The sequence below is a fragment of the Struthio camelus genome, chromosome 3 (genome assembly GCF_040807025.1).
Source record: "Struthio camelus isolate bStrCam1 chromosome 3, bStrCam1.hap1, whole genome shotgun sequence".
Lineage (NCBI taxonomy): Eukaryota > Metazoa > Chordata > Aves > Struthioniformes > Struthionidae > Struthio > Struthio camelus.
Genome location: NC_090944.1, coordinates 14743674 through 14887852, shown reverse-complemented (window position 1 = coordinate 14887852; position 144179 = coordinate 14743674). Strand labels below are relative to the sequence as shown.

The 144179-nt window shown below is 40.3% G+C and overlaps 1 protein-coding gene across 2 annotated transcripts; it reads left to right on the top strand.

Annotated features, from left to right (window-relative positions):
- The first annotated feature begins 45773 nt into the window (after positions 1–45773).
- PTCHD4 (patched domain containing 4) lies at positions 45774–135215 on the top strand. 2 transcript variants are annotated; one of them, XM_009667943.2, is made up of 3 exons: positions 45774–46307; positions 72198–72678; positions 133482–135215. In XM_009667943.2, exons 1-3 carry the CDS (start codon positions 45882–45884, stop codon positions 135113–135115), a joined length of 2541 nt encoding a protein of 846 aa, XP_009666238.1. In that variant the 5' UTR covers positions 45774–45881; the 3' UTR covers positions 135116–135215. The 2 variants fall into 2 exon arrangements, with proteins under 2 accessions (XP_009666238.1, XP_009666237.1); XM_009667942.2 differs by having other exon boundaries at positions 45774–46481.
- Positions 135216–144179: the final 8964 nt, after the last annotated feature.

Below are 144179 nucleotides of genomic sequence, written 5' to 3'. Positions count from 1 at the left end.
TAGCACTAATCAGTAGAAGGTACTGTGAGAAGGATTATGTTTGAACTCCCGGGTTGTTCTGTTTTTCAGATGCTCGAGGAATAACAACTGGTTCCTGGGACCCTACACCTGGAGAGTGAATCCTTGTATCCATTATTTGAAAGAAGAGATCCTTCGGATGAAAGAAAGCATCTGTGTTTTCTCTATAAAGAAGTATATGGCAATGCGAGCTTTTGTTTTAATAACCATAGGTAGGGCATTCATAACCAGGTGACCTTATTCTTACTATGCAGAAGGAGTGGAAGACTGCCCTAGATTCAGCTTCCTGTTCTCAGGAATATTTCTGACTTTTATTTCATTCATTTATTAATTTGTATGTATTTTTATTTAACACTTTTCTTTTGTTTTCTATAAAATCTTTGAAGCAGTCATAGGATTCAAGACCTCCTCCTTTCCCATCTGATGGGAAATGCTGGGTCATGTTTTTGGAGTTGTTCTACATTTTTATGGTTTCATGAACCTTCTGGAACATGTTTCATGGGAATGACGGGAAAGTCTTAGCTAGGTCCTGAATTTCCAGGTAGAAGAAAGGTGAGGTTGCATTAAAAAAAAAATCACTACTTGAATTTTGTGAGTAGCTTGACCGTCAGCTGAGGGTATGTTGGCTGAACTGGGTCCTTACTTACAGTAATACCAAATTTTTGATGGTAACTGAGCTTAACCAAACATTGATATCTAAAGGTTAACAATGGATCCATTTTACAAAGAAGCAAAATTGTGGGTACCTAAAGAATCTGCAGGCAAATATGGATTTTGCAATCAAATCAGTGTCTCCCTAGGTGAGGGGAGTGCTTGGGTTTTTTTAGAGGGGGGATGATAATTTTGAATTTAGGTACCTGCATCTATCTAAATACCATTAAATTATCTATACATCATCCCAAAGTTCTTGACTGACTGTAGATTTTGTTTAAAATACAGTCATGACTGTAGATTTTATTTAAAATACAGTCAAGACTTTGGAGAGTAGCTGAGTATCTGTCCATGCCTCACTCCTTCCCTCCTACCAGCTCAGTTCCTCACGGAAAACACACCTTACGGCTTATTGAAACACTAGTTAAATCACTGGGATCAATGCCATTTTCCTAGACTCAGAAAATCAGAAAAGATAAATGATAATGGTTAGCTCTTGCAGCACATAATGCTTTTCATCCGCAAAGCATGCAGCTAATATTATACAAAACCGCAGGGATTTATGCAATAAGATTCTGTTTATAGACACTTTCCAAATCATTGTAGAAAAGACTATTAACCGAAAGCCAATGAGGCATTGGCTCTGCCATTAAACACCTTGTAGGTGCTTTCTTAAATACATGATGGCAGCACGTTGGATTTTTGAGGAAATTGTACTTCCAATAGTCAAGAGAATACATATTTTAGAGCATACCTAATTTTGCCTTTGCTTGTGGATTTATTAACTTTAGATATGCAATGCCCATTCAGTGCCTACAAATATATTTAAAAACAGAAATGCATTCAGTTTATTGACTTTGCAGGTAGCTTGCAGTGTCTTTTTTTTTTAATAAAAAAAGATGTCAATATAAGAAAAATTACTTAAATATACACACGATTTATTCATATTTAGGGCTCAAATCACTGCGGATACCCTCCCAATACCCTCCCATAAGTTAGTTATGACAATGTAATAGTTAGTTATAACACCTGTTCTAGATAAAGAGAGCCTACCCGTGTGAATTAGGAGCAAAAATAACCGGTGAAAAAATAATCAGCTGAGCCTGGGCCTAGACCTATGGCCTTAAAGCAGAAAATCTTGCCGCTGTTCTTTGAGTTCACCTTGTTTGCCAACTAGACTGAAATCACCTGGGCCATTTGCGGAGTGTGGCTCAAAGTCTAAGAGTAGTTTCATTTAACTTTAGCTCTACATTGCAGGAGTTTTTATACTCTTGCTCTCACTATACTCACTGGAGAGAAACAGATACTTGTAGGTGTAATACCTCTACCCTATTTTAGACTTCCCTTTTAGGATGAAATGTATCCCGTCAAAAATGAACTAAGGGTACTTCGGTCAGCAGCGGGTTGTATTAGGGACAACCACACTTGGTCAGATGAATCCCACCTGAAGAGAGTATAATTGCTAGAATATAGTGCCTATGTTGTGAATAATTATGTACTGTCTGTCCATAATAAATATTTGTAATTTTTGTAAAGAATTTTCAGGCTATTTATATACCCTCAAATATCTTGTCCAATTTTTTAATGCTGGAACTCACAGGTTTGGCACACCTTGTTTATACCAGTAAAAATATGGGACTGAGACATGGGATCAAGTACTTCTCGTAAGTGCCCACACTATTTGCTGGTACAATTCCTGGGCCAGGATTGGCTCATACCAAGTAAAACTCTTCCAGATATTGCCTAGGCCTGGAGCAGGGGAATGCCATCAGTCAGGGGCTAGTCCCGATAAACAGTTTGGACTGGCGGAAAGTGTCAGAGATACGTTGAAGCAGATCTGTAGAAATAAGCTATTCCATTTTGTTTGACCTCAGTGCTAGGAAAAGGTCCTTAACTAATTTTATTTGATAGTATAAACACAGTTACACTGCCTCAAAAAGCTTGAAGGCATTGCTGAACACTGCAGCAGAAAAGCCCAGATGTTTGAATATAAAATAAAATGGAAATTTGGCATTAGAACAAAATAATGGGTTGGTGTGGTGATATGTGGTTATGATTGTCTACAAAAAGGCTCTACTTCCTTTTTCTTGGTGTGCTTTCACTTGCATGACGTGGCAGCTGACATGGAATAGATGTATATTCTTTGAGGAAGAATCACCTACCAAATACTAATGAGATTGATGGAGGTATTGATTTTACTTTATAGACAACTTCTGAGGCATGACAAATGAGAAATTTGGGAGCAGACTGAATCTTTTCATTGAACATCAGTCACTGTTCTTTGATGTGACACTCAGCATCAGTGAGAACACAAAAATGCATATCCTCCTTTATTAGTAAATAAAGATGATTAAAAATATGATAATATGAATTGTTCCAGACAATTGCTCTTCACTGATGGAGAATCTTATCTTGTGTATTTTGGCCTTATTACTGCATTTGCCAAGGAAGAGTGAGGAAGCTTTAAGATGCAGATTTTAAAAGCTCACTTAACTCATTACTTCTGGCACCTATGATGGTCTGATTTCCTGACATCTGATTAATCATAGTTGGGTTACCAGGGTCAGGTTTTCACAGGTATTTGACAAACATAGATTAGAGTTTCTTGGGAACTTTAAAAGCATTTAAACAAACTAGGGTCTGAACTCCTTGTGATTTCAGTCCAAACCTGATTAAGCACTTGGGAAAAAAATTTCATTTGGATGAGTCTGAAAATACCTTTAAGTACTTTGATAGCTTTGTCTTCACATGAACACTTTCATTTCAGCAAGTTCTTACATATCTTTGAGGATGTAGGCCCAAGTTAATTGGGACCAGAGCTAATCTCAGCTCTCAAAACCCTCAAAAAACTCATTGAAGTCAATAGATGAGTGCATGATGCAGTGTTACAGAGCACACATCAAGCTGAAAAACTCAAGAGGCTCGATGAATGCCTAGACAAGTACTCCGTACTGCTGTGGCTAGATTCAAAGCAGTACCCAAACTAGTTTATTTATTTAAAGTATCTCATATAGCAGCAGCAGGGTCTGCACTTGCTCTTTTGTCAGTGGCGAAAGTACAGCAATATGCTGTAGCATCAGTACTACACACGAGCTTGAGAAACAAGCAAAAGGACTTTGAATTATTAATAATTTACAACAGTTGTGATCTAACAAAGAGAACAGAGATAAAATGGATCACTCTCACATTCAAAGATAAGGGAAAAAATGTAAGACTGTGTACTTATCAGAAGTGCTGACTCTGCTACTGAGACCAATCTGACAATGAAAAATGATGTGCCATGGATCACAGTGTGTTTCATGTATGCCACTGTCCTAAATAGAACAAGTTGCAAAGGCATGTCAAAAGAGTGGGAAAATTAGCAGTTGAATTTGGCAGCATGTGAGGAAAGCAGGTCATATGCAAGTCATCACAATAGGATAAAGTAGTATACAATTCGAAAGGGCTGATCTGCAAAGGGTGATTAAGAAGCTGAACACTGGGTGATGGAGTAAGGAAACACACAGAGGCACTCAGTGAAGAAAGCTGCTCCAAAAAATGGGCACAGAGATGGCAGCAATATTGCTCTGAAGAGGTCAGAAGGTATGAGAGCAGCCTAACGGCAAAAGGTTGAAAAAACAGTGTAAGAAGTGGGGCTAGCACGTGAGCTTGTGAAGGGTAGCAGAGGTGAGATGATTAGAACTACTTTTGATGTTTTTTTTTTTCTTATGATAGTTTTTTTTTTTTTAAAGAACACGGCTCTGGTGCAAATTTTCTACAAAAAGATTCAGTTTTAACAGAAATTCTAAGCATCAAACATTTTCCTCCAAGTGAAAACTTTAGTCTTAGAAATGCTGTTATGGTTCCTCATAAGAGTAATAGTTTGACTGATTCAAATCCCATTCTCTTCTAAAGCATAGATCTTTTACTTAGACTACAACCTTATGTTGTTCCCACTGGCAGAGGTTACACCTCATAGGAATTGTAAGCTATCCAACTAACTGAGCCCGTGAAGCAGGGACATGAGGCCACTGATTTATTATTCCTTGGCGGGTACCCGTAGGAAGAAAATTACTCAGTTTCAGGGCATTCAGTTTTTCAACACTATATTAAAGATGTACCAGGAGAAGTGACATTTTGTGGCAAAGATAATTCCTCAAATATTTCTGGAAAAGAAACGTTGCAGGGTAAGAAATGACAAAGCATAAATGGGATGAGATAGAAGGATGGTAAAGTCAATGCAAACTACTAGTGTCAATGGCAGCAGGCAAAGATGGATGGCAGCAGGGGGAGGAGGAGGAAGATGAGGAAGTCATAGCAAGGTACCATTTCAGATGGTGGAGCTGAGTTCACAGGAGGGAGCGTACAGCAGCTGCATGCAAAATGTTATAACTGGAATGCAGTGCAACGTGCAGGAGCTTTTTACTTCTTCACTTTCAGAAGCTTGATGAAGCCGTGCCTCCAAGGCACCTAGTCAGAGGTAGAATGAATAGGGTGAATAAAAGGAAAAGATAAGAAAAAATGTTACAATAAATTCCGTTCAAGGATAAAGATGGTTATATCCTTCTGCACCCACAAACTTGTTAGTGAAAACTTTTTAATTCAGCCTAATCTGGTCATAATTTTTCAGTGCAGAATGAAAGTAATCACACAAACTAAGGAAGTATGCAGAGGCATTTGATTCCCATCTTCCAGCTGTGTTTCTGAGCTTAAGGGTGGTTACAGTCATGGGGGAAGTTACCGATTTTGTTAAGCATTTATTACCTTTCTGCATAAAATAGTGCGTTTTTTTTATAGTAGCCGGGTCGTGGTGCCTCAGTCTGTCAGTGGGATTCCTTTCAACTCAAATTCTTATTTTATAAAACTATTTTTCTACATAATTGTATCTATAGGGTCTAGTCCTGTTTTCACAGCGGGAAAATGCAATCAATTTCAATATAGCCAGTCATAGTCAGACCTCTGTAAATGAGATTAGAATTGAACCTATGACGAGAACACTGGAGCTGGAAAAATATTTATTTATATTGCTGAACTCTTCTGGTAAGGCTTTGTCCCATTAAAATGTATTATCTGTTATATTTTGGCCAGCATGGCCAAACCAAACTTACTCTCAAAACTGTTGTTGCTGTTTGCAAGGTTCAAGATAAATTTGTTTTAGAGCTTTTGCTGGACTGGGGACTTTTTAGAGAGCCAAAGAGACAATTCTTTCAAGACCATGAAGAACTGAACTGACTCTTTTGCTGAAAGGCCTGGCCTGTGTTTGAATGTGACAAGTGAGTGTTCTTGAGTTCTTCAAAGCTGCTTTGAGCTTGAAGCTCTATACTCTTTTTTAGCCATTCATTAACTGAGTAGAAAAGGTATTGCGTGACCAAGCTTTCAGGTGATTTTTGTTTGTGAGATGAGCTGGGGAAGAACCCACTGGTGTCCTCACTTCAGGCTTGTGCAAGTGATATGGTGAACTGTAGTGTTTCTTGTGATCTTCATTCAATTTAGCAAGTAAAATAATCTCATTTCTTCAGCACTAACCAGAAAAAGGATGTAGTCAAAATGACTACTCTAACCTACAGAGGTGAGTATCTTCATCCCTCTAGAAAGCTTAAAACATAATTTGAGAACTATTCTTGCAAACTTCCAGCCCTGATCCCAAATGTTTCTAGGCAAAATGGATAAAAACATGCTTTTAAATAAGCAGCTGTGCTTCACAACTACTTCTGTGGAGAATACCCAGGAGCAGTGTTTCCATTGCCAGCCCTGTTCATGAATTTTCCTGTTTGACCTTGAATATTTCTGCTCCATCTCGTATGGAGGTGGCTGTTTTTGTGTCTCCTATCATTTAGCCTGGAGAGTCAGACTCAAACTTCCACAGTAAATGTCTAAAGTATTTAGAAACTACAGGTACCTAAATGCTCAATGAAATACAGGGAGGACTTAGTTTTAAAGCTGTCTAGGCATTTACATGTCTTTGGGAATCTGAAAGCAGGCTTTTTTCATTCTTCTTCAGTTAGTTTACATTGACCTTTAGTACTTTTCCTTGGCTTTCCCTCTGGTCGTTACATTTCTTGAGGTCTGTGTGGTGCTTAGTAGCCGATCCTGTCTCTCCACAGATGCAAATAACCCAATCCTATGGGTTTCTCTGCATTGTTTGCAGGCCTCCTCTGCTCCTACTGAAGTCTTAAAGTAAAGTTCGTGCTCGTTACATTTTGGCATTCGTTGTAGGGTACTATGCTAGAATTGTAGTAGTATTTATTAAAACTAAAAAAAGAGCATGAAAAGCTGACATGACGGAGGAGTTAAATAAGAGGGAACACAATACTCTTTATCCCCTTTAAACTTAGATATTACATTCTAAAGATGCCATCCGTGTAGGTAAAAGTGAATCACAGTGAAAATTGCGAGTCACAACCCCAATAAAGTGACCACACTGTAATTAGGTTTTCTTCCTCTTGGCAAACTCCCTAAATAACTGTTGAAAGAAACACTAATGGAATCGAGTGTGCAGGGGTGCATGCTATCGCAGCACCAAGCTATCCCACCACCATGCAGCAGGATGTGGAGGTCACATACTTAAATGATATCCACTGTGAGATGCAGGTTTTGATGTGAAATAAGACATTCTTTCGTGGAACTAGCAACAGTTTAAGAGGCCATCAGCCCGCAAGCTCTCTCCTACCTATCTTTGCTGAGATATCATAACTGATCATTAGAGCAGTCCTAATGCATTTCAGTGCAAAGTGAACCATTTTTTTTAGTAGAGCCTCTCAGTCTTTTCAGTACACTTCAGTGAGAAGTAGCCAGCTATTGCATAAGCAAATATTCATTATGTATTTTTATTGTAGCATCAAGAAACTTCACGTAGATTTTTAGGTTGTATGCAGTGACTTCCAGAGGTAGGGTGGAAATTAAGGAAGTCAAGAATAGTAATAGACAAAAGAATCTACTTAGAAACTTAAATTTTGTTACATTGTATAATTAGTAGCTAGTTTACGTTCAAAATTTAAGTTTTACACAAATAAGTGATCAATGTACTGGAAAGAAATCTTGACTAATTGACCAGAGTTCAAAGACAACTTTTCAAACTTTTCAGGGGATCTGCAAGTAGGAACCTCAGTCTGATCACAAGTCCCATGCCAGAAAACCAACAAGTTCGTCTCAACCTAGAAGCCTTCCTTTACTATCTTATCCCTTAATATAGAATCAGTTGAATCTATGTAAGATAAACAGGTGCTATTTATATTAAATTATCTTAATCCGTATAAAGAAGATAACTGCAACCATTATGTTACTCTAAAAATAATAAATAAGCACCCCTCAAACAAGCGGGCTTTCTGAATCCTGCGTGGGAAAAGCCCCAAGCCATTACTTACTCTTGAATCTTTTCACTTCCCATGCATTTTTGCTATCTTTATTTCCTCCTATCGTGGCTAAAGCAAGAGCTTTTCACTGCTGTTTTACCAAACTATTTTCCATATTATAATCTTAAGCTATTTCTAATGTTATATTATGCTGTTTAGTATAGGATGTGCACTAAATGAATTAACTGATGTGATGCAGATGCATCAGAAAATCAATAGAAACTGTCCTGTAACACATAATTAAAAGCACTTAACACAGAGAATAAGCACACAACTAGTTAGCTGATCTTCACTGACAAACAGGATTTCACAAAAACCTTATTTGAAAGGCTGCAGTGAAGCTGGTTGATCTGAAGTTGAGACCACGTGATCCTTCCTGAGCAGAATACACATCCTGCACTCATTCCCCAGGAGATGAACAATGTAGAGCTCTATTAATCATAATAAGGATTGCAATAAATCATAACAAGTATTCTGTCCCAGCTAAGGAATGAAGCAAACTGTGAATCCAGGGCTGAATGAGGAGACAAGTTAATTCATCAGTGAATTGTCAACAAAGAATGTTCCTTAATCTTAATTACTGATAGACCACCATGTCAGAGCCCTGAAACATGTCTGGGTATTAACACAAAGAGCAAACAAGATGTCAGGACAGAGTGATGTTCTAATTTCACTTCCTGAGGTGATATTGGCTATGAACTGGTGTGCTTATTGGATTCTTGAACACATTTAGCTCTCAAACAGCTACTCCTCTATGTGCTAGGCTGCCCCAGCTGTAGTTTATGAGCCAAGAGCAAAGTCCTTCTCTGTCTTCCAGGGAGGACACCTACAGATCTCAGGCCGCTATATAATTGGTATTTTCCAATGTTCCTTTGAGCAAAAGGAGAGAGTGCATGAAGCTTCTTGCATCCAGACAAGATGGTCTGCACAATTTTGTGGCCCCTCGTGAGGTATTCAGGTGAATGTAATTGATTGTAATGCTTATTATTATATGTGAAACAATTGTCTAGATTACCTTTATAATAAAGAGGAAAGGAGTAGGTGGTTGTAAGATGTAATACTCCTTGTCCTAAGGATATTAGATGAATTGTGTCTTAAAAGTGCTTATTTCTCTCCACTGATAAAGAAAATATGAGTAGCTCAGATGAAGATATCTGCACAGATAAATTTCTAAAGTTAGGAAAGATGAGTCTCACTTCTGGTTTCCTGAAGATTTTTTACCTTTGGCAGCAACTATTGGGTGCTGATGGATTCAATAGGGAACCACACTACGTAGAACAGTGTTCTCAGAACAGACAGAAATGCAAAGAAATGTCCCTGTCTTTCTATTCTTCACTCTTGGTGAGCAAGACAATCATTTTTCCTTGTCAAGTTCTTCTTAATACCTAGTAGAAGTCAAATTTATACGTATATATATTCTACTCTTTATTATCTGAGGTCTGTATTCTTTCTATGACCAAAGTGATACTGGCAGAATAGGCCTTAAACCTCTGTAGCTTTGTCTATGTAAAACAGACATTTTTCTGTACTTCCCAGATATCTATTCCTTACCTATTTTTATCTCCAGTGCGTTAAGAAGGCCACTGAAGTACAATGATCTGGAGCCGTTTAATCATCAACCAACCTGATTGCATTTGAGGGTAGTTTTTGTTCAAGTGAGAGAGTCTCCTTGATATGTGACTGCTGAATAAAATTTTGCAATATATATTTTTATCCCAAGAGGAAAATCCATGGATTTGTGGGTGTAAAGTGCCTGAACTGTCACAGATACCAGCTAGCACTAGTTTCTGATCAGATATGCCTTCTTTTTTTCCTAAAAGAGTTAATCAGTCAAAAACTTCTGTGCTTTCTCTTCAAGATCTTCATCTTGACTGAGTGCCTTCTTCAACAGTGAACCGTCAATGTAATTTATTTCTTTGTCTAAATAGTATACCAGAAACTTCTCTATCATTTTGAACTTTTATCTTCAAATATATTCTAGAGATCTGGGTTGGCTTTTCAATTTCTGCCATCTACACTTGCCTTTTTGGGTATTAAGGGCTGGCAGCTCACGCAAAGCAATTATTGTACTTCTTTTAACTTGGGTATTTTTATTTGTACTTCATACTGTTTTTCTTTCAAACTTTTTTCCTCGTAACTGCATTTTTTATTTTTCTGAAGACTGTGTGTTGTTCCTTTTTAAGGTGACCTATAAAGATTCTTTTTTTAATTAGACTTATATTTTGTCTCTTTCTGGTGTACAAAGATATTCTTTCTTTTTTTTTTGTTTATTCACAGCAACTATTTTTTTCTTGGCTATTTCGGGAATGTCAGTGCTGGCCTTTTCTGATTTCTCTGGATGCTACTTTGAATTTTCCCAAGGACAGTTATTATTAGCTCTTACATTGCAGCTGGTTGGGTATGGGTGCTGAAGTTTAATCTCTTATCTCCACAGAGTATAATTACTTGTACCCACTAACCTTGAAAATAGCCCACATTTATATAAATTTTTCAGTGAAAGTACAATGTGCTAGCTACCTTATATATTCCAGTAATGTTCTCTAAACTACTAGCTTTATTACATATCTATCATGGGTAAAACTCAGATAGATATTTTTATCCATATACATGTGCCTAACACATTAATAAAGTAAAATCTTGCAAACTTCCACTTCACAGAATCACAGAATGGTTGAGGTTGGAAGGGACCTCTGGAGATAATCTAGTCCAACCTCCCTGCTCAAGCAGAGTCCTCTAGAGCACATTGCCCAGGATCGCATCCAGGCGGGTTTTGAATATCTCCGGTGAAGGAGACTCAACTGCCTCTCGGGGCAGCCTGTTCCAGACCTCAGTCACCCTCACAGTCAAGAAGCTTTTCCTCATGTCCAGACGGAACTTCCTGTGGTTCAGTTTGTGCCTGTTGCCTCTTGTCCTGTTGCTGGGCACCCCTGAGAAGAGTCTGGCCCCATCCTTTCAACATGCCGCCCCTTCAGATACTTGTACACATTGATGAGATCGCCTCTCAGTCTTCTCTTCTCTCTCCAGTAGTGCCATGTCTCTCTTGTACTGGGGAGCCCAGAACTGGACACAGTACTCCAAGGGAGGCCTCACCAGGGCTGAGGAGAGGGGCAGGATCACCTCCCTACACCTGCTGGCAACACTCTGCCTAATGCACCCCAGGAGACCATTGGCCTTCTTGGCCACAAGGGCACACTGCTGCCTCATGCTTAACTTGTTGTCCACCAGGACTCCCAGGTCCTTCTTGGCAGAGCTGCTTTCCAGCAGGTCAACCCCCAGCCTGTCCTGCTGAATGGGTTTATTCCTGCCTAGGTGCAGGACCTTGCACTTGCCTTTGTTGAACTTCAGGAGGTTCCTCTCCGCCCAGCTCTCCAGCCTGTCCAGCTCCCTCGGAATGGCAGCACAGTCTTCTGGTGTGTTAGCCTCTCCCCCCAGTTTAGTATCATCAGCAAACTTGCTGAGGGTGCACTCTGTGCCTTCCTCCAGGTCATTGATGACTATATTGAACAAGACTGGGCCCAGGACTGACCCCTGGGGGACACCACTAGCCACAGGCCTCCAACTTGACTCTGCGCCATTCACCACAACCCTCTGAGTTCTGCCATCCAGCCAGTTCTCAATCCACCTCACTGTCCACTCGTCTAGCCCACACTTCCTGAGCGTACCTAGGAGGATGTGATGGGAGACAGTGTCCAAAGCCTTGCTGAAGTCCAGGGAGACAACATCCACTGCTCTGCCCTCATCTACCCAGCCAGTCATTCCGTCATAGAAGGCTATCAGATTGGTCAAGCATGATTTCCCTTTGGTGAATCCATGCTGACTACTCCTGATCACCTTCTTGTCCTCCAGATGCTTAGTGATGACCTATTCCATAAAGAAATATATTATATATGATTTCTTTAAAAATTTCTCAGATGAGATTTCACTGACATACTGTAGTTGTCTAGTATGCAGTTTCTTATTATAATATTAGTGTTAAAAATTGGTTAGATGAATCATACCTTAAACATCTATTTCTCTTCACTGAGTATAAAGAAAACTGCTAGTTCTGTTTGCAGTCTCCTTTATTAGGTGGGGTGAATCCTACTCCTTGTCTCCATCCTCAGTTCTCCCTTCTCCTGTATGTTCTCCTTTCCCTTTCGAAGTAAGATATATGGTTTAAAACAGATCTTACAATATATAATGCACACCACTGATACTTGCCTCTATGCTATTCGAAATGTCATTCAACTTGCGTATAACCTTGAAAATTTGATGCACAGTTTACCTGACATGCATAGATGATATACAACGTATACTGCAGGGGTCCTATAAAATATGTAGCCAGGTCAGGACTTCCGCCTGCCCTAAGGGAAGGCAGCCTGAGCTGTGATACACCCATGTCACCACAATGAAGCATTGCCTAACGGAAAAGATTGCAGCTCCTCATGTCTCAGATGCTTACATTTTCCAGAGCTGACTTTACACTCATTTTTGGGTGACTTGTTGGACCTTTAGGTTAAATAGTTCTTCTCGCTCTGCATACTAATGTTTTGCACCAATGGATTCTCATCCCTCTCCTCTGTTTTATTACACTGAATAAACCAAGCTTTTCTAGTCTCCTCTTAACACAAAGGCTCTGTTTCTCTGATCTTCCTCAGAATTGTTCCCTGGATCTTTCCAGTTTCAATTTCTCTCCCTGATCATTCATGACCCAGGACAGTATTCTAGATAAAACCTTACATAGATTTACTGTAATGATATTAATAAGAAATACCTCTCAAATAATATTAATAGTTAACCAATACTAATGTTTAACTGTTGGGTAGGAAAGTGGGCATCACTGATGAAGAAATGTCTAGGACTGCTCCACCCAATTAAATGTCTTGCTGCTCTCCTCAAACCGTGCTCTGTTGCCTTGTTGCCATTTACTGGAATAAATAGCAATCCTGTCTTAAAATAAAGGAAGCTGCGGCTCTAACACCAGTGAAGGGAAGCTGTTGGATCCTCGGCTGCTGTGGCAGACAAGCTCATTGACAGAGATAAATGTAAGCTGGCAGTGTTACTGGATCCATGTTTTAAGCGAAAATTGAAACCTTGCTTCTATGAAGTGCTGACATGGCTATCTGGAAGGACAAAACATTCAGCGCAGGATTCATCCTCCTCTACTTGCTTTGCTGAATGCTCCACAAGTTGATATTTCACATCCCAGGAGAAAGAGCTACCCAATGTAGAAGCTACGCAAATCTTCTAAGTGGAAAAAATAAGCTAAAACTAACGAAAGTCAAAAGCTCTGTAAAGTGCAGTGAGCTTAGGGCAAAAAAGTTGTTTTGAGTTCGAGTCTGACTTGGGAGATAGATTGGGCAATAAATAGCATTGGTCGAACACAATTTCGTAAGACAATCAAGCTCTTAAGAGTAAATGAAGAGAAATAGGAATTTTCAGGATATAATTCATTGGATCTGTTTCAATTTTATACTTAGAGATGAGATCAGTAGTGATCTGGAAGTGCCTGCCTCTCTCCATCAACAGAGAAAGAAGTCCAGGGTAGTTAGCTTATGTGTGGACATCCACACGGTAGACGTTTAATGTCGGTTTAGTTGCCTAAACCTAAGTGTCTAGTGCTATCTAGAAGGCTCTAGTTTACCCTGCCCGGCCTACAGTTGCAGACCTAGAGGGTTGCAGGTTTCCTCTATATCCTGTGCAATACCCGCAGTACGTGCTAATGTCTTAAATGCTCTAAAGCAACTCATATATCACTAGGCACTTATGTGGTGGGAAATGATTTGGTTCCCTAGTACACCAGACACCTAACTGCAAACTGTTAGATTACAGTGTCTTCATCTCAGATTGAATCCCACCACTATACTTGGTCAGCCAAACTTTACCTTGTACTGACGGTTTTTTGGAGAAAGCTCCTTCACAGGGTACAGACATATTGTTTGAGTCCAAAGCTTTGTCATGACCTGTAGCTCCTTGCTTGCATGGTTCTAATTGGAAGAAAGATATTATTTGTTCATATGTAGGACAACGAATGATATTTACGGCCAAGACTGGCTATTTTAATTCTATTTGTTCTGAGAACAGGTTGATTAGGCAGAATAAATAATTCATTTCTGTTTTGTCTTAGAAAGAGATTCATCCATACATCAGGAACATTTTTATGGTTTGTCTTACATTTCCAGAAAATCCTATCTGATCCCAAATAAGCGTTTGATTGCTAAGTGATGGGCATTTGTAGATAGCACCGCCTCAATCAGGTTTCTGGGTGCTCAGCTATTCTGAAAATTAGGCACACGTTGTCTGATGGAGAAAGTCCTACTTTATTCCTGTATGTGAAATGAAAAATCAAGGTAGTCCATATAGGCCAGATACTATTTCCTATGTTTTTATCCTTATGCCCAGAATATTCTTTGAGGAGTTGGCTATATTTTACCTGTGTCAGGTATCCAATTGCTTATAAAAACACCAATGCTGATATCAAATGCTTTGAATATGGTAAACATAGGCCACTATTAAACATCGCCTATAGGAAAGCCTAACAGAAAAGGTCTAAGGAAGGACCTTGACTGAAGCTTTACATTGAACTGGAGGGGTGGTCTGTAGGACTACTACAGTTGTGGTTCTTCACTATTTTCCAAAGCCAGTACCCCTTTGTGCTGCCTACTAGGTGATTCTTCAGTGTTATGTATTACCTTTTACTATATTCAATTTGCTCCCACACGACCAGTGTTTGACAACAAAAATGTGTTCTCTTAACAGCTTAGACGTTACGGTATCTTCTTTTATTGTCTGCTAGCTGCAGCGTGCTCTGTTGCATTGCATGAAAAATAGAGTCTGTCTCTTCTGTGATTAGATTAGAGAGGAAAGATGGGTGTTGTATTTTGTCAGAATTTACAGCAGCTGGTAGAGGTAAATGAATAAAATATTCTAGGTTAGTGTTTCCCTTGTTTGTGCCTTTACTGGATGTGGAGCTTGCTTTGTGAGACACCAGCCCAATGGAAAAATGACACAGCCTACATTTCCAAAGGAAACTGGCAGTTTGAGTGGACCTAAATTTCAAAGTAGCTGAGTATCCAAAAATACCGCTGAACTCCTTTAGAACTACTCTTGATGGCTCACCATAAAGTCATAAGTGTCTTCCTTTGGTCATGACACATTTTTTGAAAGCCTAGAAAACAGATACTGCTTTGGAAATGTAGGAACTTTGCTGACTTTCAGGAGAGAAAAGATTCCAGTTGTGTAATGCAAAAAAAAAAAAAAACCCAAAAAACCTAAAACCAGAAAAAAAACCCCAAAAAGCAAAAACCCCCAAACCCAGGCTCTTCTATAAATGAACCATTAGCTGTCTCCCATGTCTGATTAAGATGTCAGCCTATCTCTAGTCTGACTTATGTCTCAGTTCAAACACAACATTACTAAAACAACATTCCTAATCTCCAGCCCTCTCTGTACTTGCATTCTTCTCTCCTTTTCAATCATTTTGAGAAATAAGACCATCATCCATGTGAATCAGGCTTATCACTGGGCGTGATATTTCACCCAAGCTTTTCTCTCTAAGACTTCACATCAAGCTGTTTCTAAATATTGCAGATACTCCCTGAGTAAGATGCAGTCTTTCTCATCCCATCCTTGCAGTTAAAATACATCCAGGCTTTAAGCATCAGATGTCTCAAGCTTTGATAAACATAATTTTGTCTCATCATTGTCTATCCAGAATTTGACTGGAAAGGTCATTTTCCTACTGCATTGTTTTAACAGTATAATCTGTTTCTGTTTATATCTTTAACCATGCTGTGTCTTTTCTGTTGTTGAAGAGAATAAAGAATTTCTCTTGTTTTTCATGGTCTGAGTTCTCTCTCTGTTATCCATTCTCTCAGTTAATAGTGAGAGAGTGACTTTGCTACCTCTGTTTAATACATAATACTAACTTCTATTTTTATGTTTTCCCCTTAGTATGTCCCTAATGCTTGGGAGGAACTCCCCATAAACAATGTTTACTTTCATATTAGTCTGAATGTGAATAAAAGTCTAGAAAACCAATGTGATACAAGTCAATTAGTTTATCGATTAGTACCAGGAAGACTGTGATCAACCAGTGACATAGTTTATATTAACAAATTCTGGTCTGGTATGTACCACAGCATCTGAAAATGAAGACTGTTTTAGCACATATTGGACAGAAATACTTTTTCACCTTGTTTATGGCATTGAGTTTAATAGAATGACCCACTCTGTTTATGTCAAAAGTAAAAATAAAAAAATAGATAGGGTAACAGGCATGCAGGCTATTCTTTCTTTACAAGTGTTCATGTGACAGTTTTTAAAGAAGATTCATTAAAAAATCAGAACACACAAACTGCTGGTCTGGTACATAAAGAAAAGCACTACTGAGTAACTCTCATATGGTCAGTTGTGGTACAAGGCTATGGAAAAAGCTTAGCTGATCCCTTACCTTAACTGTGTTTGCAACCTAACACTATAAAGACCACCTGCTAATGAGCATAAAAACTAAAACAATATACATAAATAGCAGCATCTGCCAATAATTTGCAAAGTCATGCCATTTTTCTCCTTTCAATTCTTTCTTAACTCTCTTCGTTGCTATGATGTCTATAAAAACTTGATAACATTTGAATTAGTGGGATGCTGCAAACCACTGCCTATTATATCATCTATTTTTATGATTATTTTTTTTACTTCCCTATTAGAAATTACCTTTTTTAAAACTTTCAAAAAAGGAATTACTTTCTTCTGTATTTGTACAATAGCTGTAGGGACTACAGTAAGATTTAAAAAATGACAACTGTATATAAACACAATTACTCAAGCCGTTTCTAGAAGAGAACAGCTTACAAAATACTAAAAAAAAAAAACCCAGCTAGCTCAATTCTAACTCTAACATCAGTGGAGTAATCCCCATCATTACTGAAGATAATGACCTTCAAAGGTCATTAAAGGTCATTAAGGCAAACCTGAAAACATTTGGAGTCATCTGTCTCTGTCAAACTCCAAGGCACACATTTTCAGTCAGATTAGTGTTTAGCTCTCATCTTTACAGTACTGATCATTTACTGCTTTATTCCAGCTTGATTACTCTACAAAATGAAGCTAATGCCTTCTAATAATGGTTGGCATAGAATGCTGTGCTGCTTGAACACGTTTACAGGAATTTTACATAAATGAATAAGTAAAGCAATGGTGGCAGTCAGTGCAATATTTATCATTACTTGCTGAATTGCTAATGTGTGGTTTAAAGGCCGTAACTTATTAGCAATGAGAATTTGCACAGGTTGCTCTAGCAAATGTATTCTTTGGTGATTTTAGCTTCAACTGTAGCCTAGTGGCTGGCTGTACTAGCTACAGTTCACTTGCCATTAAAACAGGAAGGAATTGGAAAAAAAACAAAGCCTGCAACCTCATTGGTCTTCAGTATTGTATGTTTATGATCCTGAGCTAAAACTCCTGGCAAGCAGTGAGTGAAGATGTGTGTTAGGACACACGGAATGATCTGGACATGCCTTAATGAATTTTGCATCTAGTTGACTAGATTAAACTAAGTACCTAACTGTTAGACGCAGAACATTAGGGAAATGATTGCTGGCTGAAAGGAAATAACAAGGAAATGGAGCTCATTATTTTCATCTAATAAAATCCAGCTGCCAATACAGAGGCAGTGGATTGAAGGAGGAGGAGTCAGCACTGAAAGTGCAAGACCCTATCAGATGAGCTACAGAAATAGTTTCTAAGTATCAGTATGGGGCAGTTTTAATAGCCTGGAGGCTGTGTAAAAGGAATATGTTTGCATGTGTCGAAGACCAACATAATATGTGTTGAGTCACTTCATATTGTTGAATTTCGCATGTACTTGCAAATATTCATGAGGTGGGACTGGCCTTGAAAAGATACCTTTATATAAATTTAGAAGTTATTCCTGATAGGGTGAGAAAGTAAAAAACTAATCTTAAAAGAAGTTATTACTGAATCCACATATGTATAACCGGAGTAAAAGAGTGACACCAACCCTCTAGGTGGTAAGCCCAGCAAGGGGTGACAAAAGTTGATACCTGACTCAAACCCAACCTTTAGTAGCACAATAAAAGTCACTTCAGAGGAAAAAAGTACTGTCTAAAGTGTAGCCAAATATCCATGTTTTTTTGTGTTAAGTCTCCTTGCTTGGGGCTTCGTAACTGGAATAAGAAAGGTGGCACGTAACCCAGGTCCCCAAGTACATGCTTTAAGGACAGGATTCATTTTACTGAACTTCTGCTGTCCAGCAGTTGGTCACATAATGTAAGGTGGTGGCTTCAACTTTTCCCACAATCAGCTTACCTCCAGGGAAGGATTTATTAAACTCCTAACAGCAACTGGGCTAGAGCTAAACAAAAGGCTGCAGCTCCACTTAAATGTGCAAAGCTTGAGTTAGGGAGTGATAAACAATGGTGGATTCATGTTAATAGGATTTCCTTCTGTATATTTCCAAACTGCATGGCCTGGCATGATATATGATCCCAGGCTTACAACCTCTGCTGGGCTGTCCTTCCCATTCCCGGTATTCTGTACAACTCACTACATCTGCACTCAGCCTTATTGCTCCGACTGAATTCGGCTAAATTAGTGGCATTGACTTGAAGTGAAAAAAGGGGGCATACTTAATAATGTTTAAGTTTTTTGCTAATTAAATTAAAGTTGCCAAAGACAGAGAGCGTAGTCACGGATTCTCAGGCAAAGCTGCGAGAATATTGTGTTGAAGCTTGTCTCAAGCTATACCCTATCTCGAGCTACTTTTAACTTTAGCTCACGTAGTTAACAGAGTGGAGTTTTACAACTTTATTTGAACAGCTTGTTTTGATGAATGAGACCACTTCTTCTACCTGTATCAACTGGAACCGCCCAGGCTGTAGGTCAGTAACACACTGGTGCTGATATGTTCTCAGCTGGCTGGTGTAATGATATTTACACCCGCTCAGGACTTGTCCCTTTGAACACAACCACGGCCTCCATTGTCTAGAAGAACTGTAATGACTTGGGTGTAGCAAAGGTTTAGTAAATGCTTCCCTGGAAGCAACAGATTTCACATTGTTACTTCTTATCTATGAACAAAAAGGTCACATTATTAACTTCTGAGCCATTAGGTTTCCAATTTCAGTTCAGACAAAAAGCGTGCATGGAGCAGGGAGTAAATTTGTCACAATTCTCAGAGAGGAGAAGAGCTGCTGAAAAGGACAGATGTGTAGACAGGGTCTCTGTAATTTTCCTTGCATGCAAAATGATCAGTTCTGAGTTACTTTGCTTAACTGAGACATCACATTCAACACTCAGAGCTGATGTTTGATTGCACAGTTTATCACGCCCCCGAGTTTACATCAGGAGTAATGCTCCCCTGTGCTTACCATGGCCTCTGTGCTGCATATAAAAACCTATGCAGGGCCCTCCTCCACGATGTGAAAGAAATCCCCCTAAACATCAGCAATCAAGGCGACAGGTGTGGCTGTGCAGCAGCTGTTTGCTAGCTCATTGCTTATACGCTTTCTTGTATAGACAAGTAATAAATGAGGTCCTGATATGTATCTAGTTAAACACAGAGTGTCTTCACCAGCCGACATTGTTGCCTATGTACCTCTCAAAAGTTTTATTCTTGAAGAGGCAACTGTTTTGGGGTCGGCTGTAATTTGCATGGGGTCTACAGCCCGCACTGCTGGGTACAGCAGTTCTTTTCCACAGCGACTGTATTTTGCTTATGTTTTCCCTCTAGATAACACAAAAAACAGCCTCTGAGATTCTCTGAGTACTGTTTGTCCATGGAGAAGTATAATAATCTCTACTTTTACCCCAATGAGCCTTCTGACAGCAGCATTCCTTGTAAAACACCTGGATGTGCCACATTATAGTACTCTCTGTAAACGGCTGGGATAAATTATGAGATTCAACTACTGGGGGAGTAACCTAATCAACATACAAGGTCACTTTCAAAAGCTTGAATGTTGCTTCCCAATTAGAGGTATGTATCAGAAGGAAGGCAAGAGATTAAATATTGATGATTTTGTTCATTGGCTAGCGATCTTTTTTTCAGGGACATAGTTCCTCTGCAGGCTTCCACGTACAAGATGTATTCTTCCACTACACATTTTTCTTTTTAATCCTCAAAGAAGTTTTGAAAAGGGTACCCTGCAGCAGAGACAAATTCAGAAGTGGGTTTTATATTATTCATGTTGTGGATTGAAATTGCAAAGATAATTGGCTACATTCTGTTTCCAATTACTCCTATTTCTATTCCACTGATATCATTAGGAATTGCATAGGTGCTGCAGAACAGAATTAGGTTCACGTCTTTTCAAGGTGGTAGGTGATCTGCACTTCCATGTGGTGGGTAAGTTGCTGGATAGGAGAGGTTTCTGAATGGGGAGGGGTAAACAGGATTTAGAAGCAGCATTGGTGCACCAAAAATTGAACTGAATCGGAACACAGTGATAGGCATTGGACCACACTGGCAGTGACTGTCTATATTCCAGTGCAAGAGTATTTTCTTTTTCTCACTTCCACAGTAACATGGCTTTTTTCCTCTTCTGCTTATAAAAAAAGTGATATGACCAAGTATTTTGGTGACCAGAAGAGACTTTCAGGTTGTTTCTTTCATAACACCTATTTCTGGGCATTAGCAATAATCTATCCAGTGCAACTGTTAGATCTACTGTTCACCGTTTTCCTATTCTTTTGCCCATTACCTCTAACTTCCTGCCTGCTCTCAGCATCATTCATTTGTGCCATAGAAGGACAGGGTGATATCTTTCAGTGAATTGTAGAACCTTGAACAAATGCTCCAGAACTGTTTGAAAGTTTAGGTATTATTTGGAGAAGAGTTTTTGACTAAAAACATTGACATTTATTTGAAAATAGATTTTTGTTTTCAAACTGAAGTATATGAAAAAATCAAAATGCAGTTTCTGCTTTAACCGGTCATATGAAATGGTCTTAAGCAAATGAAAAGAAAGCAAACACTGTAAATGATTCGTGTTAGGTCCACCTAAACTGAAAATACGGTTTAGTCACAGGCCAATAGCTGAACTGAAAATTCTTTGTTTGCAAGCTGTCGTTCTTTGCTAAGACTCTTCATATTTGTTGATTGCTGGGTTTTCTTGCTGTAATAACTTGTTCATTCTGCAATTAATTTTACTGTAGAATTCATTCGCACAGTTATTGTTTTGCATTACTCAGTAATTAATTCTCGGTAAGCTGGTTCGTGTTTTTTGTATATTCCACATGTTATTCCTGAATTGTCTTCACTTTGTCAAGGTGACTGCAACAGTCCTCTTCCCAGCCCTTTCTTATCTGTCCCTCTTTTGCCTCTCTTTTTCTGTGATCTGGTCCTCAGCCCTCCAGCACCCTCCAGTCCTCACTCTTGACAAGGCAAAGAAAATTTATGTTCCTTGGGTCACAGCCAAATGCAGCCAGTTGAAGGACACAGAAGAATGGATGGATGAGGCAGGCACGAGCCTTATTGGAGGACAGTTCAAGCCAGCACCTGGCTGGCTCTGGGCTTCTTGGCAGTGGCAGAGTGGCTCATGCGGAAGGCAGGACGAGCTGAAAGTAAGGGTTTTGAAGGTCTGAGGTTAAGGTCTGGGAGGGCTTTAGCAGACTTTATGGGATTCCAAAGACTAGGAGTGAGTGCAGGGATCTAAGAGGGGATTTCAAGGTGCTTAGGAGAGGAAAGACAGGATGAGACCATTTAGTGGGCTTCCAGAGGGCGACTGGTAGAAAGAAGTCCTTTCTTTTTCTTTTAAGCAGTGGTGAAAGGGAGGGGGCAGGGAGGGATGGGACCGGATGGAAAGTCCAGAAGAGCCATGCAGAGCTGTGCTCACTGCTCCTACTGCCATCAGGAAATAACAGCTACTGCCTCCTGTAGAGGCTGTGCCCTCATTTCTTCTCCCACTACATCTTCAACCTGCTTCTCTCAGAGGAAAAGCTGGAGCAGAAGATGAGCGAGGAACTGAGGAACACTAGTTCAGCAGCACTATTCAAACAGCCAAGCCCTTTTTTGATTCCCAAATGAGGCAAAGTATGTATTTTGCCATCCTGTGCCACTAACTACTCTGCCTAAGCCTTCACCCAAGGTAATGACTGTGAAGAGATAAACTGCGAAATCTCCTTGCTGTGAAGGTTTTCAGAATACAGCAAGTCTGGCTTGCTCACTTCTCCTAGGATGTTCAGCAAATATCCTTTTTTTTGGGGGAGGGAGGGATCAGAACACCCAAGTCTTTTGACTCATTGTGGTTTTGCTTAACATTTTGATATTCACAAAGATTGCATTTGTTTCAGGGGTTGTTTGTTTCTCAAGCACAGGCTTAAATCTCATCAATATCTGTTTCTTAACTGCACAAAAAGCAATTATCTGAATTGTTACATTGTTTATTAGTTGATTTTCCTCCATTTGTAATGCTTGATCAATCAAATCAATGGTAGGGCAACAATTCTGTTTATTTATTTGTGTGATACATTGTACTGATCATTGTTAATAAGAAAATGGCTGTTTTGGTACAAACAAGAATTCTGGAAGTTTTTGGTTTTTGGCTTTGCAAAATTGAATGAGCCTCTATACTTCTTGCTTTGGACAGGAGTTATGCTGCTGTTACATACGTGGACTTTTTTTACTCCTTAGGTGGCTACAGCTAGGTGAGATGGATCCTACCCATGGTCTTCTACAAGAATTTCTTAAGTGAATTTTCATGTGTACAGGTTTGTGAATTAGCTTTTTGCAAATATTTTCTATGTTCCCGTCAAATACATGTTTTCTGTGAAAATTTCTACCATAAAGCTTCCTTGCTGCAACATTCATCTAAAGGATTGATAGGCGCCACACAGGAAAGCATGGGACTCAGGATGGTGCAGCCCATAGAAGAAGGGTTTGCTCTGGGGTGCTCCCCAAGAGTTCAGGAACCCCAGGTGCACCACAGCCAGAGCCACCACGCTGTGAGGTTGCCACACCCTTCCAGTGACCCCATGAGTGCAGAGTAAACCTAGTCAGCAAAGGAGAAGTGACACCACAGACAGACTGTAAGCATCTAGGTACTGTGGAATTTCGAACTGATATCTGCTGAATATGTGTACCGAGAGCTGTTGAATGTGCGTACTGTTATCTGTTGACCGTACTGCTGAGCACTCTGTTGATCATCCTGTTGGTATCCATACTGTTATCTACTGAAGCCATCTGTTCTACTGTCCATCTGTGGTCTGACATTGATTGACTGAATAATGAATGAAGCCCGAGAAGGATAAAAGAAAGTAAGCCACATACCTCTATGTGAACTTGGACTCACCATCAGCTTGCCTGTGGACCCAACAACCCACCCATCAGCAGGGACGCCCCTGATGCCAGCTGCCAGGCAGAACCTGAATGCTCCTGGTGCAGCTCGAGCGTGGTGAGAACAATCCAGGGAAAACTATACCGGAAGGGTGGCCCATAAGCACAAGGAAAGGGTGAGAGCAGTCATTATACTGTGCATCCGAGAATGGTCATTGTGCTGTGCTTCCGTGGCTTAACCATAGAGCTCTGATAGGTATATTCCGTTTTTAGTTCTTTACTATACTTCCTACCTTTATTATACTTGCAGATTGTCTACTGTTAATTGTTTAGTGTTGTCCGGTGTCTGTCATATGTGTAGAACTGCTTATCTCTAATAAATTCTTGTATCTGACAAATGATGATCTCTTGAGTACAGTGTCACTAATCCCAGAATCCAAAAGAATCCCAGATGCCCCTCTAGTGGCGCACCACAAGGTTATGAATAAAAAAGAAACTCAAAGAGCAATATTAGTTAATTCCTTTGCTGTGTTCAAAGGGCATGATCGGAAGATTCCTAATGACTTCATTTGTCTTTGGATCAAGTTCTGACTGCAAAGTTTAGTTTTCAAGCATATTTCCGAAGCAGAAGACCGTGTTCAAATCAGCAGCTCAGCAGAGATCTGTGCTCCAGGAAAAGGCAATCCGAGATCAATTAAAAGATGATATCCAGATTCTTCAAGCTTATGGAGACTTTTTGTGTTAGGGTAGAATTCACATTTTATTATGTCAGGGCTCATCTACCTTAAATAGTCCCTGATATTCCAAATATTAGGTTCTGAGTGGCTCACCTGAAACATTCCCAATAACCATCATTAGAAAGTAATATAGTCTTTAGGGATTAATCCCAATATCACTGAAATTACTACGCGTTTTAGGTTGAACACATTGGATCAGAGATACAGAGAATTAATCTGCAATCGAGTCAGCTTGAAATGTGGACACACAGTGAGCTCAGGTCTGCCTGCAAAAGATGCTGCAGCATCTTACACATTGTCCTCCATCAGCATCGCCCCTTATCAGCAGACAGAGGTCAAACATTTCAACCACGTACATTTCAACTGCAAACATTCAGCCTCATTCTTTGAACAGTTCTGGAAGGACAGCCTCCTGTCAATCACAGAGTATGATAGAAGATTTAATTCTTGGCCCTATCAAGAGGCACAAAACCTGTCACTGACATTGCTTAAGCAAGCATCCTGATCCATGTGTTAGGAAGACTCGCGATGTTCAGAAAGTCTGTCCTTGCTTATCCCTCATTAAAATAAGGTTTAATATTAGCCTTATTTGAATGCTTAAGCATCTATATATATATTACCATTATTCCTTAACATTTTGTCATGATAACACATAAGACAGCTATAAATGGTGACTGAGTCTCTATTAGACAGAATTTGCTTGTACAAATACAGTCATGCAGGACTCAAGCTCTCCTTCATCCCTGCGAGCGCAGGCCATTGTCAATGACATTAAAAAAAAAAAAAGAGTGAAGATAGAGGGCTAGTGGCACATGGTTCTTTTCCATGGAAACAGAAATTAAATTTCCAATTCAGGGAAGTTAAAAAATAAAAATTAAAAATAAAGGAAGAAAGTAATTAAAGTTTCTAATTTACAAGTAAAGTGACAATTTCAATTTGAAAATATTACAGGTTACATAGCAATTTGTTGAATTTTCAGTCTGGTGTAGGACAAATCCAAATGTGGAAATCTCTGTATTTCCCTCGGGATGGAACCTTACAATTGCAGTTTGGTCAAACCACAGAGTCCAATTATGCTATGAATAAATGCTTGCAAAGACAATGTCCTCCATCAAAGGAAAGGAAAACTTATCCATTTGGCTAAAGGTCTTACCTCAGGCTCAGCAAACACCTCCATCAGATTTCCGATTCTCTGGCAGCTCTTCCTTCTTGGTCCTGCAGGGACCTATATTTGTGCTCCACGGTTTCAGCCTGTATCCCTGGTGAACGTGTCTCCCATTAGCCTACGTTGTTCTATATAAGCCAATAATGAGGTAAATTCCATTGAATTTAGACTTGACATGCAGTTTTCCAGATGTCTCCTAACCATGAAGATGCACGTAGTGTGCTTTATTGGCTGTTTCAGAAAAGTCTTTCAATGGAGATTGAAACTACAGAACTATCGCACTTGAGAAACTGGTAAATTCTTCAGATTTAAACTGAGATGTGCAGAGTTTATATGCTCAGCCATTTTTGTCAGCAGAGCTACTAACTTCCGCAATTGCAATTGCTGTACCAGGGTTTATACTCTCGTAAGAAAGAAGGAACCTACATAGATACGTATCTCTGGAGAAAAGTTTTATCCTGTACAGGAAACTGCTAATTTCATCAGGTATATTGAAGCCATGTAACCTCTTCAAGAGAAATCAATTTTCAACAAAGAACAGAAAATGATTCCTGTGATAGCCTGTATTAACAACGATGGAATTTGAATTATATGTTGATTTTAACACAACCACATATTTCAAAGGGATAAAAGTTTCCAGTCAAAAAATGTTGATCAGCTTTGCTATTAACTACAAAAGTCTATCTTCCTTTTAACTTTTGGATGCCATTCAGATTAATTTGTTCATACCTCTTCCCATTTCAGCACTGAATCTGGGAAGAATAGCTATGACCTCCATGAAAATCAAAACATATGGCTTCTTCATTACTTAAAAAATCTGCCCGTTTACATCTCACTTTAATTACTTTTCATTTTAATAGATAACTTTTCAAGTAATTTTTTTAGAAGATTCAAAGCAAAGATAACATTTATTTCACACTCTTTGCTCCTTTCATCGAAACATGTCTTATGCAGTGATGCTCTTCAATAGTATCTCTCCCATGCTCTTCACTTACTTCTACAAGACAAACTTATATAATTTTTTACAGTTATTCTCATCACTAAAATAAGTAAACATGTAATGGTTTACATTTTTGGTTAAAATATCTACATAATTTTGCATTTGATGCTTTTTGACATTTATCAATCTGCCAGCCTCAGTAATAATGCCATACTTTCATGCCAGAAAGATTTGAAAGAAAACAGGGACTGATGGCCTAAAACTAAGTTATTTTCTTCCACATCCTCCTCTACCAGTTGTGTTTTACATTATGTATTAGGCTCTTGTAATGCACATAATTTTTAATGTCACTGGAAAGTTAAGGAAGAAGAAAAGGGAATGTATTTCAGTGCTGGGTGGCAGCCAAAGTTTTTCATAGGTCAAGAAAGCAGGAGTAAACGTTTCAGAAATCTCTTTTCTAGATACATGTTTACTAAAAAAAAACACAAAAGAACAAAAACAAAGAGATTGCCTCAGCATATTCAAAAATACCAAGACTTTCAGAAGTGAAATCTTGACTCCATTGAAATCCATGGCAAAACTCCCATTTTGTTTCAATGTAAATTTTCCGATCATGGAGGCTTTTGGCTAATGGAAGTAATTGCAGATGATCTGTTAATTTGGACAGAGAACAATCAATTAAATGATGAGGGATAGCATAATGTTCTGCAGCCCACTGAAGGAAAGATTCATAGTTTAAAAAAGAAGAAATATCAAGTCAGGCTGAAGGAGTACTCTGTATAGAGCAGGATTCACCTTGCCCAACCTTTGTTCTTTAAAAATCAGGCCTCTACTCTAAGCTTGTTGTATGGTCTGGGCTTCAGTTCCAGGTTCAAACATCTAAGTGTAGGCATCTACACGCAGGCGGCTCCATGTAAGTGTCTAAATTGCCATTATGCTCAGTGGAAACCTGGTCAATGCTGTCAAGCATCTGCAAAGCGATTCAGTTCATGCTACTCTAGATGATATAATGCCATTTCCAGTCACTGGGAGGAAAGTGGTACCACTGAAGGGAAATTCCTCCCATCAACTTTGAGACAAGATGGATCATGCTCCCTGGTGGGTCATTCGTCTCTCCACTGGCTATACAGGGAGGCCAGACAACCAAACTGAGATTAGACTCCTGGCTTCTTTGTGCAAAATCAAAATATCTTGACACATGAAGGCTTTTCTAAAAGTTCATGGCAGGCTAACTTATCAATCAATCAAATTGATTCTTAATTGTCACAAATGTGCTACTTCTCTCCAATTGCTTCTTGGCAGATAGATGATGGTGCTGGGATAACTGCCCAGGGTAAAACTTCTGGCTGGAATAAACAGCATCAGGAAATTACAGGCACTTACATTTTGAGATCATTAAGATGCTTGAGGTTTCTGTGGATGAAATGTACACGAACATGTATGCTGTCATTGAGCATCATGGCGAAGTAGTATTATACCTTTTCCCTGGAAATATGGCTTTAATCCTTTTCTCGTGTTTGCTATCACCAAAATTTTGAGCATTTTTCTACCTTGCTATGGGATTTTTTAATGTATAACGTCTGACACAAAAATCAGAATGACTCCTTAGTATGCTTGAGAAGAGAAGATGGATGAAAATAGAAGGAGCACTGTCTTAAAAACAGGAAAACTATTAAAAATAGGACACTATAACTTGAGATAGGAATCTTTTTATATGTGATAGCTATTTGTAAAAGGCAATTCCATGAGTCTGACATTCACAGACTCTTCAATCTTAAATGCAGAAAATAAGGGTTGTTGTGTAGAAATAGATTCTATCTGTACATAAAGAACCGATCCTGAGATCAGGAAAAAACTAAAATAGATAAACCTCACCTTGTCATTTAAAAATGTCATATGATATTTGATATCCAAGGAAGGATTATGCGTATTATTCACAACTAGGCAGAACTACAAAGGCCTTAGTGCCAACCTGTCCATTCTTTGAGCTGAAGATAGGCAATTCTGAGGTGGTCAAAGAAAAACAGAGGTACTAGAAACTAGAAATGATGGGGGCAAGCATGCCAAGGTTACCATCTTAACAAGCAGGAAATAGCATGAAATTCTAAACAGAAAAGACTGTCAAGCTGCCAAATTAAGAACTGTAGCTTCTTTACCGTGGTTGCATGTCATACATTAGAAATTTAGTCCCCTAGCAGGGAGAGAAGTTTTCCTAATAAAACCGAGAGAATATTGCCTCTGTTTCTAACGAACCCCAAGAATCCTAATAGCAGTGCTTGTATTCTGGCTGAAGGCTCGCAAGCCTACCTATGCATGGATTATGAAGGGTAATGGGAGCACGAAACTTAGGCTTCAGGTAAAGCAAAAATACAAGTTGACAAAGTAGAGTGGGAGCAGTTTTCTCAGCTAGATGTCAGAGTATAATGGGAAGTAGGATTCACTGTAGAGGAAGTATGGTGCATTTCATAAACGAGATTAAGATAAATAATCAAAATGCTGCTACAGGCTTTCAGCACTGGAAGATTTTGCTTGGCTCTCTAGCTAGGTGATTTAGTCTGTGTGTTTTACTAGCTGGCTGCAAAAGCCAATGGTCACTGCTTTTCATAGATTTTTTTTGTTATGATGACCTACAGTTCATGTGGGAAATCAGTAGTTAAGCGAAGACAGTAGAAGTGGAATGTTTCTTATGGGCCGGTGAATAGAGGGGTTCCTCTAGAACAATAACGTCTTTGAGATATTGAGAAACTGTTGTTTCTTTCAGGAGCCACATATTTCTTCATGTATTAGCATGCCACAAATAATGGCTTTTTGTTGAATTCACAATTTATTATGTAGATTCAAAAGATTTTGGCTTTTGGCATTGGAAACAATGCAAATACAATGGCAAAATGAACATCATCTTCATTTTGCCTTAGGCTAGTTTGCTCGGCAATGGCATGTTATTTTTATTGCACTGATATTCTTAATTATAGCAATCACGCAGCTTTCAATTCTGATTGACTCCCTCGCCAATCTTAAAATCTTTTATCTTCATTTAAAAGTAAATTGATGCAAATTAACTGTGTGTTTTGGATTACATCCTTTTTAAAATTTCATTCCTGGGCATATGCTTAGGGTGATAATCCCACATAAGATGAATGATGTTACAACAATGGCATTCAGTCACAAAGCCAAGTAATACATTCTTGTGCTTTGTTTCCAAGCACAATAAAAGAATTATTAGCATCCCTGGGGATGCTGTGATTCTGAGGTGACAGAATTTTGTTCCAAACTGCTCATGGCACAGAGATGCAGTGTAGCAAGCCTTGCTGTGGCACGAGGAAGGAAATGGAGGCCTCCTCTCCAGCCAGCTGCTAGGACTTTCCCCGTCAGCACGCATTCTTTATTACGAGGTATCCAAGCTGGTCCATCTGGTGAACCTTGATGCAGTAACATCACCTGTATGGTCAATGGCCTGCCCTGCCTTGCTTTGAGCCTTCAGCAGTGTAAGGCTGAAAACACCCACAGAACTGTAAATTCAGTACTAGAATTTGCTAAAGAGATAATGCCAGCGTAATACAACACAATGACAGGATAATGCTTTGGTAACACAGTAAACACTGCCAAAAAGAAGCCAAGCAGTTTATAGATAATAAATGTCAAGATGGAGGTAGATGTTTATTTTCAGAGCAACTCAAGTCTATTCTCCTGTCAGATCCTCCAGTTTCAATTTCTTTATTTCCATTCTACTAAATGAATAAGGAACAGTGAGCGATGAAATATCCCTCAGGCCAATCAGAAGCCAGTTCAGCCTGATAGTTCCAGCAACGCATCAGCTCACTTCTATATACGTCTTTATCAAGAAGCTGCATTGCTCTGAACTGCTGGCACAATGAGCTTCAGACAAACAGAAATCCCACTACCTCTTCCAGGAGTTGTTTATCTGCCAACAAAAAATTTCGCAGTACTGTTAAACTGTCATCATTTCACGGAAGAGGGAAATGTGTGGAGGAAATAAGGAGAAAACCCTTCCCCCTGCATTACACTACTGGCATCTGTATCACCTTGGCAGAAATGAGCATTAAATGGGTGTATGGAGCTGGTTTGGAGGGTTACGACCAGAGCCAAATAGACATATATTTAGGTTGGTACAATGGCTGCTAGTTACTAGAAGGAGATAACAGGTATTTTTTATATCCAGATTGCTAGTATCTATGGGTTGAATAAATCCAATGCCATCTCACCTTCACATATATTTCCTCAGATGAACATTTTGCAGCATTCACTCACTGTTTATTATTATTATTGTTGTTATTTAGCAGTAAGTATATGTTGCACGGAATTGAGAGGAAAGAATAATTTCTACTTGAATAATGGCACAGTCTGGAAGTGTAAGAAATCTTATATGCTACTGTAGAAAAAAGGGACCATAGAAGATGTTTGTGGTTTTTATTTGTTGTTGCAGTTAATAAGTATAATTCAGAGGTCCTGTAGTGGGTAACATACCATGAAAAGGCCACAATGGGATGGATTTTGAGAATGGATCTAAAGGAAAACAAACAGAATTGGAATATGGAATGGGTTAAAAAATATATTTCCAAGGTTAAGTACACTGAGAAGGAGACACTGTCATGCAAGTAGAGTGCTATGAAGACATTTGGCCTCACAAATATTATTTATTTCATGTGCAGTTTTCCATTCACCAACTGAGTGAAGTCCAATGGCCCCCAGAAAAAGCAGCATGATGAAAGAAACTTTTGGCAGTTTTTCTGTGCAGAGAATGCCAAGGGCATGGTATTACCCTTCAGACTTCCTGCTGGTCCCTTTCTTCTCTGTTGCCTGTTTTCTTGAGGCTGATCCGCTTTCTCTCAGGGGAGTGGAGTTGCATTAGCATTTTTACTGTCCTTCTTTCTTTATGACTGAAGGAAAAACACTCAAGATAAAAAAAACTGCACAGAGGAGCACTCATCTGGAGATGAGCCCTGATCTTCTCCGGACAGCAGACTAGGCTTTACGTCATGTACTGCCTAGGAATGCCTGGATAGCCAATGGTCAACATGTGAAAAATGTATTTCTGCAAGAAGATTGATGTGGAGACCAAGAAGAAGTGTCAGCTTGTCATGATGAAACTCTATTAGGATTATTTCACGATAGATACAGGCATTGCATCCTGTTTGCTGCAAATTGTAATAGTATCTACTCACAGAGCCGTGTTGCATAAACATAGAAGGGTAACAGACTTGCTGAAACATTCCCCAGCTTCTGATGAAAGGAAAGCTTTCAAGTCCTTCCTGGCTAGGATTTTCATCCTTATTGCAGTGAGTTTATTTGGTAGAGCACTTAGGTTAATCATGGGTGCTGACAACACAAGTGAGGCCTATATTCTCAGTATCATAAAATGGCCGAGGTTGGAAGGGACCTCTGGAGATCATCTAGTCCAACCTCCCTGCTCAAGCAGGGACCTCTAGAGCACATTGCCCAGGATCGCATCCAGGCGGGTTTTGAATATCTCGGGCGAAGGAGACTCCACTACCTCTCGGGGCAACCTGTTCCAGACCTCAGTCACCCTCACAGTCAAGAAGTTTTTCCTCAGGTTTAGATGGAACTTCCTGTGGTTCAGTTTGTGCCCGTTGCCTCTTGTCCTGTTGCTGGGCACCCCTGAGAAGAGTCTGACCCCATCCTCTCAACACCCTCCTTTCAGATACTTGTACACGTTGATGAGATCGCCTCTCAGTCTTCTCTTCTGCAGGCTCAACAGGCCCAGCTCTCACAGCCTTTCTTCAGAGGAGAGATGCGGCAGTCCCCTCATCATCTTCATAGCCCTCTGCTGGACTCACTCCAGGAGCTCCATGTCTTTCTTGTACTGGAGAGTCCAGAATTGGACACAGTGGTCCAGGTGTGGATTCAGCAGGGCTGAGGAGAGGGGGAGGATCACCTCCCTCGACCTGTTAGCAATGCTCTTCCTAATGCACTCCTAATGCATTCCCTAAGAGTGAGTTCATCTTACCTAATTTCAGCCATCTGAAGGTCAGCCATCTGATCTAAACTAACTGTCCAAGTTCCACAATAGTCCCTAACACAGACAGACATGTCCAAGGGCTATTCTATCCCATATTAGTAAAATGTGTATAAAAAGTCTGAGATGGATCTCCTCGTGAAAATTTCTTTTCATTGTTTATTAAGCAGCCTACCTAACTAGATGAGACTAAACATATAACTTTTAAGCAGCTAATGTTAGGTGAGTGATACCCATGCTAAATGAATTTAATGACGTCATACTACATATTATTTCAATGTTGCAATATAAAATACACTATATATGGAAATTAGAGGTAGAATGGATAGGTGATTAAATGATACAAATCAATCATTTTAGATACATTGATTTTTAATTATGTTTTTATTTCAATAATAAATGTCCTTAGTATTTAATATAAAATTATGGAAACCTCTGTTAAGCTACTCTGAATAGCCTACTATTGAGATATATAGTTAGTGACATTTATATATATCGTATAAACATAAACAATTTCAAGCAGTACAGAGTTCTTACTAGAGTTATAAAAATGTGAAATCATTTAACTTATGAAAAGATTAAACAAGCAGCATTTATGTTGATGCCGGTAAGCTTTATCGCAGTGCAGAGTATTTCCTGCTTATTCCATTGGTATAGCCAGCTTGTTTAGGTGCTCTGTCTAGTTTGTTCAAAGTTAAAAAATAAACAGGGAATCAAATAAATGGGAAAATTCTTTATTCCAGTCTGAAAGGATGAGATCTACTAGGTTAAAATCTGGGAGAATGTGAGGTTCGGAAGCAATCAGTTCAATTTGATTGTATCGATAATAGTTTAAGTTCATCCTGAATGCAAAACATTATTAAAAGCTATTCTGGCCCACTGTTCGTTCTAGGACTTTTAAGATAGTTTTGTTTAACTAATAAAAATATATTTTTTAAATGCTTAGTTTCCATAATTTGATTGAACTTTGGGATCCATGTGAAAGATATTTAGCTTATATTATAAGGGGGGAAAATTTAATAAACTTTAGTAGATACAAAATATGTCATTCATACTTTTCAGACAAAATAGGAATGAAAAAAAAATCTAAATGTAGGTTATTCTGGTTTATTCTGTGTACTTGCTTAAATAAATGCATATAGATAGAGAATATCTAATATCTGCAAAAATGTATCCCAGATTTTAACAGTCACTCAAGATGATCATAAGAACATACATACTATAAACAAGGTTTTCTTTCTTTTCCTTCTTTGGGGGAGGACTACCATCTAGGTTTTCATTTTTACATGCTGTATTTTGTGTTTACCAGAGGAGAGTGAGACTGAAGAAATGTTCTGCCCTGGTGAGGTGGCTGGTGGCTGGTGAGCTTTGCACCCATACTCCTCCACTAAGGGGAACTTCAAGACAAGTGTGGCCAGGAAACTCACAGCATGCTCATAAAACCCTTCAGAGATGGAGATGGCACCACTTCTTTGGGCAATCAGTTCTACTCTTCGACTGTTCAGGTTAGAAAATTTAGTGTAGTGTCTAACCACAATCTATTTGTGGAAGCTGATTACATAGGATCACATTCACCAGGGACATGCAGAACCCATTAGTCCTTCCTTCTTTTGTAGCTAACATGCATATATTTGAAAACTATTATCATGTCTCCTTCATTCTTTGCCTTTGCATATGCATACTGCAAGGAATATTTGCCTAGAGGGAGTAACACTGTTCCAGGAAGGAAGTAAACATGCAAAGTATGAAGAATTGAGAAGCTTGTAGAAGGAAGTAGATTTAGAGTTACGGAGAAATTTCATAAGTATTTGGGGAAAGGAAAAGGAGGAAAAAGAGATGGAGAGGAAGGGAAGGGAAGTGATAGTCTCAGAGTACCACATCATATTTGAGATGTTGGTTCTAACATGCAAAGCATTTCAGGATCTTAGCATGGCATTCCTAAAAGACAATATAATTTTCTTCCTCTAGCAGGATGGAACAGTTCACAGTACAAAGAAGGCAGCCGGGTCAACTTACAGCAGAGCTGCTGGGCAATTTGTTTACTCAAATTCTGCTTTAGGCTCCCTAGCCACAGGACAGTAAGCAATTCGAATCAGCTCAACAAAGGTAAAAGAGGCAATTAAAGGGTTTCATAGCTACTGACATTTCAGCTGGCCAACTTGACTTCACAGGAAGCAGAACCAGATATATTTAAACAGAGATAAGTTTGCTCTTGAAAACTTTTATTTATTTTTAATTGCAATTTAATTAAAAGCCATTGATACCAAATGATGAGGTTTCTGCTCTGGTGGTTACTCAGGCGATCATTTTCATGCTGATGATGACAGAATCTTGAAGTTAAACCCAATAATTAAATTCAGCAAAGAACATCAGAGGAAAAATATTGACTGAAGCATCAATTCATGTTTTTTCAGGAACTACGATATCTCACACACTGCAATGGAATCTGCTTGTAGTGAAGTCAATCTGACGCGTATCTTGGGTAATTGTCGTGTCAGAAGTGGGTGCTGATTCCTGAAACTTCCTATCATGCAGACTTGATTTGGAGGGGAGAGAGGAAGAAGGTGCTATTGCAATGCTAGAATGTTCTGCAACTTAAGGACACTAAGGACACAGTGATGCTTTGTGTCCTCTTTGGTATTCAAAAAGGGAGATAGCCACATTGCCTAAAGGTAGGCACTTAACTTAACGTTCCCGTTATGGTTTCCTCTATATAAGCAATTGAAACAGTCCTTCAACGAATGATTCAGAAGTGGAGCCCTTTCTTGGCCAATAGGTAGAAAATTAAAGCTCGGAGTAGACAAACTATCATGAAAGAGCACAGAGGATCTTTCATGCAGCATCTTGGCCTTGAGTTGTGTCCTCAAAACTAAAACTCCAACTCTGGACTGCACTCTGTGCTGGCCAAGTTAAATGTATTTCTGGTTCATCTCTTTTTGTCTTAAACAACACTGGAATTAGTCCATATCAGGCTTTAAGTCATCATGAAAGTAGAAGGAACACATGACATGTCTTAGAGACACATCCCATATGATGCTTGTCCATTTTGACAACTTCCTGAATTTATGTTAAAACATATCCAAATTGTAATGCAGTAAACTACCCATCTTCAAAAATGCTCATTAATCCAAATATCCTCTATCTCTGCCTTTAGTTAGTTATTAACTTTACCTAAATATACAAATGTGCATTTATTGTAGGTAATTTGCATGCATTTCTTCCAGCCTGTTTTGATTTCTACTCCATTCTCCAGTCCTTTCAGTCCCCATCCAAGTTTAGTGCCATTTGCAGATCATATTTGCTCATATTCACTGTTTGATCAACCAAGGCATAACTGAAAATATTCGGTAATACATGACCAAAGAAAGGGTCTTGAGGAATCTGATACAGTAATCCATTTGGAAAATGAACCAATCATATTTACTCTTGGGGGGTCATTTTCTAATCATTTTTTCACCCACCTTACTGTAGTTTTATCAGAAAAATTTTCAGAATGAGACAACTTTCGTGCTCAAGAGTCTCTAGACACGCATCTTCCAAAAGAACAGAATCCAGGAGATGTTTCAAATGGAGGGAAAACTACATATGTGTGTCAGCAATAAAAAAAGATGAAGGAGATGTCCTGGAAAAGTAAGTGTGACATCAATAATAAGAGTTGATAAAGGAAAAAACGGTAAAATTAATAAAGGATTAATAAAGAATAAAGAATTAATAGGTACTATAATTAATTGATACCAGTCAACAAAATTCATAGAAAATACGTCTCACAAAACAAATCCAATTTAAATCTTTGATGATATTCTAAGATTGGTTAATTAAGGTGACAGCGCGGATATAATACATTTAGACTTCCGTATGCTGTTTGACTTTTTGCTGCATAACATTTTGATTAAAAAATTAGCCTCACACAATATCAATAAAGCATATGTAAAAGGGATTAAGAACAAGATAATTCACAAACCCGAAAAAGGTTTTTATCCCACACATTACATAGCTAACTAGGACAGATGGGGAGAAGTACTCTCAGGGCTTACCGTGTGAACAGCTTAACATGAGCAGTGGTGTGTTAGAAAAGGGGTTGTGACCTTTGTAAAGAGAAGACTATCAAATAGGGGTAGGGAGGGGAGTGTTTGCTGAAAGACACGCTTCCCGCCTCACCGTCACTCCAATGTTTACATGTGATTTTCCTGATGCCCCTTCTCCTGGGCCTGTTGAGCCTGCCGAAGAGAAGACTGAGAGGCGATCTCATCAATGTGTACAAGTATCTGAAGGGGCGGCATGTTGAAAGGATGGGGCCAGACTCTTCTCAGGGGTGCCCAGCAACAGGACAAGAGGCAACAGGCACAAACTGAACCACAGGAAGTTCCATCTAAACCTGAGGAAAAACTTCTTGACTGTGAGGGTGACTGAGGTCTGGAACAGGCTGCCCCGAGAGGCAGTTGAGTCTCCTTCACCGGAGATATTCAAAACCCGCCTGGATGCGACCCTGGGCAATGATGTGCTCTAGAGGACTCTGCTTGAGCAGGGAGGTTGAACTAGATGATCTCCAGAGGTCCCTTCCAACCTCAGCCATTCTGTGATTCTGTGATTCTGCGATTCCTTAGAAGCGATCCAGTTTGTCTGGCTTGATTATCTAAGCAACATCTGTGTTTTTAACTCCTATTGAAGCAATCCTAAAGTAAGTACCTAAGTTCCCATGCAATCAATGATGACAGATGCCTTGAAGGCCTCCAAAGACCTTTGTCTAGTTTAGGTGATGAAGTTCAGACAGGCAAGGTCTCTCCTCAGAGGCCTCCAGAGAGCCCTGCCTGTCTCCTCTGACCACAGGGAATTTCAGCTCCTCATCTGGTAGGACTGTTTTATCAAGAACCTGACACTGAATTAGGCAAACCGGACTGCACTCCACATGGAGTCACTTGACCTATACAAGATATATTTTCTCTGCTGACAGGAGGATCTGCATTGTTCATTCATAGGTGTTGGCTAAGCAGCCTTTGTTGTTATTAAAACCATTAAACAAGTCCTATGAAACAAAATCCAGGTACCACACATTAAAATCATCTTTACCTTATACAGTGCTTATGCTGTATTGAAAGTTGTGAGCATCCAGAATTTCCATTAAGGCCAACAAATGCCCTGAATTAAATTCAGGTTTTACTAGGATTTTCTAGTTTTCTAGGTTTTACTAGGCCCTGAGGACCAAATTTCCAGCTGATGTAAATGTGCACAGAATCACTGAGTTCCTTGTTTTATGGACAAGCAATAAGTAATGGTCTCTTATTTTTCTAATCGTATGCTTTGCTTTTGTCTTTACCCAGCTCCAAGTTCCAGTCATTCACAATCCACTCTTCTATTTTTCTATTTTATAGCTATCCCATAGGAGTAACGTGAAACATAATCAATCAGTATTTGTAAAGCACTTTGAGGCTATCAGGTGGAAGGAAGTGTATAAATGCAAATTGTTACAATTGCTGTTATGCTATTGTCAAGGGACCTGCAAACAGAATCAGGCCCCAGTATATTCAGAGATAGACAGAGCTAGTTACACCTTGTGAAAGCAGCCAGAAGATGAAACTAAAGGAAGCAGTAGGAAAACAGCTGTGTAATGAAATTTAGTAAAAGGATGGTTCAGGGATTGTGTTACCAGCTTAAGATTGAATTCTTTGCTCTGCCACAGATTTTGGCCCAGTTTTTCCTCTGTCACTGAGGTACCTACAGATGTAGGTAATTATCTTGGGTTTTCTGTATTGGTCTATATTGTCTTTATTGGGGAAAGGTTGTTATATTCAAAAGATCATTCAGTCCACTTAAGACTTCAGGAGCCCTCCAGAGATGCCCCCCTCTTCTAAGTAACTAGAAGGGAAACCTGTGGTCTCCACGCTCCTCTCTTAGGCACTGCAATTAGGTGAGTAAAGTAACATGGGATGACACCAGGCCTAGCAGTGTGGTGGTTTGTGCTCTGAATTTCAAGTAAAAGTATTTTGCTCTGATTTAATTCCAGGCAGTTATCTTGAATCCTAGTCTCCTAGGATCCCAGTCATTCTGGGTTTATCTGTTGTCAATGAAAAGAGAGATCTTCAAATGGTGGTTTAATCACCCCATCCATCTGGTAGACCTACATTTACCTTTAGATAACTCAGTTAAGCAAATAAAATTGAGGGGCATGAATCTGAACTTATTTATTTGTAAAAAGGAAATAAATAAGACCTTCTCACCTAATAAGGGCAGTAGTGAAGATATATCTTTGATGTGGTTCTTAGATATTGCAGGATTTCTTGTGTGTATGCTGAAAGGCTTACAGTATTTATCATAGTGTTAGTATATCATCTGTTGGTAAAATTATTTGACAATTCATGTAGTAAGACTCTGTCTTCAGCCGCTTGAAGCTTTGCTGTACTTCAGTCATTTGAGCTAAAATTTTCCATGACAGATGTTTGTTCCAGGTAGAATCTTTTCAGAAAAATTCAGTCAAAATGTTTTCAGAGAACTTCTGTATCATTCAATGCTTGTAAAAAAACCAGTTCCCAACTAATGAGCAACTGCCCAACTTTTTTTCTTGTTGTTTCTTACTGCTCATTAAATATTGCTAAGCCTTTCATACTACATACTATTCAAACACTTTTTAAGGGCCAGAGTGATTAACTTTCCCACAGCTTTTGCTATGGCATTAATATCCAAAGGAGCCAATGATACTGTGAATACTAAGAATGTAGTTTCAGAAGGTCCTCTGAGGTTAGAGATGGGGATGTCTCCACTTTACAGGGAAACCAACACATGTAAGAAAAGGTCTAAAACATCCACTAGTGGTAGTATCCCTGTAGCTCACCTGAGTTTGCAGCAAAAGTACAGAAAGTAATGGTATGCAGACAGCATGTCTGCACTGAGCCCTCGGAGCCAGGAGAGTGGAGTGAGGATACAAACATGGGGAGGTGTAGGGGCAACAGTGGTGGCTGGTCATACAAGGAGCCTTAGTTCATCCCTTGTCTTAGGTCCTATGTCATGCTTTCTGCAAGGCTGTTACACCACAGGTTAACATGTTGGAGGCAGGCGGTGGATGTAATTCACTGTATTTTAGAAGTTCATAAGGTAGTATCTAATCTTTCTGAGTTCCTTTTATAGTCAATGTATCTAAAGCAATTTTTACGGTGCAGTTCATGTGAGCTTTACTAGACATCCGCTATAGAATAAATAGATCTCATATGATGAGATAAATTATGCCCAAGTGTTTCTCTCCATTGACTGTAAGATAGACCCAAACAACTGTTTCAGATGTAGGCTTCTGTATTTGATTAGGCAAATCCCATCCTATAATCACTTTTGTTAGTAAATTGAATAGTGCCAGGGAACATTCCCAAGCACTGGAATGCATTCTTCAATGTTTAGAATGGTCTCTGGAAGGATTTTGGCCCAGGCAACCTAGTTTTTTCCCCCAAAAATCCTGAGCATGGTTCAGAATTCAGCATCAGCCAGGGACCATTCTGAATCATCAGTTTGGATGCAGCTACCCTATTCTGGAGACAAAGATAGTTTAACACTATAGACGCAGCCAGGCTGTGCCAGCTGGCCCCAAGGCTAGAAAATGGGCCCTGGCGCTGCAATGGGCCCTGGCACTGCTTAGTTTGCTAGTACAGTGATCTCCACAGCACAACTTCCATTTTAACTGTGGCTGGGAGTGTTCAGCGCTTCATCAAAATACACCTGATGTTCCCAGGCTGATAGGACATTTGCAGTCCTGCTGGGTTTAAACCATTTGAGTAGGCTCATATAGGACCTCTGGTAGAGGCAGGACTAGAACCAGATTCCCTCCAAGCGGGATTCAGTTGCTTTACGTTACCGCAGTCTCCCTCATTCCTATAAAAGGCAGAAAGAAAGAAGCTGGACTTGGACATTTTGTCTGGATTCATGGCCATATAGGTTTGTTCTTCATGAAACATGTCCTGCTGGTCCCCTACTATGATTCCTGAAGGCAATGCGGCTTTTGGGAATAATAAAGGGTTTTATCTTGACACTCTTTCCCAAGGTAATGAATTCTTTACCCTTCATGCTCCTTTTTCCCCTTTGTCGAAACTACTGTTCCTTTCGCGTCACCAATCAGCCAGCAACTTCATTAGAAGAGTTTTATTGCACATCTGCTGGTTTCATGTCAGTGTCAGTGTAGAGAAATAGAGTTCTGATATTGACCATATGGTCAACAGTTTCTATACCATCTTCCCTTGCCCTGTCTTTGAAGAATTTACAACAAAGGCCATGTTAGGCCATTTCTGAAAAAAAGGATCAAGATAGATTGACAAAATTAGCAGAGGTAGCCTCCAATGTAGAAGAAATACAAAGTGTCTTAGGAGAATGTTCTGTGAAGGTGGTCTCTTCTATGAGGCCTGTAGCATTACATTTTCATTTTGAACCCACTTTCGTAAATATAAAATAAGACTACCGTTTTGCACCTTCCTCTGAATAAGCTAAATAAAAAGCAGTACCCTTAATTTACAATGGAAACATCAAATAATTCAAGGAAAGTCTGAACCAGGATTGATACCTTTTACTTTTTTACTGGAACTCCTGTACTTGGGACTCTCTTTTCAAACTTCCTTTGGACCTGCAGCATCACAGGGTTGGCTTGAAAGCCCACAGGACAGTTATGGGCTATGTATAGAGAGCCTTTAAGAAGAAAAACAGCAGCAGGTAGAATTTACAGTTCCACAGATTTCCATCTAGAGCTGGATTGCAGCAGCAACCTTTGTTTTCAAAGTGATAAGTACTTTTCCAAATAGGAAATATGACATGAAAATAAAGACATATGGTGACTGAAGAAATGAATACTCATTGTTAGCTTTTTATGATAATAGGAAGCCCAGTAACAGAAGCTGAAAAGATGTGTACTGATTTTTGCAGAAAAAAGACAAAGAGAAGCATACATGAGAGCGTATTTGTTTGATTTTTCTCTCATTTGAGGTGGCTTCCTCAGTCATTTCCATTTTCTCCAGCTGAATCAATATTTTTTCTCTTACAAAAGAAAACAAAACCACAACTTAACCTCCCCGCCCACACAAAACACATTACTTAGCAGTTTTTACTGCCTGCTGCTCCCAGCTATCTTTGCAAACTGTGTTCTTTTAGCGTTTAATTCCTCAGTCCTCTCAAGAAATGTAATATATTAACATTTTGCATCTTATGATGCTCTTATTTGTCACAGATCTTGCAGCTCCTTGTTATCATTAGAGACTTTTATCAGGTAGCAGTGAGAATTACCTTAGAAAACAGTAAAATATTTTTGCAACCAAAAAAAAGCTCAAGAGGAGCAAGAACTACTTATTTCTTTCTAAAAAATTTCCAAGAAATCTTCCTTTTTTTGGTGAAAAAATGAACTTTAAAAAGGCTTTCAGAAATAATGAGAAAAAACCTTTTTTCAAACCCTCTCCCAAAAGCTTGATTTTTGAATTAACAGTTCTTGCTTTTCAATTCTAAAATACTGTTTTTTGTAAGAGAGACTAACAATCCAGTGAATGTAGCATGAAATAATAGTTTTATGCAGAACTTTCTTCAATACTTGCTTTTCATATGTGGAAACATGGACTAATTTTATTCAACAAACATTAACTATTTTAAAGCCCTAGCTTGGCAGTCTTTACTTATGTGAATAGGCTGTTACTCATTTTAGCAACTTCACCAACTGCTGTGTAGAAACTTAAGGAAACAAGACCCGGTTAAGGAATAAAACTTTTACAGTAAGGATGAACAATTGAAAATATATCAATATATGTAAGGGATCTGACATTCACTTCCTCCTATACAGGAGTTTCAAAAACTATTAAGTACCTACTCCTGTAATTTCCACTACTCCCTTCTATGTCTTTACTTATCTGCCTGACTCTCTATGCTTTTCATTAACCTCAGGTGTTTCTGTATAAGATCTCCAAAGTTTTTGGGTCATGTTCTCTCTGTATTACTAGAGCTGACGAACCCTCAAAAAGACATGAGCCACCTTAATGGTTCAGACGCTCTGTTTCTGCAAACGGCAGGGTTTTCTCAACTATTTGCAAAACTATCACGCATCACCAAAAAGACCAAAAGAGCAAACTCAATCACCCTAACAACCACTCTTTTCTTGGAGCGTTGTCCAAACTCTTATATCCTTTCTCCAGTGCCCTTGTCCTCTTGTATTATGCATGAGGGGACACAATACGAGTCAGGGCCACCTGACTCTCTCTTCCCTCTCCTGCCCTCCCTGTCCAGCTCCCGCATCCTGCAGGCCCTGCAGATGGAGGGAGTTTAGAACTCAACGGCAAACTGCTAAGACTTGATTTTCTATTAAAATCCACATTTCTAAAATTAAATTCACAGTCAAACTGGAGTTTTTCCCAACTCTATTTTGAAGGAGAAAAGCATTTAAGCATACGAACACAAACTGCAATATGCCAGTCAGTCTCAAGTCTATTTTATTTACTCTAACGTCCATAACCTTTGTGGCTATACTAAATTATTCCCCTGGTTCTTCACTGTTTAAAGTCTTTTAGTATCCTTGATTGTTATTATATCCACCCAGCTATTAAACTGCAATACCTTAACATCACTATGTCAATAGGACTATTTTTAGCTTTAGTTACTCGTTGCGAATACTTGTGTGGTAATCTGGCTCTCAGGCATCAGACTCTACCTTCTTCAGTACCTAGTCAGTGCATCTATGCCAATCCTTCCAGCCCTTTGGTAATTTTTATTTACACTCTGTACAGATTTTCTACGTCTCATGGACATGCTAACACTCAGCTTCCTTTTTTCCCAACATTGTCCCCTTTTTGAAAGTAGGCCTCTCAGATACTTTTTCATGCTTTAGCCCATGCTTTAGCAGTGCCATATCTGAATGCTCTACTGCTCTATCCAGACGGATGAAAATTGTCCAAGACCCAGAGAAGCTCAAGACAAAACCTTGCTACTTTGGGGCACCTTATTTAGAGGGACCCACTCCTGGGGTGATTCAGATTCCTTGCACCAACCTCCTGAACTCTTCACGTGGTCGACACAAAGATCCAGCCACCTTGCTGAGCAGTGATCTGCTCTGTGGAGAACTTACTGGGCAAGGAAATGGCAACCAAGAGGTGTGACTGCAGCTTTCTCCCTCCTAGATCAGGTACCAACACCATATAAGCCACAGAGGCAACAAATAGCAAGTACCCTGGGGCTCTGGGAAAAGCTTCTTACACTAAGTCCACTGTGCTGAGGTTTTGCTCATGGTAGCACCCATAGCTTAAATACAGTGGCATATGCTGTCAGAGGCTATTATAAGCCTGCTTGTGTAGTAATGAGGAATCAGGTTCTGATTTCTCACTCAAGGTCTCGCTCATGTGTGTAAGTACAAAGGCTCAATAAAGTCTTTACATTAGACTTTATTCACTGGGAGCACTCAGCCATTGGCATAAGTGCATCATAAAATAGACAAAGAGCTGTAATTTGTACCAATGGAGCTTAGCATTTCCTGGGGTTGTTGAGGTAGATTTCCATCACAGGCAATGCTTTAAGCTGAGCAAGTGGGAGACTGACAGGGCCTTTTGTACAGAATTTCCCACCTTCAACCATTTCTTCTTACTCTCTGTAGGAATTTCAGCCCACATTTGCAAGCGCCTCCGGATCTGGATATCTAGGCCACTAAATAAAAACAGCCTGAATTTGAAAGGCATGATGTGCTTGCAGCATTCATTCAAATATCTAAAAATTAGGCCGGTTTTACCAAGGAGGCTGCGAATCTTGGCCATTGACTTTAGTCAGGTATGTTTCCAAATCAATGCTCCCAGTCTCCCTATTGCATTACCTAGAGGAAGTTCATGTTTCCCCACTTCCCTCAGGACTTTGATGGCCTCCGGCTCCCAGTCTTCATCACTGGCTCTATCACCAAACACAAGTCCTCCAAAGCTGTCAAAGATGAGCTCCTTTTGTGTATGTCCTGCCCATCCAAATAGAAAGGAGGGTGGAGGGGAGTCAGAGTGAAAGAGATTGCTGAATAAACTGTTTTTCTCCAAAACGCTGATAATTACTTCAAGCTGAGTGCAGCCACTGCTAGTCTAGCCTTGGAGCAGGCAGAGTCTGCTGACTGATAGTCTCGAGCTCCCCCAGTTTCCAGTTTGCTTCCTTCTGTTTCAATAAAGGTTTCTTACGGAAGAACCTTGCTCTCTCAGGCTTTGCACAGTGTCCTTGCTCTAGTCCCAAAATAAATCAATTTTTACTTGACAAAACTAGCTAAGATATAGCAGGAATTTGGTGGAGCGGGAGGCACCAAGCAACAATCTAAATTTTTTTTAAATTATATTTCTATGACTTAGTCTTATGAACTAAGTGCAAAGCTCCTGCAAAGCATTCCTACCTTTTGTCTCACCTGTCCTGCAAGGGGCTGTCAGGACTGCTAGGGCTAGACCTGCTGTCCCAAGCACTCCTGGCTGAAGCTCCTGCGAGAGCAGAGCTTCCTGCCTGGAGAGTTGGTGGGCAGCTCCCCTGCTGCAAATGCATGCATTTCTCTGCTGCTTTCCTCCGGTCCTGGGAGCTGCAGAATTTCTCTGCTCTTATGTAATGGGCTGCCTGTGGCTTTCCTTGGAAAACCTCTTTTCCAGCTGGGGGGTGACAGGAGCCTGGTCCTACCCTTCTCGGGTCACTGCTCGTGAAGCTGTAGATGGACCGAGGAGGGCAAGAGCTGTTAGTCTTTCCGACAGCAGAAGAGAGCAGTAGGGCAACGAACTCCCTCTTCTCCCCCTTGCCCCAAACCTCTGCTAGAGTGGCTCTCCCCTTCTGAGGAGCATGGGGCAGCTCCGGCTCGACGACCTCAGGCTGTAGATGAGGGAAAAGGGGATGAGGGAAAAAGGCTGCGCGGGCGTTTTGCCGAGAGAGGTGCATCTCCCCGGCCGGGCACAGCAGGGCTGCAGGCAGCCGGGGGGATGCAGCGGCGGGACCGGGCGGGTGGAGGGACGGAGCGCCGAGCTCGGCAAAGCGCCGAAGAAAGTAGCGGGGCGAAGCCCGGCTCCGGCAGCCGGGAAGGAGCAGCGGCGCCGGGCGGGGGCAGCCCGCTGCGGCCCGGGCACCGCACCGCGGCCGGGCCCGGTGGGTAGTGCTGGGGGACGAGGGGGGTTGTGTAGAGGGGGGAGATGCTAAAATGCAGCATCATCCTGCCGCCGCCCCGGCAATTCCCCCCGTGTGTAGGTCGGGGGTGGGGGGAGGAAGGGAAGCGGCGGTGCTTTGCAGCGGTGAGGGGTTGGAGGGGGGGGGGAGGTCGCTGCCGGCACGGCCGGGAGAAGCCCGCAGCAATATCCCGGCGCGGCGGCGGCGGTGGCCGTGGCCTCCCGCGGGGCTGGGCGGAGCGGGCGCGCAGCGGGCGCGGCTCCGGGCGCGGAGCGGGGCGGCCGCGGGCACTGCAGAGCCGGCGGCGCTGCCGGTGCAACGCCCGAGCCTCGCCGCCGAGAGGGGGGCACCCGGGCGGCCGGGGGGCGATACTGTTTGACTGGGGGTGGGCGAGACAAAATAATAAAAAAAGAGCGGAAAAAAAAAAAAAAAAAGCAAAGACCCCCCCCCCCTCCCTGCACACACACACACACACACACACCCTCCGCCCGCCCCGGTCCCTTCCACTCCCGACACACGCACGCACGCACACACACACACACACACACACACACCATTGATCAATATTTGGCTGTCTTGCTGCAACTTGCTGCAGTCTTTTAAAGGAGTAGTAGCGGGAGAGAGGGAGAGAGAAAGGGGAACTGACAGGAAGGGGTAAGGAGCTACACATGTCACATGTGCTTTCTAAGACGGCCAGGAGCATCTGCAGGCTGGATCTGGTGGAGGATGCTGCGGCAGGTGATACACAGAGGGCTCCAGTCGTTTTTCTACAAGCTGGGCTTATTCGTGAGCAGGCATCCGGTGTTTTTCCTCACTGTGCCCGCAGTCCTGACCATCATCTTCGGCTTCAGCCTGCTCAGCCGCTTCCAGCCTGACACTGACCTGGAGAGCCTGGTAGCCCCCAGCCACAGCCTGGCCAAGATCGAGAGGAGCTTAGCCAGCAGCCTTTTCTCCCTCGATCAATCCAAAAGCCAGCTATATTCGGACTTGCACACCCCGGGGAGGTATGGCAGGGTGATTCTCCTCTCCAAACCCGGAGGCAATATTTTGCATCAGGCTGATGTGATCCTGCAGATCCACCGAGCTGTGCTGGAAATGAAGGTGAACTACAAAGGCTATAATTATACTTTTTCCCATCTGTGTGTGTTGAGAAATCAGGATAAGAAATGCGTGCTGGATGATATTATTTCAGTGCTAGAGGATCTGAGGCAGGCTGCCCTCTCCAATAAGACAACAGCCAGGGTGCAAGTGAGCTATCCCAACACTAAATTAAAGGTATGCTCTTACTGCATGCTTTTGCCAATTAAAGAGGCAGCACTTCATTTCTTGTCCTAAACAGCAAAGAGAAATATAATCATATCTATCTTTCTATACATAGATATGTGTGATGTGAGCTTTCCTCGGAAAGCAGCTGAAACTGGTGCTTTGCTATTGTTCGGTACGAGGAGGGAGGTTGGGGGGACCGTGCGCTGAGAAAGCGGGTGAAGCAGTAAGTGCAGAACACCTTTGGGACTGTGAGACCTTGCAATGTCTTGAAGGGTTAATGCATCGTGGGAAAGGAGCAGAAGGTCTGCAGCCCGCTGGATTGAAAGCTAGGGTTTCACTAACACCTATTCCGACCTCCCTGACGTGGTAGGGTAATTTGTCTTTAACATGACCAGAAAAGGCTTTCCTCAAATGCACAGTGAGCTCCTGTGTCTCCTTGCTTCTGTGCGTGCCATAGAAGCAGTAGGAGGTTTGGCCAGGAGTGATTTCAGGTGTCCTGCTGTCTTTTTCTTTCTCTTTACCTGCATGGTAAGAAGGGGAAGGGAGGTGGAATTTTTTCTCTCAGTGTGAAAATAATTAGCTCTGCCACTGATGGATGGGCTGGAGTTTTGGGATGGATCCCATCAGGTTTCCAGCAAAGGCAAAACAAGGTAAAAGGTGAAAGAAGTTTCAGTCTTTCCAATTGCAAGAATAAATAGTTCAGTATAAATGATCTCAGGGATGCTTCCCTGGCACGCTAGCCCACACTGGCTTTCCTTCTCATCAGGGCCGATTCGGTTCACCAGGACTAACCTGCTTTGAGCAAATCGGGTGCAAAGTTTGCAGGTGGCTAGTGGAGGAAGTTTCCACAAATTACAGCAAATCTCCAGCCTCCTGCAAGCATTGCACCGGAGGTAGGTTTTATTTAAATGAGTTTAAAAAAAAATCCCCTGGCACACAGTTAAACATGGATCAGGTCCTAGGAAAGAGGATACTGTCCTTCTAAGTCAGAGAGGCTCCTAGTGGAGAGGCTCCTGTCCCTCTCTTTTGTCAATGAGATCCTTGGGGACAAGGGAGGCAGTGTCACTTCAAGTCCTGGCCATTATCCTGAAGTTATCATTTGTTTCCTACTGCTCAATTACCAGGCAAAAAAATAAAAAGCATTCCCCATCCTAAAAGCAGAAGTAGAGACATGAATTGATTTTATTGGTCTTTTTGGTTTAGGAAAAGGGTAAGGTGAGACACCTGGGATTTGCTCCCATTGCACTAGATGTTACTGCAATTGCTTTGTGCGGAGTAGTGAGTGAGCTGAGTGTGTGGAACTGCAAAGGTGTCCTTGCTGCTGCCCAAAGGTCCTGAGTGCAAGGAGGGCTAGGAAACGCAGGGAGTTTTCCTGGGTTAAATATCCCTGAATACATTGTGTCTTTTAGTTCACTGTGAAGACAATTCTGCTATTACATAATAGAAGTGCTGTCTTTCCATTTTGATTACTTTTAAAGTCAGGATTAAGCTGATTCAGTGGAGACACTGATAATCTGGACAAACTTTGTCAGCGACTGGCCTTATAAAGAAATAGTAGTTTTACCTCTCTTAATCCAGATTAATTTCCTTCTGTGGAGAAACACTAACTGAGCCTGTGAAAACTAGATAGGGCCATGTGCTACCCGTTATTGTTTGTTTGTTTGTTTGTTTGTTTTAATCAGGACAGTGCCTATAGTTCCTCTGGTTTGAAAAGATAAAAGGAAGGTAGATGAACATGTCCCAAATTGGAAATTTAATGGGATGAAAGTGATAGGTAAGTAATTAACACAGAGGAAGATTTTCCCAAACCATAAAGGTCTGATTCTGAGGGATGCTGAATATCCACCTAGCACTTCTAAACTCCCGTGTAGTTATTGCATATCATTTTCCAAGTGAAGGAGTATATGCCCTTACATGTCTGGTTTTAAAGCTGGACAGAGCTGGGAGCTTTCTACCCACTTCTCAGTAAAGGGAGGTAAAGCAGCCAAAATCTGAGACTGCACTTTAAAGAAAAGCTAACGATTCCAACCAGTTTCTGCAGAAAGGGAGAATTTTTGGTGTTGCTGAGGAAGCTGGAGTGGAAAAGCATGAGCTACCCCAGAAACACACTTTGGCAGGGCTTTTTCTTTCCCCTTCGGTAAGGACGCATCTGCGGTGCTGTGGTCAGCCTGGGCTGGCCTTCAGCGACTGAGTGTCCTGAGAGCCACCTCCTCCCGTCTCCCTGGCTCCAACTGCTGGGGATTAAATTACTTTTGTTCCTTCGCATGGATTAATTTGCTTGGTGAGCCCCCTTCTCCATCATCCCCATGCCCTGTCTACCAAGATGGCTGTGTTAGGAAGTTGTGGGCAAACATCTCTTGGTCTCCTTCAAGCTGTGGTCAGGATCGCAGTTTGAGCAGGCCTCCTGGACGTATTTGCTGCCTCCCCTCTCTCCACATCTCTGAGGGGGGGCTGCAGAAACCCAGGCATCTGCAGCTTGTCCCATTGTCGTCAGGATGTGTTTAGAGAGAAATTTAGAGAGAAACCTTAGATGCTGCACCCGCAAGGGAACAACCTCTCTGGCAGTAGTTATGAGAGGCTTTTTTATTTCTTCTTACTTGAATCATGAAAGGAAACAAAAGTTATGGCTGGACCTAATGGGAATGCAAAACAGAGGGCTAAACTGGCTACCTTTACTCAGTATGGAGCAGGGCTTGTCACACTTATTGGTTGATGTCCTTGGGATCTTTCTCAGCTAAACTTCCCTGCAGGCATAAGGACCCACCAGCATCTTCCAGGTTCACTCACATTCTCAAAGGCCGTGTTGCTTAGTAAATACTGATAGATTTTGCCAGTCTTATTTTCTAATAATGGCCTCAGATGGAATGAAATTTTTCTAAGAACAATATAGTGGGATTATAAACTGGGAAGGTGTCCCAGACGTGCTTAGTCTGCGGCCAACATGGGGTGAGCACCAACCTGTACTTGTCTGACACCCAAAATGGCAATCTCAAGCCATTCCAATCCCTCTTCTGCTCCCTCTGAGAGCTATAAAAGCCTCTTGCAGTTTTTTTTTTCCCCTTAAGCGCTGTAAGCCACTCACATTTTGTCCCACTTCTTGCCTCCTGCTGGGGCCCAAATTTGTTCAATTAGCTCAGGTAGGTGAGGCCAACTGAAGGCTGATGGTAAGTGAGCTCTTGCCAGATCTTTCATGGGAGCTTTGTGTGAGCAGTATGAGCAGGTTTCAGCAGGCTGGTCTGGTTGTGAAACAGCTGTTTTGGGGGCTGCAAAATCTAATGAAACTGCTCGGATTTTCCTAAGAAAATCTGTCTGTGAAGGGTAATGACCATTTAATCGTTACTTACTGTAGAATCGGAACAGCTTACAATCTTGAATACATCTATCTTCACAAGCTCTCTGTCCATAGGGAAGTCCTGTTCTCTCCATTTGACAGTGGAGGAGCGAGGCACCTCCACAGTGCAGACTGCAGCGTAGTTTCAAATACCTGAGAAGAGTTTATTTCTGCTGTGGCAATGGAGGGGGTCACTGCAGGCTAGTTTATTCTTCTGAGAGGCCAAGTAAATGAAACTGTATGGACATGCCTGCTCCCACTGCTTTCAGGACCCGGGCGAGCTTGTTTACGGCTATTTCTATGCTACGCTGCAGTCTGCAGCCCAGCCAGAGGAGTGACTTGCCCAAGGTCACACCGATAGACTGTGGCAGAGCAGGAAACCAGAACTGGATGTGTGGAGTCTTGGACGGAGCCTTTTCTTTAAGTCCTGGAGCAAGATTGCTTGTGCTTTCCCCAGCCCGGGCAACACAGCAACATTCTTGTGCTTGAGGTCTGGATTGTGCCCTAATCACAAAGACGGGGTAAGTTTACACTGAGCACTGACCCTCAGTCATCACAGTTAAATTGCAAGCATGGTCCCTGGCAGGATTTTTGTCAATGGGCAGTCTTCCAGCATATTGGCATATCTTAGGACTTGGCATGGATCAGGGTCCGATCCCGGTACATCGACTCTGTTCTGGGGAAAAAGGAGAGTATCTGCACGGATATGTTGTGCCCCTGCCCTCAAGGCCAGAATACGGTCTGTGGTACATTTTATTTATTAGTATAGACAAAATTATTGATTACAGTGGGATTACTTTGTGTGTGCTGTCAGATATGAGGAAGGAGATTGTTTTTTGACTCTGATTTGTCGGTAACCCCAGCAAATTTGCTGACCTTTTCAGTAAAACAAAACACTAAAAACATAGTTCTAACTTAGAAAAAAATACAAGCTCACAAGCATTTTTTTTCTTGTATTTCACCTTTATTTTTTCTTTTCATGTTTATTTGCTAGTTTTTCTGAAAAAAGATGATAACTGAGAACTTCTTACCTATCTGAGATCAGAATTAAAGTGGTAACCACTGGTTAAAAGGAGCTTTTGTAAGCAGATTGTTTTTTGTAATACCGCTTCCAATTAATTAAGTATCAGTCTTTTTTGAACACTGGGCTAAACAGCAGCCTATAAAACGGACATCTCTATTATCACAATTGTGATAAGCGTATCAGCTGAATATTGAATCCTTTATTGCTTAAGCAGAAAAATTACTTGCATTCACTTAGCGTCTCGAAACCTACAATTGCAGATTCACTACTGGCCACATTCTCAATTGTTCTCCTGCTAATAGCTGTACTTTTAAATGAGTCTTGCTCCATTTGCATTTGAGGAGTCTTTCCCACTAGTCTAAAATTAGCCCCTCATTAGATGACTCTGAGGCACCAGCCACCAACATGGGGCTGAGAGTACATGAGACCCCTTGGACCAGAGTAGGCATGTGCGTATCAGTAACACCCACAAACTGATCACTCCTTCTGTGAAGCTGGTTCAATGTGTGAGATTATGCTCACTCCAGAGACCAGCTTTTGTTAGGCAAACGTCCTCCAGACGCTTCCTCTGAGGCAACGCAGCTCTGCCCTGGCTGTGATACCACCCGTCCCAAGGCAAGCCTGTGCCTCAGTATCCTGTGAAATGCTCTGTAACTGGCAAAAGCCACTAAGTCAAATCGTACTTATAACCTGTGAGCAGGGAGAAGATCAGGAGAGGAAGTCTGGGGGCAGCAGGTAGTTTTAATCTCAGTCTCTCAGCTCAAGACAGGATCTGGCGGCTGAGCAGAGTGTGAAAGTGAGGTGGAAAACGTTTGATGGCAAGTAGCTTCTTCTAGCTCACAGGCTGGGTAAATTTGTAAAAAAAAAAAAAAAAAAGACTCTTACTTTTCAAACTGTGTTTCCGTACTCTCTGACAGCATGACAGCACCAGCACGGGGTCCTCTGGTATGCCACATGATGAAACGGGGGCTCGGTGTGCCTCTCCACTGGGCGGGAGCACCCCTGTGCCCACCTCGCCTCCGGGGCTGGCGGAGCTGGTGCCTGCAGCAGGTTAGCTCTGCCCTCTCTGGGAGATGTTACTGCACCTCATGGCTCTGGAGGGTGCGGTCAGATAGCCTGTCTGCTTGGTGTGGATAAGAAATGAAGCATTTCCTGGCCTGATTAGGAAAATTCTCCTCTCCTTTCTCCACTGTATGCATTAGGAAAGGTCTCTTTCTTCTCTCTGCTAGACCAGCTGTTAAAACATCCTCCTTGCCTGAAAGGAAAGCCAGCTCTGACAGGGCTATGGACACGAAACTGGGTTAACCTGTATCAGGACAAGCTGTCACAAATTAAAGATACTGCAGAAAGACAGCAGAGCCCTATTGAAGCAACAGTGGAATTTGAATTTGAATTTTATTCTTTTTGCTCTGCCGTTCCTTAGGGAAACCTGTTACAAACTTAACTTTCCTTACCACTCTGGGGCACAGTCCGTCTTCATTCTACTGGAGCTGTAGATAGCACGTTTTTTGGGTATGTGGCTCATTCCTTTCCCTTTCAGAGCTAAAATTAGTGGCCATGATGATGTCTGTGAAGAAGAATATTCTCCTTTTGCTCAGGATTCAGCAATGCAAACCTTGTGTGATACCTCAGTCTCTTACGTAAGGAGCTGACCTGAGATAGGGACGAGAGCTTTCAAACTCATTCAGTCCTTTTAACTAGGGACTACTAATAGGAGGCAATTATATGATCATCTCTCAACCTAATTATTACTGTTCAAACACAGTGCACACTATGCAGATGTGTGAAGAGACAAGGTCTGAGAATTAGGCAGCCATGAGATGTAATGCAGATGGAGTAGGATACGGAGGTCACGGTCCTGTCTAATGTGGCAGACACCAGTTTTAACTTTAGCTTTGTCCTTGGTCTTTCAAATGACCTTGGTCAGGTGCTTCATGCCTTCCCACCCCACCTATTCCACTCCTTATTTTTCCTCAGCTCTTCCTGGGAGCAACAGCCTTTTATGCAGTGCCTTCTGGAGACCTTGCCATGATGTGAATAATAATAATAAAGAAGCAATTGGAAGGTGTTTTGGGTAGAGAGAAAAGGAAGATGATTTAAGTACAAATCTCATCATTTGGTAAAAACTGCTCATCACTGTGAATCTAGGCTAGATGTCAACCTATTGCCAAAGGCAGAAAGTTCAGTAACACTTCACTAACTTCCAACAATAGCTACTCCTCTGTACACAGAAAAATCTTTTTGATCTATCTATCTCCTTTACTAAATATTCAGAGCTAAACTCTTGGCTTGGTCCTATAATGCTCAGAATGCTAAAAATGCCTACTTTACTCTGGGTGTGCTCAACCTGCCCTGACATAACATCTCCTTCTAAGCTCAGACACCCCAAGCCTTTCTTTCCAAAAACTCTTCAAAGCCCTTTACTTATACTGTCTGTGTGGACTATTGGAGGCCTCTGAATTCCTTCTTGTGGACTGGCAAAAGCTGGATTCACAAAGGATTGATGTTCTTGCTGTCTGATAATTTCAGATCCCATCATGCTATCAAAGCAACAGAATACAACTGATGAACCTTAGTAGAGGAGATGTGTAACCTTCCTAGCTAGAGGAAAGAGGTTTTGAGGAGCAGAGCAGACAGGAGAGGAGAGGAGAGGAGAGGAGAGGAGAGGAGAGGAGAGGAGAGGAGAGGAGAGGAGAGGAGAGGAGAGGAGAGGAGAGGAGAGGAGAGGAGAGGAGAGGAGAGGAGATCCTTAAAACAACATTAGTTGACATCAGCTGATGATCAAATATATGATGTGTTACAGAAGTGGGAGGAACACTGCATGGAGAATATTAGAAAAATAAGTACCTCCAAAAAAGAGTTTGTAGATTCTTTAATGTTTTTAGGCATATGTGTGTATGCATGCATTTCATGCATGCCTTTCTTAATTAGTAAACAAGAAAATGATGTAGACAAAATGTGTCCTGGACATTTTGAAAATACCAATCTAAATACAAAAACCGTATTAAACCTTATCAGCTATTAAGACATAACTGAGCCCTATATAGAGCTCTGCATAGTTATTACTACAGAAGTCATGATGAAAAACCCACTGGCTGGTTTTCCGAGAGATGTGAACTGAGTTTTTAAGACCCTGATCTTCCATTTGTACGGAAAGCCTTTAATTTTTGCAGACTCCACATCGTTCACACGCTCATGGTGCAAACAGTGAGATATGCTTTGCACGGCTGAGACCCTGGAGCTGAAAAAGCGCTTTAAATAATAGGCAAAACCAAAGTGTTCAGCGGCTTAGGAAAGCAGGTGCAATGTGTAATGGACAAGAAAGGTGACAACAACAGGACGGGGAAAGGGCTAGGTATAAAACCTTTATTACCTCTGTTGCTCACTGTATGAGTCCTGATCTCTGTTTTCTTACCTAGCATGGTGCAAGACACTCATATAGGGAACAGGTAGAAAAGGGAAGTACTAGGTAGCTTGGCAGAGGGGTCGTGAAGCAACGTAAGATGGGAGTGAGTGGCAAAAGAGCTTCTCAGTGCTACAGAGCCACGATGTTTCTTTAGAGAAGATCACACACAGGATATCATTGCCCTCACGCCCGGGATTCATTACGTGCCTCGCACTTATATTATATATTATATATTATATATATATATATTATATATTATGCCTCGCACTTATATATATATATTATATATTATGCCTCGCACTTATATTGGCTAGGTCTTTCATGACCAGGATCAGAAGCTTTGGGTGAAGTGCCTGGAGGAATTTGATGACACAAAGCAAGTGTGATCCAGGTGGCAACAGGAAGATTTGCAGATATAAAGAATTATTGTGGAGCTGGCTCAAGGACAAACTGAGAATTATTCATCAGTGGGCAACTCGAGTAGGCCACAGAGATTTTGCTGCAGTTTTCTCTCTCCTTAGCCCCGTCCACACCTAGATGGCTAATTTCTAAATGGTCCCAGGTCTGCATGGCCAGCAGCAGCTCTGTGAGATGGCAGCTGGGCTTTTCACAGCCTTGAAATGGCAGGATCACACTGGTATTGCTTTCTGACCCAAAATAGGAGCTCACGCAGCACGCACTGCTGGCAAAGTCGCACTGCCCCCACGGGGCTGATGCGGAGACCACAGGCTGTGAGACCTGCACATCACTACCTAACTTACAGTATAGGACGGTTTTGATCTGATAGCGGACTACAGCTAAGATAGAAAAAGACAGTCAGCTCCACAGCTCTATGACGTTTCATAAATATACACGAGGGCAAAATCATAGGCATCTCCCAGAATAGTTCTTCTGTAAAAATACCCATTCCCAGGTGCCAAAGCTGGAGTGCTGGCTGCTCTGAGGACATCTGAGAAGACAAGGGGCACTCCTGCCTACCTGTCCCACGGCTCTGAAGGCAATGCCACATAGCAGAGATTTAAGTGTAATCCAGCCCATCAAATTAAGGTATCTAATCTGGGATTAAAAATTAAGCTCCTAGTAAGACAGTCTGCCACTATTAACTTCCTAGTGCAGTTAGAGAGAGATCTGGGAGTTACCACTAAACACCTCGGCAGGGAAGCCAAGCCCAAACGCCTAACCAACATCCTCCAGTCATACAGGGAACATAAATATCACCTATAACACTGGTTTAGTAGGCACCTAAAACTTATGCACGAGTTAGGTGCCTAAGCAAGACAGAAAAGACGCCTTTGGGAAAGACAGAGTCTCACTTTTCTTGCACCGTGTGTAGTTGTTTCCACCAGTGTAAAACAAATGTTGTCATGCTGATGGGAAAGTGCTATATTTACCACACACATTGTGTGTTTGGCATGGGTGCGAACAGCTACATAAACTGCACTGCAGTTCGGAAGTGGCCACAGGCTGTTTTGCTGCTTTTGTGCTAAATCGCTTGTCTGTGCTGCACGTAGGGCGAGCCCACAAAACTTCAGCTAGATCATTTTCTATCAGAAGTTATAGTACTCCTGAAACCAAAATCTTCTATAAAATAATGACTATCTAGCTTTTAATTTTGTCTTGGGGGGAGAAAAGAGAACAGCAGGTTCTGGTAATGTTTCATTTTGACATGCCCACAAAAAAATGTGTGTATTTTTTGTGTTGAAATGCCATCTTCTCTCAAAAATATTTGACTCTCACGTAGTACTATAGATTAGAATACAAAGGAAATAAAATTAAACAAAATGTTACTTTAAAATAAAATGTTTTCACTTGCTGTGAAATGAAATTATTCTCAGAAGTTTTCCCTGTGCAGAATTTCAGAGAGAGGGAGAGAGTTCACACTGATCTGAGGTGAAAACAAACTTGGAAATCTTTAAATACTTTATGAAACTGATTTTCCATCCACTACTCAGGCCTAGTAACCAATATCTAGAGGTCCAATTTGCTGTATGCTGCCCCGGTGTACAGTGAGAGACATCTCTGCCCTGGCATGATGGGCCAAGTGAGCTCTGCATCCAGATTTCTGAGTAAATTTAGTTAGTCAAACACAGTTTGCAGTTCATTCTAAAGAAAGTTTTTGTTAGCGGTACTACATTACGCAACCTGATCTCTTGTTTTGAAGGAGTTTGAGACTTATATATAAATCTCCTTTTTCCTAACCATCTTCCATGATTACCTTTGACTCATTATCTAAATGCATTATCAAATTCAATGCTGAGCAAACACAACACGGAAATATTCATCTATGTTTTTTTCCATAAACCGCACATTTGACTTGGCTTGGATTCATGGTCCACCGAGTGAGATTTGATTCACAGACAAGTCCAAAGTATCCCCCAGAAGAGATAACGCCACATACACTTGGTGATCCATATGGCAAAGCTGCTTCTCTTCAGGAGTATTTGTGTGGTGTGGTAGTAAAGCTCCACCAGCAGTGTTTCTTTGTTAAATAGTATTAATTTTCCTGCACCTAACTTATTTTCCATTTGTTGCATAAAAACCTCTGGTCAAACAGGTGATGCACAACAGATGGATCATGGCAAATTACATAGAAAGCTGGGACACCAGCAAAGAAACATGAATGTTTTTGAATATTTACAAATATCTTTCTAATATATTCTTTCCCTAAGCTTCAGGAATAGCAAAAGTATTAGGTTTTCGGTAGATCTCCAAAAATAAGATTCACAGGTCTGACAGGCTTACGAGCTCCTCTGTTCTCCTGAAGTATTTCACAACGTTTTATTTTTGAAGATAATTTAATTTTAAAGAAAAGGTATTTTTTTCTCCTAAGAGGTTAAGGTTTGTATCATTGCAATTTTTACCGTCTTCCTGCCTCTGCGTAAGATTTTAGATGTGTGAGGAGGAGAAGGGCGACATCCTTGAAGATAAAATATATTATATAAACACCAAATACTGTACTTGCATATGTTCAATAGTCTTCTCATCAGAATACTCACCTCAAAAGGAAAGTTAAAACAGGTCATTTGTCACTACTTAGCAGATCTGAATAATATTCCTTTAGGAATGATTCTGATCCTTTTTGTGGAAAACCTAACCACTCTTTGAAGAAAAAAAAATGACAGGGAAAGAAAAAGGGTAGAATAGAACATGTTTTTCCTTACTTTAGAGCAGCTAAATAAAGGTAACCAGAGTAGAGAACAGTATTTCAAGGAGAAAACAGTGGACGGAGAAAACTGCACTTTATATGCTGTTTCGTGAAGGGACGCTTTAAAGAGTGGGATGGTGGTTTTGATGTAGGGCTAAGTATTCAAATATTCATATTCTGCCGTGACTCAGATGTTCCTCTTCCTTACGCTGGTTTTTCTCTGTAAAGGCATGCTATGATGCAGCTGGAGAAATTCAGTCAAAGAGGGCAATCACATGCCTCTTGGTCGTAACACTGAGAAGTCAGAAATATAAAAGGTTTATAAGGTCAGTCTAGCCCATTCCCTGGTCAGGGTAGGACTATGAGGAAATCTTAATTGAAAAATTAATTCAGATTGGCTTGGATGGGAAATCAGTCGTGTGGGTCGGAAACTGGCTGAAAGACTATAAACAAAGAACCATGATAAATGTAATGTAACAAGTTTATGGGAGGTATCTTCCAGGGTATCTAGAGAATTTGTGTTAAGTCTGGTCTCATCGAACATCTCTATTAATTATTGGGAAGTGAAATTGAGTTGCGTAGGAATGAAATTCACAGATAATATTAAACAGGGAGGAGTTGTCAGCACCAGCTGAGTCAGAGAATTTACACAGTCAGAACCGGAGCGGTTAGAAACCTGAGCAGAAAATAAAACAATTTTCTGAAGAGTTGTCTTTAGCTTCTGCTCCCCCCAGGGTGATCTAAGGCGCTCCCCACATGCCCTTGAGAAATAGATTCCTATCAACTGAGTTTTTTGGATGTTGAATTCAAGATGCAATATTTGAATGATTTGACCAAGGCCAGAGATGAGATTGATATTAGAGTCAGGATTTTGCAGCTGCTATGGATAGGGCACCTGGACCTATTTCCGACTCTGGCACTGATTTCGAACATGGACATGTCACTACTCAGTGTTGACCTTCATCCTTCTTCTTCAAAGACTGCTCCGTATCTTGAGTTTGAACAGTGCTTTGGAGGCTCTAAATAGCATGTTAAATAATCAGTGAAGCCTTGATAAATTTTTGCCTTTGTCCTTTTGTTATCTTTCTGGAATGAAATCCGTCTTCTGCTGTAGCTCTCTGTTGATTAAAAGGATTTTAGATGGGCCAGCCTTAGCTGTTTTGTCATGTTGTGCTTTCACGGTAATTTTTGCAGTCTTATTCACTGGATGGATTGTAGAGGACTGTTTGCCAGGATTTCATATTCAAACACCCTCATACCCCTAATGTCAGAAACTAGCCTTATTTTGTCCTTGTTGAATTTTTTTCATTCATTACTGAGATTCTGGTTGTGGCAGAGAAAAATTCTTACAGGCAGAGTCTTAAAACTCAGTTGAGCAGCGTAGTTAAAAAACATTCAATTGGGACACTTCTGCTGCCTTTTGTCCAAATTCAGCCACAATTGTAGGCCAAAAGCAGCACAAATCTCCAGGATCGGTTCGGTGATGTCTGTGAACGTCAGGCCATTTCTTCTCCTCCTCTTGGCGAATGTGCACGACATCAATGCGCTTGCAGCAGGGGGTGATGCCTGGTCTGGTCTGCGGAGTCAGACCACGTCCCTGCCCTGCCACCGAGCGTGAACTGCGTGCTGGATTGTGGAGGTTCATACGGAGAGTCAGCAGGGCACAACTCATCCTGGATACCAAAGATGGGATATGTTTCTCCTGACTGCAGCCCTTTTATGTTAGTCATCTAATACAAATTAGGCCTAATAGATAGTCAGGAGAGAAAGAAGAGCGCAACCCTGAAGCAATATATTCCCCCTATTCTAAGCACCTAGGGCAGGAGGGGATAGACTTGGCCTTTGGAGATGTCACAGACCACAGAGGGAAAGCTTAGCCTGTGCACTTAACTTGCAGCCAGTTAAAATCAGGTGAGATGAATCCCACCCTATATTCATTTCAAATCACTGGGAGAAAAAAAATTCACTAAATTTCCTGAAGCACAGGAATATGCTAGATCTGATTATCTTTATAGCAGATTCACGTTGGATAAAATATCTCTGAATGTCCTAGGAAACAGGCTGTATTTGCGCTGAGCTGAGTGAACACTTCTCAGTGTTATTTCGTAGGGAAATTCCAGGCTTTTGCTCTACCTCTGCACCCCACTGCAGCATCGTCTCTCACCAAATCTCTGACAGGGTTTTAGAATAGTCTTTTGGAAATTATCGTGAGACAGTTGCAAAAGAGCTAAAATATATTCATCTGAATAAGGAATTAGCTTCCACAGGAGGAACTAGAATTAAATGCCATCTTTCTGCAAAATAGATTGCCAGATATTGGCAGTTTATTGCAGTGAGGAGACTGAGATTATGCAGATAAATGCTGAGATTCTATCTGGCAGTATTTTACTGTCTGATCTCTCTTTGGCTTATTTAATCAGTATTTTCCCTAAATATTTATTTCTTTGACATCCAAAGGTGGCTAGTTTACCACAAAGTCCCACTATCTGCAACTTTTTTTTTCTTTAATAGGCCAATTCTTCCTGTTTTGCCAGAACCAAAACCTTTCCAAATAGATTATGCTAATAAAAATTGCAAAATCACTTTGCACTCCAGGGGTCTTTGAAAAGACTTCTTTTTTTTTTTTTTAACATATATTACATGAAAGTAACTTTAAAATGTCCATTTGGGAAAAATGTTTTGAAGTCTTACAGGGAATTGTCCCAGATAAGTTCAAAAGGCTTTTTATTCTTATTGCTATATATGATGAATATATAACATTTCATCAGAAGTGCTTATATAGGGTAACTAAATATTCATCCCTGGTATCTTGGACTCATTCTCAACAATAGCACTACATTTACATAAATATAGGAACATATTTAACCTAAAATTAAGCATTTAATGAAGTTAATTAAATTAGGGTTTGAGTCATCCCAGGCTTTTGGGGGATTAAGCCTCCTAAGTGTGAGATTCAGCCCATTTGGGATGAAAATTGCCTTCCGGAGGTGCCCCATTTTTCTGTTCTGCTTAAATGGGGTGCCTGGTAGTATCGGCGTTTCTAACTTGGCAGACTTAGTTAGGGAGGGTGATTCAGGGCTTCAGAGTCTAAATCCTGAGTTTGCATGTTTAAAGTCTAGTTCTGGTTGAAGAGACACATCCCAATCAGAAACTCTGCTTGAAGTTAATAGCAACCGTGCGCTTGCACTAAAGGACGAATACTCAGCCGTGAAATACAGCCACCTTGAGGATGAAATTATTCAGGTGTTGCAAAGCAGACACCACCACTCCCCGACTGCTGGATCTGAGGACAAGAATTAAAGAATCCCTGAGCCAGGTGGCAGCGGGGAGGAGAGGCAATCCTGTCATCCTTCCGCTGAGTTTCTGCTCACCCGGATCAGTTCACTGCTCTGATTCACCACATGCCACACAACCTGCTGCTCAGGAATGAGAGGGAAGGGACTCCCTCTTTTGACAGCATCAGCAGCTTTTGCTGTCAAATCTACTGACTAAGGGGACTCCGGCATCAGATGGGAAGATCTCCATAGCATGGGCATCTCCCCTACTTGGGTGTCTGCATAGCACCTTGCACAGCAAGGCCCTGGGCCATGCCAGACCTCGGTGGTGATCAGTCTGAACAGGGCCCTCACTATCTGCTGTGCCTAACGTGGGTCCTCCCAGCCCTGTGCAGCGCAAAAGCAGCATCCAGATGAATTGCTCCCAGCGTGCAGAGTTTGATAAGTGGCAGCTGTTAGCAGCTTTAGCAACCTCTCGATGAAGGCTTCAAGCTGATGCAAAATTTTCAGGCTGTTGCACACTGTTGTTCAACACTTGCTTATCACTGCTGATCATGCCATCCGACACTTGGCGTGAGAGATACCTTCTCCCACAGAGCATAGATGAAAGAATAAAGAAATACTGGTCCTTATAATGTCAGCCAGCTTCCGGTGGGGGACCTCTCCGTGATGGGAGACAATGAGGAGCCCAGAGTGGATATAATGCCACGAGCCTTATTTTTTTCAGATCAGGCTAATAATTAAAGATGACATATTAGAGAAGCACACGTGACACCACATTCAGCTCTATGGCCTCATATGAACAAAAGATTTTATAACAAGGGGCGTGCTTTACAAGGTGATCTTGGGACAGGTTTTGTAAAAATAAAAATAGCTTGCTGTTATTCATATTTAGGCTGAAAAATCTCTTTGAACTTGCTGAATTCAAAAGTACCTTGGGTAGGAGTGAGCTACCTCGTATGCAGATCCAGAATCACAGCATAAGCTATATTTTAGCACATAAATACAGGCCAACTTAAATGCCTCATTCTCACTCCTCCTTTCCAGATTCTGGTCAAATATTCAGAAACAAAAAATTGAAAAGCATCTAAAACTAGACATTTTTTTGGCTCTCTCTGGCTAACCAATGGCCAAACTCATTAAAAAAGAGTGTATATTAGAAGGGAGGGAGAATACTTCAGGGTAGAGAAGCTGCTTCACAGTGCCAAGTTCGAGATGGAAAAAAAAAAAAAAAAAAAAGAGGGAGGACTGATTAATTATCCCCTAAAAAGGAGAAATTTTCAGCTAAAAGTGCTAAGTGTCCTTTATTTTGGCTGCTTTGCGCAGAACCTTGTTATACTCTTATTGATTACTATAAAAGTAACAATTCCTAAGTAGGACTTGGGGTAAGAGATATAGCAGCAACCAGTATTCAAAGCCAGGGCTTAGTTAAGCCTGCAAACTGCATGATGCTTGGCTGGAAATTAACCTCAAAACCACACTAGCCCGGAAATCCTACCGTATCACCCTTGGCTCTGTCTGATTCTCAGTGTTTCCTCTTTTCTTGCCTTTGATAAAGCATTATCACAGCCTTTCAGTACTTTGGCTGCTGGTCCCTGGAGAAATCAGGAAGAGCAGAGAGAAGAAAAAATTAGAGATGTTTGCCAACATAAACCATAATTTAAAAGGAAAAAAAAATCATTCTCTGTGTCATTATTGAGACTTCAGCTTTACTCCTCACTTTTTATTCTCTGTTGTTTATTTCTTAGCATTTTCTTCAGATGGAGTAACAAAATCAGGCAGGTCCATTTCCTTTTAGTGAAAATATGTGATTTCTTTTCAGGATCTCCTTTTAGGTACAGCTACTGTTTCCCATTTTTGTCCCCGAGACACCCTTTATTTTCAGTATATGGTGAATTTTTACAGATAGTTTTGTGCCTTTTTGCTTTTTTTGATATGGAAAGAGGGCAAAAAAGGAAATTTTATTCGTTTTTAACGTTTTCGGCAGGTTTTTTTTAATGTTAGGAATTAGGTTCTTACTACCTTGCAACATTATGGACTTCAGAAAAGCTTTAAGATTAAAATATCACAAAAGACAGAAGGAATTTCAGTGGAATATTGTCTTATCTACACCTATGTGCAGAAAGCAATGGCTCTTTTGAAATAAACAATAAAACTTGGTAGGATTTCACTGGGGCCAAGATGAATTTAAATTCTTTAATTTTCCTTACTTACTTTACTAATGCTCATTTCACTCAAAAAAAATGTGATTGGGAGAGAGGATTTTTCATTCAGATTTGGACAGTCATATCCTTTCTTTCCCTCTCCAGCAGCTCATTTCACTCCTTTTTTTTGTAAAAGGGCAAGAAAATCCACAAAACCCATAAGAACCCCAATGGAGTCTTCCATTCACGTTATGGAAGATGCTGTGTTGGTGTGCTGTGCTTTAGACATGTATGAAGATAGAAAATTGGACCCCTGGAATGCCCCAAAGAAGCATTTCTTGTGTTCTTATGTTCTTCAAATTTTTTTTACGTTTCTTTGAACTCTTTTAACATTGAGTTTGAGCTGTGAATGAAATCAGAGTTAATATGGAGTATTCTTTAAAATAAAGTATGGATGCTCTAAATTCCTACAGTTTACCAAATATGAAAGTTGGTAAAGATATTCCTTATACACATGCCTGCATATGCGTACTAGTGTGAGTATTTAAAAATATTTATCCAGATATTGGTGTTTTGCACATCTTCCTTGGGCCATGTTGTAAGTGCTCCCTCCTTAGTGATTCATTCCTACATTTCTCCTTGGCACAAATAAAATCCCTTGGGATGAGCAGTAGTTATGCACTCAGCTTAAGTTCAACTTTTTTAATTGGACCTGGGTAGCTGAATTCTTCCTGGCTAAGCACCTGGCAGAGGGTGCAAGGTCATCCCAGTTTGTTTAGCTGGATAGCCGTAACGGTGTCCTGCAATGCAGGAGCTTGCATTTCCCCTCCTAAAGCCATGCTGCACTTTCCTGCAAAAGTCTGTAGCAAAGCAGAAGGTGAATACATAAAAAATATGAATTCTGTTCTGCCTGGCAATACCAGGAAGCGTGAAGGTGCTGGGATAGCAAAGCAGTTCTTGGGGAAATCCCTACACCTCAGCTGGTGGTGGGAAAGAAACAGAGGAGAAGCATTGCTCTGACAGAGTAAGAAATACAGCTACTACTGCTAATCCCTGCAGCTACTCTACTCCATGATCTCTATCTCAGTGCAAAGCTGCAAATCACTACTATCTGGAGGTTGCAAATAGTGCAAGGCCACATATGCAAGTTTTCAATACTGAGGCTGCAGCAACCATGCGTGGAAAGCCACTGACCTGTAAACTGAGTCCCTGAATCCCCCTAGACCTGAGATAGAGCTCGAGTTACTTGTGCTACCCTTTCCCTCTCCCCAGTCTGCTAAACCTTTACACGTGAACCTATTATAGGCCATCAGGGAGCCCTCCAGAGGTGGGACAGGGTTTGGACCCTCTCGTGCTGTTTGATCCCTCCAAACAATGGGCCATGGGGTATAGCAGCGCAGAGGACGTGAGCTAGAAGTCTGGGAGCAGATACGTGCTGACGGGAAGAAATAACACGGGTGCTACTTGCAGTGTGAAGCACAACTTCTGGGGCTGAAATGCTTGAAATTGCCCCTCTTGCGCTGGAGGGTGGGGGGGTCAGCTGAGGATGGCGAAACCTGGCTCCGACTGACAGGTTTTGGCGGGTGCTGCCGCGCTGCCCAGGGCAGCGCTGGGAGGTGGGAAGGAGCGAGGCTGGAGGGGGATGGGAAGGCAGCGGAGCCGGAGCGGAGACTGCAGTGCAGTGCGCTCCCGAGCAGGGCTGTGCCTGGCTGCTCCCGCCTGGCACGCCGGCACGGAGTGAAGGAGAGAGGCGACGCCTGAGAGACCCGGCTCTGCTTCGTGCAGGGCACACCAGAGCAACCTGCTCCCACCTCTACAGCTCCTTCTGCTGTCCTCTTTCCAGGTGCTCAGGTTTCCACAGCAGGCTGCAGTGATGACTGCTGCTCTCATTCTCAGCCCATATTTTCTCCCTTGCTGGCTCCCTCTCTTTTCCCACCTTCAGGCTCCTTAACCCCACTTTTCTTTCACTATCACTGCCACCCCCACTTCTTTTGCCCCACTGACGATTTTCTTGCTACATAAATCCCTCTTCAGAACACAGTCCTCATCTACTTCCTTTGTCCATAGCAATCGCTTGGACATTAATTCATTTGCAGATGGGCAGGAGGAACTCTGTGCTGGTTTGTGGTGATCACTTTTACCATCATCCTTCATCCTAGGGGATGTAGGGGCTGGGAAGCAATGCGGCTTTTTGCTCTGTGATACCAGTGAAGCAACACTCACGGAGAAAGGCTGTCAGAAGCAGAGGGCTGAGCCCAAGGTGACTGCCTTGAGGGCTTGCGATCCTGGACGAGGCAGAACACAGACTCAGAGGACAATATACTGGCAGGGAGGGAGCCTTGGCTCTGTGCCCACTGGAAACAAGAGGATAGCAGAAATTTAAGATCTGACCTGGTAGATTTACACACTGAAACTCACCCACAGTTTGAGAGGTCCTGCTGCACAGACCTCTTGTGGAAGGTGACCTGGTGTCACCGAGAGCAAGCAGTGCTGAGCTGCTCTCCTGCCTTGCAAACCATCTGTGTCACTCCCCAGTCTGCTGGGCATCAGAAACCAGCCTCATCCTTCACCCTTGGATCCATCACTCAGGGCTGGGGTGCAGGCAGCCATCCTCCTACCACTTCATGAACTATCAGTGACAGAGCTACTTCACTGCTGCTGCTGCTGGGCTTCTGCTCCTGGGTGAGCGCATAAGGGAAAAAAAAAAAAAAGATAGGCCAGCAGTCCCCAGGAATTATCTCTCTGTGCTGGTAGTCCTGATGGAACCATCTGTAATCTCCCATATTCCAGTATCCTTCCCCACACCGAGGATGTATGTAACCACAGCCAGCATGGATATTGCTCAGCATCTTCAAGGACATCACTGTGTCCTTGACTGCATAGGTACAGTTTAGGACAACCAGAGACAAAACTGTACTGAGGATTGCAATAGGCAGTAAATCCATCCCTCTTTTCCCAGAAAACCTGGGCTGGGATCTGAGGTGGACCAAAGATGTGTTTGACCTTGGGAGCGAAGGAGTCAGTCAAGCAATGAAGAGCTTGAAGGACGAAGAATACAGGAGACTCAGAAAGGATATAAAGGTGAAATATAATCAAGCAGGGAAGCTATGGTGTGGCATGAGGCACTCCTGGAGTGATGGGGCTTATCTTAGATTTTCATTCCAAAATGGATGAGCAGAGGGAGAGGAAGATAGAGAGCTGGCCTTTTCTATTTTCTCTCTGGCCTTCCCCTCTTGAAAGCCTTAAAAACCCTGAAGGAGAATACTGACGGAGCAAAGCAGGGTGGACTGATCAGAAGTGCAGCATGTACAGCACCAGCCATATTAAAGCTTCTCCAAAGAAACCAGTCCTCTAATAGCAATCACACTTTGCTATTCCACCCTTATGAATACCTTCATAATTTGACATACTTGGAAGAAATGGATCTGCATTAGGAACATTTCTGTCACTCTGTGTTATTAGTCCTCGAATATATAAATCTCCTGAAATGCGCTTCTCTGGTTCTTATTTCTTTTCAAATTATCTGATTGAAAACTAGAAACCCAGAACTATAAGGGAAAGGAACATGAAGCCAGACTATAAATAAAGCACTATAAATAAAGACTTTTAAATAAAGCATTTAAAAGTCACACTACCAATCCATAATTTCCCTGGGAGGATGCTCAAGATCTTTGTGTTTGTTCACCTTCAGGACACGCCTGTAATGGGGCCAGCATGAACTGGGGATTACAGTAAAGGTCAGCTAGTTTTGTGTTTGCATCTTGTCACTGAGGGAGGGTTAATCTCTCCTAACTTCTTAGCCTGGTGAAAGCTGTAGATCAAATCTGAGCACTCTTGTACCTCTGTGGTAAAGGGTGAGAGACAGGCATATGCAGAGGACAAGTCTGTTTTCAACACTTACCTTAGGATGGGGTGGATCACCCTCTGGATGTGCCTGCCTCTTTCCGGTGACTATAAAAGCAAAAGCAATTTAGTTGACTAGTTGGTGAACTGAATCTCACTGTTGATTAATAACTGAAGATAACTGAATTGTGCATTATTGTGCTGCTGTAGCAGAGGCCCAGAGGATTATTTCATAGATAGATAGCTTCTGATGACCAGTTGCTGAGCGGACCGGACTGCATAGCCATAGCTGTATCTCTATTCCCAGTCACTGGAGTTGCAGATTTACCTAGAATTGCCCTCTGTGCTCACTTGATCTGAACTCTACCCATAGCTGAGCCATACAGAATAGCTGAAGATTTTCCCAAAGTTCCTGAGGACAAACACGGCAAGTAGTGTAGTAGGTGTACGAGAGCATCTACATAGTTCTGAGGGCAGGAAAACTGCTACACTGACATAAATCCATGTTGCTCCCAATCATTTCAAATGGATGCTTCAGGAATTGTTGGTAACTGACTGCATAATACGGATTGACTGATATGAGGTGTTCACGGGTAACTGTACCAGGGACAGAGAGATGAGTTCAGTTGGAAAAAAAAAAAAGAAAATAAAACCTCCCTCCAAAGCTTTACAGTGAGGCTAAAGGGAAAAGGGAGTAACTCAATATTTTAAACCCTAAATGATGTTTCATAGAAAGAAGATTCTTTTTTTTTTTTAACCATGAAAACTTTAGGTCAACTAAAGCAACTCACTTCATCTTAACCTCCATGGATTTTAGTGTACTCTGAGCTGCATTTGGTAGACCAGGGATGTCCTGATCATGGGGAGAAGCAACTGCATTGATCTCAGTAGAATGTTTATCGCACAATATATTTCAACAGACATCCCTGGTTGCCCTCTGTAGAATATTTTTAAGCTCTTAAGATAAAACAGAGTTTAACCAGCATTGCATGCTTTATTTTAACATTTCTGTAATGTAGCTTAATAATTATCCATCACTCCAATTGATCAGAGGTAGCTGTTAAAAAACAAAATAGAAATAAACTTGCTAACGAGGATCTTGAGAATATACTTGGGGTAAGAATGATCTAGATGTCAGGTGTCAGGGCTCCACTGCTCCTTGTCAGGGAGCTAAAATAGAAGTCAGCTCCTTTGCAAGCCTCGGCTTCCACTGCACGAGGCAGCAGGACAACAGGGGACAACACTGCTTTTACCTCTCCCAAAAGCATGTTAAGTCCTCTGGTAATCCTGCCCGCTGCAATGGCACATAGCAGTCAAGCAGGAGCAGAAGAGAGGGCGAGCTGACACCAACCAGGACCAGGTAGCGCATTCAGCTGTGATTGCAGCGATGGTGTCGTAATCGTCAGGAAAAGAGAAAAGATCCCAGGGTAATTTAACGGTAAGGAAGTATTACTAGTACCCCTCTGGGTTGTATTTACAGAGGATCTATGTCTACTATTACGTCAGTAAAGAATATTTAGCTTAGTGGTAGCAGCTGTTTTTATTTAGTCCTGTGCTCAGCTTTGGAGGAAGCCAAATTTTTATAGCTTTCTAGGATGTTAAGGATACTTAGGTTATTAAAGTGTTCTTTACAGAAAAGTTTCTAGCATGAAATACTGCAGATGAGGGTTCAGGGGGTTTCTTCGCATCCATCCTTTCAACATGAGTGATTTTTACTCTGAATGGACAAGGAGCTCTTATTTTCAAACACGTTCAAGGCAAGGTCTGCATAAATACAGATGGCAAAATCCATCATTCTGGAGGAAAATGAGGACAATGCTTTTGATGTCCACTGCCTCTCACCTCTTTGAGACTCCTCAGTCCTCCTCCTCCTCTATTTCATAGTCCGAATTTACCAAACAGCTTTGGGGCATCTAGAAAAAGAGAGGAGAGTACATACAAAACAATTTAATACTCTCTGTCAAAGCAAAGGTTTTTGCTTGGCCCCTGTTTAAGATCAAATGTCACGTGTCCCAGCAAGTCATTTATATTTCATGACATTTTCAGAGATGCTCAGATTAGGATCAAATTAGCTACCATCGGAATGGATGATGGACCTTTTTGTCCTCTGGGAGAAGAGAGACAGTGAAGTGCTAATTAGATAGACAGACAGAAAGAGATAGGGAGAGAAAGATGGAAAGGCAGAAAGAAAGTCACATAGATGCAGGCTGGGAGTCTGAAGTTCATGCTCCAGCCATGCTAGTGACCTTGAGAAAGACAGATATTCCCTGGAGATGTAAGGGTGTAAATGGTGTATAACCAAGAAATGTTATTATTACTCTATTTTTTGCTTTTACTTTCCTGTGAAAAAAATCAGGGAGTAGGAATTTTTGCAGGTAAAACATGTATAGACAGCATTACATATAGGCATACTGGGAATGAGGTGCCAATTAATAGCAGAAAGTGCTTTTTCAATTGGGGCAATTAGGCAGAATGAGGGATCCTGTTCAAAACCTACCTTGTCTTCAGGCCTTGTTGCTGGGGTCTCATTTTGTTCCCCAGACCTTAGGCCTATCCCAGTAGGCCAGCCAAGATGGTCCCAAGGGACAACTGAGAACTTGAGTTGGCCGAATAATTCCTAAAATGCCTATCCGTCAGTCCTGCAGAAGCAGCTAGGTTCCTAGTTCGAGGTCTCTGTGGAATGCTGAAAATTAAGCTGGGCCTTAATTTTTGCACACCTTAGTCCCCATCTATAAAATAAGATAAATGGTAATATTTTTTCACCTGTCTTGTTTACTGAAATTGTAAACATTGATCTTTGATCCCTGGTCATTGGTCAAGCCCTGAGTATCACAACAGGATTAAGGATTCCCATCCTTAATCTCCAGTGGAGCCTCTAGGTAAAGCCAGGATGTACTCGAAAATGTCCCCATTTTCCCAGATGCCGTGGTGGCAGGTTCTTGTTTGCATCCTTTAAAAGCAGCAAAGGCAAAACTCTTGTATACATACAAAACAATCTTTCTTTGGAAGGAAGAGGATGGACAAAATGCCCTCAGAGCAATTCAGCATCTGTGATTTTCTTGATTCGCCTGAAAGCTCTCTATTTTGTTGACATATGAGCAGGGTGCCCTACTGTACATCAGCTTAACAAATAGCTGTTATCTTCTATTTCATGGAAGATACGGCGGAATATTATTTATTTGTGTCTGTTCTGTTGCCTCCTTTGAAATGTTGCTGTTGTTTGGGGCACCGTTCGCAGAGGAAGGCAGATGGCCGTCACAAAGTTTCCAGTAACCTTGCAGTGCATGCTGCACAGTGAATCAATTGAGTCTGAATTACAATCCGTTGTCTAAGATGGGAGTTGTACTGCTAAAGTGTCCTGCAGTGGCTAAAAACATTTGAATGTCAACACTGCGTATGTACTGGGGAAACATGACGTTACTCCCTAAAATTTCGAAGCAGTGCCAAAGGGAATTTTTAACTGTGAAGTTTGATCTGATACAAACTGAGGCTGCATTGCTCAAGCCTTAATTATCGTCTTTTGAAATGCACTTCTTGTGAGTGTGTATGAGTGTTAAGTGTGACTCTCTTTAGAAAACCTAGAAATAATGAATCAAAATAGGATTCTAACCTGATATGCTAGACATGAGGATTTTTGGACTCCAAATAGCACCAGCTGCCCCTGTGTGCAAGCTGTATCTGCCTATATGACATTTGTAATGAGGCTTCAGGTGATTTGAGAAGCTGGTATTAGATTGCAAATCACCTTTTATGTCAGCTTGTGCCAGGATACCTTGCCAGAAGCCATTATTTCTATGGGAAATAATAACTGGGAATAGGGAAAAAATGAGCTTCTGAAAATCACTTCGTCACATTCCTTGGGTTGGGGCAGGCTAATGCTGAAAACAGTGTGAGTTCTTGCCATGAAAGCTGGCATAGTTAGAAATTTCTCTGTGGGAGGATTACCTCCTTTACATACCAGAGACAAGACGAGGTGTGTATATAAAACATCTTCAGCACTATCCCTCAGTGATTTGATTTTTTTTCACTCAAAGAGCAGGCATCCCAAAAGACATCTATGTTTCATACAGTCTGGTACCCTGATTTTTCCTGAGAATAGGAATCGTTATGAACATAAGGTCTGACCTCCTGCATAGCACGGGCCTGGGAATTTCAGGTGGTGACCTGCATGACACAAAAGTGTTTCTAGAAATGGTTAATGGTGGGCATGGAAGAAGTTAAACGTGTCTCCTCCAAATGTTTCCGGCCTTTTGCAGATGAGTACTTCCGTGTTTGTGTAGGACAGAGTGTCTCCCAAGTTCAAGCTGTCAGTCAACTAATTCCCGTAATACCTCCAGACAAGGAGTAATATCTCATGTGACTCACTGCTGCAAGATGTTTTATATAATAACTGGCTTGAGAATTTTGTGGTCTTTTTAAATACTAAAGGAAAAAAATCTGAAAACTTTTAATCCTATTTACACAAAAAGAGGTGAAAATCTGTTATTTGGGATACAGCAGACATTTAATCTCTGCTTTTAGAGTTTTTTGGTCAAAGAAATTACTTGTGCTAGGACATTTTTATCCCATCTATCGAGTCTTCTTACACAGTTTGCTTCTGGGTTTGATCTTCTAAATCCATGTAAAGTTCTCCTAACTTGATAGGGGCAGATTGCAGTTATTTTAGAGCACTAGAATAACCAGTTGCTAAAAAATCTTATGAAACTCTTTTACAAAACGAGAAAGAAAGCATTTAAACAGGATCAGATATTTCTACAGAAAGCAGTCTGGTCCTAAATATACATCAGTGCAGATTCTGAATGCATCTGATGTATCTGTGTCTCCACTGATTTTCATAGAGTTTACCACTCTGTCCTAGCATGTAATGCAACAAGTGAAACCAGAGTAAGGTTTATGTTCTTGAAATATACAGAAAAATCTGAACTAAATTGAGGACTAGGGTAGATTCTTATCTCTTTCCTGTGATAGGAATCCATGAAAGTTCAGATAAACAGTTCAGGAAGTCTTATTTTAACTGTATTGTTCTAGAGCCAGAAGAGCTGTATTCCATCTACATATACATCTGTGTACGAGGTTGGAACTGATGCCTCGTTTTCTGTAAAATTTCTGCTTTTTAAAAAGCAGTTGCAGAGTGCCAGGATGTCAAAAATCTTCCAGAAATTGATCTTCTCAAATATTTCATAATTCAATAATTGGAGATTTGTTGTTGTCTGTCACAGTTACAAATGTGGAAAAAAAAAACCTTCCCGCAGGTGAGGAGCTTGCGTGCAACGTTTCAGTCTCTGAACATCTGGGTCTGCAGTGAGTATCTGGGCAGTCCCTGAACTGCAGCACAGAATTGCAGATGAGTCTATAATGAGTAAGAAACAGAGAGAGAGAGGGAACAGGGATGCAACCCAAAGCCCACTGAAGTGAATGGCAAGACTCCTATTGACTGCAGTGGCCTTTGAATCACACTTGTGGCATGTATCAGAAAGAAAAGTAGAGTCAAACAGTGTCAGTGTAACACATCTTACACAGGATAACCACATGCTCATCTTTTTACTTTCCCTCCCAGGATGGAAGGCGCAGTTTTATTGGCCACCAGCTCGGAGGGGTCATGGAAGTACCAAACAGCAAGGACCAGAGAGTCAAATCAGCCAGAGCCATCCAAATCACTTACTACCTCCAAACGTATGGCTCTGTCACCCAGGACCTCATTGGGGAGAAATGGGAGAGTGAATTCTGTAAACTGATGCACAAGATGCAGCTGGATCACCAAGATCTGCAGCTCTACTCCCTAGCGTCCTTCAGCCTCTGGAAGGACTTCCACGAGACCAGTCTCTTGGCCAGGGGCAAGATTTTGGTGAGCCTGATGCTGATTCTCCTGACTGCTACCCTCTCGAGCTCCATGAAGGACTGCCTGCGTAGCAAACCTTTCCTGGGACTCTTGGGAGTACTCACTATCTGTATTTCCAGTGTCACTGCGGCAGGGATATTTTTCATTACTGATGGAAAATATAATTCTACTCTGTTGGGAATCCCTTTCTTCGCTATGGGTAATTATTTATCTTCATAATAATAGGATTAACAGGGCTTAATGACAGGATTGTAAATTACATCCTGGGTTATAAAGTGCAGATTTTACCTTGAGTGAAAGTCTAAGTTGTTTTCATCTTGTTAAATTGATCTGTGCGTTGCCAAAAAAAAAAAAAAAAAAAGGAAAAAGAAAAGAAAAGAAAGCAGTAGCAACAATGAAGAGCGAATGACGTTGCTAGAAGCTTGGCCAATGTGAGAAAGGGCCAGTTGTATTGATTTCTGTTACAAAACAAAGGAGAAATTGTTACTGAAAACTAGTCCGCTCAGCACAGAAAATGGATACGTGTTAACCTGACTTTGGTGGGAGGCCAGCTGAAAGATTAAGTTAAAACAGGAGGGAGACAAGGATGGAGAGGAAAGGTTTTAGCATCCTTCCTGATGAGGGCTTCTCTTCCAGGTCTGCATGAGTAGGCAGAGGGGAATGATTTGGTGTAAGAATAAGATTGATGGACTTTATCTCAGAGAGGAGATTATAGTAGTGGTGTTTGCAAGGCTGCAAGCGAAGGGGCCTGTCAGTGTCAGTAGTGCCTAATCCTTCGGCTTGTGAAGTCTGAGATCAGCTGCAGAGATTTTCTTTGTGTTACACCAGGGCAGGAGAAGGTGCAGCTGAAGAACAAATATAAGATCCAATTCTTTTAGCAGGAGAATTTTTTTCACTCTTTTTGTTCTTGTTGCTATTCCAGCACATTTAACGTGTTTGTGTGGTTAATTAGTTCACTAGGAAGGTATGTTGAAAGGGAAGAGGAAAATGTGCCTCAGCTGAGGCAGCATTGTTCTGTGCAGCCTCGTACATGTTGGTCATAATTTCACCATATCATGAGTTTGAAGAGCAGCAATGACCTTCTATGCAAAATCTCTGCAAGGCAGCCCAGAGCCAAAAGCTTGCTTTTTGATGACTGGAAATCTCATCTCTGGACCCAACTCTCTTTGCAGATAATTATCTTTGCAGATAATTTTTCGTTCTCCACTCATTTTTGTGGTACCCATGCCCAGTCCTGTGTTATAGTGATAGACAGCTAAATATGCAAAGACACAATCTAGAGTCAAGGTTTGGAGGAGGGTCCTACATTTTTCTTAAAAAAATCCAACTCCTAAAATAACACATTTACTTGTTCCTTGCCTCCAGAAAAGTCCTACAGGCCTGCACATCCCCCAGCCCTCTGCCTTCTGTTTTCTATGTCTTCTGTGCATCCATCTTGTAGGTCCTGCACCCAGGAGGTCTGGAGCAGCAGGCCAAGGTACCTTGGTGGGAAGGAGTGGATGGGCCAAATTCCAGAAGAGAAAGGGAAGAGTGAGGCAGAAGACCCCAAGGAACTGAATGGTTGGTTCAGCCTCGTTCATACTAATTAACAAAACAGTGCCAGAGCCTCTTATTCAGTCATCTACACCCTTAAATTGTGACAGTGGTCCCAGGCATGGTTTGGCCTCTGCCAGCTCTCACTCTTGCATGCCTATCCTAGGCACACACTGGGGGCTAGCTGAGATGATGTGGTCCAGGTGTAGCGTTTGTTTGGGGAAAAAAATGGAGTTTAGCTGCATAGATATGGCCAGACCATGCCTATTGGCTTCAGGTCCAGAGAACGAACCCTGACACTGCTTTGTTTATTAGTGCAGATTGAGCAGCTGAGGCTCTGGCTAGGTCTGTACACTGCTTTTATCCATCAGAGAGAGGAACTGTTTGAAGGGAAGGCAAGTGCGTCTGGCTCTTCAGACCCTGTGCACAGTTACACTGTGAAGTGGAAGACCTTTCCCAGGCTGTTTGCTCACAGGATGATGCTGGGAAGGGCAAGCGAAAGACCTCAGCAGGACGGGCAGAGAACATGCAGCACTGTGACAGGGATAGTTCCCAACTGACTGAGGGGTGTAGGCACAGGAAAAAAGAGTTCTGCATAGCAAACTGGAGAGAAGGAGGAAGGTGAAGCAAACTCACACTTGCTGCCAGATTCTGGTAACCTTTGCAGCTGGATTTCAGGAGGCTTGTGTCCACATGGACAATGTCTTGCTTATGCAGCAAGTTGAAGTACAGGCAAATAATGCTGAAGTGGTGAAGGGCATCTTCCCTCAATTGCTTGTTTCTCTGCTGATGTCCCTTTTCAGATGGCTGTAGAGATTGGTGACCCCCACATTTTGCTTTACCGATCTCAGATTCTTCTCTCCCAGAAAGTCCCAAACAGTGCCTATACATGAAGTTTATCTTCAGGCAGACCATAAAGCATCAGATTCATAGGTCCTGAGTGCATCAGCTGAAATGGCAGCAGCATTTTCTTCAATTTGTTCATCGACTGCTGTCACAAGAGGTAGGCAAGAGTATGAATTTCTGAAAGCGAAGTGACTCAGTTTCCCATTGAGGGTGGTAGAAATTTAGGAGTTGGTTTTCTGGGTGAGCTTACTAGGAAAAGTAATGTTTATATCTTCCTGTGGTGTTTTGTGCTGTCACTCTTGTCGTGGCTATTGACCACTAAAGAAGCACCTTTTTCAAAGCTCAGCACAGTGCGTTTAGCGGTTTGACTACAATATAAACAGCTAAAAGTCAACACCTCCTCCTATTTGCAGGTGATCCTGGCAGCTAGTCAGGGAGCTTTCTAAGAGTTGGTCCTCACTGATTCCAAAAATGCAGTGGTGGACCCTGTGCTGGGAAAGCAAAAGAAAAAAGCTCTTTTCAGGTGAGATATTTACAAGGATTGCTTCCATAACGTCATATTGAACCTGCTTCACGTTAAGAAAGAGAACATTTAAGTAGTCCTTCTACAGACATCTCATCCAAGAATCTCAAATTGATTTGGAAATATCATTAGACAACAGCTTGCAGTACCTGGGAACTGCTGCTGGCAAATAACAGTCCAACAGCTTTACAGCTTGATAAACTAAAATACACGAAGCATGAGTTATCAAAGTCATGTTGGGTTACATGCTGCAAAGTGCCACGTGCTTTTAGTTCCTTAAATAACAGTGCCAGCTAATGGTGCATTGGATTGCCTGTGATATACCCAGGACCTCATAAAATTGGTCCTTGTGTGGCAGTTTTCTGTAGAGCCTGGTTTACAGTACAGTGGATCTAAGAACTTAAATGTAATCCTATGACATCTCAGTGGTGTCCCAAACAGAGATTGCCTGGAGTTGATGGGCAATACCAGAGAACAGGGCCTTCCAGCCTTTTTGCTTCTTCTAGATACTAGTTTTCTCATATCAGATTTTACCGTCACCTTTCTCTCCCTCCCTGTTCCTCCTGTATTGCCTATTAATTACCCTTAAGTTGGCCTGGTCCAGGAAAGACTCCTCTGGGCTTCCACAGAGTTGGATCTACCAAAGCCCCTCAAGGCTGTAAACTGTGAGGGGCTCTATATATCCATGGTCCATGTTGCACCTGGGCCTTTTACTGGTAGCAGGCCTTCACAAGCAAATTAATAAAGCCAAACAATAATTATGTAGATATAAATGAAAAAGTCTGTGAAGTAGAGTCTTATAGAATTACAGATACCAGATTTACAAATCAGCCTTCCAAAGTCAAATGATAAAGATTAAATAAAAGACAAAGCAGACAACCACACAAGTTACAGCCACAACGTGTATACAAGTGCAGTGCCACCCAGGATGCACAGGTGATCTTAATTCTGGCAGCTCCTAACCTTGGACAACTGCAGTCTGACATTTGCAAAATGTCCAGTTTATACATATACACATACACATACACACATACACACATACATACACACACACACATATATACACGTATACATATGCAGTTTCTTCCAAATTTCTTTTTTTAATGGAAGGAGGAAAAAGAAATTCCATGATGTTCATCTGCACTTGTCCTCTTCCTGCACAGCAAGATACTGCCAACTGAATGACAGTAATACTTGTACAAATTGCATATTAGGTACATAATTCCTGTTTGATGAAGAGCTTCTGCGGGTTTCAACAGGTGTTAGATGCCTACATAAAAGTGAAATGTTTAATATTTTCAAAAATTTGAACTGAATGACCAACACATTAATTATTTATGGTAGTCCTGCAGTGAGGGAATGGTCTACTGGGATAAAGGGCTGGTGCTCAGGGATACTGGGGGAAGAAAGAGCCTTGGCTCAGACTAGCTCTTTATCCTCTTTGTCCTTAAAGGGGAGAAACTTTAGCCTCAAGTCAGGCATGAAGACAGTGATGGAAATCCTCTTTGGCCAGACTCCCTCATACTCCCTCTTCTAAAACATCTTCTTCTGGAAATCCACTCTCCCCAGCACAGGGTCCACCACTGCATTTTTGGAATCAGTGAGGACCAACTCTTAGAAAGCTCCCTGACTGGCTGCCAGGATCACCTGCAAATAGGAGGAGGTGCTGACTTTTAGCTGTTTATATTGTAGTCAAACCGCTAAATGCACTGTGCTGAGCTTTAAAAAAGGTGCTTCTTTAGTTTCATGGCTTCCTCCTTTCGGAATTAAAAGTCCTACTGGAAGTAATGGAGGGGTCTGAGTTTCTCAAAATAATGTTATAAGGTTTTTTATGATAGAAAGTGATATGTAATTTAAATATGTGCATTAACATCAGTAACCTTCCACTAAGAGAGCTATAAGGAAAAATGCAGTTTAATGCATGGAGTTACACTAGCTCTGGATCTAGTTTTTTGTTTGTTTTTCTTCTTTTAGAAGTCAAATTTTATTAATTGCTGTGTGAAATCAGAATTTGGGAAAGTTTTACCTTGTATCTCATGATGATTCCTCTACCGGGACAATTACCAGCTGCAGTTTCTTCTGCAAGTTTGACACCAGCAGAGCTATCCTAAATTGAAATGTTTTACATGAGAGAGAGAGAGTCAAATCATTGGGTTTCTGATTTATTCTGGTTCTATGAAATGCACCTGGTTAGGTGTTCGCATCTGCCTTTTGTGTTTGGATTCACAATGCAATTTCAAAGGGATGCTATGTACGTGACATAATTATGATTTCCCATGTCTAATCATCACTAATTAATATAACCAGAAGGTTAACTACAGAATTGAGATATTATTGCTCCCATGATTTGCTTTTTAATGCACAGGAACCAGACCGATACCATCAGAGAGATGGTGATTTAACTCAGCTGAGGATCTGACTATATATTTTTTAAAATGCAGGTATATCAATTAAGTAATTTTACACTGTAATTACTTTTGACCAGTCAATGAAGTACTTATTATAGAGGTTAATAGAAATCTTAGATTAAAAATGTAACTACAATATAACTAGACTGTAGTTATGCTTTTTGTATTATAAAGTATATTTATTTCTTAGAAGACTGGATTAACAGTGACTGGATGTGACAAATATTTCCTACTTTTCAAAAGATCAGTCTTTGGAGACTGTAAGACCTTCATGGGAGAGGATATTTCTCATTAAGCCTTTCAAAAACATTAAGCTCCATAAGTACCCCACAACACACTGTAATATTATGACTACTACTATCACCAACAATAATACTGTTAGCAACAATGTTACAAAGAGGTGTAAAATCTTTAGGAAGTAATAGTCTACCTATTTTCAATAGCAACCCCATGCCTGACACGAGAGTGCAAAACAAGTGGCCAAGATTTTGCCTACGGTGCAGATTTTTTGTTAAGATACTTGGTTATTCAGATGGAAGGAGGAGGCAAGACAGAAGCAGACAAGACTCCAGGCGGTTGTCATTATTTCAGACTATTTCTGTCATCTAACTTTCAGATGACAGCTCTAGAAGTTGTTGAAATAGTGGCAGGTGATCACCTCTAAGTAAATTTGAGATGTCCTCTTACTAGCATTCGTAATAATGTCAGGTGAAATTACAGAAAAAACTATCCTAGTACAGATAATGAAAGTTTTTTTTTAATCTCAGAAGATAAATTTGAGGGCTAAAGTGCATGCTAGCTCTAGTTTACCTGTACTCTAGTTTACCTGTATCACAGTATTCCTAACCTTTGCTTCAAGCAACGGGCTTTCTGATTACAGCTGCAACTTAGCAATATTTCAAGAGGAAACTGTGACTTTGTTTTTGTCCTTTTGATGCAATAGTAAAGCAAATCCCGTATGAATTGCAGGTTATGTGATCATGTCCTAGCTATTTGAGCTGCAGTAGAATGACGTCTTAGAACAAAGAGATCTATTGACATAAAAGCCCCACAACTCCATGCCTTAAGAATACAGTGAATCTGTCATTTTGTATGTTGTAGTAATTCATGTCCCCATCCACTTAGCAGATCATTAAAGAATTGCAAATACCTTATCCTAAATTAGAAAATGTCCATTCTTGACTCTTACAGTAGGAAATGGGAAAAACAACAAAAAAGAGGGAAGCAAGAAAAAAAACCCTGAAAAGATGTAAAAAAGGAAAAAAAAGACCTATTTGGATGTGCAGATAGCACAGATAATATGTGTAAATGGGCTTAAACATTCTCTGTGTTTATTATTTCCCCATGACTTGGTATACTCTCCAGCTATTCTATTTCCAGTTCTGGAATTTTTTTCCATTTCCATTTCCACAGAAAAGGATGATCTCCCCAGAACATCAGTCTTTTCTGGGGTTTCTGTAGAAGAGCACAAGTCTATCTCGGATGCTCTGCTACACTCATACCATGAGGCCAGGCCCTGCAGCTGCATGCTGGAGCTGTCACGGTTAGGGAGAGAGGCAATGTTGTGGGAGCAGTCACTCATGCCTTCATACAGAGCAGAGATGAGGACATCGCAGGCAGGTCTTTTGGGCCTTCCCATCCCCTGCAGAAAGGGATGTAGGAGTTGCACAACCTGCCTCAGGTTCATATCACCTGATTGCAGCTGTCCCAAATGTTTCGGCCTCAGCTGAAGTGATGTGACCTCAATTTCCTTTATAATCAATGGAGAGAGATAGGCATCTCCAAAGACATTTGAGATATCATTTAAGACACATTTAGGATGAGCTGAGTTACTCTCTGGAGGCACCTATTTCTCCCCATAAAAGCTCCATAAGAGGAGCCTAGATTGACTGCTTAGACTTTAACAACTAAAATTATATACATAAACTATATATATATATAGAATATAAAAAAATCTATAAACTGTATATAGGCATAAACTAACTTGAATCCTTTACAGATTGCAGACTAGTTCTTTTCCCCTGGAGCCTAAGGGGAAAGTCCCTTTTCCTCTTGTCAAGTCAGAGGTCCTCAGCGCAGTTATTGCACCCTAGGAGGTGGATCTGCAGGTCTCTTGGTCAGGGATTCAGAGGCCTAGCTCAGGTCAGGTCGAAGTGTTTATCCTTGAGTCGTTGCCCAAGCATACAGCACCGATACCAGTTTGCAGCGTGCTCTGAGAGCCCCCATAATGACAGAGGAAATACAAAAGATATTGGCTGGGTTAGTTGTTTAACAATGGCCAGCTAAACTCTTCTTCCTACTGACTCCAGTAAGAATTGAATTAACCCTTTTGTCCAAGGTGAGGTCTCCGAATACAGACTCTTTTTAATAAAACAGCTTTCTCAGGTCTCCATCTGCAACTGACAGATTGGTAGCTGTCATTTGAGCTGCTTCCAATTTACTGTGAGCATTTCTGCAAGTCCTTTGAAAAAGCAGTTCTGATAAAGGAGGAATGCGTATTTTCAGTTAAAAAGTCAAAGGCTAAAAGGCGCTGTTTTCTTTTACACTTAAAAATATATATTTAATACCCTTAATCAATGAACACACTCTCTGCAGAAAGTAAAGGATAATTCCTCTTCAAATATCTTACACAACTGTCTGAACTCCTCTTACTTTCATTTTTCTACTCTTTCATGGCAATGTTCATTCCTATGACGGGGTTATTTAAGGATCTTTACTGGGTACACCTTTTCTATGTGTTGATCTCATTTAGCAGGAGTTTTGTTCCTTGTACTTAGCATGTATCAATGCACATCACATTTTCATTTGGCTCATTTGGGCTGGAAAGGATCTGCATCATGGCAGAAATGATTTAGCTCTATCTATATCATCCCTAATAGGGCAGTGTCAAATCCAGCCTTGAACAGCACCATTGCTGGCAATTCCATAAGCTACCGTGACAGCTTGTTCCAGTGCTTAAATGGCCATATATTTATGAAGATATTTCTTAATATTTTCCTTGCTGCAGCTTATGCCTATAACTTCAGAGTATGTCTGGCCTGACTTTGGAGAGCAATTTTTTACAGTATCTCTTTATGTATTTTCAGATACTTTTAGGATATTTTATATGTAGGGCTGGGCATACCTCATCCTAGATTTCATTTCCTACCACATCTTTTTCCATAGATCTTTTACTGCAGTTCATCCTTATTAACTCTACCCAGACGGGGAGATTGCTGGTGGCTCTTAGCTTCTGGTCTCAGCTGGAGTGCTGCAAATCTGCGAAGAACAGATGTGGGATGGGCTTGGAAGGGTAGGTCCTTTGCTCTTTGGTGTGTGGAGGAAAACTGCTGTCTTGCACTCTCCTTTTTCTCCTGCTGGGAAGGAGAGGTAGGTTCTGCTGCCTGAGGAAACACAGAATGAATGATCCTGCGCTCTGTCAACCACACAGTCTGCTCATCTTATGTACTTTGTTCCTTCACAGGGAAATCCAGTGTTGTGCCTCTCTTTTTTTCAGCGAGGACAAAAGGCAGCAAATGCATTTACTTTCTCTTGGAATATATTTCATGTGCTATCAGCCTGTGGAACTCACTGGTGCAAGACATGACTGAGGCCACAGGCTCAACCTGATTCAGAAAACGTCAGAGTTTTGCACAGCTAGTTAAGACATGGTCATTATTTTGAATCCAGTTGCAACACTAAAACCTAATAGTAAGGAAGAAGTAGAAAGCTTAACGACCTTGTCCGCAAGCCCAGCTCAAAAATGGACACAAAGAAACTTCACTTGTAGAGTTTTCCCATTGCTGCCCTCTTTCAGCTAATTTACCCCTAATGAATCAGGAACAGGATACAGAACTCAAAGACCCATTTGCCAAATGTTATAAATCGATATTTATCTACTATATTCAACTGCAATGGCAAAAACTGTGCACAGTATTAAAAGCTTTAAAAGTCTATTGCAAATATAAAAACAACTAAAAAAATCTTTACTGGATATCCTATTGTTTATATGGTCTCCTTTGTACAAACACTGATCAGCTGAGGTTTTAACAATTCAGTTTTATTCCTCTATTTCCAGTCCTTTCCTTCTCTCCATTTCTTTCCCATGAAGTCACTTCTAGTCTCTGGTGGGATAACTGCCTGTGGTAACATACTGCCTGCTGAAGCCACACTGGCTCCAGCCTCATTGCTCATCATCCGTAAGTGGTTACAAATAATAGCAGCAACTTGTGTTATTCAGCAGGTATCTTCCACACTGTTGGCATAACTCTGTGTTACTGGCCTTCAGACAGAGGTATACTCAGGTATTGCAGCTGTGACTTCCTATATGATAATCATGCTGGATGTGGTGAACCAAGCATTTGATGATCATCCACATCGGGCTAATTGTAAGATGAAGAAGGATGCGCTATTCTGGATACTCGGAGAGGTGGTGAGAGTTGTACCAGTGAAAGGCATAGGCACGGTGCTGCCAGTAGCACCACCAACTGAATGAATTGAAAACCTGAGGCCTTTGCAGCTTCGGGTCACTAAAGATGCTCTTTAATTTTTGTTCTGCGTGGTTGGATGTACTATCCTCCGAGTCTTGGCTGAATTCCAATGTGTATAATTGCATTGCTATCTTTTTCAAATTCCTCCTGCTGTGCAGGTTAGATACATGCTCATAAGCATGGCCGGGATCAAAATACTGTGCCAGTGGTACTTGGTTAAGCAGCTGCTGCTTTTTACCCAGAGACAGCTGTATTTCACTGATGAATAAAATGACCGTGTTACATGGTTAGACAATCTCTAAATCGTTCTGTATACCTTGAGAATGCAACCATGTTCAGACATGTTGTCATTGCATTTTCCTGCAAGGAACTGTATTAGATCAGCAGTGGAGAATGCTATGATCATACTCTACTTTTAAAATTGAAGGAAGATTTTTGAATTTTTGAAATCCAAGCATGTCCTTACAATCTAATATGATACTTAGACCTGCCTAACCTAGACATCCCAAACCACATTCAAATGCAAATCAGCAACAGAGATTTTAAATGCTATAGCTGGTTCTATAGCACAAATTTTTCTGCTGTTATGGATTTGGTTGCCACTGATATGCCTATGGAGAGAGCTATTTTGCTAGTTTAACCATTAAACTGATTAATATTCTACCATTTTGCAAACTTTACATGAACGCAGAAACTGCAGGTATCTGCTATCTAGAGGGAGCACTTGCATTACTTTATAAAGAGATGGAGTGGAAGATTACTGCAAACCCTATGAGACCCTAAACAAGTGAAATCTTGTGTTTCTTTTAGTTTTCAGTTGATATTTTTACTATTACTATTGAGCAATTATTATCCTCAAGGGAGGATACAGAGCTGCAGAAGCGGAAGGCAAAGAGGTGTCGTGCATGCTGAGTGCAGAGCACTAGAACCTTTTGTCCTGCAAAAACTTTTGAGACAGTTTAGCATGAAGTTTTTCACTAAGGCAGTTTAAAGCTTCTGAAATTAGACTGAGATCCCTGGGAACAAAAAAGCTGTTTGTGCTCAGAGTAGATACCACAGAGAAAGAAAACGATGCAAACAGCAAAACCAAACCTCTTCTAAATGCTCACTCTTCTCCTGGAAGCAGCTGAAAGGAAGACGACCCCACATGCGAATGCTAACACACTATTGAAAGTATTGCCAAAGAGCATTATACTGGTTCTGTACAAGAGCTGAGTAGATCAGGCAAAAACAGTTCAAAAACCCCTCAGCTCACACCACCAGTGAGCTTCAAGGCACTGCTTGCAGGAGAGGGAGCTGCTGGGCTGCTCTAGTCCTTGGCTCTCTGCAAGGGTACAGCTCAGTGCCTTTTGTGAAGGTAATTGGTTGTGTGAGCTTTCAATATCATCAGAGCTAAGAAACACTGAGAGTTTTATCATGCAGTTAGCTTGCTTTTAAACGGATAACTGAGGGCTTTACGAGTCATAGAGATGTTCTACCTCTTTCTTAGATCATTTGAAGTCAAATTCTGAGCACTGCAGCTAATGAAGCACATCCCAGAAGATCTCTTACATGGATTTTGACCTCTAATATATATATTTTTTCCCTATGGGGAAAGCAATAGAATCTTTTTACGGACCACTTCCAAAAAATGTAGGAAAAAATAGTGACTGAAATCTCTTCTGCTCAGTTCACAATTTTTGAAATTGATCAGGAGGTACAAAAATTATTGGTCAGGCACAGATAGACCAACAGGGATGCATGCGCATAGAATATGGTATAAAACAACACAAAAATGTTAATTTCCTTTTCTTGTATTTAAGAAAAAAGTAAAAGCAAAAACCGTATATGTGGTAAACAATCACAATTCAGCTTTCACAACGAGATCATTAAACTGTATCCACTTGAGATAAGCTCATAAGCTAGTTCTGGAAAAAAAGATTTTGTCAGCTTTTAAATTGCAAAGATATTTTCAATCCTTCAGGAGACCTTGGCTTGTTTTTTATGACCTCTTCTACCCAGTCCCCTCACGACTGCATACCTTTTCCCTGAGGACCTAACACTGTATTGCAAAATACACACCAACAGTGCATTCCTTATGAAACTTTATATGTTAGTTATTGATTGTCTTTCCTTGGCGTTTATTCAATATTTCTTTGAGAAGGAAGTGGTATCTTTAGTTTCCTTAGTCAGTGATATAAATGTGCCATTTATTGTCTTTTAAGGGAACAGACTGTGAAGTTTTTTTTAACCCTTAGAGAGGATTATTTGACTTGGCATTGGCATGGAAAAGCAAAAGAATTTTAAAATTTTTGAAAACTAGAGTCTTTTTACCTACAGAACAGGTTCTTCCATGACTTTTCCCTTAACGATGTGTGTAATGGGGTCACTGATCCACTGATCACTTGAATAGGCAAGTGGAGAACATAGTTCATGTTGGAGTTCCCTTATTAGCAAGGTTAAGTTGAAGTCATAGGAAAAGTCGTCTTTTTTTTTTTTCTTTTTTTTCATATAGAGACGACTTGGTTTAACTGTATGAAACGAAATAAAGATGACATGTTTCAGGATAAGTTTTAGCCTTGAATCCAACTTCTTGTGACTGCAAAGTCAGGATTTTAAGATTTCTTAGACCTGAAAGTGAAGAGGGGAGTATCCTCTCAGCTGACTTTAATCCTCTAAAATTTAGGCATCTATTCTAAACCTTAGGGTAATTTCTCTTGTTATAATTTTAAAGAAGCTAAGAAGGACTCTAGCAGGTCAGGCCAAGGCTTCATCTAATTGAATATCCCATCTCTGGCAATGGTCGATAACAGATGCCCTGGAAAGAACAGTAGGAAAGGGCAAGTGTGCAGGGACTCATGAAGCCACAGATGATGTCTCTGTAGTCAGCAACTCTCAGAATTTTTTCTTCTGGGATTTTGTCCGGTTGCTTTTTTGCCATGCAAACTTGTAGCATTCCCAACACTCAGAGAAATCCCACAGCTTAGCTCCATGTTACTTGAAGAGTTAACTCCTTGGCTTTATCTTAACTCCATTACCTGTTCGTTTCACTAATGTGAAACTGACCTTAGCTGTTGTGCTGGAAGAGACAGTGAAGAGTTCTTCCCTATAGATCTTTTTCCATATCATTCATGACTTTATAATCCTTTCCTCCATCAGGCTTGTGAGGTCCTGTCTGTTTAAACATATCTCTCATGAAGCCATTCCATATGGCTTTGGTCATGCTAAATTCCTTAACGTGACAAACTTTTAATGAAATCTGGAACCCAAATTCTCTGAAAACTCTTTGAAAGTCCAAACCTGCATTTCTGATGGAGTCCCAAGATCGTACAGGAAAGATGCTAGCATGCAGACTTTACAGTTTAGGGAAAGATGAAGCTGCTCAGAGGAATAGCACCCAGACCATATGCAAGTCTTGGCATCCAACAATGGACAGAGAAATACCTGCTTCTCTTTTTGAGTTCCTCAAAAGAAAGCAAATATATTTCATGGAACAATAGACAAACTAGCACTGTGGTCTAGAAATGTGGTTGGAACCCAAATTTGTTATAGTCAACCAAAAAATTAGGCACTGGTAGCTAGAGAGCCAAAAGCATCATGAAGCATCAGCACGCAGTAGTTGTTCACGTCTTTCCAAGACTCTAAATGGATTTTGTAGCCCCATCTATAGTCAGTAAATCCAAACTGACCCTTGTTGTCAGTATCTGTATTAGCAAAAAGTTATTGAGAGTTATACGAGCTTTATCTACACATCTAGATTTCCAGGGGACAGCTAACTATTCCAATTATTACTTTATCATATCGAGACTCTTCGGAAGTATTTACAGTTTTATGTTTCGTAGAGTCTTCAGAGAATTGGGGATCTAGGTTTCACCAAAAGTCAACAAAGCTAGACACTTATTTCTCATAAACTCCTTTGAACAGAGATTTTCGAAAGTCTGGTCCAAATGTGTGAAACTTTTTCCTTTCCTGGAAGAAAAAGTTATAATTATTTCCAGGTTTAACAGTTTTCAGATTTTTTCCTTTATTTTTTTTTAAATTTTTTAACTTTTACTCTAATACCTCTTTCCTCCTTTTTTTCCACTAGGAAAAGGGGAAGAAAAAAAAAATGGAAGAAAAAAATCAGGGTTTGAGGAGATGAAGAACAGAAAACTTATAGAATTTCCATTTATTTCTTAAATTGTAATCTTAGAGGGAAAAAATTGCTTTAATAGGTAAAAGATTAAAAAAAAAATTGAAAAACTTTATGTCTTAAAATCTTAACATTAAAATGATGCCAATAGATGTTTTAATACCCAGGGTCAAAGGTTTATCCAGGAAACAATCAGTAAACATGATACTGTAAGACAGTACTTTAAATGATACAATAATTATTTCCATGATAGCATGAGAAATAGGCATTATCAGATAAACCTGTTAATTTTTTTAATGAATCCACAAGTTTACAAAAGAAACAAAACTATGCTGTTTTAGTATATTCAGCTAATGGCAATTTGATTTAATCCTGTACAACATTTTGATACATGCATGCATTTGTATTACATTAAATCACTACAGCTTATATTAAATGCAATCATGAAATATTAATTTGTAATTGTGGACTCTTCCTCCCAGAAAGACATTATTAATCAGGGCAAAGGGAATTTATTCTATGCTGTCCAATATCTTTCCTCATACTCTGGAGGGGAAAAAAGTCAATACCAGTAAAATTCTCAGATAATGAAAAGTTTGGTAGATAAAAATAACGAGAATGCAGCCCAGGCACGTCATCAGGCAGGCTCATTTCATCAACATGTACTTCATCACAGTTAAGTGCTAGATTATGCATCTAGAAACAAAGAATGCATTCACATTTGCAAGATGAGATATTGTATCCCAAAAAGCAATAATAATGAGATCACAATAGATAACGTAATGAATATGAGTTCCCAATGTGCTACTGCTGTTAACATGGGGTATTGCAAATGAATAGTAAAGAATGAATAGGAAGGTGACATTAGTTCTGTGAGCAGCATTAGTAAGAACAAGATAATAAATAATTGGCACTTGCGTTGGGATTTACCCGACCAAATGTAAGTGTCAGCAGTGTGGTATCTATAGCTGAACTGGTCTCCCCAGACTCCTTTACAATCAATGATGAAAAGCTGCAATTTCTACAGCACTGATGAGCTCTTTCTAGAATAGATATCAAAAATAGACTGGAAAAATGCTTTTACAAAAAAAAAAACTGAAGAATTGCTTTTATTTAAGAGAAAATTAGAAATTGAGTTAATCACAGCAGGTAGCAAGTATACTGTACAGGTATTACACTCAAAATCTTGTTTATGGACAAAGAGGAAATATATATAAAGCCAAGAACTTATTGTTAGTGTAGGGGTCAGTTATCAAAATTAGTGTCACAGTGAAATCAAGTAAAACAAAGCCTCGGTGAGTTCAAGAAAAGTTCAGGCAAAGGAAGTCTGACAAGCTTGCAAACTCAGTACAAAGCTTATGGCCTGTTACTAGCAATGGAAATACCATTAAAGGGCTATAAGCTTGCCTGGGAAAGAGACTTCTAACAGCAAGCAGTTGCCTAATCTGGATGAAGGTGACAACAGGATCCAGCAGTCAGAAGCTGCAGTTGGATTAGTTCATGCTAGATTTAAGGTACAATTCTTTTGCAGTGAAAGCAATTAAGCACTGGGACAATTTATCAGGGTTTGATGCAATCAGTATGACTAGAAGCTTTCAAATCAAGACTGGATTTTTTTAGATCACAGGCTACAGTTCAAAAAGCAGTAATGATTTTGATGCAGAGATTATAGGACACATTGATTTGGCCTACCATAATAGTTTCTCCTCGTCTTAATATCTATGAAGTTTCTGTTACGGAGGAACAGAAGTTCTGTCTTCCATCCGAGTGACAAGTCAAGTAAATACCTTAGCTTATAGCTCATCCTATATTTTCCTCTTCTCAGCTTTATTCCACTATTACTATTTTGTGCCCCCCTTCAGAGAACTTAGGATAATTGTCTTTACTCAACAGGCTCCTACAACTATTCTTACAGACTATTCTTATGTTTTTACGTTATATACTTTTTATTTTGAAAGACTTTGTTAAAAAAAAGCATTCTCTTATTTAATGGTATTTCATCAGCCTGTTACCTTACAACCAACACACCAAAAATTCAATGCTCACTTCTAGAAGCTTTCTTCTTAATACAGCCGTTCTGGTAAGTGCCTCAGCAACACTGACCTGTCCAATATCCACCGAGGCTTTTAAATTGTTTTGCTTCATTTTTTGCTAGAACATTTCTAGTTTGTCTGCCCTTGAGAGCATCTGGCAAAGTTCTCTAGACCAACATGTCTTTTTACTCTTCCTTTTACTATAGGTCCAATGGAAAGCTCTCGTTGTTCGTATTGCTCATTGGTTTTGAGCATCTGTTTTGTTTGAATATATATAGTGATAGGACTGTGTAAGCTGTTACAGCACAGGGATTTTCTCAAATCAAGACATACCTCATCTGCTACATTAGTTTTTGTTTTCTAATTACTTCCGGCTGCACGTTGGTCTTAAAGGATTTCTCTTTCGTTAAACCCACGTGGAGTTTACTACCTTGCGGCTAGCATGGAGTCCCAACGGAAATGCTCATACTTCAATTAAAGTGCGTGTTGCCTCCCAGCACAGAGATTAATTTCACCTAGTTCCCTTATCTGGCACTTTTAAGGATATTTCCCTTTAATATTTATCTCGCCTTTTGTCTAGACACAAAAGTTTTATGTGGTTAGTAATTGCTGGACTCTATCTCTTAAGATCAACACCATGATTAGTTCTTCACCTCCTCAGTCCTTTGACACCCCTTTTTTCATGTCTTTCCGTTAAGAACTGGCAGTAAATCAGTGGTGCTAGTCACAACCGTAATTCCCTTCAGACTGGGATAGTATTTTAACTATATGAAATATAGAATTTGTGATAAGAGCTAAAATGCAAGCTCTTGATCTGAGCTGTAGCACATACTTCTTAGTACACTCCCTGGTTGTATGATAATCAAGATGTGGATTTCACGATAGTGTAAAGCCTGTATCCACCATTTCACATTGTAGCACAGAGCAGAAATAGATCACTTCAGGTTTTCTTTGCTCATAGCTATCCCTTTCTGGCTTTCTCCTGGTAATGTGCACTCCTCATATCATGGCTGGACACTGCATTTCCACTTCATCTCCAACCCTGGAGATCAGGATTGATTTTAGACAATCTATGTTTAGAATTACTAGCAGAATGCATCAATTTTGAATAGAATTAGAAATAAAATAATTCTACTGCTTTTTCATTTTGGTCTCCATTATGGACGTTTTGCTTGCCGCTGGCCGTCTCCTAAACATCTAGCCATATAATTTCCCTGGTTCCTTGGATTCATCTTATCACAGACTACGCTTCCATTCCTTTTTTGCCTCTTACACACTAGGCTACTTGTGGTCCCTGCGCATCATCAAATGTTCTTCCTTCATCCTTTCTTTCCATAACCTTATGTGCCCTGTAGCATCAGACAATGGTCTTTACGGTTTCTCTGTTTCTAGTTTTAGTATTTGATTTCTATTCTTACAGCAAGCATATGCCATATGACCATGAACTTCCTCTAACCACTTTGCAAATCTCTGCTTTGGTTGCTAAAGAATTTGGGACAGCAGCTTCCCTGCTACCCCTCTTTCATATAGGCAGCATCCCTGTAAAACCCCTTGTGCCAGCACTCTCATACAGAAATGTGGCATGTGCCGATAATCCCCTGACAGGGTGACGTTGTTAAATCATAATCCATACTCTTCTTTCACCTCTTCATATTTGCTAGTATTCTTTAAACAGTCCAACACAATAATCTTCCAAACAACAACTAAAGCCTCAGCTTTTCTGCATGGAGCAGTGGCAGGAACCAAGCAGCAGGTATAACTAGAAGGAGAAATTTCCTTCCCCCCACCTCAGTAACTCTGAAATATGTGCTGCCTGCTCTCCCAGACCCCGGGTGTAGCAGCTACACGCTCCAGTCCCCAGGACCTGGAGAAGCACAGTGCTGCTGTGAGGCTGGCAGTGGGACAGTGCCACGGACCACTGAAGGGCTGGTTAGAGCAGACTCAGCATACAACTGTTTTTACATCATCTTAAGTTATATCTTTGCCCTTCAGAGGAGTACAATTGATAAAATGACCTTGACTACATTGTTTATCTGTGCTTTACTTGGAGTTCAAAAGGTGAAATTTTGCCATGGGTTGCAAAAGCAGTGCTGCTAATAGCCTAAGTGATGTCTACCTGTGCTCCTTCAGGCAGAGTCTGACCCCTAGATTTCACGTGCCTCTCAGCCCCCCTCTTCTGTCATGACAGGTAGTCAAATGCAGGGGTGTCCATAGACTGGAGTGGGCTCAGAGGAGCTCCAGGTTCTGCAGCTCTTCTCCACAGCAGGACACTGTTCCTGCTCTTTCTGCTGTGTGATGCCTGGGTCAGGAAAGACTTGCTGATTTGGTCTTGATGTGAGCAGAGAAGCACATCATGAAAAATGAGAGCTTCTTAAATCAGTTACTTTTGGATGCTTGCCTAAGAGGTGTTTGTATTTTTCTGCGAGAAAAAAGATATTATTGGTTTTGTACTGAGACATAATATGTGTTGTTTCCAGAAAAGGGACTTCACTACTTGACTCTCCATGAATCTTTCCCCCTTCCCAAAACCCTTCTCAATAAATTTATGTGGGAAGGACAGAAATCAAACCCTTCTCTCCTTCCCTCCCTGTCATGACTGAATTCACAGTACAGTCTATCAAAGTCAGTGGAATTGCCTCAGAAATTAGTTTGACTGGGATTTCTTGCAATAGATGTGCTGTTGGCTTCTGCTTTTATTATGCCTGTGCCGGTTGCATGGTGAAGTACCAGCATGGAAAGGGCCCCGTTGTGTGAGACCCATTCCAGCACAGGCCCTGAAGACCCTGCAACTCAAACACACTGGTGAGACAGAGGGTTGGGAAAAAAGAAGCATTTGACCAACTTCACAGAGCCGAATTGGGTTTCAAAATTTAACGCAGCCCTTCTCTGTCTTAAGTGCATGGTCTGTTTGTTGGATCATGTCACCCCTCTGCTACAAAAGAAAGACGGGGGATAGCATGGAGGAGGCCAGAGATGTGTTTGGGAAGGTGGCAAGGGCTTCCAAGCTATGTGAAAAGAGAGGAGGACAACCCACTACACTATTTTCTGATCTGATACCTGTGATTAAAATACTTTAGCTAGCTACTAAATATTTTTTTCTGATAGGTGCAACCAAACTAGGCCATTAGTACTTTGTCTAAGGAGGGTCTTCCTGCAGAGGTGGAGGTGCATTGCACCACTGGAATATAGTTGCTTGCTCCATGTTTTGGCCACAAGCAGCTGCCAAAACCCTGTCAAGAGGACTGACAATGCATATATAGTTAATGCTATATATGCATATGTTATCTACTCTGGGACTTCCATTCAAATGTAAATTAGCATTTAAAGATGATGGGAAAAGGAAGGGATTTGCTCATTTACTGATCTGCACTCAAACATGCCCATTCAAAGAGGTACAAGCAAATAAGAATAAACATATCCTTTTAGGAGAGACATAAAGATATTGGGGAAGGTCAGAGGTTTACTGGAAATACCTCTGACAGATCAGAAGCTGACTGATAAGGAGGAAAGAGGAAAACTCTATAGCTCAATGAAAAGATAAATGATCTAGAGTATCAGCCATGGTGCCAGCAGAATTGCTACAGGCATCAGCTTCACTGGCAAAGTAGCAGCAGCTATAGAAAATAATAATAATAATCCCTAGCTGATATCAGCACCAGCCTGTTCAAGTATCTAGCTAAAGTCACAGGATAATTAACCTTGACTGGGATATATGATCTGCAATGTCCTGAGGAGACAGGCACTGAGATAATAAATACTCACGCATGTGAGTAGGGAAATCGTAGAAAAATCTTATCAGTAATTTTGCGTTATGGCACTTCACAGCTAAATGTGCAAGTTTATAAGAATGAGATATATTAAAAATGATATCTGTGGCCTCAGCGTCGATCCGTTTGCAGGAGAACTGGTACGTGACTTTTTTACATCTCTGAAGTAAGCGCATCCTGAGTCACAACTAGGAAGAGGCTCAGATACATACTTTCATGGTTACCAAAATCCTATTGATTTGGTGTGTTCCTCCTGAATACACAGTGCTTTCACACATGAAAAGAGGACACTGCCTCCCCAGAAAACACCAGCAGGCAGCCTGACACAGCTGTTGCTTGACTGTGCAGTTATTTTAGCAGGACCCCTACACCTTTTCTCTAAGTGGTTGCACTCTGTCTGGGACTGGCAAACACAGCACCCTGCTTGCAAGGCTTGTGATAAGGCTTTATCCTGCTTGCTCAGGCATTGCAATGTATTTAGGTAAGCAAAAGCTCTGAGTTTCCCACTTAAATACAGATTAATTAAAAACAGATTTTCCCCTATAAAAATGTTTGATTTAATAGGTAAGAAGGTTAAACCTTGGAAAATTACTGACCACACATTTTTTTGGTCTGAGAACCAAGCTTGGAATAGAACAAGCGACTGTAAGCAGCTTTATCCTCCTCTGCCAATAACACTTTATTGTACAAAAATGGAACATTCATCCAGTATGGAGAAAATGTAGGGAGAAATAATTTAGACGAAAGGGTGTCCTCGGATGGGAAAGGTCTACTGGCAAAGAGACTCAAGATGAAGTTCAGGTGCGAAAACCAAAAGAAAGGAAAAAACAGCCCAAAAAACCCAATCACACTTTCTGAATTTCTTGTCTATTCTAGTAGAGTTTTAATGATTAAAGTTTCTTCTTTGTGCTAGTTAAAATGTTTTTACTACCTTCCTATATAATGAATTTCTATTCTGAAGGAAGAAAAGGCATAAGTGTTGTACTCTCAGAAACAGCTGATATGATTACACTGTAGTTATGATGAGGTGATAACACAGATATATTGCAGTTAACTTTTAGATACTTTTCATACCCATTTTTCACAGAACTGACAGTTCATCCGCATGATGGAGTTATTGATTTCCATCTCTATTTATTTCATGCTTAACAAGCACAGTTTGTGGCACCGAACTAGTAACAAAAGTGTTTTAGCCTAAAATATAATTATATAGAAACAGCTTCACAACCACAGCATAACTGAAATGGTATTGCCTTCTAAAAGGAGTTGTTGTGTAAAGAAGTGTACAACCATGAATGTGTAACTGGTAACTTTTTTAAAGTGATCAGATACTATAGTGGTGAACCTGGCAGAAAAGGAAGATAGATATTTTAAAAAACATTAATGGGTTTTCCTTGAGTTGACACATCGGTTCCACAGAAGGGCGTACTCTCAAAAGCTGCAATTCATTCACCCATATTTGTTTTAAATAGGACATTTGTAACTACAGATTAATCTATAGTAAATGGCCTCTCTGCTCACCTCAGTATTTTAACATAACCTCAGCTTTAACTTTCTGTTCTTTGAACATAATACTCTTAAATCCAGTATCACTAGGAACAAACCAAAGGTGAGACTTATTAATCAAATCGTGAGTCTAATAATTAACGAATTACAATAATAGCATTGCTCTCTTCCTTGAGCCAAATGAAATAAAGAAGCTAGGGGGATTCTTTAGTAATAATAAACACGGAGCTCTAATTCCTTTTTATGCTCTGTGATCACATACAAAAGACCTAATAAAAATAATTGCATTAGATGTCCTATTTTTGGAGAAATGCATAGCTACTATTTAGAAGACTCTTATTGCTTTGATTTATCTATTAATGAAGCAAAACCTAGTTAATTACCTAATTTGCATGATATTTTGCATCCACACAGATGGTGGTATGAGCGCTGGGGAGAGGTTTTGCATCAACACATTTTTAATAAGGTAATGAAATCGACTGAGTTGACTGCAGATGAAGCCATTGAGTGCTTGTCTCCTGTTGGACCAAATATTTATAAATCATGGCACAAATCAAATAAACTTGCGATGTGGAGAACACAGGTACTTCACCTCTCCACTGCTAAGTCCTGCTACTCTACTGGAGCTGAAAACTGGTAACCTAATTGTAGTCCCAAAGTTTTTTCCTGTGGCCTTGAGTGCAGGCAGTGAAGATGATATTGCAGTTTCCTACCTCTCACCTCCTTTTACTTTATTTTTTTCCCCACTGTTCCACTGCACTATTGCTCTGCGGCAGGATCTGACCTCCCCACAGCAGCTGGCTGCAGCAACAAGTGGTGGGTCTATAGCTGCCCTCCCACCTCTGTCACCCCTTAGGTGGCATCTTCTGTGCCCAGCAACGTGGTGTTCCTTCCAACTGTCTTTCTCCTATGCTTCTCTCTCCCCTCGTATTGAGGGGCCTTTTCTCTACCCACCTATCCTCCTCTCCATGTGTGCTTGACATCTCCACACCCTGAGTGTCTATCAGGAGAGAGCTAACTCCCTTCAGAAAGAAAACTTATACAGTTTTCCCTGAGGTATTCCCAAGTCCTGTGCAGCAGGGGATATGATTTGCCATGTAAAGATGGCTTGTAAAATAATGCCTCTTCTCCAACCCTAGCAATTTAAAACTTAGGCATTCAGCCTAAGATAGTTGCCTAGGCTGGACCAGCAGTTAACAGACAGATCACTGCTTCCAGGTAGTGTTTCTTCCCAGCCTGAGGTAGGAGTTGAAAAAGCTTTGAATCCCCTCTTCTGTTAATAAGAGAGGGATCCAAGAGAGAGGACAAATAATTTAGATTAGGCACGAAACTCTACATAGCGAAATTTAGGAAAGATTCATTTCATCCTCTGAGTCTTTTCAAAAACTCCCATATGCTCTCTGCAAGCACAAAGAAAGCATCATTAAATGCAAAACCTCATGAAACAAACTAGATCTTAAAATATAAACATCTGCAATTGCAGAAATGCAAGGAATTGGCAGGAAAGAGCTCTCTAAAGAACAGTCTGCGGTCTTCCGATCTGTGCTGCTTCAAGTAACAGCTACAATATACGATTCATTTAATGCTGAAAAGAGGGCAGAATCTCATCAGTGTAGATAAATTAGTAGTTCTGGAAACTCAGCTACAACATAAAAGTAACAATCAGCTAAAAAAAATATTGTCCCAATTACACTGGGTCATATATTGAAATATGGTAATCTGAGCGCTGAGTCACCAACAGCACTGAGCAAAAGTTTCTGCTATAAAACAAAATTGGTGAAGTCTGTGTTTTCAGTTTTTAAAAACTTCGATCCTAATGGAAGCTGGTAGAAATTCTACTACCTTGGGTAGGTATTTGCCTCAACATAGCCATAGTTCAAGGAAACATCTCTGTTTATGGAAGTGTTTAAATATGACACAAGCAACATGCTCCTGAAGAAAAATAATAATCAGCACATACTTAATTGCTGTGCTGATTTAAGGCCTTTACGATGACACCAGAGAACAGGAGCACCATGAAATGGTCTTTCTCATGAAAAGCAGTTATAGCATGTTAGGGATAAGCCTGAACTCCTCATGCTGACTTTTTTTCTGCAGTCAGCGGGGAGAAGCAAGTAGCTCCAAAGAACAGTCATCCCACCCCAGTGTCTCAGGAGGACATAGGGAATCTCCTGCTCACCTGCTGTGGAGCAACAGCCTTCCCTGTGTTTCAGCACTGCTTCTGGATGTAGCAGTAAGGACAGAAGAATTTTACTTCCAGGGCCTGGTTCCTGTGATGGCATTCATGGTCCAGCTGTGTAACCGCGCTCTCTTCAGATGAGGAGATCACCCTCATTCAATATTTTGACCTGTGGGTCTTTTCAGGCTTTTTACTCTAGCAGTTACTGCAAGGAGTGTGGGCTGGATAGATTGGTATGTACCAGACCATTGTTCTTCGGTGGTTTCTTTAAGAATAATGTGAGATTTCTGAAGCTTTCATGCTTGTGAGATAATCCTCTCACGCCATGTGCCGTACACCTGATGGCACATAATTCACAGGAACTTCATTGAAAAATGTATCATCAGCAGCTTTACTTTACCTAACATTGTATAAGGGAGGACAAATACCATCTGATAATATAAAAAGAAAGCAGGATGATAAAACTCTCAGCTCAGTTCTCAGGGTAATCATCACCTTTCCTTGTTTTCTAAATGCTTCCTTGAGCTCCATCTGATAATTATCTGTGGACACTCTTCAGATTTTGATCTAAATTGCTTAGTGGTGAGAAAAACAATGAAATGGGGTTAGATCATGAAGAAAAGAAAAATAAAACTCAGTAAAAGATTTCAGTGTTATCATAATACAGAATTGGAATCCAAAATTCTGCAGCAATATTTGCACACTCTCCTTCCCATTTTAAATTCTGATGCTCTTAATGAATGACATAAAAATTTCCAGCCCAATTAGGCTAAAATTTTCAGCTTAAAGTAGCTTACAAGTGTGTGGCACAGCTAGCATAAATCAGATGTGTTCTGATGAAGTTTAGGATGAACTGAGCTCTCATGTTTTACCCAAGCATTTTTCCCTGACTTACTTTCAGCCCTGAATGATGTCTGGGTGGAGCCCGTTACTTCATACGGCACATGTTCACAGACACAAGTACATGTGTCAGCAGCGTTCCACATCTGAACCAGGGTGGCATCTCTATCAAGTTTTGGTGGGTTCAATTTTGCATCACAGTACCGGAAAGTTACCCAGCAAAAATTAGGCAGCAGAAAAACCTTCAGCTTTAAAATTGAATGGGTAATATGCTTGTGACTGAAGGCAATTCCTGTCAGTAAAGAGACATGTAGAAACAAATACAAAGAGAAGTTCATACATTAAATCTCTCCTCCCCTCCCTCCTCCTCCTCAAGCATCTTTCACTAGCATTTTAAATTCACTGCAAAAGTCACCATTGGGAATAATAGTCCAGGCATCCCTGAGCTTAAGCTCTGCTTAAGAGCAAAATGATGCGATTCCTCTCTAATTGCCATAAACTCAACGCACTTAGTGCAGCTAGATGTGAAAAACTTAAACTCCCTAATCAGGCTGGCGTATAGTTACTCTACACAATGAGTTGAGAAAATGATTTTGAAATGGCAGTAAGCATACAAATACATGTTTGCATTTGTTAGGATAGAATGAAATATGCTGTCTCATTTGTGGGAGCCTTGCCATTTTTTCAGTAGCTGAATTTGAGCTCTGACAAAGTAGTAACATACTTTCTGGGCTGATAAGACCAAGCGGATTCCACAACCTCAGCAGATTAGTGCCGCAGGTCTCCTGATGCAGGAATGGTCCACTCTCCACTCCAAAGGGATGGGAGAGAATTATTTCAGGTTTGCTGAAGGTTAGGGTTGTTGTAAAGGTTTTATTGCCACATTGCTTTGGTGTCTGTTTTAAGAAGAGATACTATAACGATCCTTTCCTCATGAGAAAAGGGAAAAGTGGCTGACACCGGTAGTTTTCCTGTAAAATTCTTCATAAGACAGAATGACAAAAGAGATACTGTGATTGTGTGGTATGACCTCCTTCATAGGACAGATGATAGATATACAAAACCCTTGCTTTTCTTGAACAACTGAATAAAGCAAGAAAAGAATGAAAGATATGATGCTCTCATCCTCATTGCAGTGTTAATTACCTTAACTCCACTGAATCCAGCGTGAACCCTAGAGTCTTGCCACCTTGAGAAAATCACAGACAGAGGTTTTTCAAGGTGGATAGCCAGAAGTGAGCGAAAACTTCTGAAAAGGTAAGTTGTAATCATCTTACTCTCCAAGCCCGTTGTGCTGGATCAGGCAGAAGGACAACAGGCAACTGACACAGAGTAGCCGGGAAGGAAGATAACCATAAGGAATGCAAAACACTTATGAGGAACATACAGGAGAAGAGAGAAGCCCTTGGCAGTGGATACAACACCCAGGGTGTTGTCACTAATAAGGAAACCTGTTCTTGCAAGAAAAAAAAAAGAAGGAACTTGCATAAAGAAGAAGATAATTAGACCACAGGAAAGGAGAAAGGAAATTGCTAAGGCCTGACTATGATGCTTGAATAGATAGAGATGGAAACACCTGCTAGAGAGATGACAGCAGGGAAAGCACACCCCAAGCTCCCCAAATAGCTCGTAGGCTTTAAGTCTGATAACTAGTATGCCCTTGCTTAAAAAAAAGCACCGCTGTCATCGCTGTTTCCGGATATTTCCCCTCTTCCAGCACCTGTTGCTATGAGCACCCGTCCTGCAGTCCCCGGGCCATGGGGGAATGGCTGTGGCTGATAAGTGCTTCAAGGCCTGAAGATAGTGACGTGCGCAGCTCTGGCTGGCTAAAAGCACCACAGCAGTATCATAACATCATAGCCTTTGCCAAGAAGTATGTTTCTCCCTTCCAACATAAGTTTATTTCTCATTATTTCCTTCTTGCACTGCATTGCACCTGGCTCCATTAATGATTAGACTGTCCTTATTCACACAGAAAAGTACCTCTTAAAACAAATGCTTTGTTATAGCACAAGGGGTTCATTCACCAGGATAAAGTTGGTGTGACCAGATGCTGCTCTTTCTGTGGTGAACATACTATTCAGATATTTAGTATTCTATTCTCTTTACCTCATACTTTATTATTTTCAAAGCATGCTACAAAACCGCGCTTTTCGAAGACGGAAAGCTACCATGAGCTGCCTCTGAAGTAGACCCCTTTCCTCAGCCCACAGTTCATTCCTGAAAGCGAGTCATATCGTCTTTTCGACACCTTCCTAGGAAGCACCCTGAGGCTCATGTTCCTCTCACCTAACTTTAAGCTCTTAGCTGATACATCCACTTTAGATTTCTATCTACCGATAGCCAAAGGGAAAGAGGCATCTCTGACATGTGCTTCTGATCTTATGAGCCTGTGTCTCTTCAGAAAGTATAAAAAAGCCTAGGGTAAACAATACCAAGCATAGATACCTCTTAGTGGCCTAAAATTAGGTAGGATGAAGCCAGGCTTCAGCATTTAAAAATGAATATCACATTATATGTGGAATGTATATGGAGAAACACTGTGCATTCCCTGTCCCTTAAGCTAACTGGTAAGCTGAACTGAATAGGCCTTTTCTGCAACTGTGCAATACCAAAAACAGCTGCTCACTCTGGTCTTTTTTGTCATTGTCACGATATGGGTTTTGCCAAGTGCATTTGTTCTTTTCTGTGTGTATTTGATTCTTTTTTTTCCTGTGTATTTCTGTACTGTGTGCATTTGATACTTTTTTCCTGTATTATCAGATTACCATTTTCCTCCATAATGTTTCTATTGATTTCTGCTGTCCATCAAAATAGTTCTGTGGAGTTTTGCTGATGGAGTTTTTGAAACAGTCAAAGCACACTAGGAGAAAACAGGTTGAAAATAGATAGTTGAACTCTTTTGTAAAGAGGCAGAGTTCCCATCACTGTTGGTAAAATCAAGGAGAACTCTGATTCCTCAGCGTCTCCAAAACTCTGTTTGCTCAGTTTTTGAATTACTGATTCACGTGAGCAATGAAGCTGGAACCAGAAAGACTGGTCTATGAATCTAAAGTCTATGAATCAGCTATTGGCTGATATGAACAAGAACATCTCCATTTAAATCTGAAGGATCATGTTTTCTAACACCCTGTGGTGAATACGGTGCTATTTAGCATTAGTGGAAGAATAAATAAATGTAATGAAATAATGTATTTATTTATGGAATAATACAGACCTGTGGTCCTGCAAGAGCCGTGCTTCCAGTAAAATGTTTTTCTTAATATGAAATAATACAAGCCTTTGAATATCATACGATCAAATATCAATCTTAGTAACAAGACAACCTTTTGTGCAGTTGAGAATATCTGCTTTCTACTATATCTACTTTTTTGCATTTATACCACACCGGGTGTTTTGAAGAGGAAAAAATTCACTTTTTTAGACTGGGAAGTGGGAAGGGAGAAGTATATTTTATTAGTAATCATATTTTCTCAGTTGGCCTCACAAGGGAAATTATCTTCTATCCATTTAGTACAAGTGATAACTTGTTTTATTTATATACTTTAATAATTGAGAAAAGGTTAAGAAAGCAGTTCTATAAAAGTAAAATATCACATAATATTTTCATTAAACTTCAAGGTATTGATATATCTCCTAAGAAAAATGCAGGCATATAAATTTATGTCGTTATAATTTTATAACGGATTTCTCTGGCAGGTGCCACATTTTAACGAGGTTGAAAAATCCGTATGGGCTCAAAAGATGAACACAGAGCATAATAAACATTTCATAAGCAAGCTAAACCCAATACAATTAAACAACAAAATAAGAAATTCTTCCACTAGCCAACCTGTACACTAAATGATCTTATTCTCAGGAGTCTTTAGAATAAAACAAACCCCAACACATTTTTTTCTTAAACGTGCTTGAAAATCATTTTTGGTTTCCTCTAGGTTGTTTCTCATAAATGTTTTACCTCTCGTTTCCACCATACACATGCTTGAAGAATTCTATAGAGAATTACAAAAAGTGACAGTTTATTTATACTTCCTAAGGGCTATGACCAAAAAAAAAAAAAACACCCCTCCAAAAAAACAGAAAACCTGTCCCCTAGTTTCCTTCAGGACAGTAAATTCAGCTGTGACATAGCTTTATCCCTGGTGCAACTTTTCTGATGACTAGAGATCTACTTTGAAAAAAAAAAGAAGCTGGATCAATGGAGCTGGATCTTGTTCTCATTTTTACAGCAGTAAATCCAAAGTAATTTAGGTAATTTCAGCAGATGTACTTAGTCTTAGGGAGGTATAATTATGATGACAATTCAGAAAAGCATTTAAGCACAGACATAGCTCCATTTCTGCTCATGTTTAACTTTAAATGTGTTTAAATCCAATCACTTAAGCACATGCTTAAGTGCTTTCTTGAATGGGGATGGTTTCCCGAATCACAACCTGGAGTCTAAAATAATGTTCACACTTTATGATGTGCAGTATATTCAGCTAATGTTACACTTCACAGGCAATTGAAACGGGAAACCTGAAGCGGCAGCGATGCTTTAGAACAACCTCAGTGCTTATCCTGCAGACGTTACTTGTGGCTCTGGAGTTAAGGCTATGTCGACTTGTTTTTCTATTCAGAAAAAAAATTCATATTCCTTTTTTTTTTTTTCTCCTAGAGGTTTAATTACTTCATCATTATGTTTTGAACTTTTAATCCTCACAGCCTGATGGATTATGACAATGAAAATCAGGTGATATCTGCTACATGAACAATCAACGTATATGGAATTTCAAAGCTGCACCACATTTCTACTGGAATACCTTGTCAAGTCAAAAATGTTAACTACTGAATTAGTCACTTTTGTTCCTTATCCAAAACTTTAAAAAGTACTCTCTTGGAATGCATATATTGCCTATTTCTTTTTTCCTCAGATTCTGAAATGTAAGATTTATATTTAAAAACTCCGACCTCACCAACACCTTGGTCTTCATAAAGATTATTTTGACAGGTTAATTTCTTTAAAACGATTCATCATTACAGAGGAGAATGTAGGGATTTTGATACAAAACTCTCCATATCCTGCATCTTGTGTAACACAATGAAGTCTTTGGATATCATTCTAAAATAAATATGACACTGTCAAATTACTGTCAAATTATTTTTTAATATTCCTCAATGGAGGAAAAGAGGCACTTATCTTAGATACCTAGAGCATCTCCTTTCTCCCTCCAGTGGCTATAGAGGTAATCACTTTGGATTAGATGCCTTTCCTCCCGTTGAACTGGGACTGTTCAGCCTGGAGCAGAGAAGACTGGGGAGGGGATCTTATCGTTGTGTACAAACATCTAAATGAAGGGTGTTGAGAGACTGTGGAGTCTCCTTCCCTGGACGTACTTAAAAGCTATCTGGACACAATCCTGGGCAATGTGCTTTAGGTGACCCTGCACGAGCACAGAGGTTGGACTAGATGATCTCCAGAGGTCTCTTCTGACCTCAACCATTCTGTGATTCTGTAATAGGGAAGATGATTCCCACCCACCCTTGGCGTCCATATTGTTGTCTTGGCTGTGAACTGGTCCATTACTGCGGTAGAGCCCCCTCCAGTTCCACTCTTCGTAGCTGAAGAAGCATAACAAAGTTGTGCTTCGTTATGACATTTATACAGGAATGTTTTGGAGATTTTCATTTGTTTCCTTGCCTTTTCTTTCTAGAATGCAGTTTATCAGAAAATAATCTGTTAAAAGAGTTCTCAGCTAAAGAATTTCTGCAGGAAGAGCGCATACTTTATTCCCAGAGAAATGCTTGTTTGACAAAAACAAAATAAAATAATTGACTTGCCTTTTCAGCAAACACTCATTTTTAAGCAAAAAGTAGCACATTTTGACTTCTACACATCTGGTGGTTTTTAGGTATCTAAAAGTAGTCACAAGTTCCAGTTACCTGAAATCAGAAACAGTACAAAAGTTTTTCAATGGATGTCTTTTAGTTTAACAAAAAGGAACTCTTTTCCAGAAAATAACTTGTTTTTCTCACTGACTCAGCTTGAAATTCTGAATTGTTTTTACTTTTTAGCCATAGCTTCTTGAAACGCTCTACAGCCTTTATCTGAATGAGATTTGCTGACAGTTTTTTGGAAATGCTTCTGCTCTGTTCACCTACGTCTCTTAGCTATCTTAAATAAGAAACAAAAGTAGGCTGATATTTCTTCATGCTTCAGACTTTTCTCTATGCCTTCATAATTCTGAACGATACTATTGCTGCAACAACTCTGCAGCTGAACACTCTTTGCTATTTCTGTTTAGATTAATGCCATAGATGATAATTCCTTCCTTCCCTGGCATTTGAAATTCTTCATGCTCTTTGTAGGCTATAAAGGACCTATGCTGATGCATTTTTAATCCTGACAGATGTCTCTGGACAATATTTTAGTGAAATATATTTAATGCCAAATGATTTTTCAAAGATAACTGTCCATTGTTAAAAATGATATCTTATGGTAATTTGAGCTCTTTCCGAAATTAGGCCACCTCACTGTGCAGCAGTTTAACCTCATCAGAAAGAGAAAGGAATTGAGGTGGTGTGCTGCTCTAGTTTCAAACTCACACCTTCTTTTCTCATTCAGATTACACCTCCTTGTCCTGTGTAACTTGATTTGTTTTGCTGGAGAAGCACACAATAAAAGAAAAAGATGCTTAAACCCCCAAAATATGTTTTTCAAATCCCTGTTCATTAAAGCTTCTCTAGAAGAGAAATACTTTTGGGACTACACAGCCCCTCTTTACGAATATTTTGGAAGTCAGATCCAGCTACAGTTGGAAAAGGGAAAAACCACAAGGGAGCTTTGCCTACCTCACATGACAGCATGCATACAGTATGCTGTAACGTGGCATTGGCAGGACATCTTATTTCATCTCTAACCTCTTCCATAAATTTGTGACTTTGTGATTTGAACCCCTGTTAAAGCACACAAGCACTAGGAGATGCTGTACACTTGCCTTTATGCTGAGCTACAGGATTAGATCAAAGCAAACGCAGAAGATTGAGAAACATCATTCTGTCATATCTCTTATCTCATCTTTGTAAAGATAGGAAGGAGAAAATAAAAACATTCTTTGATCTTTTTTCCTGTGGTTACAAATCAAGCTAAGCCCAAGCTTGCTGAACTAAACTTTTCCATTTATTTTCACTCTTTTCATTCTTCCTGCTGCGTGCAGGACTCTGTTAAGTTTGCTGACCTCATAGAAACTGCTTGCTGAATATTGATTGAAAAACTTGGCTTACAGACATTTTAATTAGGATGGATGCAATTTTAATTATGAAGTATACAAAGCTTATAAAAAAATCACCTTAGGAGATGGTCATACTGCACCAAAAACTTATTCTTGCACCTTTTTCTGTTCTTTCTGAGAACATATTGCAGTAAGAAACTTCATTACGCAAGCTGAAAAGCACAATCCAAGAAAAAGGAGGAGGAGAAGGAGGAAATTCTTTTTTGGCTTTAGAGGAAAAAAAATAGGCCTAATGCATTAATTTTCCTTGTGATCCTACTGACTGCTAAAGAGCTGCACAGGAAGTTGCACAGGGAACATTGAAAAATGAGTGGAAGGGCCAAAAACACATCACTCGTGGTGATGTGATACCTATTAAAGCCAGTGGGTTTGGCGTCCAGACAGCATTCAGCCAGTCCCCGTAGAGCAGTGAGCCTTTAGGTCATTCTGGTTTTTTTGGAAACAAAATATTTAGCTCTTGCCTCCCCTCTTGTTTAATACGGCATACAGCTGAGCATGAGAAGATAAAAAACATCAATGAAACCCACTTACATGCATTTCCTACCTGACAGCCATCCTCACCAATATAATTTTCTTCTTTCTTTTTATCTACTTCTGCCCTTGGCACTTTCTGTAGTCATCATTGTACATTCTTCTTGATTATTCTCGTCTTCCTGGGTAGCAGGTTGAGGATGGAGGTTATGTAAGTCCTTTTCAATATCAGGTCTGTCAAGGTAGCCCTGATAAGGAAGCTAAAAGTCCAAAGAGGTCCTCCAGGAAGAAAGCTCTTTCCTCAGTGAATGCTTCCTGATGGCCAAGCAATCCCATCCCTTGCCCTTGCTCTAGGTCCAGAGAGTTGAAACAGTTCTGTTTGATTTCAGGTTTGAGACTGAAAAAGTTCCAGTACTTTTAATGTCAAATTGATAAATGCTGGCATATATGATGCGTAAAATGGAAAGTATCACCTGCCAGGGAGAGGACTTTATATGTGGCCTTTGCTATAGGGTAGAACCTGATGGTGGAGAACTAGAGAGGGGTTATGAAGTTGTCCAGCACCAGGAGGGTGAGGAACGTAGGAGCTGTGGCAGAGGGGCTGGAAAATCCACTCTCTGCCTCTCTAGCTTTATCTGTACTTGTGCACACATACACACAAAGCCTATCCCAACACCGTGAGGTGCATGGGTGGGTCAACCCCTATGCTGAATGAGAAAATAAGGTGTTCATGAACTCTCCTTCCAAATTCCTATGCCAGCTTCTCCTTACTGGGATCTTTTCTGAGACCTACTGCCTCTGTCAGCCCTCCCCTCCTCATTTAGTCTCATTATTTTGCTACTGGTTGTCAATAGTTCTTCTTGGCCTTTATTGTAAGGTCCTATTCCTAAACATAGAAGAAAAAGTCTCTCTATCCCAACGGTCATCCAGGTCTGAGGGATGATGCTCATAATCACCAATATTTTCTTAGGAGATTTTCCTGCCACCAAACAGCTAACTTCATTGAACTTATCAATGATATGGCACTGGATGGGCCTTCCCTCCTCTAGCCCCTTCAAATCTCTGTCAGCCATAACATCTGCAGTGGGGCAACCACATTGACCATTTCATGACACTGGAGGAGAATCAGGAACAGCAGGGGAGGAGGAGAAGAGGAGAAAATGGGGAACTGAACCAGAGGGAGTGAAGTCAGGTATTAGATGAGATCTGCATGAAGCATTATTTCAAAGGATACCTAATAACATTATCCTTTCCAGAAATCACCAGCCTCTTTAGAGAAGAGTTCCACTTGAGCTTTAAGTTCTGCCAGGGGAACCTCTCTAAGCTTGCAAAACTGTTCACTCTTCACCCACCCAGCAACATGCAAGCAAAACACAAAAATAAAAGAAACGTCTTCTCTAGGCCTTTAAGTCAGAGAAAAGGTGTCACTCAATCCAGGAAAGATAACGTGGCAGAAGCCCATCTCCTCAAAAGAAGTCTCATTCCACTGATATCACTGAGGCTTATGTTCCTAAGCATGTCTGAGGATTTAGGAAGGATCAGAAGATCTTTTATTCACAGGATTTTGCTACAACTCAGTTATGGGGAGAAAAAGTAGTAGAGAGTTCCTGAACTGTGCTAATTACTTGTTCTGACAGTTAGAAAAAGCAATTGAATTGAGACAGTTTGGGAGTTTCTGTTGGCTAATAGAAATGATCAAGAGCTTAGAGGCAAGGAGTGATCTGAGATGTGAATGTTTATTAATACATAAGTGAATTTACTACATCAAGATGTTTATTGGTATTTTATTTCTCCCTGGTCTTTATCTACCAAAAAACACAATTTGGAAAGGCTTTAGAATTGGTAGGCAGAGTCTGAAACGTAAAATCATTAAGACAGTAAAAAGTTAAAGGGAAAACCCTGAGGGAAAACAGATAAGATGTACAATGATTATTATTCCTAAGTAAAATATAAACTAGAAGAACAAGAAAGCAATAAGGTAACTAGATGAAGAACTATTTTTAAAAAAGTGAAAATCAAAAATATATTACACAGGATAAAACATTTATTATCACAGAGAGCCAGAAGGACAACAAACTGATCATCAGCATGTTTTAATTGGTTTAACTCCTTTGGTTTCAGTCCTATGATACAAACTAACTCTTGTTGCTCAGTGAAAGCTTTGTAAAGACCAAATTAGAAGGCAGAATTGAAATCCTGAAATTCACAGGCTTACTGAACCAAAGGAAATAAAGGGTGAGATTCATCTCTCATAACTTTAACTATTCACAGTATAGCTGTCCGAGCTAGTTCCTGAGCTAGTCACCGTAGGCCGCCTCTGTAGTCAGTGGTAAGAAATATGCCCTTTTAGATCATGATTCATCTGTCCTATTTTCAAAGCCTCTTTAGACTGAAATGAATTGTACCCTAAAAACAGTATTCTTTTATTAGCTATAAAGAGCTAGCTCAGAGCCATTCAGATGAACCCCAGTCTAGATGTTTTGTAAATGTATAAAATTCCAGGGTTAAAAATAAGATCTGTTTGATTCTGAGTTGAATCTATATAGTAAGGAAGAAAAACAGCCGCTTGTTGCTTAGAGTCCCTTTCTCATCAGCATTTATGCTCCTAATATCTTTTGGAAATGATGACTGTGTCCACACCACTTATCAAGGCAGCACCACTGTTTGTTCTTTGGCCTTGAGGCCAGCTGGCGTCATCTGACAATATCCGTAAGTTTAAATTCTTTTGGTCTTCAAAACGGAGCAGCCATACTCATATTACCTTTTGGGAATGGTTCCTGGCTCATGGTAAATTCTAAAATGCATCTGGGAACTATGTGTGAAAATGCAACTCAGCCTAGGCCAAACCTGTGCCAAGGACCTCTCTAACAATTAGCAATATAGCAAATAGTGCCCTGGAATACTCACTGAAAATCTGTTTAATGTACTAGTGTAGAGGTACCCATTGAAAATTAGGTTACAACACAGATTTAAGAATTTGGGCTTCAGTATCTGGACTACAGTTCAGCAGAGACAGTGGCAAAAAACATACTTCAGCACATGCTGGATCCAGTTCCTAGTTATTTTATTTCCATTTTCCATAAAATATAAACAAAGATCTGGAAGCTAGGAAAGAAAGAGATAATATAATGAAAATGAATGACAACAGGTGCTGATAAAGTGGAATGTATGCTGAGTGACCTAAGAACATATGAATTTATGAAATATGATCAACAGGAAAGGGCATTAGAGTGACCACTCTGGAAGACAAGTGAAATCAGAGGAAATCGGAAGAGAAAATGAATACAGCATTTGTTTTCGACCACTTTATATGATGTCATATGACAATCCCAACAATGTAGAGCCGGGCTTACAGCTTATCTTCTAAGGGGGCTCCCTCATGTTTTCCTAAAGAGTAAACCTAGGATAGTCAAGAAATGGATAAAGCTAGAGCTGCATAAAATTACACATTGGTAGACAAGGGGGGCTCAGTCTGGCAATTGATACTTCCTGATAACTTACATTGGAGTTGATGAGAATAGGTGGAACAACAACAGCTATAACACTAACAAAATATCTGGATGAGAGAACCTTTCTGAAAATACTGCCTTTCAATAGTGCCAGAGTGGTTAAAAGCCAGCATGAGCTGCTGAGGAACAACAAACAAGACCTGGATGGTTACTACCAGGCTTCCCCTAATATTGTCATAGGTTTAAGTGGTACAGAAGAACAAGGTAAGCGTCACCTGCGGAGGAATGGCATTTCAGTAAAAATGATATTTTAAAATGAAAATTCCTAGGAGAAAAAAAGATTACATAGGATATAGTAGATTCATAGGATATAGTAGATTTTTACATGTCTTGAGCAGTAGGAGTTGATTCATTTGACTAAACACAGATGCTGCTGCTTGAGACACGTTAAGGGACATTATTTTAGAGGAGCTATGGGAAAACCTTGCTATTCTTGAATCACAGGTAGGAGCCTACCAGGCTATCTGTCCTACAGCATCTTTAATGGCATGGGAAGCCTATGCAGGAGCGCCTGAACCAAGCCCAGGCTTTCTTGGCTCCCATTATATCAATGGAGGTCAAATGTGGGATTCAGCTGCTTAAAGATAGGCCTCCTGTGCTATTTAGGATGCTCTAGCATGTTCTATCAGACATCCAGTTGCTAAACCAAAAGGACATGAAGAGGACCTGTGTCTCTCTGCCCTACCCTTTCGGATGTGTAGGATGTATCTCAAATGTCAATAGATGCCTATGTTTAGGCAACTGAATTTCATCACTAGTGAATACAGCAGAATCTGGAGGGCTTTTCAATTGATCAAATACAGATGTCTGCTTCAGGTTCTGCTGAATACTTTTCTAGATTTCACTACCTATGGTTTCACTGACCAGGACAAGGCCTTTAATACTTAACTCACAGGTACACGTCTACAACGTAGATACCTAAATTTAAGTACCTGAATTTGGATATGAATCCCTACCTTTCCTAAGGATGTCTGAATCAGCAGATTTCTGAATCAATAAATAAATTACACTTCCAGGACTCAGTCCAATTTTCTGAACTTGAGTCTTGCCTGTCATGTATGGCTATCTTGAATACCCTAGGCACTAGACACTTATGTTCAGGACACTGAGTCACAGTATCACAGAATCCAACGTCCAGTGTTTTTTTGGCAATCAAATATTGTTAGGTGAAATAAATGTCCCCAAGCCAGCAGATCCTAGTGAAATTTACTCTCAAATGTTCAAAGAACTAGCTGAAATAATCTTGTAGGCTATAGCACTTACTTCCTTAGGACTTGTGGAGGGCAGGGCAGGTCCCAGGGGACTGGAGAAGGGCAAGCATAATACTTATCTTTAAATAGCAGCAAAACTGGAACATCTAGAAACTTACAGACCAGGCAACCTAACTGCAAAAGTCACAAAAGCTAGGGAAAAAGATTGTTAAACAATCACTTCGCAAACACTTATAAGATAATAAGGTGATAAGAAACAGCTAACGTATTTGTCAAGAACAGGTCGCATCCAACCGATCTAACAGCCTTCCTTAACAATAGTTGTTCCAGGGAGAAACAGGAAGAAGTAAAAGCAATGTGCCTTGACTTTTTTAAGGTTCCCCATGCTTCCCCAAAATACTTTCACATAGGTAAACAGGGGAGATTTGACCTAGATTAACCTGTCACATTAGTAGCGTCGGCAAACAGCTTTTTGGAAAAAAAAAAAAAAAAACAAAAAAAACCCCTGTGCTCGAGGAACAGTTATCAGTAATTTGTCATCACATCAGGAGAAAACATCAGATGAAGATGATGTCCCAGAAGGGTCTTTCTGTGGTCAATAATTTAATGATTTGCCACATGGACCACAGAGTGCTCATATACACCCTGTGGATGGCAATTTAGGTAGAGTAGCAAGCAGCCTGGACTCTTCACCAATTGGGAGCCTCTTGAAGTTATTGTGGAGAAATATAGTTTATGTGAGAAACAATTTGGGACTAATTTGGGCCATTACACAGAGATGGATTTCATCCAGTGGAAGAAAACCAAAGCTTAATGTGAAAAAGGCATATAAAGTGATTTCTTTCAGTGGTTCTTGCATTTGTTTTCATTTTCCCATAAATAATGTATGCCAGATCATTAGTTCCCCTTAATGTGCTTTTTATGTCTTGCATGTGGCAAATGCCTCTGTTTAACGTGTGGTACATTTCCTGGGGAACGTAACATTGCTAATTGACACTGTACAGTAATTTTCATACCTTGGCAAAATTGATATGAGGCATTTAGTGCCAGAATTTATGATTGAAGCATTGTCATCTTGAGAAATTGCTCTCATTCTTGAGGGATTTCCCCCTCCTGAATCACAGTTCTACATTTGTTTCTGCCATGGTCAATTTTTGTCAGTCAATCACATTCTGTATTGATGCTATCAGCCTGATTTTTCTGGCACTTACACTGGTACGCAGAATGTGATTTGCTTAATGCAGTGATTTTTGAACTGCATCGATGTGAAAGAGATATGGATCAGGCTCTCTGAATGACAGAAAACTATACTAGATTCGAAAGTCCCTTCAGAGCAAAAAGAAGGGCCTTCAGCAAAATGATTTATGAGGTCTAAAGAAACTCCTCAGGAATTCACATTAAAAGTATTCACTAATATTTTAGAAAGCCCAAGGCTTCAGTCTTAATGCTTTTCTGCTAAAGATATTATAAGGCAAATGTCTACAGCATTTAACTATTTTTTGCCCCAGGATTATCGTGGTGGACTTTTCAGTATGTTCTGTTAATCATAATATTTCCTTACAGGAAACCTGCACTGAATTATAAGCAGGCTTTGAGTAAAGAATTCAGCAGTTAAAAAGATGTATAAATACTAAATAATGGGCTGCAGTTTGGGACATTCATCTTCTTCAGTCTTTAGATTCTCAAGATTTTCTCAGCTTTTAGTTTAAAATGGTTCTCAGAAAATCGGTATGGTAAGATTTGTGAAGTGGAGCGTAAGTTAAATTTCTTCAGTGTCTGAGGAAAAACAGACAAATGTTTAGGGGCCTATACACGCAGACAGGCTCTTAATGGGATTTTTCAAAAATGCCTTTGAGGTAGATCGCAAAAGGACTTAGAAGTCCATCAGTCACTTTGGATGTCTGTATGCATTTTAGTTACCTTTTTATGCTGTGAATGCTATGTTAAAATCTCCATGTTTTCTCACGTAAACTTAGCAGTTTGAAAATTAGATTCCTAGACTCCCTCAACAGTCCCTCAATGTGAGGCAGGTGTCCACAGAAAACAGTCTGTCTCACCTATTTTAAGATGCAATGCATCAGTCTTTGTCTAAAGAGGAAACTCGGATCCCTAACCTGGACTTAAAGACTTTGAAAAGCAAGTATGATAGCCCACCATGTGCAGTCTTGCAGAGAAAACAGCTGGAGGTAGGAACTGAGGGAACATCTGGCTGACTGTCTCCCAGTTTACTTAATTACAGACTGAAAAATGAGTGTGAACAAACCAGATATAGAAGATGTCAGGCTGGGCCCATGTGTATTAAGGCATCTAAAATTTAGGTGAAGTTCAGTATCCAGTGAAGTAGTTCTCCATCAGAGAAATGTCCAGGTTCTTGATACAGTCCTGTAAATAAGTGAATGTGAAGTTCTCCAGAAAGAGAATCCCTCTACTTAAATTTAAGTGCCTATGAACTTTCTATAGGATATATGCTTCATGGATTTGGAGGGAAAAATAAAAATAGGTTCAAGGTAAGGTGCATAAGTTTGAAAGACCTAGTTCTAACTCTCCATCTTTTTCTTGGCAAAACACTGGAAGAAAAAAGCATTTGACATAAAATATTCAATTCAGACAGAATCAAAGCACTTCTTTAGACTCTTGGGGGGAAAAAGGGAAAGGAAAAAGCTGTATTAACAAATGGTAAAAAGTACCACCTTCCAGTGAACAGTTCAATACCAATGCTCACTCTACAAGATCCAGGGTTAAATCCCTTGCCTGTCTGAGAGCATCAATACCTGCTTCTTTCACAATCCAGCACGATCTCCGAATAACAATGCAGTAAGAGTAATGAGGGTGAGACAGTACCTAAGTATGTTTATATACCCTGACAATATTTGTTGAATTAGTGATTGAATTGTCACTAGATTGACATAATCACCAAGAAAACAGTAATTCTCTGTTTTCTCACTTTGTCTCATCTCACTTGATTTATCCATCTAAAACATCGGCACCTACCCTAAGCTATCCCACAGACCTATGCCTACAGCCAAAGGAAGGACAGACTGCTCCAGGGACAACTCCCGAAACCGGAGTAAGGCAGTTTCCTTAGAAAAAGGTGCTAAGGAGCTCTTAACTTCTAGATAACAATTGATGAAAGAGCAAATCCCTCCCTTAGACACTCATATAGGATGTGATAGAAGTGAAGGGTTTAAAGAAGCACATTACAGCTGTTATGCTCAGAATCTTGTTTACAGGGAAAGAGGAAACACACCTTATAAATAAAGACAAGAATTTATTGTTAGTAGAGTGGAGATCCGAATGATCTAATCCAAGGATCATTATTAGTCTAGAAGTAATTACTACAGAAAGAGAAAGTACACTTCTATGTAGAAAATGTTTCCATAATAGTACTGCAGGAAGTATTGCTATACACACACTTCTTGTTTTCTAGCCTTTTCCTGATCTTCTGCTCACCCTTCCCCTGATCCTCTGGGTCTTAAGGTTGGTGGTTTCATTCTGGTGGTGATGATGAGGGGGTGATATGCCAGTGGTCAGCCTCTGGAGCCCTTCGCTGGGAGAAAGACAATGTTCATTTAGCTAGTTTCTTCTTCCCCCTCTAGGACCCACTTGGAATCATTTTTGTGTGTTTGTTATCACCCTTTTACTCCTTGCTCTTTCTCTATTGGCATGCAACTCCATATTGCATCCACATTTATGCTACATGGTGGCTTTTACATATGTTAGATACGTTTCTTTCTTCTTTTGAAATCAGGCTGGTCCAGCTCCAGCTCTACATTTCTTTAACTGACCATGGGTGAGTTGTTTATAGCCGTGGGGCTAGGATGTGCTTCATCTCTTATCACCTTGTGCCCACGCTCCTCTGCACTGCGCCTTCTTTCTCCACTTCAAGGCCTCTGCTGTCATCCTGGTCTTCTGTTTCCCCATTTTGCATCATTATGTTACAGTCAAATATCTCATTCTACACGGAATAACTACTTGTTATGTAAAAACATGGCTATACGACACAGAGTTAAATGAAAGTAAAGCAGATTAACCATAGACACCTGGTTAGTTAGAGAAATTGATTTCACAGTGAAATCAAGTAAGACAAAGCTGCAGACAGGTCAAGCAAAGTTCAGGCAGAGGAAGCCTGACAAGCCTCAATCCTGAGGCCTTGTAAATTCAGTACAAAGCTTATGGCTTGTTCTTAGAAATGGCAACACCATATTTCAGGGCTTCATGGTCATATAGCATACCCAGTAAGAAACATGGTTTTGAATTGGGTAGTTAACTAACATCTCCTGTCCCTTAGTGAGAGCCATAATCCCCCAAGTACGAGGCACTGCGATGCCTAGAAACTCGGGGTAGGCAAAAGGTAGGAAGTGAGAAACAAAGTTTGGGCTAATCACTTACATGGATAACATACTATGCGGAGAACTGATGCAAAACTCAGTCTGTAAGTTTTCAAGATGTATGTTTAGTGACTTCTTCTTGTGGTAAAGGAGTTGCAAGGTTTTGTCCAGTCTTTTAAATTTTGGGGGCAGAAGAAAAGTCATTTAAACCAGAATGACTCTGAGAGAAGGAAAAAAAATACTGTAAGTTAAGGGAAGTCTTCATGGCACTGGAGAAGTGTACTCTATGTACTACTCAAGTTTTTAAAGACAACTTCTGAAAACAGGGGAAGAAAGAACTATGCTTTTTTTTTTTTTTACAGAAGACATCGGTAGTGTACAACTGTACTGTATAAATTTGAAGCAAATCCAAAAAAAATCTTTATGGTACAAGACAGAAAACTCAGAGTGAAATATTATAAGTACAATTCAGTCATCTACCTGAAAGAAGAAGGATAGAAGAAAAATTCACATTAAGATCCCTCTTTGTTCTAAATCTACTTTTAAATAAGCCTAAAGCAGTTCTGTTAACAGTCTTATAGATACTGAATAGTTACAAACAAGGCTACTGTACAAAGAACTTCCATTTAATTAGCAGAAGATAAGAGGTGGATGGGAGAGATTACTGAGAAATGATGTGATACTTAAGAACAATAAAATTGCTAAGTATGACCAGGAGAAAAAATATTTAGCTGCTAGCTCCATTCTGAATAGCTGCATCCTCAAGCAGTCATTCAAGTCGAACGGTGCTTGTGCAGTTCAGAGCATGTTGCTAAGGTCTTCTTCAGTGGACAGCATTCATGGGGTAAAGTACTGTGTGAACAAGTTCCTCAGTTACCACATCAGAAGCAATAGCCAAAACAAGACACTTACATCAAGTAACTTCCAAAATGTGTATTTTATAGCTTGTGTGCTTTACCTCTGTAGCCCTAGAACTTAAAACTTCTCCTTCCTTTGCAAAAAAAAACCATGTGATTTCCATCTGAAGTTTGCCTTCTCTTTAAGGAAAGCTCAGGATGAAAGGACCAGCACTAAGCACCAAGCTTTTGCAGCCAAAATGGGGGTTGCAGGGCAAGCACTGCCACCCACAGCAAGGAGGAGTTTGTTTCCGGCTGTGCTGCAAGCATCACTGCAGTGGGAATCGCCAGGTGCCAGGAGAAATGGGTAGATGCCATTGAATGCCCTTCTACCAGCAAGTAGATGCTAGAGAAGCAGCTTACGCATGCAAGAACAAACCTGTTTGTCAAAAGATCGAGAAAGGTTTCTCGATCATCTATGCTAAAGTTCTTCTCCGTGCATATAAACACTTAAGATGGATTTGAGATAGGGAAAGAGAAAAGATAAAAATATAAAAGGGCCAAAAGTGAGAACGCTGGTGCATTTTCTTTACTGTGCTATTCAGTTTATGCATGAGAACCCAGGAAATAGACAAAGAAAAGATAAATGGGCACATCCTGCCTTAATCTGGGCTGCTGACTAGTCTGCGTGGACATACTGCCTTATAACAAAGTTTTCCATCATCACCCTGCTAGTGCCAAAAGCAAAAAAGTTTTCTACAGAACGGGTTACAGGAAAATTAATTGATGACAGGCTTCTTGGCTGCTTGCAATCATAACATTTGTATGATGTGCTGATGCAATGGTTTTATTCCCTGCTAATCAGATATTGCTCTCTTTACTACGCAAAGGTATCTCTTCTAGCTGTTGTTGGCATGGAAGTGGCAGACCTCCCAACAGTAATAACTCTAGTCCACAGCAACTTTCAGTTCACATCAGTACGTATTTTGTAAGGTCTCAGAATAGCCCCCAGAAACAATTCCAGCACATAACAGCCAAAATCTGACAATCTGCCTGACCACTTCATGGAGAGGAAATCCAGCTTTGCAAGGCCCCTCCTTGGCTTGACTACAAATCCCTACCTCATCAAATGCACCAACTCCTAAGAGACAATCTAAACTTTTAGTTATATAGGCTTGGATTCATCCTACCTTATGTAACTGAGTTGTCCACATTTGAAACTCTGTCTTCTCAAGCTCCCTCTTCCTACCATCAAATTATCAGGTCAGCTCCATACTCTTTCACTATGCTCCTAACACTCCTTATGTCCCACTTTGTCCAATACTTTCTACTCTCCATTTACTTCAACAGGACTCCAAAGTCTTCCCTGCTCCCTTATGCCCTGCTGCTAAAATACACCCAGCTCCTTCCTGCTTACCTTATATTTCTCTCAATACAGTTGTGTTCTTCTTGTTTCTCATAAACATAGTGTTCCCAGAAATGTCATATTTTCATTCATTCTCCAGGTCTCCTGCAAAGACAGCTGAGGAGGTCATCTCCAGCAGTAGCTGGTGCCCCACGTACTTCCTCATGCTGGCAACAGCAGGGGCGGCTGCAGGGGCAAAACTAACCCTATGTTGGACTCCAGCAGGTAGAATGTGACCTCTTTTCAATCATTCATCCACAGAATATCTCACAAGTGTTTTGATGCCGATCTCGTCTTTGGTCCAAACATCTCCGCCTCTCCTCCCATGCTGTGGTGAATCACCTAAAGCTACCAGATATCGTAGCTGATTTAGAGAAATGTAGTATAGGTGTGCTGGCTGATCAGGAGGCATGACTGGGCAGAATAAATAAGAGAAAAGTTCCCTCCCTGCCTTGCCCTGAAAGGTGGCAATGAGGGAACCTACAGCCTCTACTGAGTGCCTGATTCTTGTGAGACGTGTAGAAAACTATTGTCTCTGAAAGCTCTCCCTGGAGCTAAATTTGACTGAAACTGGCCAACAGGCTCAAGCTATTAGTTGGGGCACTGACAGGCAAAAGAATAGATTTCCAAAGGATATCAGGCAAAAACTCCAGCTTGAAAGCAATAATTGAGTCTGCAGATGTAATCATGGAAGACAGCTGTGGGGAAAAAAAGATGAAAAGTGAGGTAAGTTTCTGTCATTGAGAATAGTAGTGAATAAAGCCAATAAATACCTTATATGGGTTCTGTAATCCATTACCAATTGAAATCATAGCAGCTGAGGTGAAGTTGTTTGGTTTGCTACTTAACCACCATTCAGGAGAGAAAATAGATACATTAAGGGAGGGAGACCTCTTACATTTCATGGACAAATTTTAAGAGAAGAGTCTCTAATTAGAAAGAAGATCCTTTAGAGAATGCATAATTTCAGTTTACTGGAATTTATCCAGATGCAAGGGAAGTGCTTCCAATTTAGTTGTGCCCAGAAAAAAGTTTGATACAGTGAGTTTTTGTAGCAGAATTCATCATGAGATTGAATTTAAATTTTTAAGCTTGGTGAAACAGAAGAGAAGAGGGAAAAAGATTAGGATTTATAACCTTTTTCTGCTCTATTAGTACTCTGGGGTTAAACTTTGGGGGCTTTTCTCGCGTAACTATGAGTGTTGAAAACTTCATTTTGCTCAGCTGAGAGTCAGGATTCTGGCACAGTCACAGGACAACACATACTGGAGCCGTTAGCAGAATCCCTTGTGCCACTGCAAATCCCAAGAAAACTGTAGGAGATAGCAATAATTTGGTACTATATCAGCATAATTCCTTTATGGTGCAAGTAAGACTATATGAAGCTTTCCCATTTGAAGGTAAAACATATTTGTTACTAACATTATATGTGTATGAATAAGATTGTATCTAAAAAGAGGTTGCAAGATGTAGCTTATGTAGCATTAATTTTATGGGTAAATATTTGTTTTAGGAACTTACTCCTCTTGAAAAATACACTTCAGAAGACACAGCACATGTCTTGCAGGCCACAGCTAATACTGCTCTAGCAAAATGAATTAAATATTCCTCACTGTTATGTTTTTAACTTTTGGCCTAGCATTCTGGTTTGTATTTAGCAACCTTATAAGTTTTTACAGCACAGCTGAAGCCTTATAAATGAAAACACCATTATAACACTCACTTATCAGCTTGAGAGGTAGAACGAACGTGTACAAATTTCTGGCTCAATCTTGTAATGATAACTCATGACAACACCTGAAATCACTTCTAGTTCTTTAAAACCGAAGGGAAACAATAATTTGCAATGTCATAGCTTGGATGAATGAGCAACATTCTCAGAATCAATCATCTAAAATAAACTGATATATAGTTTCCTGTAGGAGGCAAACAATCTTAAAATCTCTTTTTAAAACAAAACATAACTTTGCATTCAGTCCCACATTTAAATTGCAGTGATTTATATATATAGTTTGTTCATTTTATATTTATTGTTATTTGCCTTTCTGAGTAAATTCAATGCACTGAAAGCACATTGCTAAGTGCTATTCATAAAGCTTTGCTGACATAAAATTAATACAGAGAGAAGCACGTTGTGAGATCAGTGATTCATGGAGAATAGTTAGCACCTTACTTCTTGTACAAATTATCATTTTCCTTCTGATCTTAGCAAACTTTTTGGCTAATACACTAAAAAACTTCTTTCCAGCTTTTTTAAAGTCTTTCACTTACAGCTCTCAAGGAATTATATGTGATCTGCAGTCTGGCCTCAGGTTATCTCTGTTTTACTTCCATTGCAACACTGGCACTGCCACAATTTTTAAAGAGCACTGAAAGCAGAGAGATGGAAGCAGTTGGATCTAGCAGTTTCCTCCTTCCTCCTTTTCCTTTCACAGAACTGGGTTTGCTGTAAGGCTTAATCTCCTGCTTATCAGTCTCTTTAGGGAAGAGATCAGCTGAATCAGCGTGTCAGGTTCCCTGTTTCTTCTGCTGTGCGAAACTCTGCTTTTTCTTAATGGTCAGAGGAATAAATGAAAAGGTGGGAGTCACAGGCTCAGAATATCTGAGGGTTCAAGTCCTAAAGCCTGCGCTGGGGATGTGCTATTGTGCTAGCTGCAGTATAAAATAAGGCAACCCATCTCCATCCTGCTGGTATGGCAGTAAATACTTTTAACAAGTGTAGCCATCCCTATAAAAGAAGGATAAACTGAGTCAGTATATTATGCTTTCTCTTAGTTCCATAAAGGGATTAAAACCCCTCACCCTCATTTATGGGTATAAATATTAAAGTTAGTTACCTCAACAGCAGCAAGGAACTTCAACATGGATGTAGTTCTTGTGTAGGTGTAGTGGCAGAACAGCATTACCCTTTGGCTGAAGCCTTTATCAGAAAATTGAACAGGGCCACGCATGTGACCATCTATACTATTAAAACGTTAACATGCTCCTTGGCATGTTTTTGCCATGTCCTTGGCACTTTCCCAAATAATTTCCAGGCATAAAATAGACTTTAGATGTTGCCACTCTATTCTGGAGGCTAAGGGCGCATGATAGCTTAGCGGTGCATTAGACTGAACAAGCTGGATTTAGTGACAGAGAAGGAACCCTGGAACTATTTAATTTATTAGCATGGATGTAGATTTGGAATCTTGAACAACCCCTGTAGACACCTATTTTACTAAAGAAATCATTCCCTCTCTAGTCCTTTCCCACCATGCTCTTCCTTAAGTTTTTAGGAAAACACACATTCAAACTAATTCATGTTCAAAATTATTCACATCTGAAATTATGAATATTCAAAATAATAATCTGAAAAGGACGGACTGCTAAAATGACTTGCTCATTGCTCTTGGTATTGCTAGCAAAAAGAACCTCTTGAAAATGGGGACATTTCTCATATACTGTTTCAAGGATACACTGAGTGTTGCTGGAGTAAAGATTAAGCAAAAAGCTTAATTATACTCTGCTGGGTACACTGCTAAAAGTTAGGTTTCAGATATATTAATGAGCTGCTAAATGCTCCCTACTGGGAAAGGCACTTTTTTCTTTTTTAAGGTCAGCAGAAACTAGCACATTCATATTTATAATGCCAGCATTGGGCATTTCAGAGGTCTGTGGGAGTTTTGCCATGAGAAGCAGGCTCATTGGGATTTACGAGAAGCGGCTTGAAGATGAGGCCATGCACCACAAAAAGGGAAAGATCTTGTCAATCTGATTCCAGCTCTACACAGGGATATCTGATTGGGGCTGTAGGGAATGAATCAGAGCCATGATGTGAAAAAGACTTTCGCTGATGGGAGCCTTGCCTCTTGAAAAGACCGAAAAGTGGCAAGGGAGGGAGTCTAGGGCTTGCGGAAAAAGCAGGAGTCGTCTGCTATCTGGGGGAAGAGGACCCTGCTTCTTCAAAATTGTGAAAGCAAAATATTTTAACAGATACTGACTAGTTTATGTGTTTCACTTTTTCTATGTGTTGGTCTAGCATCTAAGATACGAATCCCAGAAGTATGACATATGCATATGTTGACAGATACCAGGCTTTGAGCATATTAAGTGCAATAAAAGTTCTGTGTTACGTGAGAGCACCAAGGCCTGGTCAGCTCTAAGTGAACATTCATGGATCCCAATGATATTTTTAAGCTTAAAATAAGCCTAAGCTTTTGCCTCAATTTCACTCAGAAAATTGGAGTAGTACCCATAACAATCTCACAGAGGTCACAATATTCATTAATGCAAGCAGTGCATGTGGGAATGGATGCAGGCACCACCATATCAGCTCCCAGCAAATGAATCTATTTGTATTCAGTGCTATATTCAAACAGTGATGGTAAATAAGACCTGAAACCACACATTGAATGAGGCAAGTATGCATATAAATTTAAAGATAGGCTTCTAAATGGTGTTAAGACTAAAGTTGGCAATGTCAAAAATTCAGAGGAGAGAATATGCCAGAATTAAGGGTAGGAAGTGTTGCACAACTTTAACTCATTCTTCGCGTGCATATGGATTTTAATGTGTTCAGTCCCATGAATATACATAGGGACATAAAAGCATTCATACTGATTGAGTCAAAAGGGTCTATCTAGCTCAGCATCTGATGGTAGCCAATCATCTGATGGTACCAGCTCTGGTGGTAGCCAATAGCAAATGCTTAAAAAAGTGGGTATAACAGCAGGGCAAGCATAACGTCACACTTTCCCAAAATACTGCCCAGGCTCCAGGGCTTCCTGGCTCACCGGCTTCCAGGGCCAGACTTGTTGTCTTTGAGTTTAATGACCCTCTCACGCAGTTTTCCTCCATGAATTTATGCAAATGTTCTTAACTTCGTGAACCACACATATGACATAGTCTTAGAGCTCTTTATACAATCTTGATATGCGTCTAGCTGAGAGTCACAGAGCAGCCAGTGTAGTTTCCATATGTTGTGGTTATAATTTTCCAATATAGCTGCACAGAGAGACATAATCAGTGAGATTTTATTCCAGTCATTTGGATGAGTCATTTCTTCTCTCATTGCTTTATTTTGCTTTTCACTCTTTGTCTAGTAACGTAGAGAGTAAACTTTTACGTCCAGAAATGGTCTCTTGCCCCTGCAAAGGCATGCTGAGGACCACTATAACAGTTCTGCGGACTGGCTCAATGAACTCCTTCATCCACCACTCCCTGGCACAGCTGATGGTTTGATGGCGTTTGTGTAATCTACAGATCCTGGATGTCTAAGGCATGATCCCTAGGGTAGATTTATCAGGACAAGCTGGGGATATCCAAGAGGGCTGCTGTGCCTTCACAGAGCTACTACCAGATCAGCACAAAGAGCATATCACAGTCTGAGGCAGCAGCCCCGTTGCTGCATCATCTGCTTGGCAGCTGCATCCGGTCCCACAGCTGAACACAGCTCGTGTTGGAGGAGGCTTCCTGTGTGAATAACTCTGCTGGTGGGTCTACCTGAGCCAGAGCTGCAGCGCTCTGGCGGGGAGCGCGAAGCCAGTCTCTGCAGTACACCTCTCCTCGCCGGGGTTTTGAACATTGCCTCAGACTTGGCAACAGCAGCAAATCAGGCTCCCTCCACATTCTTGTGCAATGCAGAGCTCGGACACGGCTTTTGGGGAAGGGGAAGGGGAAATTTGCTTCCTCTTTTAAGAGCAGCTGAGTCAGTCCTCTGTATTTTCTTTACACCCAGCAAACAGAAGCAAAAGGCTAACATTGCCTCCTTGCTCTGCCTTTTCATCCCTTCTCTGAGGTAAACAAATGTCAGCAAATCCTGCACTAACAGCGTTGTTAAAAATATCACCCTGCCAGCAGATGGGCTCTTTCACTTCGGTGTGGAGCTCTCTCTCCGTTGCAGAAAAGGTGTGTTTTTGCATCAAGATAACTAGATTTGGTGGAAACTTCAGCGGCTGAGAGGAGAGCAGGCGTTCTGCGCTGCAGTGTCACCGGCTGGAATAATTTCTGAGTTTGCCTGCATTAACTGCCGTGATAAAAGTTATTCCCGCTTTTCTCAGCTAGAAGCTGACCCTGGTGTACCAGTCTCGGGTGAGCTACTGCAGCCAAGATGCAGTACTCACACGCTTTAATATATTACAAAACCAACAAACCAAGGTAACCACAGGACCAGGTCTTCAGCCAGTGTAAACAGCGCTCCGTCAGCCTTCATGGGTATATGACACGTATCCTCTATCAGTCTGCCTACATCCCTTGCAAAGGGAGATAAATCCCTAAAAAGCTCTGTCCAGGCCAGCTTCCAACTGTTCAAGCAAAGGGGCAGTCGTACCCTGACAGCGCTCAGTTTCACTGCGGGAAAAAAAGGGAGATCTTTTTTTCTGGTTGTCGCCTCTTCCCTTCTGGCATCCTGAAGTTCAGAAACTTCAGACTGTACAAATGCATCTCACCTCTGAAAAGTAAAAATTTTCCCCTTTCACAATTGTATCCCGTCGTGGAAAATATTATACATGTCTCACAGGCAGCCACAGAAACTCGTCCCATTACTTTAAATGCACGTGCCATCTTCAATGCACTGGTCATTTTTAGACAATTATTCATTCACGCCTTTTATTTGCTGCTCCAACTCTTTCATTATTTTGTTGCTTTTCTTTGAAGAACACACAGGAGCTCTCTTTATGCCAAAAAGTAGCAAAAAACCAAACTCATTTTTTCTATAATGATCCAGGTTTAGAGTATTTCTTTTATTTATAAGAATGCATTCTATACCAAAGCACTTGCATTTTTTTGAGACTCACTGACATCATACTGATCTAATTTTCTTCTGGATGTTACTAGCTAGATATCGTGTTCATAAACAAAGCTTGTTGTGATCAGTGTCACAAATCCATCCTGTGTTTTTACCATAAATGAATAAATAATTAATTCATTGATAGCTTTGTCTAAATTAGCTCCCTTGTCTCCTATATGTCAGTTAATTCCCTATCAACGGATGGCAATTTCCTCCTGTTTACACTGTTCATTAAAATGCCTAGATGAGGAAAAGAAGAAAGCATTTTAACTCATTGCTAAGCACAGCAGAAAGTTAAGTGGGATTCCAAGTTTATATACAATTTGCAAGCAGTATATAACAGCTCAAACGTAAATCACACATAACAAGCTGTGCGGTTTAGTGATCAATCGCATCCTTTGAAACGTTTTCTGTGTTTACCTCTGTTTCAATGCATGGGGTGGGGGAGAGTTTGCTATTAAATATTTCAGATCTTTCTGGCAAGAAAAAGATGACGTTCTAGGCAGGAGAGGTTGCAAAATGTGACCTTAAAATGAACTATGGGAAACTAGCCTGGAATACAAAGTGCTGTCACTGCAGTTCAGTTAGAAACGCGTCTGTTTCTGGACTAGCAGGTCTCTGGCCCATCTCCAGCGCTAAAACTCAGGCTTCTACCCAGGGCTACTGGTGGTGTAGCTCTAGAAAGACCCTGTCAATACGAAAGATCCATAAATAAGATAAGATTCAAAATCAGGGATGCTAAATTCATGTTAGCATTAGTTGCTCTTAATTCAAACCAAGATCAAGGTCCCATTATGCTGATCTTCATGAAAACAGGGTAACCGTGTTTGCCTCGGAGGGTTTGCGATATGTAAGTAAATGATCACCATGTGCTTTAGTCCAGTTATCGTTGCTGCATGCTCACATCTAGGTGTCTTTATTATTTTGAGGTGTGGAGGAAAAGAGAGTGAAAGGGGCTGGCAAGGACTGTGCAGGTGATTAGCTGAAGGGAGCATTAAAAGAAAGACCAAAAGAGCAAGTAAACCATCACTTTTCAACTGTATTCCCAACACAGCAGACGATTGATGTTAATATAACCTACAGATTGGCCTTCTTTAGGAATGTTTAGCATCTTGGAAAGCAAATTAACAGAGGGACTCCATTATGATTGGTATTTCATTCCATCATTTTCTTGTTCTGCAAGTACGTGTTCCTGCATAGGCTTTCTTCTGCCATCAGAGGGTTTAAGAAACTGGGATGGAGAGAGAGGATAAGATTAATCTCTCATAATTTTAGCAGTCTACAAGTCAGGGTCCCTAGACTAACCTAGTTATCTCAGCTACCTTTTTAACTGATGGAAAGAGAGAAGCATTTTCAGTAGGAAAATCAGATAAATAGATGACCTTAGGCTAAAGCAGTCAGTTTCCCTCTGCAGTGACTGCAGAGAGATCTACAGCTCTGGCCGTGGTTAAGGCAATCATGTTGTGGGAGCAGTGTTAGGCTGATGCTGAGCTCTTCTGAAGTGCCAATATACAGCAAATAGCAAACAGAATCAAATGTTTGCCCCTTTCCTCGATGCTTTTCAGCCTCTGACACTCACAGGGTTGCTATCAGTCAGGCTCTGCTGAAATGCCCATGAGGAGACTTACTAACTCTTTTATGTTTTGGTCTCATCAGCAATTCTCAGAATTATTTGAAAGGCTTTTGGAAGTGCTCATGCAAACAGAAATAAATGCAATCAGCTGGAGCACACATGAAGGCATCGGTCATAGTCTGTGTGTTTATCAGAAGTGCCCCATCATGGACTTTAGGACTGCAGCAGCTGTTTTCTTAATGAGTTGTGCATTGCACCAGGGATACACTACTGCTTAGGAGCCGGGAGGCACTAATGTGTTCAGGTCTACCATGTGGTCACTGGCTGGCAGAAATATTGTTAAGGAAATAGGAATATCTATCAGGCATAACAGACTTCATTTATGATGTTAATGATAGCTTCAAGTCCTTTTTCTGTGTTTGCCCAAAGTGCTAAAATCTAGCAATGCCAACACCCTTGCACAGTACTGGAGATTTCCCTGGAGGTCCTTGCTGCTAAAGATGCATGGTTCAGCAGGCTGAGGTGTCATTGTACCACATTAAGCGCTCCTGCCATAGAGCTCAGCTCTGTAAATTAGCCAATTTATTATGATAGGGATTTGTGGCTTAAAAGAACAATTCTACCCTGCATACCTTTCAAGACGGAAAGGCACAGCAGGGTGTAAACTCTTCTGTCAGTGTGTCTGCATAAATCCACTTAACTCAAATGGGAGAAAGCACATCAGCCATGGCATCACAAGGAGAATGTATCTAGACATGATTTAATTTCCCTGTTTAGAAGTTCTTTGTGTATAGCCTTGAAATGATCACAAAATGTCAAGTCTCCAATATGATACGGAATCATATGTTCAATTAAAACAAAAATTCTGCAGGAGATTGGTCAGTTGACCTTTATAAGTGTGTTCCCCATATTTGCTGCTGTAAGCTAAATGATAGTCACAAGATGTAAATAATATAATAATATATTACATATGATATAATATATATTTTACATATGTATATATAAAATATAATATATATAATATAATATAATATAATAGCACTGATTATCCCTATGGTTCAAGGAATCTCATCCACTTGGACAGTGCTAGCAAACAGAAGATAATGCTTCCACAGCTATACTTTCTACTCCTAAAATCTGAACCATCCCAAGCATCCTAAGGTAGGATGAGAGTCTGCTTCACTAAACACTGAGAGAGTGGTTTAGTCTCTCATCTGCATGAAGAGACCCTCTTAGTTATAGAAGTTACCATTAACACAAAGCAGCAGCTAAAACAGAAGTAAAAAAAGAAGATATGTACAGCAATCCAATTGTGTGGATGATCAAATTACAATCATTTTAGAGGTATATATAGAGAAATAAGATGAAAGCCGTGCTTTTATTACCTATATATTAGATTTGTGACAAGAAGTACTCTTTTTCTTATTTTTAATTAACCTTCTGGCCAAGGTCCACTTCTTGCCCAAATACATTGTTCTGAGATATGCCTCTGTGGAAGAAGATCCAGATTATGGTACACATTTCCTTGTATATCCTGTTGCCTGAGGTCCCGCTAAGCTTCAAATCTTCCTTTCCTTGCACACCCAGGATTCCAAGGATTTATTGACTATTCATATGGCAATACTTTAAATTTTCTTTCTATTGCTTGATCCTCGATGAAATGTGGATGATCCTTGGCCATGGAAGGCACAATCAGCTCCTGTCCAGACAGCCAATAAAGTGCTTTAACAAGTGTTCCGATATTTGGCTAAACTATATAAAACCCATTAACCTTCATGGCAGAGGGAGGGTCAATGCTTGTGAAGAGGTTTTCATGTATTTAAACTTACATTACACGTAAATTTGCAATGTCATTGCCAAACTTTACATCTGAAAATAAATACAATGGATGTGAGAAGTTGATTGATGAAGAATAGACATGACAGAAAGAAACCAGTTTGGTATGATGATGTGTTAGAGAGCGTAGCTTTTCACTTTGACTTTAAACGATACTATAAAAGTTAGTTTTTCACTATACTACTAGTGAGTGTTTCCCCACCATCTCCTACTGGAATCTTTCTTCAAATTAGTTTGATTTTCTGGTAAAATTATAGCTTTTTACATGGATGCAAAGAAAATGAGGTCCATTCCTTGCCGAGCTGAGTACCTTAATTAACAATTACCACTGTCTGTGTGACTATCATCAATTTACTTAATCTCTTTGTTCTTTAGTTTCCTAAATGTACGTGGGAGTAGTAACATTAGTGATTAGGCAGAAGAGCAAATGAATCCTAATTTGCACTGTGCTGAAATAGAAAGTTTCTCCTCTTTAAAAAAATGGATTGTGTGAACCTAAACTTTCTAAAATGACATATTTTCAATTCAATAGTCTTAGATAAGTTCATAGTTTCATAAAGTTCAAGGCCAGAAGAGAATATTAAATCACTTCGCCTCACCTCCTGGATACCACAGTCTGTAAAGTTTCACCCAAATAGACTATAGTGGCTCAAAACATTTAGTTAGACAAAGAATAGGTCATGTCAATATGCTACTAATGGCCCTGGCCACTGCTATTATGGGATTCGGTTAGCGAAAACGTGCTCGGATGTTCCAGGAGATGAACTGGGCTCTCTAGTTTTCAGGAAGAAAAAAATTTCAATATGACGTATTCGTCTATTCCCAGGGGAAAAAATGATGACCTCCCTGCCCTGAGAGCTATAAGTTGTTATTCTAGATAAAATAATGGAAAGGTCATTTCCTATAAAATAGCAGCAGAGAATTTTAAACTAAAAATGTACTTACTACCCACCACTACAATTTCAAAGAAAGCAGTCTTTCCCCTTTGTGTATATGGCAAGATCACATGTGTGATTGTTAATGAAAACTGAACATAATTCTTGGGTTTCCTGGGGCAATTGTGTAAAGCTGTGTTTGGGCACTTTACGGCGTTTTCCTGTGCCTCCATAATACCAGTATAAGCATAATTTTTACCTTCAAAATCTTATATATTATTACTCTTAATTCAGCCTAAGATAAGCTTTATATATGTTTCAACAAAAACTTATTTGGGACATATTCCCTGTGCAGTTCACTACAGCCTTAACAATAATCTTCTGTCTTGCTTCTCCCTCAACTGTTACTGCTTATTAGATATTTCTTTCCTTTGATTTCCTAATACAAAGCTTATTGCTTTGCATTTGTCTGCATTAAATTTAATCTTACTGATTTCTGGCTATTTCTCCAAGCTTACATTCTAATCTTGCTCTACACAGGGTTTGCATTCCTCCTCAGTTTAGCCTGAAGCACAAATTCTATAAGTTCTGTAATTCTGTAAGGCCCCAGATGGACCTCTGACCTGATCTCACTTGAAATGTCCTCCCCAGTTTGAAAAATCGTTGTCAACAACTTTGTATTTGCATTCTTTCAACTGATTGAATACATATTTCCTACTTTTTTCCTCCAGACGGTATTGCCTTAATTTGCTTATGAGAACGCCAAGTACAGTAGTATTGTAAGCCCAGTAAAAAGATATTAAAAGCCTTACTAAGAAAGATATCTTCCTTCTCCCATTACGTCAGCTACTTTTTAAAGAAAGAAATTAGGCCGAAATGATATCCTTTGTTTTTGATAAATATATATTGACTTTTTCTGATCACTTTCTTATCCACCCAGAGACTATAAAATTAATTTAACATTGCTTATTCTACTATATTCTGAGATAAAAATTAATCTGATTGGCCTTAAGTTCTGTAGGTCTTTTACTTTCTCCTGTTTGAAGATGCTTGCCCTCTCCATTCTTCTTGGACCATCCCATCTACATTCATTCTCTAAGGTAACTGCTAATTGTTCAAAGATTGCTTAGACTCAATTTTTTATTTGATTAATTTCTCCAAGCTCTTCTTATCTGAAGAAATTTAACTGAATTAAGTGGTCTTTAATCTATCATTTCACTCAGAGATGTTATGAATATCCTTGGAGATATTTAAAATCCAGGACAGGGTCCTGTGCAATGTGTGTGTTCCAGGTGACCCTGCTCGAGCAGGGGGGTTGGACTAGATGGTCTCCAGAGATTCATTCCAATCCCAATTCACAGAATTTTGCAATTATGCAATTTTGTGATTCTTCTGATCTCTATACCCATCCTCTTAAAACTTACCTTAAATATGTGCTCATAGCTAATTTTTTGTTTTGAAGATTGAAACAGAAAAAACATTAAATATTTCTATCATCTTCTCTGCAGCCTCCCTTATTTACTCTACCAAAAATAATAGACTTCAACTGTCTATCTTCTCTCTTCTTTAGTATTTGAGGCTTGTCTGATAAATAGAAAACTGCTATATTTCGTTCATGTCATGTTAGTACTAGGGAAACTCGGCAGTTTTGACCCAGAGCCAAGGACCCTGTGAACCTCCTAGAACTGCCCAGTGAACTTAATACAGTCAGTTTTGTCAGTGATGTCAGCAATGAAGTTGAAGGAATAGAATTTCACAGAATGACTTTGGTGTCTGAATCATTGGAAATGTCAGAAAAATATTAGCTTCTGACTAATGCAGACAGAAAGGGTTCTTTTTGTTTTTTTCCCTCCGTGGAGAAGGGGAATGGACCTGCTTATCTGGGGAGAAGAGCAGAGAACGACTGAAAAATTTGGTAACATAGTGATGATGTGGTAAAGCCAGTCAAGGAAAGGTTTTAGGGTCGGGTCCGTATAGAATCTTTAGTGATAAAGTTGCCCTTCCATCTGGAACATGTATCTGGAAAAACCAGAAGTTTTGTTCATGTATACACAAGCAGAATGTTGGGTTTCAGAGGATCGGGGCCCCTTCCTTGCTGTTGTACCTTCTAGCTGTGCTTTGAGTTCTGAAGACGAGAAGCAGAGCTTCATTTATCTGTCCTACAAAACAAAGCTGATATCCCGACTGAGCAATGAGAAGGCAATGCCTGGGAGAGCAGATCTTCAAGGCTCTGCCAACGTATGACTTTTGCCATAATACTAAATGTACTGTTGAGAATGTTCCTTGTTTTGAAATATAAATGAAAATTCCACCACTTGCTTAAAAGGTAGGAGCTCCCTTCCCTCTTAAAAGCATTCTCAAATCCCTGAAAACTCTATATTAAATGTCATCACCAGATCTTCTAGTGGAAGCAAGAGAAATACTGCACAGTGTTCCCCAGTTCCCATTTTTGTGTGATACAGTGGACGTTTTCCGGAAGCGGGGAGATAATTAGAAAGTTTACATTTGTGAAATAGTAAGAAAAGCAGTTCCAGGTTTCATCCTCAAAGAGGATTGCAAATATCAATGTTTTGTTTCTTAATATATTACTCATTCCATTAGAAAAAAGTCTAGAGTTTAATAACGGCATTTTAATCTTCAATTTTACCACAGGTTAGTGCATATACATTAGTGTATACTCTTAGGCAGTCTTTGTACACAGATTTCAGAAGGAAGAACCTTTCTATTTGCCAGCATATACATACCTTAACATTAAATGCACTTAAGCACAAATTGCTGTGAATTTGATACTACAATTTAAAAATGAGTAACAATAAAACCATGGTATAGATGCAAGAGTGAACATAACCTTACAGGCTGGCAGATGAGTGAGATTATATAATAAGCAGAGAAAAAGTCGATACTACCGTAAATTGTTGATCGAGCTAGTAGAGCATTTCTTCACCTAAGGCCTCCTTGGAAAGTGCTCATTCATCATAAGTCAAACTGTTTGTGTGAACGGACTTACTCTAACAGTTTTCTGTTTTAAAAACAACAGTGATCCACTCCATCCATTTTGATATTTCCAAACTGTTAGGATTTTTTATTCGATTTTACAATTCACTTTTAGCTCTGTTTCCTAACAAGAGGCTCTCAAAATTATGTGGCTTCAAAAAGGGACTAGATAAATTCATGAAGGTCCATCAGTGTCCCCAAATAGGATGTTGCAAATGCAGCTACTGACTACTGACTGCCAAAATCTCAGACACTAAACTAGGAAAAGATGACTCTATAGGCACCCTGCTTCCAACACCCTTTTCTTAAAAATCTATCCCTATTCTTTTTCAAGCCAACTAGACAGAGGTAGAACAACCCTTGGTTTGACCCAATGTGCCTGCTGTTTTGCTGTTAAAGGCAGAAGAGAAATTAGAGAAAAAAGATGTTTTTAAAATCTCATCCAGACCCTAAATAATTACTTCCAATGTGTTATCTGCAGACCACAGTTTCCCTTAGGCCTACATGGCAGAAGATCACCTGGAGAGTGAGGGGAAGCTCAGCATGATCCCTCTGCCCTCCATGGGAGAGTCTGGTTGGGAATAGGATGAGAGAGGAACCCGCAATCAAAGCAGAAAACCGGTGCTACTGCCCATCTCCTTCATAATTCCTCTTAGGAAAAGGAAAAAAAAAAAAAGAAAAAAAAAGAGAGAACGAGAGAGAGAAAAAGAAAGAAGATGGAGTGCCTAAAGCTGGAAGAGAAGGGGCAAGGAACACTGGGATGTGTGCGGGAAAGGGAGAGGTGTTACGGCCATCCACATGGGATATTAACAAGAGGTTACAATCAGATGCTGGAGGGACCTCTGACAGAAACATCTGGAAAAGAATGATCCAAAATCAATTGGTAGATGGAAAGGGAGTGAGCACAGATATCCAAGGAAAAGCATTGTGCTCTAGTGTTTCCAAAATAGAATCAAACCCAGCACCTATACCATTAAATTAAACAGAGGCAGGACATGGCCACAGGAACAGAATTTTCTTTATCGATGACCAGCGAGCACAGACCACGTACTGGAAGGTATTTGCATGCTTGCTTTAAATATAAGATAAATTTGCACCAAGTGGGTTCTGCAGCTCTACTCAGACTAAGGAGACAGTTTTTCTGCTAGACTGTCTAAACGTGATAGTGCGCCAGAATGCCTTGCCCTGGGAATTTGAACTGACTTACCCTAAACTTACCAAGAAATCCAAGGTCCTTCCTGAAGCAAGATGCTTGTTCATAAGACAGAAATATTTCCACAAACGTTTGTTGCTAACTGCAAGATTTCCGTAACTCTGTATGCGTATCTTTCACTGGGGACACTGCTTTGCAGTAAAACAGGTGGCATTCACAAAACTTGACAGTCTATGCTGTAATTTTCCTCATCTAGAAGGGCTGTCAGGAGTCTGCTTTGGGCAACACAGGCAGTTGTTTGAATGTAAACACAATCAAAAGAGAAGCTCAACTGACTTTTTGTTCACTTTTACACACTTCTTTATTTGCAAGTCTCCTGCCGTCATATTTCTCATTTAGCTACCAAAAAATTACTTCCCGCTTTGCTGCACGTAATTCTGTTATTACACAGACTGCAGGTGCACACAGAGGCGCAGGGGAAGTTTCTACTGCTTTCTCTGCCCAGTGCTGTGTCTCCTCACATTGTCCACAATTTTGTCAGGGCTTGATCCAAGGTGCAGAAAACTGAACAGGAGTCTTTCCACTGATATCACTGAGTTTTGGAGGAGATCGCTGATAGCAGAGCTTAAAAAGCAGAGAACTGAGAACTGAGAATTAGTTCTCGATTGGTGGGAGTGGCAGTTAGAGGGTTCGTCCTTCCTGGGGGATCATGCTGGGGTTAAGGCTGCCAACCTTCACGTATTGACTAATGTTAAAGAAGCCTCAGACAGAATAGCTATTTTGTAGCTTAAGGCTGTGGTAAGGGAAGGCAGGAGAACTTTGTCAGCTACCTGGCTGCTGTTTGCCAGCAATTTTTCATCAGATGATTTTTCAGAAAAAGACAAATGTGACTTTATGGTGAAAACAGTCTGTATGATATCAGACTGATCCTCCCTCCATTTCTGAGGCATCTTGCCTTGATTCCCGTATTTCCGCTTTCATAGAGGTTCGTGTCCTGCTCAGGTTAACACAGAGTGAGAGGGTAACAGTCACCGCTACAAGACAATTACAACTGAAAATCAATGAGAAGGAAGTTAACAGTTCACCTCCTCCTAAAGTAGGGACCTACATTTGGTCAAAAACTCTAGAAGCTGGGATTTTTTTCCCCCTCCATTGAAGATGAGGGGAGCCTATGATGACCGCTTCAGATGCACATGTGCAAACATATAGACTTTCAGATACCTCCACATCTAGTGCTATTTGAGACATCCTATGATATCCAAGATATCAGCTCAGGGATGACAGATATGACAGAAGGCCTGCAGGAGACCCATGCTGTCCTGGAGAGACAGAAAGACAAATACTTTTGTATTCGCAAATACATATTTTTAATGTTAATTTTTATTTTTCCCCAAAATTGAAATTCTCTACAGGGAAATAAAAGAATATATAGATTCTAAGTACAAACTACAGGTACGTATGCATGTATGTATATACATATATATATACATACATTTATATATGCAATGAATAATTGTTTTACTAGTTAAACCTTTTCTAGTAAGATTAGCTTTAACTTTATAGTTATATCCTAAAATTTAATAGCTGTAAAATTCTTTGATTCTGACTGTGATGAGTAAAACAAAATTAAATCTATATTGATCTTCAAATAAAAAAAACCATAGCCCTAAAATACTTTTCAGGCTGGGACGCAAAGTGAGAACCTTTCCTGGAGCACTGACTACTTCTGACTCTTTTCTGAACATCCTCCCACTGAGGGAATTCCACCTCACCAGGAGGAGCACTTGATAACTGAGAGACAAAAAGAGACATGTTCTTGAGGAAAGCATAAGTTTTCCAGACAATTATTGTGGACTAACGATGTAGCAAATATAGTATTCTTCATCATCGTCACCATCATGTCAGGTAGGGACAAGTTAGGAAACTTGCATACAACCGCTGAGGCTTTCTGATTTCACATAGTAGGTAGAGAACCATTATACCAGGTGTTCTGGTTATGTATATTCAATAACAGTATTTTTTTTCATTTGTTCATTACCAAGAATCAAGGTTACCATTTCTTTCTCACACCTACTCACTTCTCAGGTAACACTATTATTTTATACTCTGGAAGAAAATGCTGCTTCTTGCACTAGTAAGTATGTTAAAATGAATCTCTTAAACCTTGAAAGATGCAGCAGGATGCCAAAAGGAATTTCAAGAATGAACCCCAAACTTAAGCTAAACTTAATATCCTGCTTTGTCCTATACAGGCAGTTCATTTGGGATTTAATTCAATGGCTATTAAAATCAACGAGTAGCTTTTTAAAGTGTATTTTATCATTCATGACAGGGATGCTGAACATGGAGAATCTCAGAATATCAGGCCATGTATTTAAGTACCTGCATGTAAATTCTGGTATCTAGCTTTAGACAGACACATACGAGCATTTTGCATTTGTTTAACTACTGAGAAAATCATACAAAACTTAGCTACAAGTTTTTTTAACTGCTGCGGGATGAAAACATGTGAGCCTCGGTTATATATAAACATACGTATTTTTTGTGTTATCATTTCAGGTCATGGAACCAAAGGAGTGTTTGAACTTCTTTCAGGGTGGCGTCGAACCAGAGAGAATCTGCCATTCAAGGACAGAGTAGCAGATGCCTACTCGGATGTCATGGTCTCCTATACAATGACAAGCTCCTTGTATTTCATAGCCTTCGGCATGGGTGCCAGCCCTTTCACCAACATTGAAGCTGTAAAAGTCTTTTGCCAGAATATGTGTGTCTCCATTCTATTGAACTACTTCTATATCTTCTCCTTCTTTGGCTCCTGCCTGGTCTTTGCTGGCCAGTTGGAGCAGAACCGTTATCACAGCATCTTCTGCTGTAAAATCCCTTCAGCAGAATACCTTGACCGGAAGCCCGTGTGGTTCCAGACCATGATGAATGATGGCCATCACCATACTTCTCATCATGAGACAAATCCGTACCAGCATCACTTTATCCAGCATTTTCTCCGAGAGCATTACAATGAGTGGATTACCAACATCTATGTCAAGCCATTTGTGGTGATACTATATCTCATCTATGCCTCTTTCTCCTTTATGGGGTGCTTACAGATTAATGATGGAGCCAACATTATCAACCTTCTTGCCAGTGAGTCTCCAAGTGTCTCCTATGCCCTCATCCAACAAAAGTATTTCAGCAACTACAGTCCAGTGATAGGATTCTACATTTATGAACCTCTGGAATACTGGAATGGCACTGTGCAGGAAGACCTAAAAACACTGAGCCAGGGGTTCAATACAGTATCCTGGATTGAACAGTATTACCAGTACCTTCGAGTGGGTAATATTACTGCAACCAACAAAAGTGACTTTATCAGCATCCTCCAGAGCTCCTTTTTAAAAAAGCCAGAATTCCAGCACTTCAAAAATGACATAATTTTCTCCAAAGCTGGAGATGAGAACAACATAATTGCTTCTCGTTTGTACCTGGTGGCCAGGACTAGTGAAAACACACAGAGGGAGGCGGTGCAATTGCTGGAGAAGTTAAGGCCCCTCTCTCTTATACAGAGCATCAAGTTCATTGTGTTCAATCCCACCTTTGTCTTCATGGACCACTATGGTTTGTCAGTAACTATGCCTGTCCTGATTTCTGGTTTTGGCATCCTGCTGGTGTTAATACTGACCTTTTTCCTGGTTATTCATCCTCTGGGAAATTTCTGGTTAATTCTCAGTGTCACCTCAATAGAGCTAGGTGTCCTTGGCTTGATGACCTTATGGAATGTAGACATGGATTGCATTTCTATACTGTGCCTTATCTACACTTTGAATTTTGCCATAGATCACTGTGCACCCCTGCTTTATACATTTGTACTAGCTACGGAGCACACCCGAACTCAGTGTATAAAGAACTCCCTCCAAGAGCATGGGACAGCCATTTTGCAAAATGTTACTTCTTTTCTTATTGGGTTGGTCCCCCTTCTCTTTGTGCCTTCAAACTTGACCTTCACACTGTTCAAATGCTTGCTGCTTGCCGGCAGTTGCACACTTCTGCACTGTTTTGTTATTTTGCCCGTCTTTCTAACCTTTTTCCCACCTTCCAAAAAGCACCACAAGAAAAAGAAACGGGCCAAAAGGAAGGAACGAGAAGAGATTGAATGCATAGAGATTCAGGAGAATCCTGATCACGTGACAGCAGTCTGAAAGGCTTAGGAAAAAAATTCTCTTTTTAAAAAGCGTTGCACAGAGATGCAGGGAAAATAGAGAAAAGATCTCAGCTGCTTGTGCTGGCCAGGTCTGACAAGGCAAAGGAAGATCAAGAAGGGGTATTCATGACACATCAAGGTGCAAACTTTTTTTAACAACAATAATGAAAGTAAAAGTAATATCAAATGTTTCCTTTGAATCCTCATTCTCCACTAAGGAAGAGTCTGTTGGCCATTAAGTGTTCCTGAATCTCAGACTGCAGTTCCTGATAGGAATTGTTTGATCTTTTTTATGTAAGACTGAAGCAGGGATGAAAAAAAAGAGTTACCATTAAGCTATTAATAGGGAAAAAGACAGACTAGTTTGATAAAGTTGTCCACAGAAAAGCATAAACACTTCAACTGAAAAAGGGAACAAAATCAAGAGAGTTTAAAAATGCCATGTTTTTTTTTTCTTATTATTTTCTTGGGCAAGTTGGTTAAAACAAAACCTATGCACTTGGGAAGTAGATGTTTAAAACAATCTAAGCCAAAGTACTTCCCAAATCTAGTGTACCATATATATCTATAACACCAGAATTAAAGTGTTATTGTGAGTTGGCAAAGCTATACTGCCAAGTGATAGAGGTACTCTTTATATAGCAGAAGAAATAATCATAGGCCATTTGGAAACTTAATATTTAGTTCCTTAAAAACTGACATATGACCTTTATCCCAAGTGGTCACAACTGTTGGTCATCACCTTACCTACATTTTGGTATTTTTGAACTGTGAAATTCCCCTTGAACTAATAGATCTCATGAAACTAATCCAGGCCATTACCACTGCAACAGTATTTGCAGTTCCTGCAGTGTTACACTTTAGACTCTTAAGTTCTTAGTGTTAACATTAAATACTGAATATTAATCAAGCAGGCGCTTTATAAGTAGTGACGGGTGGCATATCACAGATATAACAATGTGATCGTGTAATAGCTGAGTCAGCTCTGGAGCACCCATGCAGTATTACCATTATATATTTGATCCAATGGACAAATATGTTTGCTGATCCCTGCAATATGCTGCAGGAAGTGGGATTTTCCCCTTCCTTAAGCAAAATATCAATCAAATACTTGCCACATATGAAAAAGAACTTGTTAAGGTTCTCATGGGGCTGAGTAAACCCCTACCTGTAAAAAGACAGATCGGTCCCCTGTGGGAACGGGAGGTGAGGGTGGAATGTCTTTACTATTATTATTCCTACATATTTGAGTGCTGATTGCAACATAAAGCTTTGTTCTGGTAATTGAAATTTCTTAGAAAAGTGCAGTAAATTCGCAGTTACTACATGACACTAGAAAACTGTACTGTAACTGAATGACTCTCTGCTTTGTAAACTATACAGCTTAGTACTGCAAAAGAAGGGATGAAAAGTGATCTAGCCATTTCAGTTTGCTCTCGGCCCAGTCCTATGCTGGAGCTTGCTACGTCCATCTCCCCTTTCAGTATTTTAAAAGGGCTTGCTTTCTACTGTCTGGCGTATGGTATAGCACCACCTACATGAGCAATGTCTTCCTGAATATATAGTATCCATGGGGACACTATGTAAAGATATCACTATATGGAGTGTTTATGTCTACTTTGTATTACTTGTGGGTTCCTGTAAAAGATGTCTGGAAGCTGTTGGCTTTCCAAAATGTGTATACGTGTTTGTTTGTGGCTGGTTAACTCAGTCTCAGACTTGCAGAGAAGTTTGCTGATGAGGACATGTACATATGTTTCACTAAAAAGTTCTCTGCAAGAAGTTTATTCTTTGCTCTGTGCCATCTCCCATCCCTTCCTACTGTTTCATGTTGAAGGAGAGCCAGGGAAAGTTCACTTGTCGCACAAAAAGCCATTTGAACACTGGTTCTAATGTTCATTCGCTGCTTCTGTTTCCAAGGAATGCAATTCTTCCTCTTCTCTCTACTTTCTGTACTTTGCCATTATCATTTGCCAAAAATGACCTCTGTGTTCTAGGAGTGGTCAAAGCTCTTAATAGTCTAAAAGACCTTTTGGTTGCAATAGAATTTACAGAAAGGAGAGCTTTTTAGATAGACAAAGCCTCTAAAGTTTGAATCCAGATCCAAACTTCAGGTGTATCTAGATCAAGGTTACTAGTTTGATCCGAGATATGCAAGGGTCAGCTGTAAAACTGAGATCTAAATAGATTAGTAAGATTTAGAAGCAAGGATATTTAATACTGGAATATGGCTCAGCTGTGTCTCTAATTGGAAAGTGTTACTGACCTGGATTTGCATCTTGAAGAGTTTGTGCAACATCCATGCTTTTTAGAACAATCAGTTATGAATGTCAGGCTGTCCACACCTCATCTTACATTTCTCTCGTCCATTAATGGTAAAAATTTGAATTATTACAGCAAAACTGTGATCCCTGGGTGTCACTTCTGAGGTTTTGGTTTTCACGCCAACTCTGTGTCTCTCAGCGAAAGTTGCTCATGCCCTCTTGAACTGCGCAGTTGTATCCCAGGGATCTCTGGCCTGCATTGTATTGAAGCAAGTAGAATTTTCCAAAGTCGTCAAAGCTGGTATTCATCTTCTCTAACTTTAGACATTGACAAGGTAGATATTTATATCTGAGCGTCTTTTACGGCCACAGGAGAGGAACAGGCACTTCTAAGATGAGATTCATCTGACCCATTTTACAAGTCTACATTAGAATTAAATGGATTGTACCTTATAAGTGCCTATTTCCATCCACTGGTGACAAAGGGAGCTCAGGGCAATTAGTTCAGACGCAGACATTGCAATGCAGACTCATCCACATTTGGCGAATTTAATCCCACCTAAAATGTCCAAATATCAAATGAAAGAGAAAAGAAGGAAACTTTAAGAAATTCGCCTTCCAAGCATCTATTCTAGAGACAATTCCCTAGTGTAACTCAGTTCAAATTTTGTTTGGCTTTTATGCAGAACAGACCTTTTAAAAATTGGCACTGGCATCCCCTTAGCAGGGAATGATCAGGTGAGAAATCAGAGGATGCCACTGTGGAGGATGGGTCCCCACAGGGTCGTTCTTACAGTCTGGCGCATTGAAATGAGCTAGAGTACGAGGAGATGTCAAACCAGCTTCTCTATGAATATTAGACATGCATACTAGCACTTGTGTATACCAGACATAAGATAAGTGATTACACTCTGGGACTAGGAGTTTTAAATTTCTATGTCAACATGTAATGTGTAGCAGAAAACAAACTAGCCCTTCCATAGGTGTTATTGTGTTATTTTACATATGAACTGTTTTCCAGATGCACTGAGAAAGGCCATTGCTACTGTCACTTTTGCAGATATGTCAGTCTCTGTGGACTAATGAAAAGTTTCACCTCAAGCTAAAAAGTTGATTTTCTTCTATAATCTAATTCTCACTGTAATAATGTGGGTAGTGGTGGGAGAGGTCCATATTTTTACTTTCTTCTCCTTTTGTTTACTTATTTTGGTCTTTTTCTTTAAATTCTACCCTCTGCTGGAGGCACACCACACCTGCTCAGCTGAGCTGGACTTCCATTAGCACCTGTGAAGACAGGATACAGCCCACAAAACGCAATTTGACACCTTGGTGCATATTGGATCTTCATATGCACTTTTCTGGGTTTTTTTCTCCCCCCCCCCCTCAGTTACCAGGACTCACCCGGGATATTGCACATATTCCTTTACTGTCTGTTTTTATATGTGCTCTGCATAAACCAGCAAGAAGCCTGTAAGCATTTTCATACTTCGTTTGGTTTCATTCCCTCAAAATATGTTGGTTCAAATCCATAGCTGAAATAACTCTGTTGAAATCAACAGATTTATTGCCATGATATATCTGGCTTTGCATGTTTTCTGTCTGGTAAAAAGTGAAATCATGACAAATGAACCTCTTACATTTTTGATATGCTTGTTGAACAGTATATCTATCTGTCTATAATATATAGCCATTGTTGCAGGCTGTATTCAGCAGGCTGCAGTGAAGGTATCTTTTGCTTTTGTAATTTCTCCATGTCACTTTCCCATACTGGCTATTTTAACTTTAACTAACCACCTCTGCAGTCCCGTACTTGATGTTTCATAAACCTGTTGCCTAACAAAGTCACTTTTTATGGCCACGATAGATACGGATGCATGGCACCTTGCATGTATAATTTAACATAATGTTCATTTTAAAGAGATTATCTTCAGGGCTGTTGTTCTTAGCTTTTTATTTCAAACAACTCCTATTTACAATGTTACCTACCACATGTTAAGATCTATCTGAATTTACTTGTGCAACTCTAATTTTTAAATTTTCTCCAGTGGGAAGGAAAGGAAGGAGTAGGGAAGGAAGAAATATGAAGTAAAATAGTTGTATAAACAGTATTCTTTTTTCCCAGAAGGCTCTCACTGCTCTATTCTTAATTAAGTCACACTGTGTAGTGACTCAAGCATAATTAAGATTTATTTCAATGGAGTTATTCCATATTTCACTAAGACAAGTGCTTGGCTCATGCTAAGTCTCTTTGATTAATTTTTCTACAATATAAACTTTAATAATTTCTTTTGCATTGCAACACTAGGTTTTTGAGTACCTCAACTTTCATTTGATGTCCTAGAAAACACTAAAAGCAAGCAAAGTTAGGCACTTGGTGAACAAGACATACGAGGTGTGGGGGAAAAGGGATGCTTTACAAAGAGGTGATGTACCCTCCAGCAAGGCTCTAAGCAAAACATGAGGTTAAAACAATCTCAGAAGCATGTTACTTTGATGGAAATTCTTAGACTAAGGGAAGTGGAAACTGGGTGAAACGTATTGTGTGGAGGATTATGTAATCAAATTATAGACAGTTGAAACTTTGAATCTTTGTCCATCCTATTTTACTCAAGCAAGAAGGCATTTGAATAGGGAAGGAAATTAAGATTTGAATGTGGAAAGAAGCTCATACAGCACCCAGACTGCTGCTTTTTACCGTAGTCTTGCATAAAGGGATATCACAGAGCAAGTGCAGCTCTCCCCACCCCAGCGCGGGCTTCTCAAGGATCAGATCCACTTCGGGTTTCACATACCCTTAGGAAGGAAATTCATAGCTGCTAACTCACCTGAGAAAGCTGGTAACAGGAACAGGGAGGCACACGCCATGTTGCAGGCGCAGATGGTGCATGCCCGCTTGTTTAGTCTCCACCTTACTATGAGCAGGAGCACTTTTAATTCTCAAGGCTTTCTTGTTACCAAGTGTTTCTAGCTCTTCCGGGGCTTAGAAGCAAAGGATCTAATGTGAAAGTGAGGTGCTCATCCTACCCACAATGGTGCATCATATTGCTGCTTAATTACAAGGCTGACATGTTTTCCGGTCCAACACAGGGATCTGGCCTTCTTGCCTGGCTGTGCAATCAGAATCGCACTGCAATCGAATAATTGTGAAGAAGTTCTGAACCTCATCTCTCCTTGCTTCCCCTCTAATGCACCAGTATGCCTACAACACTATTCTTATTTTCTTACTGTTTCCTCATTAAAGAAAATTTCGTTAAAGAAAGTTTCCTCGTTAAAGAAAGTTTCCCCTTCCTTCTCCCTAAGGATGTCTTTCCTTTGCATTTCAACTTATTTTGTACTTTAATATTCTGTGTGCGCTCTCAATCTCTTCAAAAAATTCCTATTTATTTTTGAAAACTCTGAAAGCATAGCCCTATTGAAATGAATGGTAGGTGCTTGGATGCATCGGAGTGCAGAAACTCTTACAGAACTGGCCAATTTATAATAGCAGCCAAACAGCTACAAAATTCTTTTCAATCAGAGAAGTGTCTGCAAGAAAGCTCAGAAAATAATTAAGACTAAATTTCTATTTTTCTGCACTTTTTATCTCATAAGCTTCTACTTTTTGTTTCCTTCTTGCTGTGAACATTTCTTTTCTTTCAGTACTCCTTTGTTTTAGAAATTCCTTCTTTTCTGTGCTTTTCTATCTCCAGAACAAAAGTAAATGGATTTTTCTTCATACCCTCAAAGCGTATTTTGGGGGCTAAATTATACAAGCATCTGGGAACAAGTATTTCTAAGGGAATTGCTGACAATGAGAAACATTAGTGGCAGCACAGCAGCATACTGCTTAACTTCAGCCCCTCTGCGTCAGCCCTCTGGATACTCCAGGCAGTATTTTCATCACAGGTTGATAATGATGTAACCTATACTTGCAAAAACAGTATTTTGGCAGTATCAGCTGTGTAGCGCTCCTGAGCACACATCAGAGCCTACCTTGGTTGTGTACAAACTCCTCAACAGACTAGCACAGCTTCTGCAGGAGAAGGGATATATTCCAGTAGAAGGCAGCGTGGTAGCCCTGTACTGTGACTGTCATCATCCTGTTGAGTGACCTTGGACAAGCCTGCTATTCATTTTGGGCTTCAGCACCTCCTAGCTGCACGCTGGAATTTGTACTGAGCTCCTTCGTGAAGGTCAAAGAGTGTTGTTGCTTCAACAGGCCGCTTGAGAAGAGGTCATGAAATATTTTAGCCTCTTCTTTGGGTAGCAAATTTTTACATGGGAATTTGAATAGGAATGTGAGTTGAATAGAGAGTAAACATCTCCATGAACAGAGAAATCTTGGTCCAGAATAAGTTACTTACTATTTCTATTGTAATTCTGGCATGATACTTCTATAATCTTATTTTCTTTCATCAATAAGGCCTAGACTTCAAGAAACTTGTCACACTGAAGGTAGTTCCTGAACTATGAAAATATCCTATTTGCCAGAATTAAAGTCTTCTCTTAGAGGAAACCCCATTCTTTTCTACTCTAGACCGAAGGAGATTTTGCAGCTTCTGACACAGGAAAAGTGTTAGTACATACCTATTCAGAGATATGCCCTCATTCCCAATGTGCAGATCTAGATACTAAATATGAAGAATTCGTGGGATGTATGGTTTTGTTTTGTCTCTGCAGAAAAAAAAGTGGTAGTTTCACAATTCAGTTCTGCTGATAAGTAAACTTGGCATCATGAGGTGACAAGCAAAGGGCTACCAGGGTATCAGTCTCATTGCGGTTATTGCTCATCTATTGCTCAACGTCTAACTGTAGAAGGCTAAATAGTAACAGCACTTATGCTGGAACAAGATTTTTTCTCTTCTCACTACCTCAGAGAGCCATGTAAATAAATATAGACTGCTACTAAACAGCACAGTAAAACCTGATCTAAGTACTGGGAATGATAAAAGCCAGTTGAAGCACAGAATTTAGGGTGCAACTTCTAAAGACCAAGACCATTACCTTTGGATGTGATCGCAGGCCATGCCTGTACTAGTAAATTAGCCCTCACCATGGCATGACCCAGCCACTGGAATTAATCCTCAGCAATATTCTGGCCCCGCCGCAGCTTAGGGCCAGAAAACTGGCACTTCCCCATACAATTCCCACACCCATCTGGGTGCCGGCATGGCCAAGGGACCATTCGCATGAGATAGTTTGGTTGCAGTTACCTTTTTTTTTGGAATATAGGAGAGTTTAGTAGTATAGGCATTGACAGACCTTGCCAGCTGCCTTCACGCCAGAAAGCATCCCCTAACATTGCTTAATTTACTAGCAGAGTTGTAACTTTAAACACTAATGCAGCCTGTACTCATACTAGTATTTACTTCTGGAGGTTTTAATCTGGCAAAGCACGCAAGCAAATGACTTAGTTTAATCAAATGCTTAAGTCTCATGGACCAGCACATCCTTAAACGTAAGCATGTGTTTAAGTACTGAGCTAAATAAGGACGCAGCTCTTCAAGTTAAATATGAGATATGCTGAGAACGGAGCCTTAAAAGAAAAGGCCATTTCCCGTAACATACTAAATCCTACAATTATAGTAGCAATTTCACAATATGTAGAAAGACCGTGCCAAGCACATATATTTTTTCGGGGTTTCAATTTCCCTGTTGTGAGACATCTCAGGGACATTTTAGTGATTTGTTATAGTCATACAGTACTCAGGCAAGAACAAAGCCTTGCTAAACAGTTTTCCTGGAAAAATAACAAGAAGATACTTGACTCAAAATGAGAATACAGTATTTTGTCAAGTTAGAGCTCAATTTGAGGTTTATTTTAAAAGAAAAAATGAAAATTTTCATTTAAGGTCATTCACTATTTCTTTCAAGCGATACCCTGGAGAAGGCTGGATGCTCCTCTGTTATGGGTATGAGGGGAATTGCTCCATGAAGTTAAATCTAGCTTTGCTGTGCAGAAAAATACTGTTTTTGTGCCCAGTGTAAAACTTGCCATGGCATCATCTGCTGCTTTATAATTAAATTAAATATGAATGGTGACATGAAAGGGACAGAAGTGGGGAATCCCTGGGCTACATCTGGTGCAGAAGGCTTATATGTTCCAGGAGGAGAGATCAAGTTTTCATTCCTGCAAAAACAGATGCAGCTGCCAAGCCATACACACTGACAATAATCCCATTGGCTTCAGAGGAGCCATCAGGATGCATATGAAGATGTGCACGTAAGTCTTTGCCAGACTGAGGAGTGAGAGAAGTAGATATTCTCATCTTAAAAGGAGGCAGAGAGTCGTATATCAGACATTTCCTTCTACTTTCTTAAAAAGCTTCAGCGTAACTGATCCCTGTTCCTTAAAAGAACAATGTCTTTTCAAAAACCTTGCCCTAAAATATTGAGCTCAATGACGACACAGACACTATAAACATTTAAGGTTCTAATGACAAGTAGTATCTTTGAAGGAAATGGCTCTTTCCCTGTGATGTTTGGAGCCAATATGTTACAGAAATTCAAGACGGAATTGAAAGAGAAGTAATGGAATATATCTGTCCTTCCTCAGACCTGTAAAATTACATATTAAAGTCCTCCCCTCCAAGGCAGTAATTAAAGAGTAGAAACAAGTACTGCAATTCATCTAGCTCATATAGCTACTTTAGGATGAGAACCCTATGGTAGCTACCAAAATAGCTGCAAAACAGCTACAAAAAGGAATATGCTCTGGAAGGGAGCCCAGGGTTACCGGCGTACTTACCTGAGTGCTTATGTCAAAAGTGGAGTCAGATTAATCCATCCAAGACATCCATGTTTATTGTAACTTCAATG

Bases quoted from the DNA above. Each gene is read 5' to 3' on its own strand.
- PTCHD4 (XM_009667942.2), top strand. From the start codon at position 45,882: ATGTGCTTTCTAAGACGGCCAGGAGCATCTGCAGGCTGGATCTGGTGG. The intron at 46,482-72,197 runs GTATGCTCTTAC...TTTCCCTCCCAG, and splicing joins ATCCCAACACTAAATTAAAG to GATGGAAGGCGCAGTTTTAT. The intron at 72,679-133,481 runs GTAATTATTTAT...TTATCATTTCAG, and splicing joins AATCCCTTTCTTCGCTATGG to GTCATGGAACCAAAGGAGTG.